This window comes from Acipenser ruthenus, chromosome 7, assembly GCF_902713425.1.
Source record: "Acipenser ruthenus chromosome 7, fAciRut3.2 maternal haplotype, whole genome shotgun sequence".
Classification (NCBI taxonomy): domain Eukaryota; kingdom Metazoa; phylum Chordata; class Actinopteri; order Acipenseriformes; family Acipenseridae; genus Acipenser; species Acipenser ruthenus.
In genome coordinates, this window is record NC_081195.1 from 62,829,331 (window position 1) to 62,939,646 (window position 110,316).

The following is a 110,316-nucleotide window of genomic DNA, read 5'->3' on the forward strand; positions in this document are numbered from 1 at the left end:
CCATTTATAAATACAGCCACTGTTTTGGGGACGTGCTCAAGGTAGATTTTCTAATGTCCTTTTCCCTTGTGTTACTCATGCACACACACAAGCACAATCACAGCAAAGCTTCTTTGGCATCACCGTTGAATTTACTTAGCTGTACAGTTTATTCGATTGTATTTATTTTTCGCTGGTACTTGGGTTTCATCTATAGACTATTTTTTTTTATTTTTTTAATTGGATTAAGCTGTTTGAGCCTATTCTTTTTGCTGCCACTAGAGGGAATTGAAACATCAAATAATGACAGGGCTTAAGGGCCTTCTACAAAAGTCAAAATTCAAGAAAAGTCATTCACCTTTTTGAACTTGAATTGCTTCCCAACTTTACTTTTTTTTTTTTTTTTTTTGAGGAGTGCATATTGAAGTCAATATATATATTTACATTTCTCTTAATGTTGGGCGGTGTTTACAATACTTCCTGGGACCCGTTGCTTCAATATTGAGGTAGTAGTATTTTCTCTATCTGCCTGTACCTGGCTGTGACAGGGTAGCCGATGTGGTGACGTCAAGCAAGAATGCAGGAAAGAAAACAAACAGGCAGGTACTGCAGGGCAAAAGACGCGCCGTGGGCAGTTTATTTAAATAACAAACACAAATAAAATAAAAGGTTTTAACAAAACAAATACTGCTCACAGAGCAAAATAACAAAACACAAAATATTGTGATCAGGCTGGGCAGAAGCCTTCACTGGTCGGAATATTGTTTATTTATTTATTTATTTTTAAATTTTATTTTACACGCCGCTCTCGCTCCTCCGAACATCCACACAGAGTGCAGAGAGCTGCAGGCTTATATGCAGATGACCATCTCCCGATTAGCAACAATTAATTAACTCCGGAGATGGTCTCCTACTGCACGAGGTTTTTTAATGTGGATGGGACTTCCCATCCACGCTGCAAAACACTACAAAATATATGGCTTTGCCGTCATATTTATAAATAAATAAATCATAACAATGATAACAATAGTAATAGTAATAATAATAATAATACAACAACAACAACAACAAAACAAATACAAAATAATAAATTGCACAGGGGCGGAGGGGTACCCCGTTCTAAAATAAACTAATACAAAAAATCCCACATTTTATAGCAGGGCTTTGCCCCGCCCCCTTTTCATGTACAGGGCTCCTGGCCCTGTTACACTGGCTTTGAACTGCTTTGAGCCTGAGCGATTGAATCAAGTGCCAGCATTAAATAGCCTTCGTCAGTCCATTCAAATCATACGGCAATTTCACCTTTCAACCCAGCCCACCTACTCTATATCGACAGGAAGGCCACCCTGCTTACACTATACATTGATCAAGCTTTACTATGTGTTTACTATACTATAGCGTGCAGTACTGTATGATTTACCATACTTCACTCTATTTTTGCTGTATATTTACCATGTTTTACCACAGCAAACATAGCATATTTAATAATGATCTTTTTTTCAGCTTTCTAGTAATCTGTTTCCACTACTAATTTACATCTATATACAGTACACACACACACACATATATACAGTAGCGTGCACATTTATTAGAACACCTCCATTGCTTCTGTTGTTTTGATTTGTTGTGCATAGTGTTGTGTTTTCTGTCACCTGTTAATATTCTTCCATTGTGTCTCTTGCTGCAGTGCCACACCGCAGTGCCTGCTTCTGTGTAAGTCATTTTGACAGTGATTTGTGTAACTATGCAACCGTGTCCTAATCTTTCCTATCACTCCCCAAATCCATTGATTTTGAGAACACCACACTGACAGCCCACTTGAAAAAGCTCATTACATTCTCATTCACGTGTTATCGTGATTCAGACGATGCAACTTGAAGCCAACTTACTGAGCTAGTGGGCTTTTTTTTCTTCTTCTGGGCTTTCTAAAAAAAGAAGCAGCAAATTACATATCTGAGTAAAAAGGCTTTAAAAAAACAAAAGGTACATGATATTTGTCAATGTGCCAGTAAATATTATAATATACTTGAACTCTGAATCTTAAGTTTTCCTTGCCTAACAGATAGGCCTAGTGTAGTACTGTATACGAAAAGTTAAATAAAACAGCTCTCAATTTGTTAATTTATTGAAGGAAAACATGTAATTGTGAGTACAAAAAAAAAATCTAATACATCTGTAAAATATAAATAACAGCTGTTTTGGAGTTTATTACTTTTTATGACGACATACTGTGCACAGCTGCCTTTGAATAAAATTCGTGTCAGTTTTGGCAGTAAGTTCAATGAGCTTGTCATATACATGGTTTCCACTAGAGGGTGCACACACTACTATCTTGTGAGAATTGACAGTGTTATAAAAAATGGTGTTTCAGTCATTGGTTTACACTTTACACTATCAATTTTATTAAAACAAAATAAAAAAGAAAAAAAGAAAAAAAATATATATATATAGGGAAAAGATATTATTATATCTACTCCTTCTATGAAGCTTGTAGTTTTCAAGTCAACCTTGTCCCAGCACCTGAAACTGATATCCAGTCCTTCCCTGGCTCAGTTATCGCTGCACTACCACCTAGTGGCTCTGTAATATTGATAATAGATTGCATAACTATACAACCCAATCTTGTTCTTTCCTCTTTCGCCCCCAAATATGAATGGGTCCCTGGATCACCCAACCCTGGACCCTCATGTAAAGCACGATGCAAAACATCAGCTTGTTAATCCAGAGATGGATCAGTGGTGTAAATTGGTATAGTGCATGGACATATGATTACATTTTTGTATTGGTACTATATTGTACTATTTTATGATAGAAGAAAAAATAATAATGGCTCGGACTGTCTAAAGAAAACTGCACAAAACTAGCCATTTGCTTACGATTAATTGTACGTCTCATTCATTTTTATTTGAGAGATAAAGGTGAGGTATGTCCCTTAAACAAAATGTTCTGACCCATGCATTGGAGCAAACATTCCTCATGGTCATGTGACCACTAACAATCCATCAGGGTGCTTAGTTTGCTCATAACATGGTGTTTTCTTGACCAAGCAATGCTCACGTTGATTTGCCAGTATAAGACGTCTTCCAGATGTCTTCCAGACCAGTGCAGAACTGGGGTGACATCATGCTTTTAACTGTAGATTGCTATGGTTCTCAGTTCAAGTCTTCTGATCCCATCTGGAAACTGCAATACAGGGGGCTGGCTTGTTTTATGCGTTGCCTTTTTAAGCTGCTACAGCAACAAGCTGATTATATTTCTTTGCCATCATTTTGAAAACAAATAGGCTGTGCTGTTGCCTTGCACGTTCTGGCAAGCATTTCAAAACATTCCACTGGTGTGCAAATGAAACATTAATAGTGTTTAATAATCCATCTGCAATGCTCTTTGGTATTAATCTGAAACAGCTCACTGAGGGATGTTGCCAGCCTTAGAAATGCGTTGATTTTATTTTTTGTAATGAAGCCATTCCAACCTCTCAGGTACTGTCGGGTGATTATAGTGGAAATAGTAGTTTATTATTCCCTATTCTGGATTTATATCTCTATCAAAGTAAATATTATGGAAAGAGAAACTGTTATCCAATTGTGATGAAACTTGGTAAAGGCAATGTATACTGTCATAATCTGGTGCATGGAGGATATCTGTGTAGTGGGTGGTGTTGTGTGATACACTGCCGTTATGGGTTCTGTCCCCTGTCTGTGAGATGAGATGAGGTTAAAAGCTCTATAACCAGGGGTGCAGAGAAACCTGACTCTTATGTATAGTGCTTAAGACTCCCCTTAAGAATGCTTAAAAATGCATTTCTCAAGAGGCGGAGGTGGGATACGAACCCGGGACCTCCCGCTCTGAAGCATAGCGCCGATACTGCTGTACGAAATAGCCGGCTCCCTTGCAGGCCCTGGTATCGGGCTAATGTCTTCATATTTGATTGTGTCACCTACCAGCCTTGACCACTACCCCTGTGCACGCTACACTCTGGACCTTCTGGTCCAATACATTAAAAGTACCGCTGATATGGGGGGGAGGGGGGAGGGGGAGGGGGATTTTTCATGGCTGGCTGCAGCCGTGAAGACAAGTTGAAAAAAAACCGTCGTGGTCCTGTCTTAGTGTAATGATTAGACTGCTGTGGTAGTATTATCAATAATTTAATCAGTAATGGCTATTAGATCTGAATCGCTGGGAGCTCATCTGTAAGGGTTATCCTTCTTGGATTAATTACAGTGACCTCACACAAAGACTTTGGGATGACACAATAACACTTGCTTGAACTGGGGTACAGTACAACTTCAAATATGAATGAGTGCTACAAAATAACTGCACCCAAAAATACTGCAGTAGTGCTTTCTTTCTTTCTTTCTTTCTTTCTTTCTTTCTTAAGCATTCAATAAAACGACTTGTTTGGTTGCTTAGGTTTTCAATTGTGATGTTAAACTGCAGTATTTCAAGTGTTAATGTAGCCAAAATGTAAGACTGTAAAAACATGTGGTTGCCATGGGTTACAATAGCTTCGATCTCGTTGTTTTTGGAGAAGCACAAAATTGTGCAAAAAAAAAAAAAAAAGAACATGGGAACCCTGTGCGCATGACGTGTCTGTATGTACTGTTATGAATGAGGATAATAAAAAAAAACACATATACATTTAAAAAAAAAAAAAACACAACACATGACATTTTGCTCCTTTAAGACCAGGCTGACGTTGCACAGTGTAACCACGACAGACTCCTGCTGCAGTAACGCTGTCACAGGCTGTCACAGCAGGGGCAGGGGAAGACAACCTAACCCAGTGGAAATGCTGAAGGGCACTGGCTTTAACCAATGAACACTATCAACTAAGCCACTGATGTCATAAATGTCTAATCAGAGAAGAGTGTAGGAGGTTTCATTTGAAACAATCCAAAACGTTCTACACTACAGCTTGCAAAGTCTGAATTGACTAGCGGCGGCCACCGCACAAGCGAAGGATGCTCTATAAGTAGATTCTGGAAGAGGAAGAAAAAAAAACATTAATTTCACAAAGGTCGTCACCCCCTTCAGGAAAGCAAGCTGCAGCTGCATCTGTTTGCCTATGCAAACGAGGTAGCTTGGAAGGAATATGCAAGGAAACTAGTCGGCAGGCTAAAAAGAATAAACCGTTATGAAAGTCTTGGTAGGAAACGTGTCTGGGGCATGCTTAGGTGGTATCCAGGATATATTGCATTGTCAGTTCCACCTTCTCCGCTGTTTTGCATTGAACATTTATTACGTTTACTTTGCATTAAGGTTTGTTGCACTGATCTATACAGAAGTGGAATGTGCTGTTATGAGAACATGAAGAGAATTCTACAGTCTGGACATTCATTCAGCATGGGAAAGTTTGAGTTTCTTGAAAAGACAACCGCTTCTTAAAAAGACGCGAAAGAATTTGGACATCCCTGTACTGTAATAGGGAAAACTGAAGGCGCTATATTAAAATTACCATTGGTGAATGGTGGCTATTGCCTTGGTATACGAAGAAACGTGCAAACTGTTCATTAATGATTTGCATTTGTAATTGTTATTCGCCACCGTTTGCGAGGACTGATAAAAATGTGTAAAGGTATTGGAACAAATTCTTCAAAGGAAGGATAAAACCGTGTTTGGACAGTTTCCGTGGATGCAAATCTAAAATATATAGGGCTGCCAGAAAGCTATATGAAGCGTATTCAGTTCTATAATAAATACAACAGCGTAAAACGATATGAATATGCATTTTTCCTTTTTATTACCCATAGAGGACAAAGGAGTATGGTCTTTTTGGCTTATTTAATATAACGTTTATATTGATCAGTGCCAATACATTGTGCTCGTGTAATGTATGTAAGAATGGGATTTTCCGGTTGAAGAAGCGTTTTGCCTGTATTAAAATTTCATCAATGAAAACTGGATTTGGTGGTCATTTTACTCATTGTGGATGCAAAAAGAAACATTACTGACAACCATAATTAATATGATGTAAGAAAACAAAGGCAACATATTTACAGAAAGGAGGAATAATAATAAAACAGAAAGACGGTATTAAAACCACGTACATTTTTATGTTGAACATAGTTGTTAGGTGTGTGGTTTATTTAATTCGCATTGTACACATCCTTTAGGCGTTTAAGTGAAAAGCGGAAAGATAAACGACTAAAAGCCATCATCCTGGGTGGAATTTTATTGCGGTTGGATGAAAATGTCATGAATTGTATGAAATGGAAGGGATGATTCATTTGGTCATTGGCTCTGAGGTCGTCTGCTCCAGAACCTCTGGGTTTACCCGAGCCTACTGCGCCTTCTTACTGGGGTCGGTGGTGCTGGTTTCCGTGGCAACAAGCTCACCTGTATCCGGTAAGTGATCCTTCAATTACACGTCTTTTTTTATTTTCAGTGGAAAGAGTGTCACATGAGATATCCAATTTGCTGAAACTGCCTTTGTGTCTGCCCAGCAGTTAAATACGTTCGTCTTGTAGGTCGACATTTTGTGTTCGTTTAACGAATAAACGATAAAGGAATGTTAATTGAGTTAAGTTATTATAAACACACCGTTGTTTACCAGGGAAGCCAGTCTAAAAGTAAAAGTTACAAGTACACTTACACGTGTTCATACTATATACAGTACATTATATATAGTAAGGTCATATTCATATACATATGACTGGAGTTCGACCACATCTGCAGTGTAAACGATTCTGGATAAAGGAATCAAACAAATGTTGTTACAATGTTTGCAGCGGGTTGCAGTATCTATTTGGTTTACATTATGTATGATACAGCATGCAAACACTCATCAAGCATCTGCGAGTTAAAAGTGCTTGTGCAATAGTTGGTATTTGTACATAGCCATGCTCTGTTGTAACCCAGGAAAAAATAAAATAAATAAATAAATAATAACAATAATAACAGCTAATAATAATAATAATATTAATAATAATAATAATAATAATAATAATAATATGTAACACAATTTTTGTTCCTGGGTAGTAAGTGTTATTTCCTAATTGCTTATGCCTCAAAAGTATAGAAAATGGCTATTATTCCCCACAAACTTTGCTTTTGTGACCAGGACAGTGATATTTTGAAATTTACCTATTTCCAATGAGAAAACGGGTGAATTTGTGTCTTTTCGTTCACATAAAGTCAGAAAAAAACAACATATGAAACCAAATTAACATGTATTTATACTAAAGTAATACAAAAATGACTACAAAAGATTTAGAAGTGAGTAGTTTTTTGAGATTTACGATTATACTGTAAATCACTTTCACGAATCAGCCCCCAAATGTAGTCTCCCATCATGTTCTCGTTATACTGCCCTTGGTAGCGGCGTTCAAAGTCCAGTATATCCTGGTGGAAGCGCTCACCTTGCTCCTCCGAGTACGCTCCCATGTTCTCCTTGAATTTATCAAGATGAGCATCAAGGATATGGACTTTGAGGGACATCCTACAGCCCATTGTGCCGTAGTTCTTCACCAGAGTCTCAACCAGCTCCACATAGTTTTCGGCCTTGTGATTGCTCAGGAAGCCCCGAACCACTGCGACAAAGCTGTTCCAAGCCACTTTCTCATTACTAGTGAGCTTCTTGGGGAATTCATTGCACTCCAGGATCTTCTTTATCTGTGGTCCGACGAAGACACCGGCTTTGACCTTTGCCTCAGACAGCTTAGGTCTCAGAAGTCTTGAAGGTACTTGAAGGCTGCCGACTCCTTATCTAGAGCTCTGACAAATTGTTTCATAAGGCCCAATTTGATGTGCAGTGGTGGCATCAGCACCTTCCGGGGGTCCACCAGTGGCTCCCACTTGACGTTGTTCCTCCCCACAGAGAACTCGGTCCGCTGTGGCCAGTCCCGCCTGTGGTAGTGCGCCTTGGTGTCCCTGCTGTCCCAAAGGCAAAGATAGCAGGGAAACTTGGTAAAACCGCCTTGGAGACCCATCAGGAATGCCACCATTTTGAAGTCTCCTATGACCTTGATGCCATCTCAGAAAAATGCAGATATGTATCCACTTAGGCAGCTGGAACTAAACTGAACTGGTGGGCTTAAGGCCCCTGTATTTATACTACTATTTATATTACTGGAAAGTTCTAGAAAGTTCTAGAAGTTACTCCAAGTTTACTCAGCACTGAATCTATCTGGAATGTTCTGGAAAATAGGTAAATTTCAAAATATCACTGTCCTGGTCACAAAAGCAAAGTTTGTGGGGAATAATAGCAATTTTCTATACTTTTGAGGCATAAGCAATTAGGAAATAACACTTACTACCCAGGAACCAAAAAAAAATAAAAAATTGTTACACGGTGTAATAATAAATGGTGTAACTAACAGTGATAACATCTTACAGGGAGTTGTTTCTAACCATAAGGTAACCGAATTTTGAAATACATACAATATGTAAAAAGTGTTTGGTACACTATACTTTTAATAGACCTACAATACATACCTGCATGTACTGGGGTTTTCTTTTTTGTGTTTTAGAGATTATTTACACATCATATTAAATGTACACTGTAGTTGATTTGGTTGCAATTAAGTTATACCTACAGTATAATAAATGCAGTATAGGATGGATAGTTGAAGGCACACAGTATTAAGATTTGTACATTGTTGTTTAACTGTAGTTGTATTGTCTGTTTATTTATATTTTACTATACTGACAAGCAATTATTCCGTTTGTAACCATAGATACCATGCACCACAACATGCCCCTCTGACCTTAAAAATATTTGGACACTGGTAACTTGAAAGTGCCTTTTGAGGTTTTAGCTGGCTCTTTGAGCTAATATATATATATATATATATATATATATATATATATATATATATATATATATATATAACATTTCCACAACAAATGATATAAAAAGATTATGGAACATTATTATTTGTAAAAACTTTTTTTTTAAACAACTAACAACAAACAAACAAAAAATCTAACTATGATACAGTAGGAATGAAAATACATTTAAATAAAATGAAATAAACAAACGTTAAAAAAACGACACAGAGTAAATCTCAACTAACATAAATCAGATTGTGTTACATTAGTTCACCCACTGCAGATGCAGCAGGACTAGATCCATACAGTGGTCCCCTCAAGAAAAACAATAACTCTTAAAAGACCAAGCTAGATAGGAGCTGCTGGGGGATGTGGAGAGTGCCGGAGGACAGAACAGTCACTTTTGCTGTAGTAATGCCTGGCATTAATATTCTCCAAATGGAGTAAGCTAATTAAATTATTAATGGCTTAAACTGTGATACATTTTACTAATATTGGTGTTACACTAGCACTCATCCATAATTTTAAATACTGAATTATCTACTACAACTTAAAGAAACGAAAATAACTAAGTGGTTGGTGCACCATGTGAGGATTCCCTAGCTGTTGTAAATTGCTCTAAACAAATATGACTGTGGTTTATCACACCTTTGTATAGGTTGATCAAATCAGCCCCTTTGTCCAGTATAGACAAACACTCGACATTCAGTCTTACAGTTAAGTAAGCAGATGATCAGACGTTTTAGTTATGTTTAGAGTATAGATTGCCACATATACGTATACATTTATTGATAGTGATTTGATTTTATTTACATTGAAAGATGTTATAGTTTGTTTTCACTGTTTAGATTTGGATAGATTTGCAATCTCCAGTGTTGTTGTTAAAAAAAGAAATGGTCTTACCCAGCATTAGCAAAAATCCATCGTTACATATGTGGTCATTTAGTCCCAGGGTGATTTCAATTAGAAAGCTGGCATGCCCAGTGCTTCCTGTCCTGTTTCGGTGAAATGGAACAACGTTTGGCTGGCGGCCTGCAAGTTCCAAGGCTACATATGAATGCACCGGTTAGTCATGATATCAACATGTCTACGAAGCAATCTATATGACTAGGCCGTGATTGTATACTAGGCAATTTATACTTGGGATATACTGCTTATTTTGAACTTCTGCTGTAAATATTTCACAATCAAAGATACAACTGTGAAAATCAGAACAGTGATTATAGGGAACGAATGGAAACACCACCAGTACCTCAATTGCTTGTGAAGCTGGTGTCTTGTACTGGTGGATGCATTTTGAACCCCATTACTCTCCTGCCACTGTTAAATGCATCACCAAGGACAGCGAGAAATGCATTGGTATGCTGCACCACTGTCCATGATCCTGCATTGTCAGTCCTGATGCATAATGTGACACCAGTGTCTGCCTGTGCCAGTGCGTTGTCAGTCATTGCTAACAGTATCAAGTATTCCTGCCAGGGTTCATGTACATCAGCTTGGTAAACATTAAGTGTGTTCATGGCTTGTTACTGCAATTCAACACATTTGGGAGGAATTATTTAGGAAGTAAGTCAACTAATTAGATCAAAAATCAAGTTTTAAAATACTGTTGCATAAAATGTAGTGCAGAATGGATTTCGGATCATGTCCTAATTACCGTTGCTAGGAGTATTTTATGTGAAGTGGTTCTAGGTGACATGATTAACCAACCGGCTGTTTCCTTGACTGATTGGCATGCTTTGTAGCCAGTATATGCTTTGACCCTGAAGACACTTCTGAGTAGAATTGACCTAGGATGTAAACTTGAACAAAGTAAGGCAAGCAAACTGAGGCCTTTCTTTAACCGCAAGATATTGAAAAAATGAAAATACATTTTTTTTGCAGTAACATTTTTCAAAACTGCACATTTGAGACCTATGTAGTGAATGGAATAGAGTTATGGAATTATTTAATCAGCTATAATGAGTGGTGTAGTCAAGCCGGAAAGCCGTTCCGGTACTTTTTTCTATAGGCAGAACCTTGACTTAAGAATTAACTTTAGAACATTTACCGATTTGTTATGAAAATGCTTATCTAGTGCCTGAGCGCTCTAATTTCAGTGCCTGGGCATCAATGAAGCGATCTATTCTCTGTTGGGAAATCAAATTAGTCTTTCCGTTGAATGCACACTAGGATAAAAAAAATCAGTGTCCGATTCCCTACCAGTTTTGATGGTACACTCCAAATTGGAGTCTGATAACCGGCTCATATTTTAAATGTTTGCAGAGTCAAACCTCCCGCACAATCGTCTGATTCAGTCAGTCATCTTTCCGATGCAATGAAGAGAACATTAGGGACTTATATTACAAACTACAGTACTACTTTAAGAAGGTTAACAATTTTTTTTGTAATAATGCTGACGAAAACAGCTGACAGCAAAAGTGCATCTTAGGACTGTGGGCATAAATACTGGTTTAAAGCTGCTTTGCACATCAGTCACTGAGACCCGGTGATTGGAGTGAGCGACTGCCCTTGCTGTTGTTCATTCTGCCCTTGCTTTTAAGATTTAATATATATTACAAAAGCATAAATAAGTGCTACATATTTATTTAAAAAAAAAAAAAACACTGGTAAGTAATGTTATAAACAATTTATTTATCTTGTTTTTTTTCTCACAACTTACAGTACCAGAACCGCTGTTTTTTTGGTTTTTTTTTATCTGATCCAGGAAAAAAAAATATTCAGAATGTCGCTAGATGCTTACAGAACAAGCCAAATTTGGCTGGAAAATCTGCACTGGGAGAGTAGTCTAAAAGTTGCATGCGAGATGCATGCATTACCCATTACTTAATTTTATTTGTACCTTAAGTTCAATGTACAAATAAAACAAGAATTTGTATCATTTGTTTTAGAAAAATCTATATTTTAATTGACGTTCCGGTACTTTAAGATTCAGGACTACACCACTGACTATAACCTCTTGAATACAGGTGATGGTCTGATTCTATTCATATGTTTATGAATTGTATGCCTCAAATTGTTACTCCTTGGCAACAGGTTAGCCCCCCCTCCCCCCAAGAAGCCACAATTGAGTCCATAAGTGTTGTAACGTAACACACAGACCATTAAACATGAATGAGTCAGTTCAACCCTCCATAATTTGAATTACGACACTTACTCTGTAGCATTTGCACTTTGGTGTTATGAATAGGGTTCTGCAATCCCATACAATAAATCAAGCATTGTTCACACACAGCATGGTAGAAAATACTGTAATTGCTTTGTTCATTGTTTCATATAAAGAGGGACAGTAGCACTGGCTGTCATGCACGGTGCTGGCAGGCAGCATTAGAGGTTCACCTCAGTTCTGACCTTAACACCCCCTGCTATTCAATCCTGGGACTCACTCAGGTAGAGACTGCCAATTGTGCTGAACTGTGCCAAACAGTGTGGAGATTTTGTGATGTAGACTAAATAGAGGACAGGGCTGAGCAATGTTTCACATTTTCCACAGCAAGTATTTTTTAAGTAATCTAACATTTGTATGTTTCATTATAGGCCGTCTGACCTCACAAGCTCATACTGTTTGAATAAAGCAAACTTTCAAAGTAGGGTCTCGCTTCAGGACCATTTTTAGTTTATTAACTGCTAACAACTAGTATACTAACAGATTAACAAATGTTGCTCCTTTTGTGTTAATAGTGCACAATAACTGTATTGATTTTTCACCAATATACAACACACTTTTATTTTATTTTAAACTCCTAGCCCCTCAGAAGTTTCACAATACATTCCACTCTAACCTTGCGCTTATTTATGGGATTATGAGGACTGTATGTGGCTGCACTGGTTCTTTCACACAATGAACTGTGAGAAGTCTAAGTGAACAGAGACAGAATGCACAATTTCAAGTTGCCTCTAGTTAGAAATGACTGTGTGACATCTCCAGCTGCTATTGATGCCAGCCTTCAAATTTGAACTCAAGAAATGCATTTTCCATATAAATGTAGACAGCAGCACAGTAGTATTCGTCTCCCATGAGTCTTTCAAAGCCAAACTCGTACTTCACCATTGAGAAGATTTTAAGCGATTGTTTTCTTAGAATAAAACAAAATAAACCTGTAATTGGTTGATGCTACCTGTTAGGAATAATTGTTGAGCACCCTGTGCTAACCTGAGGGTTATTTTTGCAGCCCTCAACCTACAAGACCCCCTTACGACACAGATCGGTTATACAAAGTTGCATTCTTAGATTTTTTATCATACATTTTGTATTTTAGTTTATCAGACTTTTTTTTATTGTATAGATATTTATATTTGATCATCCGAATGCTGAACATGAACTGTTTTTCTGACCTTTTTTGCCAACTTGTTCTTTTAAACAAAAACAGAAATTAAACAGCCATAACAGTACAACAGGTTTGGCAAAATGAAGCCAACATTACATTTACAGTTTAATTACATATTACTGTTTGTTAAAACTCATTTGCCCATGCGTCTGTATAGCACAGCACAGTTTTACATGGTCTTCTGGAATGATGAAAGTAAATGAAACCATTATGCATTGAGAAGGTAAACAAGTACTTCTCTGCAATTCTGTGTACTTGGCAATAATAATAATAATATTTCACATGGGCGTAACATCGTGTTGGAAATGTTGGAATAGTGTTGCACTTAAACCAGTGTTTGTTGTGTATTTAATTTTCACTGTATTTAATTTCTGTCACTGTAGCTTTAAGACCCAACTGTGAGTTATTTTAAGTACCCTTTTTTTCTTTTGTGAATGTTTTTTAGGGATTGTTTGATGTTTTGTGGTCATCTTGTCTGCCTTATTTAGCTTCTTTAATAAAGAGCTGAACACAGGTGTAGCACTAATTATTGATATTTCATGAGGAACAGTCTCAAAGTGATGACTAGTTGTAGGCTTCCATGAAGGAATTAGGGGCAGTGCTCTTTGAGGAATAGTCACATAACCCTCCATAACAGACTTGACAGTGAATCAGAGACACCCTTTAAAATGTAATTATTTTTAATTTATTAAGTAGTCATTTGGCTTGGACTTAGTTGTAGAAGTTAAGTAGTAAAAATGGGCACACGCTACGGCTAGTTTGTTTTCGTCTGATTTCTACAACTTCAGAACAGTCAGTCTTTATGATCAAAATAACAAGACCTACAAAACGGTGGGACATTCAATTCTTTGTAGTTTCAAATGGTCTTATAAAATGGAATCATATGACTGTTCCAAGAACACAACACCAGTGACCACAGCTGAGCGTGCAGCATACCATTCACTGATTCTGTCTCTTAGTGTTTTTATCATTAGATTCTTTACTTGTTAGATCTCATGTAATGTGATTAACAGCAATGACATCAGACGTAATGATTTAATGGGTTGTTTTTGGTTTCTTAAAGCACAAACACAGACGTTTGAACAAAGGAAATGTTCTAGATTGTGCTAATAGGAATCCTGTAACTGGCGTGCTAGTATTTTACCCTGAATAAAACAATGTTAAAGAAGAAATCCTTTTCAAATGACTTATTTTCCAAGAGGTCTTAGTTTTGAAAGATGTAGTTTAGGTACGTTATGGGAAAAACAAGGACAATGGTAAAAAAGATCCCCCTTCCAAATAAACTCTGTCCTCAGTAAAAGTTATTTATACATAATATCATTATAATATATAAGAGAAAGGTGAGAAACACTCTGCTGTACAGTAGAATGTGTGTTATCTATTTCAGACGTAATTTATGCATTGGTTTTCTTTGTATAATATCTTTTTTCTAACGTGAAGCCACCGAATACATTGCAAGCTGTGTTAATTCGAATATTTGTCCTATCACCAGTAATTCAAAATCCCCCTGGTGAGAATGTATATGAAAAATGTTCATTTTCATGAACTTTGACTTACTGTTTTCTCCGTGTGAAAATGAATATTGTTTGATACAGTTTGGCATGTTCCTTTATGGTAACAATTTGATTTGAAGCCACATTAGCTTAAAAAGTTGGCCTGATTTCCATTTCTTTTAGCTTTAACTATACAGCATGATTGTTTGTGCCATGAGTGTTTATTGTTTTCCTTCAAGACCGTTGCTAATAGAACATGGGCAGTGACCCTTCTAAGTTCCTACCACAGGAATCAAACGGTGGGTGAATAACAGAGATTAGAATTGGCTTGGGTCTTAACAGTTGTACACTGCATCCTTAACTAACAATGTAGGCATGTATTCAGCTTGATATTATTAGCCTGCAGTGTGTGAGTAAAGAAACCGGGGGATTTGTTTAATTTTGGAAACTCTCATAAAGAAGTCATTCAGAACAGTGTTGGCTGTCTCTTGCAGTGGAATGCATTGGCTAAATCAATTTCCTGTCGTGTGGACAGAAACAGTCTAAGGACTAGATATATAAAATGATTAAGATTATGCAAAACCAAGAAGACACCCCTTCCAACCCCTTTTTTAATATTTCATCCATTAAATAAGAATGTGACTCTTCAGTTTGCAGTTTGCATTTTCTTTGGCACGAATGCGCCTTGTAATGTAATCACTACAGTACTTCACCCATACTGCCCATGCTTGACCTGTCTCTGCTACCGTAAGCCACCAAAATGAATCTGTTTTTTCAGGATTTTATTAATCTGTACTAGAGGCAGTCCGTTTTTTTCTACTGGGATGATTTTCAGTGTAATAACTGTGTAATATGTCCAGTTGGTAGGTTGGTTGGTTGAGAATATTATGAACAAACATGGAAAACTACTTATCTGGCCAGTAGGGGGACTAACAATATGGAGAAGATATTTTTGTTTCTGTTAGACAGTGTATACAACATCTACTTTACCAATAATTATTACCACATGTACCAATATCTATACTGCACCATGTCAAATCTACCAACAGGTATTTTTTTACACTTTATCCCAGCAATTCCCCCAGAACAGACAAATCCTGACATTGTCAGAGACATGAAAACCGGGTGTTGACACTGTGGGCACAGCACTGACTAGGTTTCTTGTGAATAGATACAGAAATAAAATTGTGAATACATTCATAACCCACTCGGCACTTCAGTTCAGAGAGATCAGGAACAAATGGTGGGGAGTGCAGAAGAAGGAGAGATCAAAGCCTTTCTGTTTCCTCTTGCACTGCACTGCATGTAGCTAACATTTTATCAGCAAGGTCTGTAGCCAGGAACTGAATTTGATGACGTCAGACACTCCTGTAGCTTGTGATGACTGCACACCTTCCACTGTCTTTACAAAAATGGTTTAATCGTTACTTTATGGGCTTGACTTGGCTGCAGATGTTGTAGGAAAGGGTCATGTCAAAATCTGCACAACCTTCAGTCACGTTTTGGATGTGCTGAATGAGAAAGGTTGCCCTTGGTCTTTTAACTGGTGTTTTTTCCCTGGGTAAGCACATTGGAAATCATTCTGAAACAAATGTTCATTGACAGGGAAGCTTTATGGCAGATGCAATGGGTGAGCCACAGCGCCTATCAGCACCTTTACATGTAAAAACTACAAGATTGAACTGTAGTCCTTCATTATTATGAAGATGAACCGTAGTCCTTCATTATTATGAAGATGAACGCTAGTCCTTCATTTTTATGAAGTTACTATACAAATTATTAGGGCCTTGTACCATTAAAATAATGTTCTTTGAAAGGTAACATTGCACATTACCTGTGGAAGCTTTTCTTTTTATACAAGCCCCTCACAGATCTAGACCCAATATTTAAAACTTCAGTAAAAATGAAAAGTATAAATATCCTTTGCTGGGGATAAATATTCCTGGCAACAGTAAGATAGTATAGGAGGAGGTATACATACTTGTATATTTGTATACCACATTTTATAGTACAACATTTCTACAGAACCATTTATATCATTCTAACTGTGCTGGCATGGATTCTTGTTGAGAACAGTTTATTCACTAACAGCACTATAAAATAAAATGAAGTTTAATGAGTACCGAAAGATTGCTTTCTACATGTATTTTATATCTGCCTATGGGCATCAGGGTCTCAGATTGTATGCCCCAAGCTGCTTACAGTAATCATGCAGAGAAGTGATTCAGCAGTAACTGAAGAATAAAGCAAATATGTTTGTGTCTGTTCTTTTATTAACATAAACCAATACCCCAAAATGTTGGCAAATGCTTGTTTGTATAGTTGCTGTATACTTACTTTTTACTCTACATAAACACTCAATATCACTAACAAAAATGAAACAATACAGTTCTCTGTTTACTTGTAAGGTGTGCCTGATCATGCCTCTTGCAAAAGACAACTGCATAGACTGTATTCTTTATGGAGAACACAACCTTCCCTTCAGTATGTAAAAAGGTTGTGTAAGGAATGGTGCATTTAAACTTAATTGCAGGTACAGTCAAGGAGGACTGAGGGCTAACAACATATTTCAATGAAGGGAATAGGCAAGATGTAGGCATCTCTAAATAACATCTTTAAATAAATAGGCCATGTGGACACATGAAACCAAAATAAGCTGTAATGTACTGTAAGTTCAGCTTAAAGACATTCATTAGTTATATAGGTATTTAATAATGTATACACATAAGCTGTCATACCTGTTTTGGAATATATACTCTACATCAAATATGTATGATGCAATGTGGTAGTAAAACTTCATTTAGTAATAATGATAACAATAATAATGAATAACACTTTGCGATATTGACTTCATATTAGCTACACACCTTTACTCTACATTTCTCCGGGTCAAGTTGGGTGTGGGTATTGTACAATAAAAATGAACCCTCTGGTGGCTGCCACCGCTTCAAGCTCACATGACTTTTTCTGTTTCTGCATGATAGAAGCAGCACACTTTAAGACATGCTGGGCAGTGTGGTCGAATGCTTAACAACGGATTCTCAGATTGAGATATTTTCTCAGCCAGTGTAAAATAACTGGTGTGCAGCAAACGTGTGCTAAAAAAAAGAATGAGAAAATCAAAGCTTACCTTACAACATAGGATGCATATTATTATTATTTATTTCTTAGCAGACACCCTTATACAGAGCGACTTACAATTGTTACAAGATATCACATTATTTTTACATACAATTACCCATTTAAACAGTTGGGTTTTTACTGGAGCAATCTAGGTAAAGTGCTTTGCCCAAGGGTACAGCAGCAGTGTCTCCCACCTGGGATTGAACCCACGACCCTCCAGTCAAGAGTACAGAGCCCTAACCACTACTCCACACTGAGCCCTGTTTTCCACATGCTATAATGATAAAGTCAAAAATGACACTTTCTGAATTATAAATGTTTTCCTTTTACTCGGAATTAACTTTTTTTTCATACTCCTTTAATTAAAGGGCACTTTCAACACAACTTAATGGGAAGTAGAAAGGCTGAAATAGGACTGTCCTATTTTCCATTAACATTGGTTGTCCCAGTATCTGAAATTATGCATAAAAGCTTCTACAGCTAAAAGAGAATAAATATTTACACAGTTTGAGGAAGGATTCTTCTGGTTTACATTTTCAAATCTCAAAAAGCATAATTCAGAAACTGTAGGGGGTTATACTAGTATTTAGCTTTGCACTCACATTCGTTTTTGTGTTAATTTTAATTCATATCTAAATTATTAATAATTATTTATTTATATATAACAAAATACGTATACTGTGTTATACTTGCAAATCTTGGCTGCTAGCTGTTTAAGTGTGTAATGCTATGATACTATGGAAAAGGAAATATAGTGGTAGATTATCTATATATTGTGAATAACACTTAAATACAATTTTGAAAAAATGCTACAAGTATATTTCTGTGAGAACGAATAATGCATAATGAGGTTCACCTTTGTAGAGGCTAGTAGCACCATTTAGTAGATACTAATAACTTAAACTTTTCATCAGAGCTGTCCTTCAAGTTAGGAACAAGAACCTGTATGCCCCCAATCTGTAACAACAAGGCTTTCTGTGGACAGCAATGAAGACAGATTTGGAAAATCCAAAGTTTATTTTTAAATAAAAAATTTGAAAAGTTTTTTTTTTTTTTTTTTTTTTTTTAATATAATTTCATGTTGGGGGAAAAAAAGAGCGGGCGTCCAAAATGAAATAATTTTTGAACTCTGTATGAAAGCAAAATTGTGATCCTACTTCTCCGCTGGTTCTGTACATGTGTATGTAATTGAATTTGTTTGTTAAAATGCTTCCACACAAACACAGACATTTCTCCAACCTGAGTTTTAAAGGGTAAATTATGTAATTAGAAGGATACTGAAGGAGGTACTCATGTTACAATGTATCTATTATGCACTGATCAGAATAATTTCGGCTATAATGTGGGATTTTTATAGTTCTGTTGTCTGAGTCAGTTATTTGTGATTGAATGCTGTGTCTTCACAGGTTTTAATGGAAAACACTTCAACTGCACAGCTTATTTTGTCTCCAAGCTTCTCGAAAGACTCTCCTCCACATATGAACAACCTGTTGTAAAAAACTGCGTCTGCTCTGTATGAAATTGTATCTGTTGTAGGTATCAGTGAAGCCATTTATAATTCATGCCTTGAGGGGATGAAGAGACAGATCGATGTGCATAATATATGGAAAACCACAGAGTGCTGTTTTACTGTCACTGGACCAATTGAATTGTGAAAGTAAATATTTCAATAAATTAGGTAAATAGAGTGAGCGGAAATATATGGTTTTGGGGTCCATTTTTGGTATTTTAATATATATTTTACTGTCATTGTATACATATATATACGTAGGCAAGTTTATAGTAATAATTTAAAAGCACAATTGTTTGATGCCAATAATTATTCTTCGAGGATATGCAGTCAATAAACCCAAAATAGATCCCACTTCTGGTGTCTACTGACAGGTGGAAAAAATCACACCAATTTCAAATCTTTGATCTTGAGAAACACCATTATTCCATCATTATTTGTAGGCTCTACACCAATAAGGAACCGATGAAGCACTTTATTGAGAGGGGCGGGGGTTTTAAAGAAACTTAGGGCCTGTCCTTCTTAAGTTGGAGTGAGTGGTCGCAGAATGTATATTAAATTAATAGGCCCTTCCTCAGACAAAAGATACACAATCCAAGTGTTTCACTACTTTAATTGGTATATTGCAAGGCAAAAATTTCAACAGAGGTTACTAACCCTTCCTCTGAGTAAGTTACCAAGTTTCTAAAAACAGGCCCTTAATGGTGTTTCCTATTGAATAATTGTGTTTAAGATTATTGATTTTTTAATTTTCAATTTTCACAATTGAGTTAGTTAAGTGGTAACTTGATGGTCATTTTACAAATTTTAAGCCCCACTTACTCAATGTAAAAGCCTTTGAGTACTTGGAGCCAAGTGGTGCCAATTTAATTGAGGTGAAGTAATGGTTGAGCTCAGCTGGTGCACTTTTGAGAGAATGATGTCTTATCCTGATTTGAAAAACAGGTGGAGGGTGGTTGGAGGGAAATAGAATGGCCTCATGTTGTCCTGTGATAGCCAGGCTTGTAAAATAAAAAAAAATAAAATGAATGGAGGTCCACATCTTTCTCAAGGGCATTTCTGTTTTTTAAGATAAACAGTTTCTCACAGGACTCCCCTTATTGATTGAATTTAATCTTTTGCTTTTCTGTATTTTAATTCAGTCAGCCACATGGAGCAGTAGGTTTCCAGTTAGCTTGCACGCCATATGGAGGTGCACAGTCACACTGCTCAAGAAATCTGTTTGCAATTCAGGGCTATACTCCTGTTTGTTTCTTTCATTTGGCGTTGTACAGTTTCTGATTCTGATTCTGATTATACACTTGTTTGAAATGCAGTATATTGAATATACACAGCACACTATCTCGCTAATCCAAACCCCCGGTAGTCACACCCTAAAATGCTAGACCTCACCATTATAATAAAATGCTGATAAAATATATGAAAAACATAAAGCTATCATGCGACAAAGCATTTTTTTGTGGTCCAGATTATGACCAGTAATCAAATCACTGATTTGGTCATCAGTTTAGCACATTCTATATTTGTGCTTCCCAACCCACTCAAGTGGTCTTCAGGTCAATGATTTTGCACTAAGGGGCAATGATAAAGGCAACTATAATGGCAGAATGGTACCGCATTGGTATTTTCAAAAATATTTTCACATCCTATGGAATCTGAATGGAAAAACCAATACAATCCAATCAGGGCCATATTTCAAACCCTACCATACCTTTTGTATTGCCTTAGCTAGGTAATGAGGTGTGCTGATAAATCTGCTGGGGTTTCATGACGGTAATGTATAAATCCTAGGTGTTCCGGTATTACACTGATTTTATCCATTAGGTTCTTTCGGTCCAGTTGCTCATATTTTGTAAAACAAGAGCATCTTTTCAAATTGCTCTGCATTCCTCCTTGGATAGGTAGCAGGGAAACAAAGTATCCACTATGTGTTGGGCTTCATTGCAAGTGTATCAGTTCTATGCGTCAAGGCTTCCTTTGTCAAATATAAAAGCAACATGATACATGCTGGATATTTCGCCCAAATATAACCCTGTGTGCTTGTGACAAGGTGTGATTATGAATAGCTCCAGAATAATTAATCAGCTACATTTCCTTTCACCATAGGAATTCCAGCATGGTATTTTCAGTTCACCAACAACTAATTTTATTAAATGTTGAAAAACAAATAACAAAACCAACTGCTTTTAAATCATAGTCTAGACGTTTGTTTTGTGCATCCTAGACTCTTGAGCACGACCATAAAGTCAAGTATTGCATTAAAACAGGTGTGGCAGCGTACAGTTTGTGATTACATTGTACAATATGACAACGTGTTATGCAAAGCTCAAAGCTTTTGATGTTACCAGAAATATAATTTCCCTGATCATCTGTAGTTAGAGCTATAGCAGACAATCATTTTTGCAGACAGCTTAAATTCTTCCAAGATTCTAAACTCCAGCAGTCAAAAGTTCACGAGACAAAGTGAGTGTTTGGGTCTCAGTTTTTTTTTTTTGGGTGCACTTTGCTGTACACTAAATGGTTTGTCAAGAGGCCTCCAATGTACTCCTAATTTCCAGTAACTGCCTGTAAGAGGCATGTATAATGGAATATGAGTTTATTATGTTGTTTCCGGTTTTCACCAGGTATTGACACGAATGTACTTCATTATTTGTGGTTGTTGCGGTTGCTGTTTCCATTAGCCTTACAAATTGATGGATGAAATTGATTTTGAATTTGAGAAAGAATATATTGTCAGACTGGGAAATGCCTCTCGCCCTGTCTAGTTCATTTGTAGCTCCATAGTTGCACAGCATTGATTCAAGTGGGTTAACATAAAGAAATATGTCAATTTGGTGAGTTTTTCTAGTGTTCTAAAGTTACCGTACTGAATGCTACATGCTTAGTTTTGCTGATCCTTTTGAAACTGTTCTTTTATAAAACCATCTTTGTATTTTGGTCTAAGCTTTATATGTTGCAAATGTTGGCAAAAAAATCACCTAATTTAATTTCTCAAGAGACAGTCTAGTTTGATACTGTGTTACACAATATTGGCACAGCCCAAAATAACGTCAGACTGTACAACAAAAAACTCTCAGTAATGTTAGTAAATCTGTACATAATCTTTCTCAAAACAGGTTTTTTTCACAAGATATTCCACAAAAGGCACAAACCACAGGTGATCTTTATGGCATTTGTTTTTCTTGTTTCTTGTGGTTAACTAAACCAATTGTGATAAAATGGTTACCACAAGTTTTACAGTTGTATCAAAATCCGGTGAGGAATGATGTTACTAAAAATACTTGTTTAAACTGCATTAATTACTTGGCTCAACAAGGCTGGACAGCCCTATGCTTTTATAACCGGGTCAATGTAATGGAAATGCAAGTACAGTACAGATTTTATTTAATGGATTACAAAGCAGATGGTACAACACCATAACATTTTTGTAGTTTACTGCATTAATTGTACTGCAATTCCCTTCTTGCTGTAATTCAAGATATCTCTGGTGGTTGTTTGCAAGGTAACAACAAAGGAACCTGCACAAATTGAAGATATTCTGTACCGTGTGTTTCTGAAGGTACTGTAACTTATGCAACAGAAAGTGTTTAATCTGCATCTTTCTCAAAACATTTGTCAACTTAAAGTCTCGTCCTTTAGCAACATGCATCCGGTGTATTGTATTACATTTCTTAAACAGTGATTTGTTCCATTCTAGTTTAGTTTAAAGTCCCTAAAGCACAAATGTGGAGTAAGGTCATTCTAAAGCAATAGTGTTCCCAAGTAAACACAAGTAAACTGAACAGATACATTTGTATTTTTTTCAAGTATCATTTGTATGTAGAAGTTATCCAGTGCTGGTCCTGCTTGTGCTGTGAATTAATTGTAGTATGACACTTTGATTGTAATTTGTCTTAACAAAAATGCAGGACTAAGATTTTTTAAAAACATGTTTGTGTTCCTCAATAGTTACCTTAGTAACGGGTACTGGAAAAAGTAAATGTTCTTTCTTTTTAATGTGCTGACGATGTTAAACTTTTCGTTTGGCACCCACAATCCCTAAAAACGCAAAACAAATGGTTTTGTTTGGGGCCTGTTCAGCTGCCTCTCACGCTATAAGGAAAAAGATCAAAGATACATTTTAGGTAGTAAAAAGACACATTGAAATTGTCTTCAGCGTTTCTTGTTGTTGTCAATTGTTATGTTATTTTTCTGTTTTTTCTAAGAAATCTCTCCTGTGCAAAAACAAAGATATCAGCAGTCTCCAATGGATTAAAAGTACTCTGATTAAATATACTGGAGCCTTCACTGAATCAAGAGGACTGTCTGCCTGTCTCTGGTGTCATTCTATTTTTAAACATGCTCTTTGAGATAATAGCATATTTCAGTGTTGATCAGTATTGACCTCAGCATTAAGAATCCCATGTTGCAGAAACACATTTGGCTCCAAGTTGTTGAAACTCTGTAACTGGTTTGCTATGTAGTCTTAATCAGACCTTTGCTCTCGTTTGATTAAGGTTTTTTCTTGCAGTTTCCTGTCTGTATCTATTTTGTGTCTGACTAACATTTCCATTTACTCATTTTTATGCAAGAGCTGATAAACTCCTGAAAAAGAAATGCATCTCTGAGAGAGATGGGCAAAGTCAGTATTTCTGTTCAGCAGAGGATTTCTAACATACACACAAAAGACTGGCCCTTAGACCTTAGTTATAATACAAGTACTCATTGATTTTCTTGGTGTAAAGGATTATTTCCTCATGCTTGTGTGGGCCAAATTTTAGGTGAAAATCTGTAAATACTTAGAATGAAGGCTTGTGCTTATATTGTATCTATTATACTGTAGCTATTGTGTCTTATTTAAATGACTGCATGTTTACTTCAATATATGAGTTGTTGAGATATAACATTTTATTTCCAAGAATGCTCTCAAGAGGCAACAATCCTTCCCAATTAGCCACTGAGAGAATGGTACTGCTGTGGCAACATAGACATATTTTAACATAACAAAGTTATCGTATGAACCAACATACCAATGACAGTACCACAGTGCCATATCAGTATGCTACGACAATGGTACTGCTAAGGATTCTTTAGGGCAGTACACTGGTATTAGAATTATATTCATAGTGGTATTTTACAGAACTGGCAGTAAATAGAATAGAACGCTTGTTGTAGTTGAGTATGCTTAAACTAAAGACAACTATGATCTATTTTTCATTTCCATAAATGATAAATCTCAATTACCATTTTTTCATTTAAGAGAAACATATGGTCGTGTGATGCTCTCTGTTTCCACAGCTTGCTGGATTACAAGTATATAATCTAGTCACCCACCGATTATTACATGTACTTAGTATTTGTACAGGGTGCCAGCTTGCGAGATTCAGTCACGCAATTGCAGCAACCTAAATAAGACCATCTGTGGAAGCAGACTGGGTTATTAATGTCCAAGTGCTTTTTTATTGTAGAATTTAGATATTAGAAGACAGAAAGTTATTTGGTGGACTCGCCAGGAAATGATATCATTATGAGGGCTGTAATTGGTGTCTCCCAGCAGACGCTATTGCATGTTTTACATCTGTTACTCAGAAACATTAGTAATCTGACCTTGATAAACAAAGATGCAGCATTTTATAATAAAAAGAAAAACTTGTTAACGTTATACTCCTAGAGGAATTTATTGGAATCATTTCCAGTAGAATCCACAGGGACAGTGGCATATCTTACTGGATGTAAAATCATTGGGGTAATAATAGCAAAATATTTGTTACCATTTACATAACAATTAAGCAATATAGCACAACGGGGTGTGTGTCGTTGTGGAAGATCACCAATCCTCTGGTGCATTGTGAGGCAAGAGGCGAAGCAATGTGTCTTTCAACCAAGCTGAGAAGGGGCGATATTCCACAGCAACACACACCCTGGAGTAACATATTGCGATTATACTGTGATTTGAAGCCAAATACAACTAGCAGAAAAAGCCTTAACGAGAACCACGCCGATTGCCTGAGATATTGCCATAGCTGTGATATCACATAATCCACTGAAAATGAATAGGAGGAAGATCCTTGTCATTGCATTTCATTATTTTCAAGGGGTTGTAACTTGAAAGTTCTTTTGATGGCCCTGTGTTTCAAATGAGGAGCTAATATACTGTATTGTATGCTGTATAGTACCAAGGTTTTACAGAATATTGGACAGTAAAGGGCTATGCATAAGATTTGTTTGGTGTTTCAGATTGATTCCCAAAGTGTTATAGTTTTATTATTTGAGGTGTGAAAATGAATGTGCTGTCATGATATGAAATACAATTTCACTATGCATTTAATGGTCAAGGACATTGACTATGCTTATAGTGTAGCTTCTGAAACCTTAAGAAACCCTACACAATGAAAATAACGCAGCTTGTGTGCTCATAAAAAAGAGACCGATTTGGAAATTATAGAAATTATTTTTTTGTACATATTCAGCGGATCTTATTTAAAGGTGTCACTAAAAAAAAAACATTACTGAAATTAAAAACAGAATCCTTCTTTACTCTTTATCTTATTGTATAAAATAACATACCTGTAATTTTTCTTTTCATTGTTAACATCCTGACAAATTTTTACACTTTTTAAAGTCTGTTTCAAAGCTGTTTTCAAAATGGCCACTCTAGTGCACTGGGGTTTGAGATCTGCAGGAAAAAAAACAAAAACAAAACATAACAACAAGTGTTCTGCTCTGTTAGCTGTTTGGCAATGTGGACAATAATCCTTGCACTATCAGTGCACTAGAGTTGACATTTTGAAAAGAGTTTTGAAACAGACTTTAAAGTGTAAAAAGTTGTCAGGATGTTACCAATGAAAAGGAAAATTGCAGATGTTATTTAAACAGTTGTAGCAACACACTGGGATGTGTAACTCCAATATATAAATATATAAATCCAGTACACTGTTGCCAGTCTATTTGTTAGTTTAATCCCTCCTGACTTTGGGCACCTCCACGTCTACTCTGCCCTGTTCAACTAACATAGATCCATTTTTATCAGAGCTGGATGCCAGTGGGAAAATAGAGCCAGTCCCCTGAGGGGGTGGGCTGTGTGCTGTAGAAATCTCAGGCATGACAGAACTGCACCTTTTTTTCAAGATCAGAAAGTTTTCACATTTGAGTAGGAAAAGCCAAATCTCTTTTATTCTCTGGGAAATTCAGCATGCAAAAGAAATACTATAAACAAATGTGTAAGCAACTACTCCTAACCATAATGTAACTGCTCCTTCCTGCAGTTATGAGCTTCCCTGCTGATTTGTATACAAAGATGATATATTCTTCTCAGAACATTTACTTTATTTTTTTTATTTATGGAATTTTTGAGGAGGCTTGTAGCGGATGTATCACAGACAGATACAAATCAGAACACCCCAGTACCTCTATCCCAGTCATCCACAGGATAATACTGCAGTGGTTCTTGCTCTGTACTTTTCCTGCAGTGAATATTGAAAGACACCATAGATCATCATTGTGCATGTTGTTAGAGCACCTGATCAGTACAGTGCCAAAAGCTCCCAACTTCAAAAGCTACAATTTTACCAAATAGTGCAGAAAGCTACAGCTGCTAAGCAGTGTGGCTCTCTGTTATGTAAATTATAGAACATCTTTAAAGAGAGGAGAGCCACAGCGCAACACTAAAGTTTTATTTAATTCCTACTGTTTTAAATGTAAATATAGAACATCAGCTCATTAGTGTATACTGCACTGTTACATGTTTGTTTTTTTTTACATGGAGTTACTAACAGTCCTCAACAGGGTAGTTCAAATTAAATTCTAGAATGTTTTAATTTGGCTCTTCTGTACAGTAACAGTCATTCATTTTGAGTTGGCAACCTTGGTTGTATACCTCAAGTTTTCCACGGTGCAGTAATACATCAGTCTTGTGTTTATGATGTGTGCCTCTGTTTAACATGCACCTACTGTACTTTATGCATTGATGTTCAATTAATTACATTAGTCTCCCACTGTTTACTCACACCAGAAAGTGACTAAAGAAATGGAAGATCTGAGTTCATCGGTTAAAACTTAAAATCTGAAACCTTAACAATAATGCAGTCAAGCCAAAGGCGAGTTAGGAAATACATTAGATGGGAAGGACTTAGCTATGCTGAACATGAAAAGGAACTGCAAACAATAGCTGAGCTGGGTATCAGAGGCCAACATTTTACCAGAAATGCTTTAGGGGGATCAAACATTAATTAAAGTAACACAATTAATACTGTACTGGATGCAATATGTAAACCACATTTACATCAATGTTCTTAGGTTTGGTGCAATCAGTGATATCCCTAGATCCCACAGACAAGCAGATGATTCATTGCAATGTAGACCCAGGCTATCTTCGCTCAGCAACTGATGTTAACTAAGAGATTAAGCCTCTCGCACTCCCAGGGCATGTAGCCAGGCAGCATGTCATTAAAAGCTGTGGCCTCTATTGTTTATTTTTGAGTTTCTCCACGAATCAGCCATCATTAATACAAAGTCTATTTTACAGTTATCAAACAGCATCCCCATGTAATCCCTCAGCTGTAATTCGTATTCACTTTTGTCAGTAAGCGATCACTCCATGCTGCCTGCACAATAAGAGACTTGCAGCGCAGTAAGACAAAACCTTTGATTACACATCTACTGTATTCACTTAATTTAATCTGTGCATGAGTGCAAATACAAGAAATAAACTAGCTGTATAGAATGGATGTTAGAAGCCATGCAATGCATCTCTCAATCAGGAACTCCAATATTCAGTCCTGCGCCTTTCTCAAGCAGAGACAGGTAGTTGTGCTGATTTGAGTGTTGGGTTTGTGCCCACAAGAGGCAAATTAATTAACCCACTGCACCATCAATGAAATCAGGAAGTTTCGGGAGCGCCTACTACCAAAAACACACACTGGTAGGCATTTCAAATCAACAAGTAACATATTTTAAGCTAAAGTATGACAAGGGTGGAATTAATTAACCTTCACAATTAGCAGAATTAATCAGTGCACATGATTGATAATGAAGATGAGCTAGATGCTAGATGAGCGGGAAAGATTAGCAACGACTCTCTTGTCATCTTAGTATCAGGGACACATCAACCATAATGTATGTATTATATAATACACCAGTCTCGGTGGCTCCTTTGTTTTTACTGCAGTACCCCCATAGAAATCATACAGGTTGTTCCATTCCAGTTGAATATTTGTGATGTCTGTCTGCAAAAGTGTTATGGCTGCTTTAGTTTCTAATTTTTTTTTTTTTAAATAGTGTGCAAATGAAACTAGATGAAATTAAATCATGGCACAAACCAATTTTTTTAGAGGGATTGTTTAAAATCATTCAATTTGGGTAATCCACCCAGGTGTATTAAAGGCTATAGCAAGCCATGTCAAGGGTGGTAAGAACAGTTTCAATAGTAGCTGGTCCAGCACTGATATAAATGCTTGGTAAGTGATTGTAGCTGTGTCTTTCCAGTTTAAAATCTGAGGACCTTCAGAATTTTGTCAGTTTCTTAACAACAATAAAAGTGTGGACATCTACAATATATTTGTGTGCCTCCTGATTTGTATTAGCCAGACGATTGTCTGTTCTGTCACAAGGATTCATTAACAGCAGTACAGGTACTATGCCAATTCTTAGAGCAGATACAGTAGGCATCCTTTCAAACCGTGGCAAATTTGAGCTGCCTTTTGTATACTGTAGCCTCACTGCTGTAGCCTATCCATTCCCTTTAAATTTATATTAAATAAATAATTACTATGCAACCAGAACTGGCTCTACAAACCAAAAGAATATAAATGTGATGCAATGACACATGGACATCAACAGGACAGACAGGGTATAGAGCATAACATTGGATCCTTATAAGCCAACAATGAACTAGCAAATATCATAAGCAACCACCTGTTTCACAGAAACATGACCTCCATTGATCCCTGTCATACAAGTATGTTGCATACAAGGAAAGTAGTGAGAGATATACACAAATCTTGTGTGATAGACTCTATGCTTCACGTAATGTAACTTTGCTTTTTCAATTGAATATCCAAGCTGCATCAAATCTTATTTAAATTGTTAAACATGACTAGAATTAAGCTTTTTTAACTTGATGTCCCGGCTAGTGGTCTGGCCTCCCAAGTACAAAACTCTTCCGCCAGTTCTTATATTTTTTCTGTCAACCTAGATGCTCATATGCGTCCCGATCATTGACACAGTGTCGATTTTAATAGTTTAAACACACTAAAACCAACATAGCAAGGAGACCACTGTAAATTTGCTGTTTCCCCATGCTTTTCCCATGGTTAAGCATTTACCATAGTTTTTGATCTACAAGAAATGAGAATTGGAACTCTCATAGTTTATAACTGGATAGTCATCTGGTATATAAACCCCAGTTTAGCAATTCGATTTTAACGTGTAGGGAAAAAAAAGCACTTGAATTTTATATTAAAGGACCACAGTATCATAAACAAGCATGACCAGTTGAAAACCAGCAAAGGGAGTGTAATCCAGTTAAGGGTCATTGCTGGAGTTTCCTACAGGGAATGGTAGTGTAATGTATTGAACTGAATGGCAATCTTTTGGCCAATTTGGCTCCAGTGTAGATATGTACTGTATTATTATTATTATTATTATTTATTTCTTAGCAGACGCCCTTATCCAGGGCGACTTACAATTGTTACAAGATATCACATTATACATTATTTCACATTATACAGATATCACATTATTTTACATACAATTACCCATTTATACAGTTGGGTTTTTACTGGAGCAATCTAGGTAAAGTACCTTGCTCAAGGGTACAACAGCAGTGTCCCCCACTGGGGATTGAACCCACAACCCTCCGGTCAAGAGTCCAGAGCCCTAACCACTACTCCACACTGCTATTCCAACATAGTTCATACTGTAGAGTATGAACTATGTTGGAATATACCAGCCAGGCAACTGAAGAGGAAAGTGAATCCTGTGTGCTGTGGGACAGTGTCTGGCTCAGGGAACCTACTAAGCAGGAGGATTAGTGGCCATTGTTCTGAATGCAAATGCCCAGGGGGTAGTGATAGGAATGGGACTATAGCTGATCATTCAGGCATGTGTAATAGTTTAAGCTAACCTTTGTTGAGGTGCAGCACTTCATCGGTCATTAAGGGGTGTGAGCGATAGACTGGAAGTAGTGTTGGGGGATACCATTGTACTGTATCTGCTTGTTTCATTATTCAAGTTGAGCTTGTGAAAAAGGTCTGTGGTTAGGGTTACGAGTTCGGAGGATAGGTCAGTGAAACACAACTGCATTTAAAACACTGGTTTTGATTTTGTGTATTATTTCAGGGATTGAGTATTATAAATTCCTATCACTGTCGTAACCTTTCACATGTCCATGGCCATTTTAAAAATATTGACATCTTATTAATTTAAAAATTCTCCTGAGATCTAAGTGCATGACGCTGTGTCTGAGTTTATTGTTAGTTCATCATCCAGTGCTAGTGCCAAAAACTTTTTATTTATAACATAAGGCATTAAGAGGAATCTTGTCATTGACACAAGGGGCAATACCATGCAGAGATGAGATATCTTCTCAGGGTCACAGCTTAACAGGGCAGCGCCAACAGCTGAAAAGCCACACTCGCGATTAACCAGTAACTTCTGAATGTTGCCCTCTTGTTCATTTTTAACCCTTTCAGCTGTCTCTTTGTATAATAAGGTCTTTAAAACAAATGTAGAAGCAAGTGCCCCTCAGCCAAGCTGGTTTGAATGAACTTTAAATGTAAACTTCAATTCAGTACATTCATTTGTCATTCACTCAAGTTGTAGGGGTTGTTCTGAACTACTGTGCCTACCATTAGAGCAGCAGACTGGTGCAACAATGAAGTGGATTAAGTTGGGTTGTGTATTCTGGCCCAATTTCATGTTCTCCATGTTAGGCCACATTTTTTATATTGAAGTTGTGCCAACCAAATGTTTACTGCAGTGCTACAATAGATTCAGAACATTTTGCAGTGCGAACCAGTTAGATTTAATCCACCAGAATGTCAAGAAATTGCACTGAAATTAGATTTTAATAAGCAAAGCGCTGTATTATTAAGTAGCTCTGGAAGGATACGATATGAAATATGTATGTCTTTCATTTTGGATTTTTGTCTTAGACTGTACTTTGGTGTCTTTCATGTGATGTCAGTAATCCCTTGGAGCACCCATTGTTAGTAACCAGCATGATTAAAGGAAGCAAAACCTGTATATGCTTGGTGCGCAGCTAAAAATAAATGCATGTTTTACAATTTGTGCATTGGAAATGTTATTTATCGTCTCTGCCATGGTAATGGATTCCCCTGTTCCTTGTACCTCCCGTTAAGCCCTGGACACACTGCCCAATTCAATCAATAGTAACATGATTTTTCAGTCGTGTGCTTTGCGATGACATTTCACAGGATCGGCCTATCGATTGATGTTTAATATTTTGCGATGCGACTAACACAGTAATGTAAGTACTGCACATTTAATTTCTATTGTGACTTCAATTTTCTACTTTTCTGGTGGGGGGGATGGTTATATTGTTTCAGCAAATGGACACTACTTAAATTTTTTTTTCCTCTGTAAACCTATGCATTTTGCTACTGTGTAAACAATCTGACACTAATGTAAGTGTACACAGCACTAATATTATTATTATTATTATTTATTTCTTAGCAGACGCCCTTATCCAGGGCGACTTACAATCATAAGCAAATACATTTCAAGTATTACAGTACAAGTAATAATACAATTAAGAGCAAGATAAATACAATGACTGTGGTTCAAGCAAGTACAAGTGTGACAAAATACAATTCAATAATACAGCAGATAACAGTGTCAGTGATAGTTACATCAGGATATGATTAAATACAAAATACTACAGATTAAATACTTGGCAGATTACAGTACTCTGAAGTACAGGATTAAATGCAGTAAAATACCCTGTATCTTTTTAAACAAGGGGTTTAGGGGAGCGCCCTAATAAAATCTGAATCTCAAAACAATAATTGTGTGAATATAGTAATTGTTACAGCTGTGTATAAAGGTATTTAAAACAGGATTCATTTATCCGACTTTTTACATATCTGCTCTTACTCTGGTCCCACCGAAGTCGGATACATAACGTATTACAGTAATTCAACTGATGTCTGTTTGGTAAGGTAATTTGATGGGGTACAGCCAGGTTTTCCATCAAACAGTGATACATTGTATAAATATTTCACATTCTTTGGACTAAAAGGGTTCTGTTTGGAAACACAAACTGCTGTGTTACCTGTGGTACAGAGTAGCAGTTTGGGTGAAATTAGTAGATGCAGTAAAACACAAGTTGTCCCCGCAAACACAGACTGTAAATCTCTGCATTACAGTGCATACCAGTATTATAACTAATGCAGTCGTACAACCAATATGACATGTTTAGTGTGGCGAGTATACTTATGGAACGCCAGAGTCTAGTGGGTTGATTATGTGAACGAATACCTGGGCACACATATATCAACCCTACATACAGTAACAGGGCAATAGTGTATGACTGTGGTCAGTAATTTGGCTTGTTGCAACCCTAAACCTTGGGGTATTGTTATAACATCAGTTGCACTGCTTTTAAGACATTCAGGGTTTGTTTCATAGTCACAGTGGATACAGGTATTGCCAGCTCATAATTAGTAATTTAATCCGTCCAGAAGGTTGATGTGTCCTGCTTGGGTGAGTCAAAGGGGCTGTGTTTCAGCTGAGCCATTAAACTGAGGTTCTTTCTGATTAAGGCTTGTTGATGAAGGCTTGTGTGAGTGAAGTGCTGGGCGCTGACCCTTAAGGGTCCTTAGTGGTGGTGCTTGGTACCACCACAAATCCTCACATACAGTACTGAAGCAGGGCCCCCTCTAGTGAGCTTTCTTTCTTTCTTTCTTTCTTTCTTTCTTTCTTTCTTTCTTTCTTTCTTTGCTAAGTATCAATCCTCAGTATCTAAAATAATTAGGATAGTTAATTTTTTTTTTTAAGAGCATGCAGTGAGAAAAAGGGATTACATTTGCACTCTCATTATCTCAATTGTCCCTGTACTCCCGTTGCCAAGGGAACAGTTTCCTGTATTCCTGTTGTCAAGAGAACAGTTCATAATAAAATGATGAATCGGAGGGAGGGCGCTATACTACAGTATCAGTTCAAACACTGTCAAATACTTACTCCCATGACACATTCAACTTGTTGTTGAATGTGTCATGGGAACTATGACTGTCTGTGCAACCCCCAGTCAAACTTACTTTCTTACATGTACATACAGTGGATAGAGGACGGTCATGGTGATCATCTTTTTTTCTAGCTCTAATTTTGAATGTACAGCTGGTGGATGTCACTGACATTCTTGTTTTTGTTTAAGAAAAAAAAGAATACAGCCTACTCTGTAAAAAGAAATGCAGTTGTAAATGATATTATTAGATTGCTTTACACAATGCGGATAATAGCATTACTAATACCAGTGTCTTAAACTTGTCAGGAGTACTTATTAGGGCATCAGTATGCAACACCTTTCTGTTTGAGTGCTACACTGTTGTTTGTTTGCAAGGGCCTTGAAAGGCCCATATAAGCCATGCAAGTGAATTAAAAGCAAGCATAAAGAAAGAGGGAAGGCACAGAACATTCAAATATTCATTAAATTCAGCATGTAGGTTAAATTGAGCAATGTTTTCAAGGATAATGCAAGACAGGTATGTTGCAGCATGCTTTATCCTTGCACAGCATCCCTTGTGTTATCCTTGCACAAAGAGAAAGTAAAACGCTGTGTACCAGGTCTTCCGTTACCAATTATACACACTTCATTTCTATTGGACATTTCATCTACTTTGACAGTCTGGCCCAAATTTTCAAATCAACTTTAAGTCATATTTTGTTGGTTTGTTTGCCTATTAAAAGGTAGGTTTGCCTTACAAAAAAAAAAAAAAGAAAAAAAAAACAATACCCTAGAATTGCCCCTGAAGAAACCTTAGCAGACCACAGAAATGGCAACACAGTGGGTTAGGAATGGTCCTGGCACATTGGTCCTGGTACGGTAACATACCGTTATGGATTGGCAATGTATATTGGTTCACATCGCATCATGGTGTTACCATTGGTATACTCAAAATATGAAAATGTTACCAATGTGGTTTAAGGCTGCAACCATTGGCGCTGCTCTTTAACTAGCATTGTTTCATGGTACAGGACCGTTGCATTGCTATTGCACTTCTTGTGCATTGACAGATGAAGATAATCTATTCAGAGTTGAGTCATTCATACGTGTCGTCCCTCTACAAATCACAAACCAAACCATAATCTCCAAATTCTAACAGAACGGGAGTAGTGCCAACTGACAACCTTTGGGAGAGTTTCCTCATAATGGCAACCCTAAATTTAAGTCCTTATTAAACTTGATTTCTCTCGTTTTTGGTGTTGACTGCATTGATTTTTTAACACAAATTGAATGTAAGCTTTCGGGAGTTTCAGCCCCTTTAAGAGTTCAGTCCGAGTGAAGGTTATTCATCTTCGTCTCAGTCATTGCGGTTTAAGGTTGATGTCAGTGGAAAGGTCCCTGAGTAACTACGTTACTAGGAGACGACAAAGGCAGAATTTTAATGATGCAGTCAAAGTCTCCAGTGTTACATAATTTAAATTGTGTGATTTCATCTAAAACATGCTATAATTTCAGTTAATTTCTTTGTTTTTTTTTACTGCATGTTTACTAAGCATTTAAATAACTAAACAGTCACCAGACACAAAAGACACAGTATAACTTGGCACTTGAAAATGTCAAGACAATATCACCCCATTGTTTTTTTAAAATATAATTTAAAAATAGCTGATATGCTATCTGCTGTGTGTGTGTTATCATGGTTTTGTCTGTAGGGAGCCCCACATTTTATGATGATTTAGGCACTATTTTTCACAGTGCAAAATAATATGCTGCAATGATGTTTAATATTTTCCTTTTAATCTTAAATGACATTAATGGCCCTTAAATGGGAATGTACTGTTTTCTACACAAACCATAAGAGAAAGTGGAAAAACTGAGCCCAAGTGAGAAAATAGCCAAAGACATTAAGATGCTTATGAAGCCTTTATTTTGGAAGCTGTTGAGATGGTCAGGTTAATAAATCATCAATTCTGTTTGGATTTATAGTGGACACATTTCTTTGGAATCAGCCGTTTTTGTACAGTGTGATGTATATACTGTATTAATCTCATTATATTGAAAGCAGTGTACAGTACACAGTGAAGAATATTGGCAAATGGCTGTGAGGTTAATATCCTGTATTTTATGATATGCAAGGAAAGAGTAACTATTCTTGTATTATTAAAATAGCTTTTTCAATTTGACCTTATTCATTGAATTGTTTATCTAAAAAAAATCTTTATAAAAGCAGCTTTTCATTTACCATCAAAATATGTAGTCATAATATAGTTACCTGTACTAACAGTCACTAGTTAATACACTTTTTGGAAGTGGGAGGCTTGAATTACTTTGGTTGTGTGATGATTTTGCTTTGAAGTCAGTTACTGCTTTGAGAAGTGATTATGATGTGACCACAACACATGGTACCAGGCTACAGACATCTGATTATTTTTCCATGGAGAAATTGCTCTTTAGAAAGAAGTTTCTTTGGTAGATATCACTGTGTTGTTGTGCAAGAGCTACCAAAAGCTGTTTGTTGTTCTGTAGAAACAAACAAGCACATAAGTCAAGTGACTAATTTTTTGCATTCTTTTTTTTCAGATGAACATCTTATGAGATATAATTATTCCACATCATCACACTTGTCAATTAGGATTCAAGAGGAAACATCTGTACCAACGGATACGCCACACACTGCCTTAACGGCGCACCCAACTGGAGCGCAAACAAAAACAACATTACCACAGCTAGACGGCACTTTGGGAGTCCCATCTAAATTTGCAGAAGAAAACGGCAGTAATACACAAAGGACAGGCACCACTGCATTGAGTCTCTCACCTTCAGTGGATTCTAGGCCATTACCTTCCACAGCATCCTCTGCTTCTTCACCTTCTGTTGGTCCTACCAGTCAACAGAGCATGTCTATGTTTACCAAAGGACATACCGAATCCCCAGTTCAGTCTGTGGGATCACTTAAAAGTCCAGTGACAGCTTCAAGTGAACAACTTCATATTGCTTCTTCTAGTATTCCCAGTCATCGTTTTTTAGAAATGGTTGGAGATCCCCCTTTGTTAAGAACAAGTCTTCCATTAGAACCTTTCACAGAGTATTATTCCAGCACTGTAGAAGCTCCAAGCACAACACCAGGCTTAAGTGATACAATAGCAGGTACTAATATACCTTATGAACGACCAAGTAGCTTAAAACCCCTGATGCTGTTTGCAAGTTTTGTGCCTTTCCTCAGACCTTACACTATTTTGGTAACTGAAGAGCTGACTCTAGTTCCAACAAAAGAATTATATCCAGCTGAGTCGATAGAGACTGATTTTGGATCCGGGGATTATCTCGAGACAATGACATTAATACGATCAGAGGTGGATGAACTCTCGCCTTTTACCAGTTTACCTATCAACATGTATGATGTGGAGGAATCCAGCACAGAGGTCTATGACACATCGTTCCATTTAAGGCCTGTTCTGTCGCTGTCTTCGATGTATATAGCAACTGCCGAGTCAGCTTTGGATTTTTCAAGCAGTTATGATGCAGGCCTTAGAACCATTGATCCTACATCTGTTTATTCCTCCCACAGCCACACTTCGCTGGACTTGATAGGCCCTCCAGAATATGACGTCACTGATAACGATTCCTTATCAGACTGGAATGACGAACCCTTCCCTATAGAACCGACTGAACTTCTTCTACCTGACATGAATAGTTTGGAATATTATTCTACTTTACTAGCCATAGAAAACGCAAGTTTATCAAAACAAAAAAATCGTAATTCTACAGAGCACACAGGCCATGTATCAACAGCATCAATAAAGGTACCTGGTATCATACCCACAGGATTATTAGTAACAGACACTAGTCATCTGTTTAAGTCATTTACCATTGAATCAAGTGATCTGTCTTCTTCGCCTTCCCTTGAATCAAGCACTCCCACAACATCGTTTTCAATAGCAGTTTCATCTTTTGAACCAAGTAGCAGCACTTCATTTATAAACTCCACATTAGACCCATTCAGTCCTCTAATGTCGGAGACTTCAAGCCTTAACATATCTGAATTTGTTAATATGGAGACTTCAGGCTATGATTCATCCATGATTTCTCCACCAAAGACTTCTATCTTTGACACAACACCCACACCCTCTTTGAATACATCAGTGCATTTGGTGGAGCCTTCGGTGGTGCAGACCCATGCAGGCGACTTATCAGCTTCTCTTTGGGACAGCTGGGTGGAATCTACTGCAGCAATGGATCATTTTGCATCTTCCAACAAAACAGCTGTTCCTCCTGCAGGGCTGCCAACTTCAGAAGTAGAGACCACACCCGGTGCAAGCAGTGCTTTCAAAGAGGAGCCCATTTTGACTTCATCTTTTTTCTCTGTTCAACCCACCACACGGCTGCCAGATATCTTTTCTAGTTCCATTTCGGATGATGCCACCCCCTTTCTCACTACCCAGTGGTTTGCCCCCTCCTCAGTTGGAATCCCTGTGAGCAGCCTTTCTGAGATATCCGTGTGGGCCACGTCTGTGTACATTTCTCCTTCTCCCACTGAGCTTACTCCTGTTGTCACTGTTGTACCTGCCCCGTCTTCCCCGCCTGTGACACCCATGACAAATCACAGCACTAACATTGAAACTAATCCAACGGAAAACACTGTGACTTCAGTAACCGATTCTAGTACAGTAACCACCAAAAATACAGACTCTGCTTCAGCTACAGCTGCCATTCCCACCACAACCACAGTTACTATTTCAAAGTCTACACCCATCGCTGATACCACCCCCACAGTGGAAACAACAACAACAACAACAACAACAACAACAACAACAACAACAACAACAGCCCGGCCTTACCTTTGTGACATCACCATGTCAGACTTGTATGTAGTCAGATTAGGTAAGTACAAAATCGTAAAAAGACTGCATTAAGAGATTATTCACGAGGTACTGAATTCCACCTACATTAAGAAGTCCCATACCTTGTGTCATATCAACAGTTATTATTTGTAGCTATTGTATTTTAAAAGTTTAAAAGGTGCTCCTTCACTAGTTTGTGAGTACAAGGGGAAGCAGAAGTTTAGCTTTTTCTTTATGCCTCATTTAATATGAATATTGTTGAAATTGTTGAAGACACTCCATCAAGATGTGCAGGATATGGCAGTGTGGTACTTCAAAAATGTACAGTATTTGGTCTCACTTTCTGTTTCAAATCTGCAGAACTTGCCAAGGGAGCACAGCTGGAGAACGCAAAAGCATATTTGAAAGAGGCTCTGAGTGTTCAATTCAACTGCACAGTTGAACTGCAGGTATGGAAAGCTGGAAATTCTACAAATATTTTGATAGCAACATTTTTATTAAACAATGGAAAATCATCTTAGAATAGTTCAGTGACTCCTACAGATGCTGAACGAGTCCAGGCTGTGACATCCCAGGCTGGGCCCTCGTCTCCTGGGTTTGGTAGCTTGGTAACATCCAAGCTACCAAGCCATTGGGATGACAGTCTGGTAAGATTGTTTCTTTTTTTTTCAGTGGCTGTAAAAATTCCTATGCAAAAATAGCATGCAAAGGCTTATGATTAGCCATTTTTTTAGCTAACTAAAATGACATTTAATCCATAATAAAACACTCTCATAAAATCTTCAGTAGTACTGAAAGATAGACAAATGTGTTTTCATTGTTTTTTGAAGACGTTGAAAATTGGCTATTTTACCTTAGTTTCTTTTAGTAATTCTGAAATTGTAGCTGGATCCTTGTTACAGATGACGGTGTCATCTGTCACCGCATTGCTATTGATAGCCTTCTGGTTTCAGGGGTGAGGGGAGTTGAGAAGATTACATTGGTGTCAGCACTACATTGCCCCATGCAATAGAGAAGATTGATCGAAATGCTGTTTTACTGCTTGGGTCTCTCAACAAGACAAGATGTTTTATGAACAGGAAGAAACTACCTTTATTTAATTTGATGCAGTGGCTTTAGAAAATCAAAAAAATCAATTGTAGGGCTTTGAGTCTATAAGAATAGAACACCTTGATTAGTGTGAGCTATGTAATGTACAGGAGCATGTGATCCGCTTGCTTTAAAATTCTGAAACATCGCTAGTGCATATATTTGGGTTGGACTTGTAATTAGAAAACCTGTCCTGTGAAAATGGTATGGCAGTCTGTAGAGCACAAATCAAATGAGATTATAAATAATAATGCTGTATAGTACTCTGGTGAGACTGTGGTGTTCAACTAGAGCAACCTGGCTGATCCAATGACTTAAAGGAATGAGCTGTGAGGAAAGGTTGAGCACCACTGAAACAGCAACCAGTTGGAAATGAAGTGCAGGCAGTGTTAGGACAGGGGTTACGAGACACTGATTACAAGAGAGTAGTGTGGGTATGGAATGAGTCACCAAGCCATGTTGTGGATTCTGAATCATTGGGATCCTTTAAGACCTGACTTGATATGGCTTTGAGTTCAACCAGCTGATAAGAACTGGACAAGCAATGCTGGTCTAAGATGTCAGTTGTTTGAGACAAGCATTATTAATAGCTATGCATTTCATGGTAAGATTTACAAAATATTACATAAATTAATTAAGGTTTATACAGCAAGACAACAATATTGTACTTAAATCCTGTGTTCAAAACTAATAAAATACAGCACAAGCAAACGAATGCTGATAGAACCGATGACTTTGAGGATAAATCGTCCGATGTAAACAGTTTTTATATAATTTTAGATCAAATGCAAGGGTAAAGTGGTACTGCTGCCATCAATGCAGATGTGCATTGTAATGAAAGGTGTCTAAATAAAGATCTGATTGTTGCCAGACACAAATTACAATTGGCCTAGTTTTGATTGTTCATCATCACACACATTACACAAAGTATCTAATGTTTCACTTCAGATTATTTTCAGCTGTCAGTAAGGGAGCTTCCATCTGTCTCTGGATTTTCTCATTTCAAGTATGCAGCACATTGAAGGCATGTTTTGCTGATTAGGATATCTTTTTCTTTATTGAAATGGATATGTTTCTTAATGTGATGCTTTCCATTAAACAGGAAAGAATTAAAGTACATTTAACCTAGTTAAGACTAGGTCCATTTGGAAGGGGAGGGGAGGTGTTGGAAGTGGATAAGTGTGTAATTTAAGTTTAAAATGTTTACTAACAATTGAGGTGCTTTGCAAGGTACCTTCCATGAGCATGTCTAACTGTATCCAGTGCCATTGCCCCTCACCTTTCATGCAGTAGGCACTTAGTGAACAACCCCCAAACATTGCAGTGCCAACAACATAGGAACTCGTAATGCACTGTCAGTGGAAACAGAACAAGTTGAAGACAAGTGAGGTCAGTCCTGGGAGGATATAAACAGATGGGGCAAAGTTATTTCCTCTTCTCTTTTACAGGTGCTGAATTATCCCACAGATCTCACCATTCTGGTTACCTCAGGTCCTGTTGTCTACACAGCAATAGCTGTCATCAATGCCTTGCATCCGTCTATAAGGGATACCTCTCTCATTGCCTCTCTTAATGCAGTATCTGCAGCACCTGACCACCAGTTCCAGGTTCACACAGGTAAGCACAACAATGTAATCATCTCAATGAAGGGAACCGTATTATTATTGTTTTTACATAAGTTTCCACAGTACTGTTTACAGTGTGTAGCAGTGTCGAGCGCCTGAGGGCAAAGAAACACCAAGCGGTCAGATTTGAAGAAAAGGAAACAGTTCTTTATATTAAATAAAATAAATGATTGAACAAAAGTCCATGGTTTTTCTTTTTTGAAGGAAAAATAAAAATAAGCCAACGAAAATGAGATAGATGATCGGTAGATAGTATTTTACTCGCAGCTGGTGCTGGTCTATTCAGCTTGCTTAAATAGACAGGTGTAGGAAGGCACAGAAATAAACAGTCATAGAATCAGGCTTGTAATCCTGAAAGGCAGAAACAATATGAAACAGTTGTCCATAAAGTTAGAGCTCCAGCGTTAGCGTTTCCCCAAGCAGACTGCTGCCTGACTCTCAGTCCCCACTCAAGCAATCAGCGATCTCCTAATGAGAAGCAGACAGCAGGTTCCTAACAGTGAACAGAGCTGTCCGCTGTTTAACCAGCTTGATTGCTTGAGCAGGGCATGCAGAGACAGGCTGGGAGAGCCCCGCACATAAATGGAAGATCTTAAAGCAATCTCACATTTTTTATGTAAGGCTGGCAAAGCAGCTACTTAAGCACCTCCTCCTGTAGAGCTTACTGGCTTTGTCACAAGCAGTCAAACAGGCAGGCACTGTTCATGGTGAACCTCCTCATATCCTCCTGTTGTGCAGTGACACATGAATAGTGACACCATGAAATGGGCCTCGGTACTTTGAGACATTGGTGTTGACCAGTTTGCAATTGGTGACTGTTTTTCTTTTTGACATTTCCAGTTGTTTAGAGGGTGAAATACATCACACCGAGATAAATATGACAAGATACTGAGTTTCGATAGGATGTGCTCACCCCCACAGTAGGAGCAGCAGTGCTTAACAGCTAAATCTGGCCCCCACGGCTGCTCAACTGAAAAATGCAGCATTGTATGATTTTTTTCTAGAATTACATAATTTCCCAAACACTGTATGTAAGTTCTAACTTGAGTTTCTACTCGATAAACGTATTTTCCACAGAACAAAGCAGCTATTAGTGTAGCCTTCAGGGCCCTCGTACTCAATAGACAGTTCTGGGGCAAGATGTGTGTGTTACTCACAATAAAGTATTCAAAATATCATTTTGGTTTGCTTATTTATTTTAGTTTGCAGTTCCCTCCAAACAACAAGATATTTCAGCATTAATATCCAATGCAGTTGACTGTGTCCACAAGGGCACTTAATGAAACTTATTAGTCATTTGTTTCCATTTCGGTGCCAACCTAATGACTTGAGTCAGTTGTTTTGTGTTTACCAGGACAAATTAATACTGGTGTTCCCTGAAACACATGTTAACATGCTAACAAACAGCTTCAAAGCATTTAATCTTTTTTTTGTATGTTGAACTCTGTTCTTTTCAGTACTTCAGTTTGTCCCTAACCACGTTGACGTGAGGTTTTGTAACTTCAGCGAACGCATTGAGCAAGGATTGACAATGGCATTCTCAGAAGTACGAAGAAGATACCAGGAAACGACCAGGTTCACTGTGCACGTAAGAGCTGCGTTTGTCTGACGTGACCAAATAGCACATGAATACAGTCAGCAAAGCAGGGACTCCTAAAACTGCACTTGATAATGTCGTAATCACTGAAATTGTATACGATTTCATTCATATACAGTATGTAAGCACACAATCATAAGTCTATTGACTTATTGCAAGGCCCAGTAGTGCTATGAATATATATATAAAAAAGACAAAAACAAATCCTTAACATGTTGGTGAATGGCAGGTTAATCATTTAATGTATACAGGGGTTGGTGAACTGGTTTATATTCTCTTGAGGTCAGGTGGCCTTCTCTTTTTACAAACTAGAAAACATTTTCCATATCAGGCAATTTGCAGTTAATCTATACACCGTAACAATCAAACAGTATATTTTTGTGTGTACATTTTCTTACATACAGTAACCTCAAAACTGCACACACTGTACTGTATTCCCTTTGTAGATTACCTTTAAGCAAAAGCATTAGACATGGACGCTGCCCTTTATGCAGATCCTCTACAGGTCATTATTATTCAGTAATACAGGATCCCCTATACATGAACAGTATGAGATTAAAAAATAGCAATAAATAATGTCTGAGAACACTAATGCGAAAGGAAATCGTTGTTATTGATTTTCTAAGCTGACCCTTTTTGTGTTGTAGGTCTTAAACATAACCACAGATGTGTCTAATGCGGGGAGACTGCTGAGGAGTCCTGTGGATATTACCTTTGCCATTCAAGATTCATTTGGCTTCCTGAATGGCTCAGACGTGAGCAACCTCATGAGGATTTTAAACACGGTGGAGTTCAGCTTCTATCTGGGCTTTCCAGTGCTACAGATAGCTGAACGTAAGTCCTTGTGCTTGCAAATTGAAACCATTTTTTGACAGTGTTATTCAATAAAAAAAATCTTTTATGGCTATATGTTAAATATACAGTGAATAATATATTTAAAATCTAGGTTCACATATATATTGTGAACCCATGTAATTAAGTATGCATTGAATTAAAAAATACTGAATACATTATTAAGTACGTTCCTTGGGTGTAGTGGTGCCAAATTTTGTATGTAAAATATATATAGTTATTTTTCTCTTTTCAGGATTTGATGTGATCAATATATAATGTAATAATTATTATATATCCCATCAGTGTGCACAAGCACATTCTAGATTTCTGAGATGTAGAACTAAAAGCAGTAGCTCGTTTCAAATTCCAATTGGCATCTGGGAACAGACAGCTAATTGTACAAATCTAGCTTTGTGCCCACAGGCCCAGTGCTTTCAACAAGCAGGAAAAAAAAAACACTTTCAATTAATGTCTGCAGTATTCATAGTTTCCTTTCAGTTTAAAGACACACTATCCTGTCCTCATTATAGTAGAATAACAGCTCATATCCACAGGAAGATGTTTGTACTGTAGTCTTTCTGCATTAAAAAGTACTGACTGCTTATTAGGTCTACGTCAGTTTTCAAAATTGTTTCCTTTTAGTATCAGTGGAGTCAGAAAAGCAGTTAAATGGTGGTTTGATCAGCTTTACACAGCATTTCTGTCAACAGAGTTCAAGTTCTGAAAATGCAGTACAAATATATATATACAGACGTGCTCAAATTTGTTGGTACCCTTACAGCTCATTGAAATAATGCTTCATTCCTCCTGAAAAGTGATTAAATTAAAAGCTATTTTATCATGTATACTTGCATGCCTTTGGTATGTCATAGAATAAAGCAAAGAAACTGTGAAAAGAGATGAATTATTGCTTATTCTACAAAGATATTCTAAAATGGCCTGGACACATTTGTTGGTACCCCTTAGAAAAGATAATAAATAATTGGATTATAGTGATATTTCAAACTAATTAGTTTCTTTAATTAGTATCACACATGTCTCCAATCTTGTAATCAGTCATTCAGCCTATTTAAATGGAGAATAGTAGTCACTGTGCTGTTTGGTATCATTGTGTGCACCACACTGAACATGGACCAGAGAAAGCAAAGGAGAGAGTTGTCTGAGGACATCAGAAAGAAAATAATAGACAAGCATGGTAAAGGTAAAGGCTACAAGACCATCTCCAAGCAGCTTGATGTTCCTGTGACAACAGTTGCAAATATTATTAAGAAGTTTAAGGTCCATGGAACTGTAGCCAACCTCCCTGGGCGCGGCCGCAAGAGGAAAATCGACCCCAGATTGAACAGAAGGATAGTGCGAATGGTAGAAAAAGAACCAAGGATAACTGCCAAAGAGATACAAGCTGAACTCCAAGGTGAAGGTACGTCAGTTTCTGATCGCACCATCCGTCGCTTTTTGAGCGAAAGTGGGCTCCATGGAAGAAGACCCAGGAGGACTCCACTTTTGAAAGAAAAACATAAAAAAGCCAGACTGGAATTTGCTAAAATGCATATTGACAAGCCACAATCCTTCTGGGAGAATGTCCTTTGGACAGATGAGTCAAAACTGGAGCTTTTTGGCAAGTCACATCAGCTCTATGTTCACAGACGAAAAAATGAAGCTTTCAAAGAAAAGAACACCATACCTACAGTGAAACATGGAGGAGGCTCGGTTATGTTTTGGGGCTGCTTTGCTGCGCCTGGCACAGGGTGCCTTGAATCTGTGCAGGGCACAATGAAATCTCAAGACTATCAAGGCATTCTGGAGCGAAACGTACTGCCCAATGTCAGAAAGCTCTGTCTCAGTCGCAGGTCATGGGTTGTCCAACAGGATAATGACCCAAAACACACAGCTAAAAGCACCCAAGAATGGATAAGAACAAAACATTGGACTATTCTGAAATTGCCTTCTATGAGTCCTGATCTGAATCCTATCGAACATCTATGGAAAGAGCTGAAACTTGCAGTCTGGAGAAGGCACCCATCAAACCTGAGCCAGCTGGAGCAGTTTGCTCAGGAAGAGTGGGCCAAACTACCTGTTAACAGGTGCAGAAGTCTCATTGAGAGCTACAGAAAACATTTGATTGCAGTGATTGCCTCTAAAGGTTGTGCAACAAACTATTAGGTTAGCAGTCCCATCATTTTTGTCCATGCCATTGTCATTTGTTTTCTTATTTACAATATTATGTTGAATAAAAAATCAAAAGCAAAGTCTGATTTCTATTAAATATGGAATAAACAATGGTGGATGCCAATTACTTTTGTCAGTTTCAAGTTATTTCAGAGAAAATTGTGCATGCTTTGTTTTTTGTGGAGTGGTACCAACAAATTTGAGCACGTCTGTATATATATAAATATATATATACAGCATTTAGCAGACAAAGTAACCATCCTCAAACAAACACCACAGTATGCATTTACAGTACATTAAATCAGTATTAGAATAAAGAACTGTGCACTATCCTCTAACTGTTTCCTTTCTGGAACAATTCATACATGTTTTGTGTTTCTATCAGCTTTTCACTATCCAGAGCTCAATGTGACCCACCTACTGAGGTCATCGTGGGTCAAAACAGGTTAGTTTTTTCTTGTGTGTTTTTTTTTTTTTTTAAATGAATGTCCTTATCAAAGAAATGCAGTACATCTCATATTGGGTGTAAATGGTCTCAGCTTTAGAGATAATCTATGTACACCACCACAGCAACAGCATACTTATAGACCCCCAACATTTTTTAAACTAAAACAGTTTAATCAGAAGAAAAGCTATGCTAAAAGTGTACATTATTAAACAACTAAGACAGATTCAGAGTCTCTGATTGACTTTAGCTGAATATTCCAGAATGTGGGAGTATAATAGCAGAAAGCCATATCATCTTCCATGCACAGTCTGAATATGATCCCTGTTGTATCATTATGCAATTATTATTATTATTATTATTATTATTAATTTATTTTTTTAATGGAGTACCTGTCTTGATTTTACCCCTGTTTCCTCACAAATTTGGAATGTCCATTACGAGTGTCACCTCTCTGCTGTTTCCCACGTACTGTGCTAAAGACTGAAAGTAAGCAGATGACCTTTGATCCCACCATCAGCCAATTGATTATACAGGAGCTATTGTGCAGTGAGACAAATTAACTACTGGCTGATTTTCTTGAATAACCCACGGGAATGCAAAGGTCAGTGCAGCCAAGATTGGCAACTCGATATGACTGTGATTCAAACCAGTGAGCTCCAGATCATGAGTCATCCAACGCTATGACTGTGATTCAAACCAGTGAGCTCCAGATCGCATGAGTTACCCTACGCTATGACTGTGATTCAAACCAGTGAGCTCCAGATCACACGAGTCACCCTACGCTATGACTGTGATTCAAACCAGTAAGCTCCAGATCACGAGTCACCCTACGCTATGACTGTGATTCAAACCAGTGAGCTCCAGATCACAAGTCACCCTACGCTCCATGTAGTAGTGCCTTTATTGGAGGAGCCACTGAGGATCCGAAGCAATTGATCTCCAAAAACTCAAATCCATACCTTCTTTGTAGTAGAAACCAGTGCCCGGAAAGGGAAATTAAATAAAGAGGTGGAGGGTGGTGGAGTTGGTTGATTGTCGTTTGTTATTCCTTTGTCTTCTGTTCCAGTTGTTCTAGGTGTCTATGAGCAGGGAGTAAATGCCAAGAAGTTTCAGGCTGAGATGGAGCGCAAGTTAGCCCAGCTGCTGGAAGAGGTCCTGGGTCCAAGCAGGCGATGGAGGAGAGCCACCAATGTGGGAAACAACAGCGTGCAGGTAAACTAGGAGTACAAGGCTGGGATACCTGTTACATCAAGTTTAGTTGACCACCAACTGGAAATGTAGCCAGGTTTATACTTTCCTAAATGCATAATATATTTTTGAAGGCTTTTACATTTTCATGTTTTTTCTTGCATAGTTGTAAAATGCTGTCACATGTGTCCATTAATGCAATCTTAAATCATTACATCTGTTCCTTCTGTGCTAAAACTGTTATACTGCGTTTTAGATTAGAGACTGCTGAGGATCTTTTAACCAATCAGAGCGCGTGTTTCTCCTGCTGTTTGCCTCGGTCCATTCACGTCTACCCGATATCCCTGTTTCACTTACTTACTTACTGTATACTTACTGTATACATGGGTGCCGGAGATACTGTAGATGCCCACAGTCCATGGAATGATATTAGAGCAGTAAAGATTTTTAATTTCCTTCAGCACTTTATTTTAATAATTCAAGAGATTATTTAATGAATGTAACTGTACAGGGAACAAGCCTTTCAGTTTAGCTCAGGAGGATATTCCTTTAGCTAATCAATAAGGTATTGACATGTGAGGGGTCTCTAGTTTGATCCTTGCCTCCTCCAATTACAGCATTTTTTAATTTCACATACCATCGGTGACATCTTTCAGTACAGGGGATTGATCGGTAAATACCCTTCTTGATAGTGTTGACGAATGAGAAAAGAAGTGTTTCAATCCACTTAGATTTTGACCTGGTTTAATAAAATGAATATTTGCAAGTAAATTAACTAGCTTTGAGCTGTGTGGTGGTGTATTTATGTTTATGTAGTTGTCCCTGTGGCTGCTGAGTCACAGGTATGTTTTTTTTATATTTTTAGTTTTATTCAAATTCTGGTTTAGCGGTTACAACTTGCAACTGAACATCTGTGAGGTGAATATACATGTTGAGTAGGTTCTTTTAATCGCGAACAGCTGGTTAAATATTGAATAGACAGTGAAGACAACACTGTTTAACTAGCCATTTTCTGGACAGTTATAAATCAGTTACTTCAAATTTAGTAATTTGGCTTTCAAGAATTAAAACTCCCATTGGCTTGCTAATAAAGCACATTCTGTATGGCTTTCTCCAGCACCTGCTCACTATGACATAATTTAGAGACTAGTTAGTATCCATGACAACATGGCCTATTCATCCTGGGTTCTTGGTCTCTGAAAGACAGTTCCTAATTTTATACTACCCTTTACCATGTACAGTGCTAATAGCATACCAATTATTAATAGCTGTACAATTTCACAGGCAGCAGAACTCATATAAAAAAATATGAACACACCATAAAAAAATGGTCGGGTACTGCCTTGAAGCCTTGAAGTCTTGAAGCCTTGGCAAACAATAAAAAAGCAGCACATAAACTGAACTGTCACAGTGATTTGTTTCAGGTCGTCAAATATTTGAAAGTGAATAATTTGATCTGTTTTATGCCAGTCGTATCAACCCTTTTAAGATATTTTAAAAATAGGGATATTGAGGCATTTATGATTTAGTGCCAACAGGTTTTGTAACAATAACAGTTTCCTTTCACAAGAAATATTCGAGGTTAGGGAAAAGTTGTTATTTCCTTGTGCTGTATGTATTATAGTTGCATCTTTGTAAATTCTACTATATGTGTTGCAATTGCCAGGGCAAAATGTATTTAGCTAAAATATACCTGTGACTTCTTGAGACCTGTGCCAAATGTAAGTCTTCTAGAAATGAGCAATTCAGTTGTTTAAATATCGTAGTAGCATATGGTGGAAAAAAGGTACTTGTTTCCAGATTCAAAATAGTAGCTTGACTGAAATGGTATTAGCTGCTAATATTGCAGTCTCAAATACAAGTAGGGTAATAGGTTCTGTTTTGAGCAATCATCCACATGTAAGGTATTATGTTAATGAGTAAATAAAACAAATTAATATTCAACAACCTTGCAGCATGAAAGTGTGCCTGGATACAATTGCATCCGTTGCTATGGAAACGACTTTGAAGCCTGATATTTTTGCGTTTCAAAGGTTTTGCTGCTTGAATTGTCACCTACCACAGAATAGGCCTCGTCTCAGAGATGTTTCTTTCCTTTGATGTTGTTTAATTTCACATTTTGCTTTGCCAAATAATTTAAAGAAATGTATACAACCCTGCTTTTGTGTTGCAGCGCATCATACTCAAACCATGTTAAAGTTTTACACAACACAGCAGTGTTTAAAAGAAATGCATTTCTTTACCTTTGTTTTATTCTGTGTTGTCCGTATTCAGCAGTATAATTTTTAAACATAAATTGAGCACCCCCATTTGAGAACCTCTGACCTAGGGAATAGATTTTACAATGTTTACTTGGGAGTGTTCTCTGATTGAAATGAATGTTGTACTGTGGGAACAGAAAACAACAAGCAGCGTTGTAGGAGGGAGCCAGAATTGGATACACTAACAGTCTTAAATTCAGTTTCTCCCTCTTGAGTAAAAGTTCAGGAACATGTTCCCTAGGGGATCACATATTGCTGAGATAAGGACAACACTGGATACAGCAAAGGGACAGTAATGCTTTTCTTGTAAACACTGCATATATATGGATTTAAATATAAATCTTTTTGTTTTTGCCTAGATTGTAAAAATGTCAAGGATTGAAGGCAGTGACAACCCCCTGGAGTTGATCTACTTTGTGGAGAGTCAGAATGGAGAGAGGCTAAATGCTGTCAGTGCTTCCAGCCTTATAAACCGGATTGACCTCCAGAGAGCTGCCATCGTCCTGGGCTATCGAGTACAAGGCACACTGGCTCAGCGTAAGTTCTTCAGTTCTGTGCAGAATGAATTGGGATCCAGTATAGGTCAAGATTGCGTTTATCTTTGGAGTTGAATTGGATGCCACAAGGATACAAGGATATCTTTGACTAACTTGAATTACGCAACAGAACCGTGGTTAGAGGGCATTACTGCCTGGAAGTTGACCATGTTGGGAAGGTAGGCGTCCAAGCCACAAGCACTAACATATAGGCATGGTCAGCAGGGGTTTATTGAAAATAGAGGTAAACACAGCCGGTATTGCTATTTTAAATGTTTAACTTACAGATTCATTTACCTTTATCAATGCTTTGCTTTTCTTCTGCTGCATTTTTTCAAAGCTAGACATTCTATCTAAATGTTTGTTGATTATAATGGAGCTTCCTGAGTATTCTAATGAATACATTAATAATACAAACGAGATGAACAACTTTGGCTTACTGAAAAAGAGTGCAATAATGAAACTACATTTAATCAAATAAGATTTTACTGAATTAATACCATCCATTAATAATACAGTGCTCCCTCACTGTAAGGCAGCCTTTATACTGGTTATAAAGAACAGGTTATAAGGTGGTATTAAAGCTCCCATTCCACTAGCACTTGTGTTCTTGTTATAAGGTGGAACACAAATAGCACAGTCTCTTAACAATTGCACCTGGCTACAGCATTATAACGTGGCGCACAGTGTTTGAATCAGGGATTTTGCTGATATAGATTTGTGGGGTAAAAAAAAAAGTATTATCATTAGAAGTCTGTCTGTCGTATGTATGTATCACACTTTTTTTTACTCTACACTAGATACATTATGCACACAATAGATGCACTGTGATGAACCTAGTTTAGTAACAAGATAACTAATAGTAGAAGCATCGTGCAATATTTGTTCATGCTGCAGGACCTACAGAATAGGCAGAGAAGTGTCTGTGATAAGTGTGACAAATCTTTAAAACGGAAGAGGCTGTTAATAATAACAAATGGTTGACCTGGGTTACTATGACAATGCACAACTGAAGTAGCTTAACGAGACTAGTAGCTGCTGAAGATTAAAAGAACACTATGACTAAGGCTCTATGATTTGATTTAAAGGGTACATCAGCACTACATGAAAGATAAAACATAAACTATCCCAAAGGGCTGTTCCGAATGTATTTGGTCATTATATAATAATCCCTATGTGCCCAAACATCTGCATAATGCCACACTGCTATGTCCAAAATCACTGTTCTCGAGCATCTCTACTGAGCCAAAAAACATGACTTCCGCATGTAGCCTCACATGTGCTCTGAAATGTACCGGCGCATGCCCAGTGAAGCGTTATATAAGCTTGTATTACCTCTGTGTGGAAACACACTAGTCTGTGTGACAAACATGTCTGTCTAATTTTCCATAAGGAAGAAACATGTTTCCTTTGCATATACATGTTTCCTTTGCATGTTGTATTTTGATGTATTATTATGATTAATGTTGCATTCAATAAAAAAATAAAATAAAAAAAAAGTCTGTGCTGTGTAAGTGGTTGCGGGGAAAAGAAAACCCAAGACAGAGTTGTTCTCATTTCCAGCTAATAACGGAACCTACCCACAATTATAGCAGCACTGTGTTATTTCAATATACATCACCAAAGTCTTAGATATAGCTCCAGCTGATTCAGAATGTTTGCAGAATGGACACGTATCAAATAAACTAGCAAATGAGATTCGGAAACGATGTATTTCCTTTCGGAATGAGGTCTTTGAGGATGATCCGACCTAAAAAAATAAATATTGCATTTTTGTATCCTTCGTATTTGGTTTTCATTTGCATTTGCTGACACAACACATGCACAATCGTTTACACACTGTTGAGTGGGAAAGTCAAATTCGGCCTCAAATTTCATCTCCCTATCAGTATCTGAACAATCTGATGAAATATTGTCTGGCATTATTTCGGACGTTCCCTGTGTACAGTCACACTGTGTTGCTGATGTTCCCTTTAAGAGAGTGCAGCGTGAACAGAGACACTGGTCCGTATTACGCTGTTATATGTTTACTGACATTTTGTATTTGTTGTAGCATATTTCTGTATCGCACAGTAAAAAAGAAGAGATTGTAGATTTGTTGTAGGGTTGTTTCACCTCAACGGGTCTCCATTATTTAATTAATGTGGCTATTTGCTGACTACAAGGGGTGATGAAATACAAGATTTTCTATTTTTAATATTGGAGGGATTGGTGCCAAATATCCAAAACTGAGAGTTCAACTCAGTGACTCAAACAAATACTCTGTTATCTTTTTGTCTTCAAGGCATTCATTGCATTTTGAAGGTAAAACTTTTTTTGAAAGTGAAATGTTCCTGCATTATAATAATCTGTTTGCTGCACATGCCAGGAATTTGTAGTTGCAGAATTCTCTAGTAGGATGCCTCATGTAGCATTGTGTATGCAGGTCTTTAGGCTTCTAAGGTACAGCCTGTATGTGTTAAATCATCTCTCATTGAAAGACTGGGATACAGTGGTTGTATGTATTATACATATGTTGGTCACATTGGTTTTGCAAATAGCTGTCTTATCCAATCATGTTGAAACTAGATATGGATATTCCTTAGTACCAAATATTTATGCCGTCAGAATATGAGGGTATATTTAGATACCTGTCCTTCTGTCTGCATATCAAACTTACAATTTTATCCTGTTCGAGTCCAGGCTATTCTATTGCCAACCAATGACAGGAGCTCCCAGGGTGCGGCACACAATTGGCCAAGCGCCGCCAGGGGCTAGGGTGTCCTCGGCTCACCACGCACCAGTGACTCCTGCAGTCTGTCCGGGCACCTGTGGGCTTGCCTGTAAGCTGCCCAGAGCTGTGTTGTCCTGTGACGCTGTAGCTGTGAGGTGGCTGCACAGTGAGTCTGCAGTGTGAAAAAAATGGTCGGCTGACGGCACACGCTTCGGAGGACAGCGTGTGCTCGTCTTCGCCACTCCCAAGTCAGCGCGGGGGTGGTACTTGGGTATTCAGTAGATGAATGTTATGGTAATTTACATTTCCATGCTCTCAATTTGTATTTAAAGCACATCACTGGCCTTTTGTTGATTGAGGCGTGAAACGCATGGATTATGAAGCTGGGGTCTCGTACATGGGATTGTTCATTGTTTTCTTTTCTCATCCTCTCCCCTCACTCCCAGCAGCTGTGGAGAAGATCAGTGCTCCTCCGTCTGAGACCCAGAACAACAATCTGTGGATCATCGTGGGGGTGGTGGTGCCGGTGATAGTGGTCGTCATTATAATCATCATTCTCTACTGGAAGCTCTGCAGGACTGACAAGCTGGAGTTCCAGCCAGACACCATGAGCAACGTCCAGCAGAGACAGAAGGTAGGCTTGCTGGATTTGCCTTCACTTACCATGGATTATGGGGTTTTTTTTTTCAATGTGAACAAACAAAATTGCTTATTTTCAAGCATAGCTGATATGAGGAACAACCTTGGGAATTGTATTGTATTTATAAAATCAACAGGCGCAGACTGGAGTGAAAATATAACCCAGGTAATGTAAATAAGATAACTGCTTTTCATGGATTCATTTTTTATATGTATTTTTTGGTGTTGACATTTTTTACACCAGTATACAGAGGGTGGACAAAAATTAGAAAGGTCTGCTAACTGTCCGACATGCTTTTGTGTAAACGACTGAACGAATCGTATGTATTGTGTAATATATAGAAAGCTGCATCTCCCTATTGCAGAGCAGTTTTAGTCACGATGGATAAAACATCAGGCAAATCTGTCAGACTGTTACAAAGGGCTGAAATGGGAGGGTTTAAAAACTCAGTATGATGCATCAGCAAAAATTGAAATCTGCAATGGTGACTTGAAATTGCATCTCTAAATATGGTGTTCAGATTTAATATGGACTGTCTGGGCTTGCTGTATAGCCATGTAGAAATACAGCAGGATTATATTTCTCCCTTAGGCAAACCAGCTCAGCACAAACAAATTAACGTCATTTGATGCTACTTTGTATAATTGGTAACATGTGTCACCACACAAAAATAACCTTTTATTTCTAACGAACTGTATTTCAATGCCATATTAAACATGGCAATAACCAATGCTTTAAAAATATGTTCTATATCTTTTCTTACTGATCTTCCTGTTCCTGAGTAGTGATGGTCAGAATGGGGTCTGAACAAAACTTGACTGAACACCTGATAGGGAGACCAATTTTGTTACTATTCTCTTTACAGCTCCAGGCCCCAAGTGTGAAAGGGTTTGATTTCGCTAAGCTGCACCTCGGGCAGCATAATAAAGATGACATCCTGGTCATCCAGGAGCCAGCTCCGCTGCCAATGCCTGTAAAGGAAATGACTCCGTCAGAGAACGGCGACGTCCCCAGCCCCAGATCCAAGACCTCTTCAAAACCCTGCAGAGGAGACCGGCGACGAGGCAGGTGAGTTAGAGAAACTCTACACTGACACGGAATGGAAAGGTGGGAAATACTGTACAGCAGATTGCAGGTAAATGCTGTCATTCACATTATGTATTGCACTGTAAAATGTAAACATCCTCATAATTTTATGGCCAGATTTAAGAAGCCAAGCATCTTTTTTTTCTAAATGCAAACTAGTTAGGCACTACTTAAATGTCCCTGGACACCCTTGTTTCCGGGACACCTTTAAATCAATAAATAAACAGGATTCTTATGGTATTTTTCATCTTCAGTATAAAAAATAAATAATAGGAGACACTTTAAATTCAGGTTAATTCACAACACTGCAGCTACACTGTAGTTACACTTTTGTAACGTTGTTTAATGCACTTAAAAACCTGTGTGCACTAGAGCAGCCATTTTGAAAAGAGCTTTGAAACAGACTTTAAAGTCATAAGTGTAAAAAGTTGTCAGGATGTTAACAATGAAAAGAAAAATGACAAATGTTATTTAAACAGTTGTTGCAACACATATTTTGCGGAACCCCTGTACTTAATCTTTAAATAAGGATTCTGGTTTGATTATTTTCTGCTTTTGAAACAGAACTTTCAAGTGACTTTTAAGTGACTTAATAGCTTAGTTAAACTGGCCCAAAAAGGGTACAACACAACAAAATGTACTCCCTAAAAGGTGTAAATATATAACGGTTAAGCCAAGACAGTAAAGCTTCTGTCATTTGACAGAATTTCCCCATCTGATGCTGAGTCTACAGTAAGTGAGCCATCCAGTGGGAGAGAATCTGCTGAAGAGTCCATGAGGGCTTCTGTGACCCAGAGTGAGGCCAAACAACAGCGCAAAGTAGCCAAGAATGGTGAGTGACTTTAGATTGAAAACGTGGGCATGGTCTGATACAACTGTACAGCAGATCGTAGCGTATAGGCCAGGTTCATGTGATGCACTGGCAATACAGATTCTGACCCCTGCCTGTGAGATGATGTTAAAAGCTCTGCAAACAATCCTGGCTCTTTTGTGCATTGGTTTAGGTGCCGATTTGCATCCAGCTTCCACCCTATTACATTAGCTTCACTTAAATGCATATTTTGTTTGCCGTGGATAATCAGAATAGCATATACACACATATGCGTCGCATCTGGATGTCTGGTTTTGATGCCGGCTTAAAACGTAAATTAACAAAACCACCATCAACACCTCTCTGGATTTTAAAACATCTGGCTGCTTACAACACATTTCCCAATGCACAAAATAATAATAATAATGTAACTGTATTCCGGCAAGTATAAATCCCAGTATGTTTGAGTCCATTAATAAAAATGTTCCTTCGGAAGGGCTTCACGTTTTGTTGTTTGTCATTCAAGAAATAATAAGATTTAACAGATTAGACACTTGGCATAGGGAGTCAGTCTGGGCTACAATCAGCCAGAGTCAAAAAAGACCCAAAGGGATTTCTTTTTTCTTGAATTACTGGCAGTCAAAATCTGATAACAGAAAAATAATTCAACATGTTTTGAAAGCATCATAAAAACATGAAATTCCATTGTGGATACTTCATTAAAAAAAACAAAAAACATTATGTCAGCTCTTGAACGGTATGAGGCAGTTGATACTAATGTTAAAAAAACAAGAGACCACCCATTCTTGAAACATAAAAGTCTAACTGGAGGCCTGGAAACACTCCCTGGAAACACTGCCCTTAGAGGATATAGGAAATAGATCAGTAATAAATAAAACATAACATTGTATACATCTAGCATGCCATTGTACATGTTAGGCCATAACCTCTGCAATTTCACTCCTGGCTAATGTATAAACAAATCCAATATTTTCAATTGAGCCATGGCATATTCCCTATTTATAGCATACTGTTCTTAGTTGTTTCTTAAGAGTTTGCATTTCAAATTAATTAACTGAGAGGGTACTTACCTTTACAAGGCTAATTGTATACTTGTTCTGCTATGTAGTGCTCAGGGAATTGAAGATGTTTTTAGTTTTCTTGGGATTCCATTTTATGTCTTGACCTTTGTCTCTCTTTTATTTTGGCTGGCAGGGAAGAATAAAGTCGGTAAGCTCATTTCTGGGAAGTAAGACAGTGTTAAACAAAACCATTTATTAAATGGACAGTTCACAAGTGGCAAGTGTTTTTCAAAGTCTTTTTTGTATAATATACTGTATTTTTATCAATAAAATACAGTTTATATGGTTAACTTTTGTACAGCTGTGCTGGGCCACATATAAAATGCATGTTTTTTGATAATGCCTTTTTAATAGGATCAGCTAAAATAGTGTATATATTTTTATACATATTTTATCTGATCCTATTAAAAGGTACCACTTTGTTCATGCAATTTTGTGTCATGAAACAGTTCCAGTGTTGTTGGCTACTTATAAGGTTTTATGATTATTCATACAAACAGACTTTAAATAACTCATGAGTTAATCTGTGAATAAGGCTCAATAAAGTGTATCATAGCATACTGAATAGAACAAAAAAAAAATCCAATCTTGTGGTAGGATTTAGGTCACATCATTATCATTAAGTCGTGGCAGTAATGTGGAAAATGTATCTGCACCTGAAACTAATGTTAAAAATGAAAAGGATGTAATTAAAATACAGTTACCGTAAGCTGTCAGAGCTGTATAGCTCAGACTTGAAGGCTAGTTAGTTAATACTTGTCTAGCGAGTTACTAGATTTTAACAGATCTGTAATTCATTCACGTTTTTATCGTGCAATGACTGTGAGGACTTCCACAAAGCAGTTATGCCCTCTAGTGGCAAACTGGTATATGATCATAGGCATTCATTAAACAGATACACACAACAGATTCAGATAATGCAATGGCTTAACACCATCTGTTTAAGGGTGTTGTCCCTCTTTGCTGTGGCCAAAGTCTCAGAAGGTACAGACTATCTTCACCATGTTGGTTTGATTTTGTTGCTGATCAGAGAGATTGCTAACCTTTCTAGCTAGAAACCCACTTAAAGGGATGCTTTATATCAGCAGCATTTTCTAAATATTTATTGTTTTTCTCCTGGGGTCATTATTTAAGATAACTAACTAGCCATGCTAACTAACCATTACAGCAAAATATGCTTCAGAAAAGACTCCACCATGCTGATTGTGGGGATGTGAGGAGGGGAAGCATATTTGTGTTACACAGTGCATTAAAGCTGTAGGTAAAGCATTGTGCTCTGCGTAACACTGATATGCTTCCCCACCTCCCTTCCATAGAATTAACCCTGAGCAGTAATAGAATCATAATAAGATATAAAACAGGCGAGAAATGAAGTAGTATGGAAATGTAGATGATATAAAATACAGTTTTCTTTTTAACACATGCTGTGCCATCCTGGTTTACAGCTTGTGGAAAGGACAGCACAGTGGCTTTAGGAGTCTCTTAGGAGAGATTATTATTAGAAATGATTGGTTTATTTAAACAATAGTAAAACTAAGATGAATCAGGTCGGGAGAGTATTTTTTAAACTTTAGTGTACATTTTAAAATAAATTATAAAGGATCCTTTATTTTGAACACCATAAAGTTTGTAGAATCAGTGTTGTGACGTTATTAAATCTGTAATGTATTTGCTAACAGAGCTCTGTAATCCAAGTAATTGCAGTTTTCCTCCCCTTCTCTACTCCAGGTCCACCACAAAGCAATGGCACAGAAGAACAGCTGTCCTCTGCTTCTATTTTCGAGCATGTGGACAGGATTTCACGGTCTTCAGAAGCCAGCAAGCGCCTTCCGAACAAGATCCAGCTGATCGCCATGCAGCCCATGCCAGCGCCCCCGATACACAACCCAGTCGTCACGGAAACCTCCAAAATAAATAAAGAGGTGAATGCTTATGTCATCAGAGTGTACTTGTGTATGTAAATGGTTCTGCGTGATTAAAGCTGTTCTAAACAAAGGAAACTGAATTGGTATTTACATCATAAAGATTGTATTTAAAGCAATGCTGTTCCAATGTATGGGTGAATTCTGTCAAGGAACAGGGAAATGATATTATGATGGTCTGGTAACCAACACTTAAATAAACATATTCAGCCATAAACATTCAGAACTAAGCTTAATTTATCCCCCACATGAGTTGCATAGCACCAGTGAAAATAACAGTGCCTATAGTACAAAATGGTTTATTTAGATTTAAAAAATATATAGCTGCATATAAATAACTGGTGAAGATGTATCTGTGGTGCTTGTCCATTCGCCCGTCCGTCCATCCATATGTATGTTACAGATATATATATTTTTATTTCTTGTACATTCTTTTGCTGAAGGTCATAGCGATCTACTTTTTTATGATACAGATGGCTCCACTTTAATATAAACACCCTTGGCGGAGGGGAGGGGGGTGTATGCTCCAGACATACTTGTTTACTGCAGTAATTTCTTGCTTTTCTTCAAGATTCAGACGGCACTTAGACATAAGTCAGAGATTGAACACCATCGCAATAAGATCCGACTGAGAGCCAAGAGAAAAGGGCACTATGACTTTCCAGTCATGGATGACATCGGAGTCACCGACACAAAGGAGAGCAAGCGGATCTACGAAAAAGCACAGCTGCAGATTGACAAGATCCTGAACCCTGACAACCACGTCCCCTCTGTGTTTATAGAATCCAGGAAGAGGTAATATAAAACTACACCTTATCATAATACAGTGGAAGGGATTCTGTAATCGTTGTTTTTATCCTGGACATGGTAGTTGCTTTTATATGTCTGATACAACTTGGTTATAATACCAACTGTATATTTTGCTGGACATGCTGAAGAGCAATTTGAAAAATGCATGAAAAGGTGAGGTCAGAACTTCAAACTACTGCTGCTGGTTATTTTTTTTGTTTTGTTTCTGTTAGGAATCCTCTTTTTCTTCCTTCTGTCTTTTGCCAATTTGCAAACTAAACCAAACAAACTAGGGCCCTTGTTTTTTATTTCAGTCAGGAATGTTGCAATATAATATGTATACTGATATGGTGTGTTAATGTGCAGATATAGGGACCAGATTTCTTCTTATACTTAGACCCTTAGAAATCTGTATATCTTGGTAAAAGCATAACAAAGCGTAGTTAAGCAAATTAAAACCATGAAGCATAGCAAGCATGATAAGTCACAGAGAACTGACCATGGTAAAGCTTGGTAAATTCATACTACATTTCTGTGGTTGCTGGAGCAGATGACCAGCCAAGAGTTGGGGAGTGGAATATTTATTTCCTTTTTACTGGGTACCCAGCAGGTATTCAAAATCCCAGGCAAGGCTAACAAACAGTTAAAAAGTTTGTATCTTGGACCAGTTTAGCCACCAGAAAACCACCATCTCTGAATTACTGAAATCGCCCTCAAGATTTGCAAACAAACATTTAGCAGCTACAATCTGTGGTGTTCATATGAACAAGTTAAATAAGCAGACACATTCACAAAGAGGGTTGCCACTGTTACTTTACGTTTCCTTAGTTCAAGAGGAAAACGTTCTCCAAAACAGAGAAGGAAGAACCAAATAAACGGCAACCTGATTGACGCAGACAAGGACAGACTCATAACCACAGACAGTGACGGGACCTACAGGAGGCCCCCAGGAGTCAACAACGTGGCTTATGTTGTAAGTTTTTCTCTATAATTCCAAAGCAAGTATTATAACAGTGAATCACGTCTTGAGGAGGCCAGCATTTCAAACAAAACTTCAGGAAATGATTTCCTTTGAGGATCATCGGAAAGACTTAGCCCATTCACCGAAACATTCCCCAGAGGGAAGTACAGCGTCACGTGACCCAGCTCTCTATGTATTTGAAGGTGCAATCGGCACCCTAATTTCGTATTCGATTATCGTATAGACATTTACCAATGATAATTGATGCATTGATGTTTTATTTTTCTAAATAAACAAACTTTAGTTATTTTTTTAACAGAAGATCTAATAACTAAAAACACAGTTGTGCATAATAGTTAAACATTAATAAATACAAAGGACTTGCGTTTAACAACTGAAAAGAATATTACATGCATTCACATCAGATTAACATTGTAATAATAATAAAAATAAGTACTATATTTTAACAGAACACTGCTGCTGTACCCTTGAGCAAGGTACTTTACCTAGATTGCTCCAGTAAAAACCCAACTGTATAAATGGGTAATTGTATGTAAAAGTAATGTGATATCTTGTAACAATTGTAAGTGAATATTTGGCCTACTTCTGATTTGTCTTATACAACACGTAATGTAGGCTTGAAGTATCCTAGCAACGCGCTAATCTACAGTACCAGCACTAGATGCAGGGCACTCACAGTCTGCCATTATTGCTGTGCACTGTATTGGTTGTTGCTGTAGCCCTGTATCACAGGTGTTATAATTGCATGTATCCAAACAGTGGCATTTCTTAACACTACTGCTGTTCAAATCAAACAATACCTACTGCTGAAAGTTTTTCTTTTTATGTTGCTTCTGAAAAAATACATGTAAAAATCTTGCTTGCACTTGCATAGAAGTGTTAATTAAAAGATATTCCTTGTCTTTGCTTGACCCCTGCAGTCAGACCCTGACCAGCCTCTGGAGCAGCGCAGCCCCTCCCCTCAGGAGAAAGAGGTATTCTCTACCTCCCCCACACACAGCCCCATCCCCCCTCCCCCCTCGTACCTGCCCCCGCAGCCCTCCATCGAGGAGGCCCGGCAGCAGATGCATTCCCTCCTGGACGACGCCTTTGCCCTGGTGGCACCAAACAGCCTCGGAAGCAACGCTGGGATCACGCTGCCCGGGGTCACAGTCGCCCAGCCAGACTCCAGCCCGCCAGCGAGAACCAGCAGGGGCACCGGCACTGGCCAGTGGGGCTCACCTAACACGCCTTGCCAGGGGCCCAACCCTTTCTCAGCAGTAAGTGGCACAATCTGGCAATTGTCATTAGCATAACAGTACTCAGTGGTATCTACTATAGAAAAATGGACCGGGTTCTCAAAGCTATTATTCCAAATCATTAGCCAGTTGTAAAAGAAAGAAAGAAGAAATAAACAGTTTAGTATAGAGAAACAGAAACAAAAAACAGTTATGTACACGCTTCTGCGTTAAATGTCTAAGTTGTTTATTTCTGGTTTGGTAGCTTTATTGGGCGGATTGTTTCCTTTTAAAAAATACCTAATGAGGATTTGAAGTAAAGAGCTTAATATTGCATTCATTATAATCACATTACATGTACATTTCTCATTATCATCATTGCCAGAATTTCAACTGCCAGAATTTTTTGAAAAGCTTCAACTCTGCTTGTCAAGTTAAACTGATCAGACCTGCCTTAATATATAACACAGCTCCTTGCTCGAAAAACATCTACAGCATCAGCAGAGTTATGAACAGAAAGTATTTTAAGTCACCCGAGTTACAATAGAGGATAAAGGTATTAGATTGAAATGAAATTCAATGTGCACAAAACCTAAAGCTACTGCTTTTTATTATCTATTAAACACACTAAACCTTTTACCAATCCTTTGCTTTATGCAACAAGCAATGTTAAGTTACACACAGTATGTGACTCTGCACACAGTATGTGACTCAGTGCCTTTAGAGTAAATGGAATCCATGTCAATTTACAATAACAACCTTTACAAGTAAGACAGATGGGATTTCACTGACACTTGATCAGGTCAAGGAACACTGGCTTTACCTCTCAAGAACTTAGTCATGCATAAAAAGTAATTTCTGCAGTAACAATGAGACATCCCGTGCTGTTCGTTTACATAGGGCAAAACTACGGAGCCCAGGAGGGGACATGAGAGAAAAAATATATATATCTTGTGTGCATGTCTTACTGTCTTGTGGACACCAGATAATATCTTGTGCGCATGGTATATTAAGATAGTAAGACATGCGCATGAGGTATAGATTCTTTCTCTTATCTCTCCTCCCGGCTGCCATTAAAGTAAGCATTTAAATTTGCTAAAATGAACGGCACAAGAATAAAAAGAGGTTTGCTATATTTGGTTAATTTGCTTTTTGGGGATTTAGCCAGTGGATGCATTTCGTTAAGGCAAATTGTGCACAGCATTATTTTGTATAATTAAAATGCTTTTTTTCATAAGCTCATATGTTTTAAACTTGTATTTGAGAAACAGACTACACTGGTATAGAAACTCCAAGGTATTACAATTCCATTCAGTCTGGCCTGTGGCCCTATATAGCCATTTTTGGTAACTTTTTAGTTTCCTCATGATTAAGATCAAATGCTGCTGCTTTTAATCAAAGCAGAGTAGCTGCATACTTTTAAACATCCCAAACCTAACAAAATGAAGACGAGTGAGTTCATACGAGACAACAGTGATGAGAGGCTTTGTTTTTATTGTGATAAAACACCATCTTCCCCACGTTAACTATATAGAATATAACATGTGATTACAATGATTAGGCTTGGCTTAGTGTTTGTTAGTTTTATATGTTTGCACTCATTTAACACAATGTATTGTTATTATGATTATTCTATCTCAGCGTTATGCAGAGTTGGGAATGTCTCCTCCATCAGGACTATTACAAAGGTGAGATTTTCTGATTTACCTTCTCCAACATTATTAATATATAAGATGTCTAACGGCACATTCAAATAAAAGTGCCTGTTGATTTATTTTACTTTATGATAGATAGATTGCTTTCAATAAAGGGTGATTCTTTCTGTGTTTCTGTTATCTGTAACCTTGTTTCCATGGAAACCTGCCCAGGCACTACATTTTTGAGACCTCTAAAGACCTGAACACTGCTCTCTTCTCTAGCTAGTATTCTTAATGCCACTCATCATAGATTTAAGCTGTGAATAGGATCGTGCTTCTGCTGGGGAAGTGTCGTATGTTTCTTTCAATATGAATTGTTGTTGTTGTTGTTGTATTGAAATAATGTATAATATAGTTCACACTGGATGTCCTTTTTACTATAATATAATGTTCTGGAGTTCACAAGCCAGAGTACTGTACAAATCAATGTGAAACATGAATGATGTAACACCTTTTTGAGCATTTCCTGTTTACATTACCTAAATATTTTTTATTAACTGATTTATAGCATTTATATATTTATATAGTAGTTCAATTCTTATGTTAACTGCCACTAGCACTGCACTCTCATACATGTGAAAAAATACTGCAGTTTTTATATCCACTGGGCTGGTACTTCCCTTTAACAGAGTAATAAAGGAAAATGTATTGAACGAGGCCCTTCATTAGATATTCAAGGTAGATAGCAGGAGAAATGATCTGTGGCTTGTAGTTTATTTTAGTAGCCTGGAACACTTCACTTTGTCAACCTGACAGAGTTAAAGTGCATAAAAAAGGGGGATTTTCCAACTACCTTCAGCTTCCTGCAACACTTCAGTAGTTTAAAGATGCATTTGGTTTGATTGGGGTGAAAGATTGCATCACAGCAACAACACAGGAAATAATCAGCATTTTTAATGACCTTAACGGAAGTCTGTTACATTCAACTGTTACGGTACTTTGGGACAAGTCATTATTCTTCTTTCTTGCACCACGTCAGCATCTTCTTCATGGACAGATGTTACTAGAACTTACTATACAGAGACAAGTCAGAGTAAACAGACACCCAGAAAATAGACATGCGACAAATAAGTTTATTCTGCCTGAAATTGATCAACAAAAGCAGCATCACTGGTATCAGTTAATACCGCGTGGATCATCCTTTAGGCACCCTGTTATGTTGAAGGAACACTGCTGGACTGGGGACTTTTCCAAAGGTTTACATGAGTCTAATGGTAGAATGACTGCTAATTCAGAGTCAGATGAGGTTAAAATGGTTGACTGGTCACTTATTTGAGGCAGCTTGTATTTAAAAATAAATACTACTTATTAATGTTCTAAAACGGATTCAGCGTCCTTGTCAACCCAGCTTAACTGTGCCTCACACAATGACGTTGAAGACATCACGTGATGTGTGATTAGTTTACTACCATTAAAAACACTTCATTGTCTCTGATAGCAGACAAGGCCTTGGTCCAGGGTATCTGCAGTCAGGAGAGCCAGGTCGGCAGGAGCGGCCAGAGAGCTTGTATTCCAGCAGAGGGGTCTATGGTGAAGACGTTCCTTCGTCTGCACGGCCTCGACCAGTAGGGGGTACTACAGGTACTATTGTTTTTTCTTTTGCATTTCTAATGTCAGTCATCCTCTATACCAGTGGTACTCAATTCTGGCCCTCATCTATCCCTGGTCTTTATTCCAAGCAGCTCCTACATTAGTTAATGTCCTCTTTGCAGATTAAATTGACTATTTTACAAACCTGCAGGAAGTAAAAACCTGGACTGGACTGGATCTCGAGGGGCAGAATTGAGTACCACGGCTCTGTACCAAGTTGTGGTCCTAAATGTATAGATAGTAATTCTCTAGCCTTGGTTTGTCTAAAAAACAAAATCTGTTTTTCAGTCTCCCCATCTATCCTTGCTGCTACAATGTGCCAAGACTATTTTGTTTAATTCTTTTATTTTTTATTTTCATATACATATGGTAGTTCCCAAGCAAAATTATGTTACATAAATCTATAAAAAAGTTTTGAGAAGAAAACATGTCTCAAACAGTGGCTAGTTCCAATAGGAAGATCCAATCAAATCCTTAAACACTTCAGCTTATATGCTCGGCGCGATGCGATTTTTCAAGATACTTTCACAGTGGTAGGACCATACACGCCTGAAGCGACACAGACATGATGCGACAGATTTGAAAACTGCCAGATTTATAAAACTATAAAAAAATTGCTATTGACAAAACTATCAAGACTGGTACATATTCGTCATCATGATGTGGAAATTATCAGGTTCTATTAATTTTGTTGCATGGCTGCACATTTCCGCTTATCGTATTGTGTCTGGTGTGTAGCGGCAGCATATTCAATTTGTAATATGTTATATTATGTGCTGGCAGGGTGGTTACAAAGTCACTTTGCCACGCTGTGTTGCTGCTGTAGAAAAAGCATGCCTAATATTATTATTATTATTATTATTATTATTATTTATTTCTTAGCAGACGCCCTTATCCAGGGCGACTTACAATCGTAAGCAAACACCATGAAACCCCCTTATGACCCATAGTGGTTGATCCCAGTATCATCGATTTGTTTAAATCTGTCCCAGGTGCACAGCTCCACCACCTAACACAGGTGGGACTGTCCAGTCGGATCAGCTCCCACCTAGGACAGGTTCTGCCAGGGAGGGCAGCTCCAAGCCAGCCAGGGGCCTCTGGGTGGGCTCCCTATCGGACAGACGAAGAATTCACAAGATCGGGTCACCACAGGGACCCTGTAAGTAAAGAGATTTCTTAGTACAATACCTTAAATTGCTTATTTCCCATTACAAATATAATGGCATTTGGTTGCAGATTTAAATTTTAGCATTATGTTTCGTAATTAATTAGCATTAAATTATATCTTAGTCTGTTCATTAAAAAGTAGTTCCTATTCTGTTTTAACTCTTCATTGTTATACTGATTATGCTATGTCATGTCATTTAATGTTATTAATTTTAATTATGGTGTTGCTATCCATGTCACTGCTTTTAAAAAGTACCACAAAAACTTTGATAACTGTGTGCAGTTATTTAATGCTAAAACTACATGGAATGAAAAAGCTATCTTTATCAAGTTGTTTGTTTTTGTTTTGTGGTGCATTTTTAAAAGCAACAACAAAGATAATGGTGACATAATTAAAATGTAAACCTGGGGTAAACGAGAAACTTCTTGAGTGAATGCTTAGCTGGAACTGTATTTCTTTTTTAATTTCCTTGTTGTAGAGTCACCACCGTTTATAATAAATGTTGTTCTTGACTAACTGTATTAAGTATGCATCCAAGAACACTTTTACAACCAACATTATCTCTTTCAGACACAGATGCTTGGGTTCCCTGACTACTCCTCGTCCTCAATGTTCCAGATGCCCAGGACTGCGCTGAGGGAGCCCCTGGCTCCAGCTGCCCACCTCCAGCACAGTGTTCTGGAACCTGTGGGGGCTGGCTTCCCCTCAGCAACCGCCGAAGAACCCCCGCCAGGCCACTCCTCAGCCTCCCTCATCAAAGCAATCCGAGAGGAGCTCATGCGGCTTTCACAGAAACAGTCCACGGTGCAGAGCTTCCACAGCTGATCTGCCTCCTATACACAACCAATCCCTCCTCCCCAACAAGGAAATGCTTCCCATGGAAGTTCCCAGTCGCAGAACCGGACCATACATGAAGATATCTTTATAGCAGTACTGGAACCAAAGTAGAGGGCAAAACCGGGCAATACCCAGATTACAGGTACATGATGCCCACCCACCCGTTTGATAAATAGGGATTATTTTGCTGTAAATCTGCAGTAGCTGCTCTTCAGCTGCTCACCCAACAAGGTCATGAGTTCTGCTCCCAGTTTCTGTAGCTGCAACACCAGTGCTAGCTCACAGTCTTTTGAGTCTCGTTTCATAAATTTGCTGTGGTGGAATTCATCATTACCTATGAGTTTGGCAACAGCGGCCAAACTTTTCTTGAAGGCATCCCCTAGAGTGCAACGATGGGGCTAACTCTCTAAGTACAGCTCACTGCTTTTCAGGCCTAGGCAGATGGCCTCCATAGTGGACAACGTAGCAAGACCACTGTGTAATGTGTCAACATGGTGATTGGAATTGTTCATATTTTGTTTGACAAAAAAAAGGTTCAATAATGCATATATACATATATGTATGTTATGTATGATTCTTCTCCGTACTATACAGTAACTTCACTGCTTCATAATGAATTAAAAAGACAAGACAGTTGTTCAATCCCAATTTTATTGTATACAATACAGGTCCTACATAGCTACTGTTGAAATCTTCCTGATTTTCCTTGGTGCTAAAAATCAAGCTGCCCCATCACAAAGAACACATTGCCTTTATTCTTAATGTCTGGGTACCATGGTAATGAAACATCGACACTCACAATTAACCTGAATGTGATTTCAGACACGAAAAGGTTACAAGGACTCAGTGTCTTTAACTTACTGTAATTTCTTCTCGAGTAGATCAGTGTCTGTTATGCACAGGTCTTCAGCTTACATAAAATATAGCACAATATAACATGTTTATTATTCAGGTAAAAACAAGAGACTCAACAGCTCTTTGAGTTATGGTTATGACGATGCTGATCAGGTACCATATAAGAGAAAGCGTATGCCAACTTTGAAGGTAAAAGGGGTTTTAACTTTTGTATAGAAACCCTGTTTTAACGTCTTAAGCAATAGTTTCCAACAGTCTTAACATGTACAAACACTGTTTTATTTTTACACTGTAGGTCACGTGATAGTTTTTTCAGCTATATTTCACATGCATATCTCACTCATTTCAGTTGCATGTAGTCTGTTTCTGTTCTTTCTGGAAAAGGTACATTGGTGTTTTGAATGGGAAACCCAGAGATGTAACAGGCTGTAAACTGTTGCAAACTATTTTAGGATGCAAACACAAATGAATTTATTTATTTTTGTCCTTTTTTATGAAATCGTAGCATTGGTGGAAATTTCTTTAGAATCAGTTACAGTGAGAGAAATAAGATGAAGAGTAGTGTTTGGGGATTGTTTTTTTCATTGGCCATCTGCATAAAGCCTGTTAGCTAGCTAGCAATTACATAATTATATCGGCATGCTGGGCTTTGGTCTGTAGCTATACCACTTCTCAGATAAGTGGAATGAGCTCATACTGTGCAATTGAAATCTGGAATTGTTGCACTTCTGTGAAACATGACAGAACGCAAAACACTTTTTATTAATTTCACCGACACTGTATAATTGGACATTTTCAAAAAGCCTAGCATTAAAAAATGCCCATCAAGTTTAAATCAGCAGGCATACTGGGGAGGTAGTGTAACTGGATACAGACATGCCCTTGCACTCATTGCTAAACAGGGCACAAAAAGAAGGTAGGAAAGAGATGAATATATGGAGTACTTTACCAGGAGTAAGCAGCCTGGATTCCTGTTGCAGTAGACAAAGCTGCAAAGTGTTCATGCTAATGTGGACTGTGGACTGGAGGTTCTGGCTTACAGTTGCACAATGGTAGTGTCTCAGAAATCCTGTATATAGTACATGTGAAGGGATACACCTTCAACTATAAATTCAATCTCAATGCTGTGAAATTGTCTTGCATTCCATTTCTTCAGGAAACTGCAGTCAGTCAAGTGTTATAATTCCACACAGTTACTATGGTTCTGTTGTGAACTGAGTGTAATTGTGAGGCATTTAGAATAAAGGTTACCAGATACTTGCAGTGCATTTTGTTCAAATAAGTAGCTAAGGACTAGGTAAGTAAGATTTGGCATGTGTATTTAAATGTTAAGCATCTGCTTGTGAGAACATAAATATTTTGTGCGCATTGGGTAAACAAACTAATTGATAGTTGCTTACATGGGATAATCCGTACTTTAAAGACACAAATAGGATTGTTACATTCAATGTGAGCCCTTAGTCCAGCATGTGCCTTATAATGTTACCACACCTGTGTAATACTTCAGATGATTTGCAACCAAATAATACTTAAGATGCTTTGGAATCGCTTTGCAACCAAACTACCAGTTGAGATTCTATGGAAATTTCCACCTCAGCAGTTAATTAATGATGCAAAAGGTTGACCTGAGCAAGTAGAATTATATTTAACTCCAACTTGTGGTCGTGTCGTCGTAACATGTTGGCACTGTCACTCATAACCATGTACACATGTGACCAGTGGAATCACCACCGGCCTGAGAGTATGGTCCTTTGTTTCCCATGTGCGAGATGTTTGTAAATATGACTGTTTGTAAGTTTCTCGTTTTGTGACGGAAAAAGAAAATGTTGGCAGGTCCAACAGAGGTTTGTTTTATGAACTGCATGTTTTATGAATATTAGGTTTTAATTATTTACAATATGTATGATGTGCATGTCAAAAATAAATAAGTAATAAAAAGACAGTGCTCAGCAGAGATTCATGTTTAAAATTAAGAAATAAAAAAACATAGAGTAAACCCCAGTGTAAAAATGCACAAGAAGATTTTTAAGAGATGTATCTGTAGTTCTACATTGTAGCTGCCAGGAACCTGGCGTGCTCATATGTAAGTGAAATGCAGTATTATAATGCAATGAATAATCACGAACAGTCGGAACCCACGGAGGAGATATGGAAACATTTACTGAATGATTATTACTGTTTTACTAGGCTTAAACGTGCTAGCAGAAGCTCACTCCGTCTAAATTATTTACTATTCCTCGTCATACTAGGAGAGTACAGGTGACCCAATTTCTATATTAACAGAAAAGATCATAAAGTCATGAGTGTGGGAAGTACAGTACATACCCTAACTTATGTTTTATTCCAGTGTTTTACACTAGTTCCTTATTATGAAGGCAACCACAAGTGACTTCTAGTAATAAGTCGAGAATATTGAATTCCATCTTCGGGGGTAGAATGGTATTGTGTGTGAAAAAGATACATCACTCTTGAATGTTTGTAGTGGTTGTGGGTTGCAAAGTATTTTGCTGCTGGGCTTTACTGAGTGTGTTCAGCCGTATTCAGAGCCCTTACATTCCATATCTATTAAACACCCAACACAAGGAGTTCATTTTTAGGATAAGCATATAGAAGGACCAAAACTACATCTTATGCATGATAATAAAGGATACAGTAGATTCTGATTTTAGTTTTTATTTCCCAGAAACTCAAAATAAATATTGACTGCACTCCATTAATGTTTGTACTAGTGGGGCATATTAAGACAGATTAACATGACATTTGTGCACTGTAAACATGACTCATTGTCAGCTTTGATATAAAAAAAAGAGAGGAATTAACCCACAAAAGATGAACCTGTAATAATGTATTTAAATGGTTTTCCTTCTTGTCATTTGTCATTTCAAAGGTAACTCTGCTTAGCACCATTATGAAAAATAATTACTGTTTTTTTCTTTTTTTGTGTAGGGGGGAGGGGGTTGTTCAAAAACAGAATGGATTTTTATTGTATACAGTAATGAAATATGAACACTGTGTAGCACAATGACACATTGAATTACCAGTATGGTGGAGTACAATATACACCTTGACATTGCATTAATGTATTATATCATGGTCAACATTTGAATATTATAGAATACAGTTACACATATGGGTGTAACACAGCCAGGGTAATACGAAGGAAAAGTGCACACAAATCAATATAAAATGCACACAGCTTGTCAAACACAGGGAGACATACAGTATTTATAATGATCAGCTCTGAAGGTTAAGTGACTCTTTCTTAATTTCCTCTGCCTCTGCTTAACATTTAAAATATATATTTTAAATGGATACTGTACCTGCAAAGGCAAGCAGTTGTCTATACAGACTGCATTCATTAAGAGACGAAAAATCCAGGAATTACATTAGCCATGTACCAGCTTGCAATCTATTTCAGGAATCAAGTCACAAGTCCAATGCTTTAAAATACCTTATATTGTGTTTATGTACAGTATGCAGCAACACATTCATTCTAAATCCAAATTTGAATTACAGTAGTAAATCAAAAATGCACAACCTGTTTCTGACTGTTGTGTGTATGGGCTGCCTAACATTAAAAGTCTAGTAAAATAATACCTTATTTCCAAAAAAAAAAACACTCTGTATATAGCTTCCATTCATATGGTATTTGCCTGTCATCACTTTTAACATTTTGTACATCACTGTTGCATTTAGAATGACAAGGTTTGACACGGAAAATGTAGATGTACAGTACTACAGTGAACATGTGAATATGTGTTCTGCTTTTGAAAAAAAAAAAAGGTTTTCATGATGAAATTGTGTCTTCTACTTGGAATAGCTAAAGCACACAGTGCTTGGAAGGGCTGTGCTGGTCAACACGCAAAATCTCAAGCAAAAAAAAGAAAAGAGGTTACAAATATAAACTGTGGAAGTCAATGGAAAACCATGTCAGGCCTTACAATATATACAGTACTTAAAACAATAACACTAGCGAGTTCAGGCAGTTCCACCAGATAACACCTTCATTTTCATTTAGGGTTAGGTCGGGTTAACGTTAGGGTCAGGGTTTAGTTTTAGATTTGGGTTTAGGTTTAGGGGTTAGGGTTAGGGTTTGGGTTACAGTTAAGGTTAGGGTAGGTCAGTTTTTAGGGTTACGATTATGGCAGGGTTAGAGTCAGGTTGGATTAGGATTAGGGTTGACACTGGTAATCAATTCCAGTATTGTAATATTTTTGTACCATTGTGTGGCCATTTCTGATTATACTGTGGTCTGCTTTTGACTCTGGTGTAGCTTCTTCAGGGTAATATACTGGTGTTATCTCTCTGGCCTAATGATGCATTGTTTATTCATCTAGGTACTACTAGACAAACAGTTAGGTAAATAATCTGCTGGCCTCATTTTGAAGTTGGAGTGTTTTGTTTGTTGACTGACTGCTGCCTGGCTCTTAACAGGCTCTGTTCTTTGGAACTCATTTTGCTTTGATTAGCAAAGTAATTCCTGGTGCTTTAACATTTTATATAGCCTTTTTACATAGTGAAAGCTATTCTTGTATTCTGCTGTACACTGACACTTTGTCACTTCCATATTTTATCAGTATATGCTTCCATGTGTGGTCTCTACAGTGTCTATGCCTCATACAGTATCTCCATTCTTGTAAAATAAAACATTTGCTAGCTGCATTTCTCAACGTGTGTTTGTGTGCCTGTGTTGCTTGTTTGCAGGAGATTTCCCCTTGTTTTCTACATTTGAAATGCACTTTTTTTATTTAAAGGAAATCAATCCTATTTTCCCCAGGCAGAAACTCCTGCATGCCCTAAGCATTGAACTCTCAATCTTCCTGAAATAATGTGCAGACTCAACGCCATTAGGCAACCTGCAGGGAGAGAAAAAATGAAGACTAGGCACTTCAGCAATTGCAGTAAAGATATTCCCACAACAGCTTCTTTTACCACAGTTCCTCCACTAATAACCCAATAGAGTCTCATTCATTCACTGCTCTGAGCAACTAAGGCAGGATGCTACCAGAGTTATCTGTTTTACCCTTTAATGTGCAGCAGAAACAAGTACTTAAAAACATGTTCACACAAATCCCTTACCTTTCTTTTTAGACATTCTTTTAATTTTGACCCAGAGGTACCCATTTTTTATTATTCATTATTCTTTCCCAAACAAGCATTGTGTTAGGAAAAGTGGAAGTATAAACTGCAAGTACATTTTCTTACTGTGTGTGTTGTAACACTGTCCCCTTGCCTTTTTATCTATGTAATCCTTCTGAGTTCTTACTCAATTCATTTTTGTATTTTTTTGATAAGCCTGTGTTAAGGTGCTTTAATTTCAGATAAGGGACTACAGTGCTCTTCAGTTCTTGTGGCATGCCATAGATATTGGTAACACAGGCTAGATCAGGTAGTGTCTTTATAGAAGTAAGAGCAAGCGCCATCTAGTGATCTGCAACATTGGATCAGAGTTTTTCTGGCAGAGTATGCTGCTGAGCACTAGATAGTGCTGGTGCTTACTAATATAAAGACACTGGCTGATCTAGAGTGCATTACATATGTCTAGAACTGAAGAGCCGTTCCAGACGGTTCGGAAGAAGTAAGTTTACCCCACTCTGCACTGAACAAAGTGTCCCTATGATAGGTTGGCTGATGGTCAGGCGGGAATAACACATACCAATATAAGAAATTAAACAATTTTTAGGCAATTTTATTTTTTAGTAAAACCACTAAATAAAACAAACACAGGCTTTACAATTTACAAACAAACAAGTACCCTGCCCAGCTTAGGGCTTCTATAAAAGCACATTACAACACACACACACCTCACCACACAACACATACACACACACACACACACACACACAACCACACAACACTCACACACACACACAGAGGTTTACTCACATGTACTGTACTATGCAGATGGACCGCAATCAACTAAAGAGCATAACTCATTGACCAACTGGCAAACCAATGCAGTCCCGAGTTTCCTCCACTCTGGCCACATTCTCACATGGCTGGAATGGAGGGAATCGGTGAGATCATTTTCATGCAGGGATTGGGATTTTAACCGTACCAAACATAAAACTATTTAAATAGTTGAAGCTGGCATTTGTTTTGTACATATGAGGATATCCCCCCAGTAATGCCACATAGCATGTGTCAGGAGACTACCCACCTCGCTACAGTCCTATTCCGAGGAGTGTCTATCACCCACCAAGGTTCTAACTGGAAAGAAATACATGGGGGGCGTTAAGAAGTACAAACCACCATGGAGGTGAAGGGGTCCCTACAGTGTTGTAGCTTCAAAAACTGTATTACAAAATAAAAGTACAAATAAATGAATGAAATGGTCACAGAAGTTGGATTGTAATACCTTTGGGAACATGATACAGTTACCAGGTGACTTTTTTTATGCTGGTGGATACTTGAAGTTTAATGGTGAAAGCTACAGTTAAAGCTTCAAAGAATTCAGACATATAGGTTGAGCTTATAGGAAAGTAAAACTGTTTCATTTCTGGTTTTCGGCCCAGTCCTCAGGCTCGCATGTACTTTTTCTGTTCGTCGACTCCCATTTTACTGAGCTTGTTTGCACAGAGCAGGATGAGAGTGATGAACCAGAGGCCCCAGCCCACTGCCGCAGCTATCCAGCCGTAGTCACCCACTCCCATCTGGCAGCACTTTGCAGCCATACTGCAGGTTGCTGTGACGTCTGATTGTGGGGGTACAAGAGAAGCACATTACTGCTATATTGTATTCACTGTTTAACACTGATGCAAAGATTGTATCAAGGTCTTCACACTGATTGAAGTATTCAGAAGAAGAACCATACAGTATGTGTGTCAGAAAGCAAAAATTAATTCTCTGTGTAAGTGTTTGAACATGTTTTAGAAGCACAACAATAATGAAGCCATGCATTGGTGTAATGTTCAGTATATTGGTACTGCCCCTTTAAGAGTTAAACAAAAAATCACTTCCCAGTTGGGAAAAGAGGTTTCTCTGAAAAGTGAAACTAGGGGAGTTCATTGCTTGTGTCCTTTATTTAAAAGTTATACCTAATTAAATGATACTTTATAAAGGACGTCATAATTGGTATGGCTCGTTTAACCAAAGAGATTGGACAAATGCATCATATGAATCTTGTTTATACTTCTGTAGGTGTAGTGGAGGCAGATATCTACCAGACATACAGTATAGACAAACAGGGGCTCTCTTAGAATCAGATACATGGTTAAAATGAACGCAGCTAAAATTGCACTCATACAGTTTTTCATCTCAGTGATTCAAATAATGTTTTTAAATTAGTAACAAGCAATGCCCTTTGACATGTTTTTGGGGTTCTAAGGAAGAAAAAAAAACACCCTCATCCTTTAATTTTATCACTTACCTGAACACTCATCTGAGGAAATGCTACTGCCATGGTTTGTGGAGTTGGAGATTGTGCTTTCAGATCCTGCAACAAGGCAAGTACTGCGTATTATAATCGAACACGATTAGAGCAAATGCAAAAGGACACCCAGTAGTTACTGAGCAAGTCTGTAGTACTAAACGGTAATGCTAATAATGTGATATCTGTATAATGTGAAATAATGTATATTATGATATCTTGTAACAATTGTAAGTCGCCCTGGATAAGGGCGTCTGCTAAGAAATAAATAATAATAATAATATTCAAATAGGAACAAATGTGCCATTTTTCTTGCTTTACAATAGAAGCCCACACTAGAGACACACACACATTAGGGCATTGCTTTCCACTTTCTTTCAGGAAATGGCAGGGTCCATCAAGAGTTACCAACACTGTATTTGTCAGACCACAATGAGGAGGTGATTTTTTCCGTCGACAAAACCCATATATACTGTGAGTTAACTCATAGTTAGCAGCAAATGTGCCGAGATAATCACCTTTCAATTGAACCTCAGTAGATCACACCAACCTATAAGTTGACCCTTTAAAATTAAATAAATGCCCATAGAAACTGCAGACAATTACCTTGTATAGTAGAATAAATATTGTATCTGGTTATGCTGGTTATAGATCCATCACTGCTAGTCAAATTAGTGTCACCAGAAAAACCTTTAACACAAAACATCTTATTTGCACGTGTCCTGAGGTGGAACTGTGTGGTCCAATTGGCACAGTCAAACAGGCAAGGTGGGAAATGTGAGACATTGAAAAATACTACATTCAGTATTCAAAAAACCTTTCACCAGCATTTTTGCTAAAACATTTAATTATCCACTTTTTTCTGATATACTACTCACAAATACAGAATTTAGTACTTGTTTTCATCAAACTTTCATGACCAGTAACTATGTTGCCAGCTATGAATAAGCAGTATGTATAAAAAAGAAGTGTTCACTGGAATAAAAGTAAAATAAATATATAAACCTATAAATTATTATTAGCCAGTACCTAAGGAAAGAACAATAACTACAGCAATGAGACACTAGATACACAATAAGGTCTTGTACCCTCTTTTTAAAGTATATATTTTTTATTACCATGTTTTTTTTAAACTATAGAGGTTCAATTTTACAATGCTACTGTATAACTGGAGTTATTTAAAAAAAGAAAAAAATCTAAAACTGTTTTATGAATATCAAGATTAATTTGACTTATAATAAACATCTTCAAAACACAAATAATAACCATTTACTTGAGTACTGGCTTTTTACTAAAATGTGTAAGCCATTAGAATGGACCTACCTGTAACATGGCAGATCACAGTGAAAGACACCAATGTGAATGTCGCAATGTTCCTCATCATGTTCTATTGATGGTACTGAAGTTTGGAAACCCTGACTTAAAGAAAGAGCAGCAGCAGCAGATCTTCAGTCCCTCTTAGAACAGTACCAGTGACCAGGTAACTCCACCCACTGCTCGTAACCTTACAACTCTATTACACAGTAACAAACAGACACAAGGGCATACATAAGCTAGTGTCATATTGCATACTTTGCCTTAGCTGGACTTATATAAATGTGGCTGTTCATAAATTCATGTTTGAGTCATTTCGAAACTTGGCTAAAAAAAAAATAGAAAAACACGCCATAACACTATCAATTGGGCTTAGGCCACCACAGACTGCCAAGACAGCAGCGATCCAACATGATGTCGTGATGGTGTTTAAATTGTCTGGAAGTAATTCATGGCCATTCTTCAATGATTACTACCCCCTTTAGGGAAGCTGGATGTGGAAATGGGAAGCTGCCTGCTCTCCGGAATGGCATGGGAGCCATTGATATGCCATCAGTGTCATAAATGTCCCTATTTCCAAATCTTCAGCGTGTACTCTTTATTTTGAGATTTGTGACATAGTGGAAAATGGTTGCCACCAGGGTTATAATTTATCCCACGTTTTCTTTTTTCTTTCTTTTAATATGCTATGGGAGAACATTATTAACTGTTTAATTGCATCAGCCAATATTTACAATTTGAATGTGTTCATTAATTTTGAATTTAGCCAATTCAATTGCTGTCTGAAACAAAACAGGTTGAAAAAACATGAAGCTTTGTTATATTTATTCCAAAATGATTTCACTTGGCTAAACCCCTTGGGAGGCAATATCTTTTTTTTAAAGGCTCCGAAACTTCGATACAAGAATAATCCCTTTAAAAAGTACTTATATTACAGCTAATATTACTATTAATTGTTTCCATGTATTTATATTAGGCAGTCATGTTTGGTAAAAGCTGGCTCCCAAAATGACCTTAGGGCAAACTGCACTAGCCTAAACCTGCTACAAAATAATATCTTGAATGTCAAATGTATCTAAACACCAGAGTTTACTAAACAAGGGTTTGAGGGGTATGTGAAGGTGACATGACATAAAAAGTGTTTGTATGTTGTTTGTATAGATATGGGAAGTGATAAGGTGGCAAAGAAAAAAAAACAAAAAAACAACACACCTAACAAGCGTGTTTGTACTATTATTGTATGTTAACAAGAAAACGCCAATGTTTCTGTAAGACAACCAAATCCATCTAAATAAGGTTTTAAAAAGTCATTACTATTCAATTAGGCCAACCAAGGCCGCAGTTTCCTCAATACCAACCACATAGCTGAAATGGAGAGAGCTAGGAACCATGTTTCATGCAGGAGTAAGGAATAAAACAACAAATCAATAATAATGCAAAAACACGTACTTAAAGTTTTGTGAATAGAGCCATAGTTTTAGGCCTCTCAAGGACTTTCAATTTCTCATTTTGTAACATTAACTGGGAATTTTCTCATTTATAATAAATAACGAAATAATAATAAGAGTTAAAGACCGTGGTAAATGCTTTGCAAATATGGCCCTGCAGTTCTAATCTAGTTTTTCATTACTTAGTTGAAATAATGATATGTTGACTGTAATAGCATGCTTTTGAAGTGGGCATGCATGGCTTGTTTGCCATTTTCCCTTGTTTAGAATACAAACATTTCCAGTCAGCCAGCAACAGCAGGTTGCTCGAACATGAGTGAGTGTGTTAGATCCAGGTATCTCTAGATAGAAGTAAAAAAGTCTTGTTTATCATTCAGCCACAAACCAACCAGGCAATATACCTTAAAGACATCACCATCTTGGTGGATGTCAGTCTATACTGTAACTTCACTGAGAGGATCCACCAGTTTCCTGCACCAAGTCCCTCATTTAAAATCACAGGACCAGGGAGAGCAAGGTAAGACTGTACTGTACAATATTAAAACATCCTTTTTAAAAGAGGTAGTACAAATGATGATTTAGGTACAACTACAAGAAACTAAGTCAAGTAGACAAACGTTTTGGCTACTGCATTCTTCAGTGTCACACGTCTGTCTTTTTGACATCGACACCATATTCTGATTACACATTTAGAAGTTAGGGATAAACTAGGCAAAAAGACAGAGCTGGTAGCATAGGCTAATTCGTTTACAAGACATTGAAAATAAAGAAAGATTTAAAACTGTTTAAAAAAAGTCTTATTTAAAAAAAATTAAACCAATTGAACATTTCTCAGAATGTGTTAATATGTGTTATGTAAAAAGTAAAGCATATTTCTTTTTATAACATTTGTATTTTCTTTTTTGTAATCTTTGTGCTGTGAATAAAGTTGAATAGATGCCTTATGTTGAAAAATAGAGGAAAAGCACATTGTCCAAAAGGAGGGAGATTTTTAAATACTCTGATGAAATGCATTGCAATTTCTGTCTTTTATGTGTGAGATGGTTTAAAATTGAGACACAAAAGTTTACAAAATGACGTCTGTGATCATTCTAAATAATGAACAGTATTAAAGACCGGAATGCAGTGCTCCATGGCTTCCATGCAGGTTTGTTTTGTGTATGATCTTTCTTAATGGGATAGGGACACCTAGAGGATAAACACGGAATGTTCCTTTAAACTTCCCCAGCAACAATTCAACTGAAGTTACCACAGTATTATTATATCCTTATATAACAGTTTATCTGTGACATTTTCATTTTCATGTGCATTCTATACACAATACCCACTTAGATGAAATGACAGCAATTATGTATTTAAGTTCCTTCAATAACAATGTAATTACAACTAAACTACTGCATGTTTTTTCAACTAGATTATTTAATTCATAATGAATTAATATGTAACCAATACATTAAAGATAAACTCAACCTTTCATGAAAACGCTTTCCCTTTTTATGAATAATTGAAGTTTAATAAGCAGTAACTTTTAAATAATTTACATTAATTAATTTGTAATTACAATACTTAAAGTAATTGTAGCTAACAAAATAATTCCATAAACCGTACCCATTTTACACATCCATTAGCTTCATAAGTCTCAAATGTGCAGTTTTTAAAGAAGCGTATCTGATACTACACTGGGAAAAAGAGTTTGCTTTTCTTGTGTTCTAGGAAGCCTGCTACTGCTTTACTTCCTTGGTCATTTCAATGGTTATTGATAAGAAAAAAAAAGTCAATGAAGGCATGGGATCTATTTCCCTCTCCAGGTGAAATGACCCAGTCTAAAAGCATGGCTTGCAAACAGAGATTTATTTAACCTAGTGTAGTATCAGATATCAGGCTTTAAAATTAAAATACATGTTTGCTGTAATGTGTTTCTTTCAAAACTGCACATATAACAAATACATGCACATAGCAAAGAACTTTTTTTTTAATTATATTTTTTTTACCTACAAGAAAAAGAAGAAAAAAAACTTCAATAAGGGAGCAACATAACCTAGAACCCAGATTGCAAACACAATTAAATAGCAAAGTACATGTAAAAAAAGAAGATAAACATTACATCCCAAGCTACTTACCCTTTTAAAGTTCACAATGTGCATTTTATGAAGCTAAATACACAGGTGCATGTTGGTGAGAAAGCATTACCAGCAGGCACAGGCACATTACTTATTATACTGTAGCTGTTCCTTTATGCCCATAATTAATAAAGTCTTTCCTCATGTATGAATTGAATCTTCACAGTTTTTGGATCAGCACAGTACAGATTCCCCTAATTCTCCACAGGGTACACCATGGCAGGAGGGTCGTTGTTTCGGAGTGAGGAGATGTGTCTGACACAGATCTTTCTCCAGGTGGAAGCTGCATACTGCTGCATTGCTGAGTTAGGAGAGCTGGGCCTGGTCCAGTTCAGGGATGTAAGTAGTCAAAGGTTGTGGAAACTATTTAATTGATCTAAATACTGTACTTGGACATTTAGATAGATTATTAAAAATGGCTCTTTTGTATACCAAGGATCAGAACCAACATCCTTGCAGTAGTGTATCTATAGTCCATTGTTGTCTATTATAGTATAAATCCACAAATAACTTCCATTTGCTACATGTGCAGTTTCGAAAGAAAAACATGCTACAGCAAATGTATTTTCTGGTACTATACAAGGTAAAACAATTCTCTGTTTGCAAACCTTACTTTCAAGTGGTCTTGCACTTCCTTTATCATTTCAGCTGCAGAATGAAATTGTCCCCACCCCTTCAACACCATCTTTCCTTCCATTAACCAGCCAGTTATGTGTTTAAAATTATGTGTTTAAAATTATAGTTTTGTTTTCCAGCTGAACATGAATGTGAATGCCTTCCAGCGAAAATATGTCAATGAAGTGAGAAGATGTGAATCTATGGAACGAATTCTCAGTAAGTAGTATATCTATTTGTGTTAGCTGTTTTAGTATAAATATGAAAGAAGAACAGTATATGAGACCTGCCAGCTCAAGTGACCCAGATCCCAGGGGCATTTTTCCTCCATTTATGATTCATGATGCATTAACCACAAGTGATGGAGAAAATGGTTCAAAGCTAGGTTCTGTGTTCAAAAGAAGAGCTTAGAAATTGTATGTAGATGGAAAAAAGATCATTTTGCTTATTTGACCTAATTTGTCTCTGTGACCTAGAAAAACTATTTTGATGTTAAACTGAAGCTTGTTTCAAGGGCTTCCCAATTGAAAAAAAGAAGTTGAGCATCACTTCTTGGTCCACTTGAGTTTGACCATGCAGTGATTTCCATGCAGTGGTTTTAGCTCTGGCTATGATTTGCAGTGGAAAACGTCTGGCTATTTCAAAGTAATGCATTCCTCTGATATGCAATACACACAATGTGTGCTGTGGTTCTGTATTTGACTTGTAGACCACGACATACTGTGCTCTTTGGTAAGTAACTGTTGTAATGTTTGTCAACAGGGTTCTTGGAAAAGGAGATTGAGGGGGAACAGATTGTGACCCAGGACTCTGAAGAGGATCCCCCCAAGGCTCCCCTCCCACGGGAGTCAATCGAATTGGAGGTAAAACACTCCATTACAGTACAGTCCTTTCTTTAGGGATGAATGACTAATGGATAACAGAACTTTTCTGTTTTATAGTTTGCCAAACTTCAACAAATGTGCTGAGCTGAATTCCCTTGTGTTAGTTTGCCATTAAGATACATTTTCTACTTCCTTTTGATTGCTAACTTAAATGATTGCTAATTGTGCTGCCCTGTGTTCTACACACTAGCTAAAATGAATGTTGTCTAAATTCTTTGTTGGAAATAGTTAATAAAAAATGACCATGGATACATGGTGGTTTACAGTATTTTTTATTATTAGCATCAGATAGAGTGTACACTCTTAATTATGAAATCAATAAGCATCACTCAACTGTACAGTGGGAGGGATTATGGGACAGAATTCTGCAATCTACAGTAAAAGCATCAGCAAGCATTGTTAACTGAAGTCAAAGCTATACTCAGATCGTTCAACCGCATATACACGTTAGTCATTTAGGTACAGTACAAAATACCCTATTAGCCAAAGTGCAGGATTTCTCTTCAGTATGTAACTGTCTTAGAGGGCTTGTAATTTATTCAGGTGCTTCTGTAAGGAAGAGTAATTTAGTGGAGTTTCTTGGGGTGGAACGGTTGCCCCTTTACTCCAAACTGTAACCTTAGTTACCGGCTAAAGAAATAAGCCATAACAGTATGCGCCATGCATGAGCAGACTTACTGTTACCAATCTACTTCATAACTTACAGGCCGTTTTAGAGAAGCTGGAATGTGAACTGCAAGAGACGAATCGAAATCATCAGACCCTAAAAAACGACTTCCTGGAGCTGAACGAACTCAAGCACTTGCTCAAGAAAACTCAAGAGTTCTTTGAGGTACATAGAAGATCTAGCTGGAGATAACAAGGGCCACAATGAGTACACATCTGAAAGACCCCAAAAAGCTGGTTTATCTTGGCCCAATGGTAACAATGGTTCAAAAACAATTAAACAGTGCAAATGTTCCTAATATAAACATTACAATGTTTACATAATTTGTTTCTGAAATAACATATGGTTATTTTAGGGTTATTTCAGGGATGGAAATAAGACTCCCATTGCATAGCAGTTTGATCCATTCCTGGTTTTTAGTAAGACACACCTGAGCTTGTTGCATATACACAGTGGCTAATTAAGCACATACTAAAACCTGGAAAGGGGAAACTGCTATGCAATAGGAGTCTTATTTCCATGCCTGTATTTATTTTAATTTTGAAATATGAATCTCTTTTTGCTGGATTTGTAATTCTTATCTGAATTTTTAGTTCTATTCCTGTACAAATACAAATTAATATAATTTTTTTTTATTGACCTGTTCATTTAGAAAGAGGTAAATATACCTGATGAACTTAATGAAGACAGCAACGCTTTACTGGAATTGCATGGTGCACCTGCAGCTACTGGAAAACTTGGGTATGGCAAACATAAGACAATGTTTTCTAATATTATTGTTATTATTATAAGTTAGGAATCTGAAAGCCTGCGGTAATGTTGAACGTGATTTTCTGTACTGCCGCCCAGACAGGTAAGATTTTTGACACATTTTTCTTCAAGAGTTTGGTAGTGTAGCAAATTCTAACTAGTAAAGCTGCCAAACCTAGAAAGATGAAAGATTAGGGTTGAGTCAGAACCCAAATTGATATCTGATTCATTACTAGGCATAACTTTGTTCCCATTGAGTAAAATGAATGACAGGTTGACTAGGCAGTTTAATGAAGTGAATAACACAGTGAATAACTAGCAGCAGCAGTACTATTAACTTTAGCTGATACAATACACTTAGTCAGTGCTTTCTGTAACGATTAGTGGCATCTCAGCTATGACACAAAACAACTAGGGCTTCCCTGCCATGCAATTGGAGGTTTCAATACAGTGGCAGAGCAGTAGTACAAGGGAGTGCCTGGATAAAATCAAAGGACAAAAATGCACTTGGGATATAATTATATGTACATGAGAAAAGTGCAAAATTACAGAGCAAATATACTGTGGTAAACTTTTAAAAGGGGGATAATATTGTGCAACCTGGAGGTTTTTTTTTTTTAAACTTATGTATAGTTACACTTTTTAGATGTCCATGAGTAAGTAGATGTTGTTGTTATGCAGGTTTATAACTGGAGTGATACGAAGGGAGAAGATGGCGTCCTTCGAGCGGCTGCTATGGAGGGCCTGCAGAGGGAACATCTATGTGAAGCAGAGTGATATGGACACTGAGGTTAAAGAGCATGTTAGAGTGAGGAATACATTTTTGAAAAATCATTTTTGAGGGTATTACTTTTTTTCGTCTAACCATTAGCACCTTTAGACAAAATAACAAACATGCCTGTACAGTTTTTAAATTATATTTTCAGTAGTCCTTATTGCTGGTACTGTGTTGTTTTGACTATGTGTTCAGGAGCTCCCTGCCAACACATATTAGTAATATGTTAGTAAGCCTATTTCATCTATGCAGACCTATTAGCCGATCTATCCTAGTTTACATATACCAATGACAGCCAACTATTATTATTATTATTATTATTTATTTCTTAGCAGACGCCCTTATCCAGGGCGACTTACAATTGTTACAAGATATCACATTATACATTATACAGATATCACATTATTTTTTACATACAATTACCCATTTATACAGTTGGGTTTTTACTGGAGCAATCTAGGTAAAGTACCTTGCTCAAGGGTATCAGCAGCAGTGTCCCCCACTGGGGATTGAACCCACAACCCTCTGGCCAAGCGTCCAGAGCCCTAACCACTAGAACAAAAGGGCAGCTCCTGAATTCAGGTGAAAGCACCTGAACTGAAAAATAGCGCTTCTACCATCCCAGTGTCGTAACTATATGAAATTTCTCCATTCATATTCCTTTCTGAGCATACATGAGCATATGGTGCAATTTTGTAAGCCGTCTGCTTAACCATTATATACAGTATAGTGTAAATATGTGCACGTATTATTATTATTATATTATTTAATTGATATTATTGTCTTTATTTTTAGAAAGAGGAAGTAAAGAAAAATGCCTTCATCATATACTTTCAAGGGGAGCAACTGAATCTTAAAATTAAGAAAATTTGCGATGGGTAAGCTGGATTAAAACAAAATATATATCCCCAGCAACATGAAAAGATACTGATAAATACAGTAATTGAACCAAACACCAGTATGACATTTTTATCCAATACCAGTTAAGTGAGAATCAAGCAATATATCAGGAGCACAATCAGATTAGTGCAAGGTAAAGCATAATAATGATATTAAATTGCTCCAAATGGTGTTCATTATATTGCACCTCTATGTGTAATGCTCATTTACAGTATATTCCTCTCACAGGTTCCGAGCCTCAGTCTACCCATGCCCAGAGAATGCAAATGAGCGACGTGAGACGGTTACAGGAGTGAACACCCGCCTGGAGGATATAAACATAGTAGGTTTGGTGTTAATCACTGTGGTTATTATCACAGTATTCCAAATGCAAGTCTGTGTACTAAAATATGCAAGTATAAATGCAGTATCTTACAAGTATACATCTGTGAATTTGCATCAGTCAGAAGAAAGCAGCATCTGTTCTAGCTATTGTTGAAAATGTAAAGATCCACCAGTTTGCAATGAAACCACTAGGCAAAGCACTGTGTACTGAAGTTTAGGATTACAATCCATTATGTGGCATTGCTGCTTATATTTAATGAGCACTGATGCATTTAGGAGTAAGTAATGTCTAGGTTCTGGGTTCAGTTGCTCCACAATTGAGTTGTTATCATTTTTCACTATCTGCCTTCACTTTGCTTTGAGCTTGTCTGTAGAATTCTATGTGCCAGTGCAACGCAGCCTTTCTCACTCCATTTAAATCATGTGAAAATACCTAATATATATATATATATATTAGTCATGCCAAACATCATGAAATAGTGAGGCAAATGTTAAAAAAAAAAAAAAAAGCAGTATTTAAAAGAACGGACATATACATAAATAATTTGTACTGTATTGATTTAAGGTCCTTAACCAAGCTGAGGAACATCGAAAGCGTGTGCTCCAGGAAGCAGCCAGAAACCTTCAGAACTGGAAAATGAAAGTGCAAAAAATGAAGGCCATCTATCATACCTTGAACATGTGCAACATTGACGTGACCCAGCAGTGCTTGATTGCTGAAACATGGTGCCCTGTCACAGACATGGACAAGATCAAACAGGCACTCCATCAGGGAATGGTGAGCACAGAGGACTGGCCTCTTTACATGCTGTGAATATTAATGTTACTCTAAAAAAAACACTTTTCTTATTTAAAGTAATTGTAGCCGAGAAAATAGGACCATACAATATCTTTTCCATGAATATTCATTCATTATTCACGTGTCAAATATGCTGTTTTGAAAGAAAGACATGTTTATAGCAAACAGTATTTTCATTTCAGAACATAATATCTGGTACTACATCAGGTTAAAGAAAACGTATACTTTTTGGATAATTTCACCTGAAGAGTGAAATTGTCTCCACCCTTTCACTGGCTTCTTTCCAGTCAATAACCAATCAGCTGCTTCCCCTATTGACTGACATGATTTCAGCCAGCAACATGCTTTGACCCAGAAGACACTGCTGAGATAAAATGACCCAGGAAGTGAAAGGCATATGAACTGAGTGCTTCCTTTAACCTAAAGTAGTTCCAGATATTACAGGTTTTTAAAATTAAAATACATGTGCTGTAGCATGTGTTTCTACTGAAACTGCTCATCTGAGACCCATGTAGCTAATGGAAGTGCAGATGGCTGAGATGTATGGAATTATTGTTCTAGTTGCAGTTACCAAGTTGCTTTAACATGAGCTAAACAGAATGAAGATTTTACTGTACACCCAACTATACAATTAGGACTCTAATGATGTCTTCAGTGGTGACTCTACCAAAATGTACATTTATATTTCTTTATTTATCTTGCCTGGTAATAAGAATAGCTACAAAATGTCATTTTTTATGTTTGTTTTGGTTTTTCATGTTGTGTTTCTCAGGAACAGACAGGTTCAACAGTCGCCCCTATTGTGACAGTAATAAACTCCAAGATGGAGCCACCTACCTTTAATAGAACCAATCAGTTTACAGCCGGATTTCAGAACATTGTGGATGCCTACGGTGTGGGGACCTACAGAGAAATGAATCCAGGTCAGCACTGCTTACTGGTCAGAGAGGGACTGGTTTACTGATGTGCGTACTTGGAATTCTACAGAACTCTTAAATAATGTGCATAATGATTTCAATCAGGGCAACTATGATTTTAAACTTTTTTTCTAAAAAATATAAACAGTTGGGGTAGGCACACGCTTAGTTTAGGCACCTGGACTGCAAAGGTTTTTGTTTTGTTTAGTTTTTTTAATTTAACACAAAAAGGACCTGATGAGGAATTCAAAGAAAAAAAATGAAAATACAAGAAAAAACTAAACTTACTGAAAAAAGGGTACAGGGTAAAACAGATCTTTCCCTATTTTAAAACCACAAAATATATTAAAATATGAGTGAAAATATTATCATCAAACAATACATGTTTCTTGTTGGTTTTGTACTGGAAATGCGTAATTCTGTCCAAAACCAGCTTGGCACATACATTATTGTGTGATAACAAATTCTGACAAATATGTTATTCCAATTGTAAATTTAATTTTAAGCAAACATTAACTGGAGCTATAGATTAAGCATATATACATAAATAATGCTGTGGGATATGATTAAATGCAAGCATTGTCTACATCTTGCAAAGAGATATAGTTGCAGGTGGGTGCCCTTGGTTAGATAGAATTTCTAGAGGTATTGAACTGCATAGGTTTTCCATTCCTGTCGCTTATTATTATTATTATTATTAGTATTATTATTATTATTATTTCTACATTCTTTACAGCTCCATATACCATAATAACATTCCCCTTTCTGTTTGCGGTGATGTTTGGGGACTGTGGGCATGGGGCTGTCATGTTAAGCTTTGCTGTATGGATGGTCTTCAATGAGACGACTCTGATGAAAACTAAGGGCAGCAATGAGGTGAGACAGATTCACATTTCCACAAAGTACAAGGGATTATAGTATGGTAGCTTGAGAAGTAAAATACATTCTGTGATGCTTCTGAAGTGTTCAAACCACATATTATTATTTGTACTCTAAAGAACAGTTCTTAAAAAGATTTAGAACTTGAAACATCTAATATTTATATTTAAAGTAGCACGAAAAAAGAGTAGCTTGGGTCAAAGATAATTCTATATTATTGACTATACCATAAATGTAGGTCTCATAAGACAAGTTACAATAACCGTTTTTGTTGTTCACAGGACTTATGAAGCTGTAAGTAGCAATATCCATTCCAGTAATTATTTTTACTTCTTTATTATGTGTTCTTGTTTAGATTTGGGACACCTTCTTTGGCGGCCGTTATCTCATTCTGTTAATGGGCATGTTCTCCATTTATACTGGCTTCATCTACAATGACTGCTTTGCCAAGTCCTTTGACATCTTTGGGTCTTCCTGGCATGTTAAACCAATGTTTCTGAATAAAACCTGGAAGTAAGACATGTACAGTAATTATTATTATTATTATTATTATTATTATTATTATTATTATTATTATTATTATTATTATTATTATGACTTTGTGTTAAGAATCATTTAGAATAAATAGTTTATACAAAAGAAAAGTCCTATGTGGCTTTCTCTTTGAAGACTGCCATTTTATTCACGACACATCTTATATTTTTGTGTGACACAGTTGCAGCCCGTTTCAGTTTCGAGATAATGCTTAAAGTCACGTCGAAGTAGTAGCTGCTTCCTCTGCAAAGTAATAACCCCACATTGTGTTCTATAAAGATGTGTTTATGTTTTTCAGTGATCATGTCCTAGAAGACAATATTTTACTGCAGCTTGACCCAGCAGTGCCAGGAGTCTACTCAGGGAATCCTTATCCCTTTGGCATTGACCCGGTAAGACAGCACAGTGTTTGTAATACAGGATTTAAAGGAGGTCTGTTGCACCGTATCTGAGCTTGAAATCCAGCTCTCTGTTACATCATTCAGTCACCAGCTTACCTCAATTCGTTTATTCAGTAAGGTAAACTCTTGCTATTTAAAAACGTGTTGTTTTAGTTTTATTAGAGAATAAAAGCCGTTGACATAAGCATGCACCACAGCATTTTGACACTTGGTGCTGAACTGATATTTTAATTCACATCTTAGCCAGTTGCTAAGAGAGGCAGTTTGACTGCCAACCCCCCGTGAGGTTGAACATGAGGTAAACTCATAGCACAGTACTGAGTGCAAAGAGAGGTAGGTCTAAATTCACCTCTTGAATATTATAGGTAGCTGCCACTGGGGGGAGTTACTTCCTTGCATACAATACCACTTTACTAGTTGCAAGGATTTTCTCATGATCAGATCATCATATTTGCAGGTGTATTTAGAGTTCCCTGTTTGAAACTTTGCAAGGCTTTACATTAAGCATTTATCATTGTGTTGCTTCAAGCAGCAGCCCTTTAAAGTGTAAAGCAAAATCATGCCTGTGCAATACTGGTACATCCTGGTGCAATCTGACATGGGACACCAGAGGGTGAAATGGGATAGCATGCTGTTGATTTCATTATTATCTCAATTTTAATGAAACTATATTAGGTTACCATTCTCTTGTCCCAATCTCTTCATTTATTTATTTTTGCTCTTGTTTTAAGATATGGAACATCGCTACGAACAAGCTAACTTTTCTGAACTCCTATAAAATGAAGATGTCTGTTGTTCTTGGTATTGCCCAGATGATGTTTGGAGTCATTTTAAGCCTTTTGAATCACCTGTAAGTTAACATTTACACTAACAAGTCAAGAGGGGACTGCTCAGAAATAAATCCAAACCTAATACAGAGCAGAGAATGTACTGTATTTTGTGACATGTGTTATTACAGGGTTATTCAATTAACTTTACATCACTTTTGGTTGGAGTTTGATATGTTTCAGCATTCAAACACCTGCCATTAGCTGATTCAAATTGTTTTGTAAGTGCTCACGGTAATGTTGCTGATTTGAGTGAACGTTGCCTTTAATTGTTCCATGGTCAATGGGTTGTCAATTAACCCTGCTGATTTGAGGGGGCTCATTAAAATAAAAAGCAAAACGTGAGGACAGGTGATAGCAGAGACACCTCAATGGGCCAGCTTCTGACAATTCAACGATGCTGAATGTTGCTATCCAGCCTCTGAATAGTGACCGCTGGCTGTCATGGTGGCCCGATTCCCTATTGACAGTGTTAGGACAGGTGTTTCTAATATTTGAGTCCTACAGGAGGATCAATTATCATTAAGAATGATTAGCTGCCAGACCCCTGTAAGCATACAGTTGCAGTGCAGTGAAACTTTCTTCTGTTATAACTGAAACACTGAGGCTTAGGTAATGCGGCACACTGCGATGGAATCGCTGTTTTTAGGTTGTTAGAGAATCGGATACAGTTTGTGGGTCACCTTGGTTTTACTTCTTCCAACAGCTACTTTAAGAGGATGAACATTGTCCTGCAGTTCATCCCTGAGATGCTTTTCCTCACCTGCTTGTTTGGCTATCTGGTCTTCATGATCATCTTCAAGTGGTGTGCCTATGACGTTCACACCTCTCATCAAGCTCCCAGTATCCTCATTCACTTCATCAACATGTTCATGTTTAACTACAACGACCCCACTAATGGACCTTTGTACACATATCAGGTACGCCATCAGTCTGTGACTAGATTGCCATAAAATCTTCCCCTTTAAAACTATTGAAAACAATACCATAGTAATGTGTTTTCAACCTCTCTTTGGGACTAACTAACTCACTATAGTAAAATGAAGATAACAAAATACAGTACAGTATGTTTTGATCTAGAAACTTTTTTGAGAGGTGGATTTGAAGAAAGGTACACAATAAAATAAAAATACATGTACCATTTATGATTAGCTATTTTAATACTGGGCATCTAGTGTGTGTATAATGAAACATATTCTTTTGCATTTTAGCAAGCGGTTCAGAGTTTCTTGGTCATTCTCGCCCTGGTTGCTGTGCCATGGATGCTGCTGATTAAACCTTTTGTTCTACGTGCTAATCACCTAAAATCACAGCGCATGGTGAGCAAATCATATTTTATTTTGATATTGCGAATGGTGTTTGTCAAACATGCTTCTTTACTATAATAATTATATTAAGGACAAGGGCAGCAACAAAGGTATGGACCATTATCAGAATAGTACCAGTGTAGTAACATTTTCATTATTTAATATATGAATGGCATGCACCAATACACCCTGGAAGTTCATTACAGCACCATGGTGCCACATCAGGGTCAGTGTGCTGCTAATCTTTCCGATTCATTATTTTCCGTTTCTGGTAATGCTGCTTCTGCTCAGCGATTATTCATCTTAAAAGTATTCCATTAAAGTATTCTTAAAAGTATTCCAGTTGTGTTTTTAGAATATTTCTGTAAGGTTGTTGCTTTTACCTGTATACTGACTCGCTCTAACCAGAAAGCCAGTGGCCCAGAAGAGATTGAGGTAGATATCCTTCAACCAGACCCCTCCAGCCACTCTGACCGCGATGGTGGGCATGATGAGCATGCTGATGAGGTAATGTTTCTTCACAATGCACACGCACACACACACAAACACACACAAACAGAAATGCAGTCATTACTCTGTTTTGCAATGCTTTTTAGCACACACCGTTGTAAAATGTATAGACAACTGGGCTTGTTGAGCTTGTGAGCGAGACTAACCCTACGGCACATTGGACTCCGTTTCTTTTCAATTGGAGTCAGGACAGTACACCAGGCTATTTAAAAACACGACCCCCTTGTACATGAGATATGACATATTTAGCGGCATATCTTGGTGAGCAAAAAAATAAATAAATAAATAAAACAGACGCACCATATTTTCACTTGGCTTTGCTATACGTTTGCTCTACATGTTTACCTTGCAGTACACTACAGTATGCTAAGGTAGACCATTTATTTTAATAGTTTGCTATGTTATACCCGTATTTGGACTAAGTTGGGACACTATTTTGCTACATGCGCAAGGGTAAATGTTCTTAAAGGAATACAAATATTTTTAACACTCTAAAACTAGCAAAGAATTACTCAGAACAGCTTGTATCTGCTACTAGCTGCAATCTTGCTAGATTTATACCATTGGAATTGGTTAACACTTTTCAGAAATCGCTAACTGGAGCCCCCACACATTAATAAACCATATACAATGCAACACTGTGTAACTTGTTTTTCTTTCTTAATTAAAAGACAGAGTTGTAACGAGGGTGTCTATTTTTAGTTTAACTTTGGAGACATCTTTGTGCACCAAGCCATCCACACCATTGAGTACTGCTTGGGCTGCATCTCCAATACAGCCTCTTACCTGCGTCTCTGGGCTCTTAGCTTGGCACATGCACGTGAGTTATCAGCACAAGTTTTCCAGCGAATTCAAACAGCCATTTGTGGTCCTATTATACCTAGGAGAAGATATAGTTTATAGTTGTATGTTACAAGCTTTTGAGACCACAGTGTAGATGATTACATTCTAATAACACATTTCTGGGTCTATGAAACCATAGAGTATTTGCATACTATTCTGTATTCAGTTTAAACTACTCTGTATTTAGAAGAAAATACTCACCTGTATTAGTTTGGCTTGCACAGAAAGGAACATGATTTATTTTTTCTCTGATATTCTTTTTTTATTGATGAAGTAAGTCTGGATCCCATTTGGGCATCTACAGTACCTAATTTCTTATTTTGTTTTGTATATTACAGTATTGGCCATAAATCCATGTTTATTAGTGGACAACTGTGGTTTGAGTAACTGTTTCCATCTGGGGGTTGAGTAACATGTTTTCATAATGCTTGCATGTATGTAGAAAGGTTTTGAAAGAGCATTCTGTGTGCTCTCGCTCTTCTTTCTCTGGTTTATCATCTGCATATTCATTGTTTCTTCCTCCCTAGAATTATCTGAAGTGCTGTGGACTATGGTGATGCACATGGGCCTCTGCAGCTCCAGCTGGGGGGGGCTGATTGGGGTGCTGATCATCTTTGCTGCGTTTGCTGTTTTAACCATTGCTATTCTCCTGGTTATGGAAGGACTCTCTGCTTTCCTCCATGCCCTGCGTCTACACTGGTATGTAAAAAGCATATTGGTTGAACAAATCCTTAATGGTTATTGGTTGATTTATGATGTGATGTATAAAGTCAGTCAGTGTGGTGCATGAATAAGCATATTTCATTTTTAATTACACAAAACCTACATGTAAATAACCCTAAAACATACAATCGCAATCTTGTTGCAGTGTCTCACAGCAGACAATTTTACACAATTTTTATGTAAAACAATACATGTAATGGTACTTTGGAGGAGTACATAATACCGTATCAGAAAGCTGATTTTACCAGAGTACAGCATCTGTGACTGCCATTTTATCATTCATTATGAAGTCAGTCATTTATAAAGGTTTTGCAAACCCTGGTATACTGTCATGTTGTTTTCTTCTTAATGTAAATCTTTCATATGTTATAATTCTTAATGTTTGTTTTGTTTTTATTACCAAGGGTGGAGTTTCAGAACAAGTTCTACACAGGAACAGGCCACAAGTTTACTCCCTTCAGTTTTGAAGCCATCTTGTCCGGATTTACTGAAGATGCATAGCCATTTTATTTGAAAACAAAATGAATCTTTAAAAAATTGTGTTGTTTCAAATCCTAAATCAAGATTGTGTTCATGGAGTAAGGAATGATTATTACTATAGGAGGCAGTGTGGTCCAGTGGTTAAAGTCCAAGGCTTGTAACCAAAAGGCCACCTGTTCAAATCCCACCTGTGCAACTGATTGACTCACTGTGTGACACTGAGCAAATCACTTAACCTCCTTGTGCTCTATCCTGCAGATGAGATGTTAAGTCAATGTCCTATTGTAACCTCCATAAAGATCTGAACTTAAATGTATTGATGCATATGCTGCAATTTCTTTCATTCAAATGATTTGTATTGCTGTTTTTTCTTCATATTTTTAAAGTGTGGTTACATACAGTAAAATAATAAATACATTGGAAGGTATGTTAATAAAACACAAGTCAATTTGTTATGCAAAATAGAATACTGCTGGCATATAAGGAACTTCAGCTCAACACTTCCTTATACACCGTGAAAGGAAAGAGATTCAATTCCACCTTGCTTCCACGTAATACATGGAAATAACAATAAGTTAGCTGGTCTTATTGTGCAATATGTATATAAAAGAAAAAAATACATTCTAAATAAAGTCTAGGAATGATACGCATTATCCGTGGATAATACCTTCTTTTCATTTGTTTAGTACGATTCTGAATATTGTTTTACAAAGCATTTGGAAACTTGATAATGTGGTTGTGCATAAATCTCTCTCTCCCCCTCTCTCTCCTTTTTAACAAAGATTGAGAAACTAAAGCCTAACGCCTTAGCCACAGGGGAGTTAGCGCCATTTGTTTTTATTCAAAAGATCTCAATAGGATATATTGTCAACAGAGTAGACATGACGTCTGTTTAAGATCTAGAAGGACTAGGAGGGTGTTGGTTCAGAGAAGACTGAAAATAACTTTAAAAAGAAAATAAGATATAAAACAAAAGAAAACACATCTGGACTATTATTATTTTTTCATTCAGTTCTCTGTTTTTTATATATAGTTTCTATAAGAAATTACTAATATTCATTAAAAAATAAATAGAATACAATACTGTTTTGTATAGTTTGCCCAGGTTACTGGCTACTGACTGATGCATAATTTTACACACATTTCTCGCTTTTGCAGTCAGTTTAATAAAACAGTGTTGAATGGTTATAATCGATTTGCATAGCTTTAGGCACAGAGAGCACTATAGTACAAACAAACGAATTGTTTGCCAACGAAAGGCATAGCAAAACGTATAGTGTATCTAATGTAATTTCTTTCATGTAGCCCTATTCCTGTACTTAGTTTGTAAAATTAACAAGTGTTGCAAATTACATTGTTACAAAGTTGCACCGAGCAAACATACAAAATAAACAAACACTATAAGCCTAATATATGATAAGTACCTATGTAACAAAAAACAAACAAGGTAAAGGCAGCGTGCAATTACATGTACACTCCAATGAACATCACGCTATACTGCACCTAAGATGAGAACAAAAAAACAACAACTTCCTGAAATGGGCAGGTGCTGCAGGTAAAACCGGCTCGAGTACCTGAAAGAAGCTCGCAAGAGGAAGACAAGTGCACAGCGGTCATACAAGTGAGTACAAATATTTTCGACAGCTAAACATCTTTATGACCTTTTTTCCAGAATTCAGTTGATTTGCCAAATACATAGGAAGTTGTTTGCTCAAACAGGTAAATATATGTTTTATTGTAAAAGGCAACCATTCTGGATACATTAAAGCTTACAATGTAAATACAGCGAAGGCCGTTCAAGGATACTTAATGTCGTATTTTAACTTTTGCAACAAAAGAAATGTGTTGTGGATGTTACGCGGGAATTCAAGTGTCATTAATTATCATATTAAATTATCAATTGATGCTATTTAACATGTTTTTTTTTTGTATTTTTAGCAAGTAGTATTTCCTTTGATAGTACCGTAGTTGCAATAGATAAACAAAAACGTTAGCATTGTGAGTTCACATACATGGGGTTTCCATGCGAGTTTTTTTTTTTTAACTTGATACATTTACACGAGAAAAATGTCTCGTGTAAAATGTTTTTTTGCGTTTCCGTTCGGTCAATTTATTTTACTCCAGTAAACCAGGCTTTTCACCCGGCGTCATGCAAATTGATATGAAAGGTGGGGTTGATATGTAAATTAGCTATTCGTAACGTACTGGTGCTGTTTTTGAAGACTACTGGTGAAATTTTGTGAAAATGTGTTTTCCATGCGCAGATAACTGGTACACGAGTGAATCTAAGCTGCTGTAATAAAGCAAAATTACCTAGTGTCTGGTTGGTTAGTAATGTGTTTTACTGCTTATGCTCAAATTGTTTTAGCGTGGTGTCATGTCGTTTGTAGTGAATACTGTTTTAAGTAATTTATCTTAAGACTCATAAGTTAAAAATGAACTTGAGGTATAAAATTAAACTGAACAACACGTATTGCAGAGCACCATGGCGGAAAACCGGTGAAGACGTTATTGTAGCGTGCACGGGGGAAGGCAGCAGTAGGGCTGGTAGGTGACGTAATCACACACAAAGACATAAGCCCGATATACGCTCCGTGCGAGTAGCCGGCTCTTTTGTACAGCGGTATCGGCGCTATGCTTTAGTGCGAGAGGTCCCGGGTTTGCGCCCGCCCTCCGCCTGTGTGTGGATTGCCTTGCCCTGTGTGATGCGCCTGTCTGTGGGAACCAGGATCGCTACTATATATATATATATATATATATATATATATATATATATAAATATATATATATATATATAAATAATATACAGTGGCTCTCAAAAGTATTCACCCCCCTTGGACTTTTTCACATTTTATTGTGTTACAACATGGAATCAAAATGGATTTAATTAGGAGTTTTTGCCACTGATCAACACAAAAAAAAGTCCATAATGTCAAAGTGAAAAATAAAATCTACAAATTGTTCTAAATTAATTACAAATATAAAACAGAAAATAATTGATTGCATAAGTATTCACCCCCTTTGCTATGACGCACTTAAATAAGCTCTGGTGCAACCAATTGTCTTTAGAAGTCACATAATTAGTTGAATGGAGTCCACCTGTGTGCAATTAAGGTGTTTCACATGATTTCAGGTTAAATACACCTGTCTCTGGGAGGTCCCACAGTTGGTTGGTACATTTCCTAACAAAAACTACATCATGAAGATGAAGGAACATTCAAAGCAAATCCGGAATAAGGTTCTTCAAAAGCACCATAGGGGTAGGATATAAGAACATTTCCAAGGCATTGAATATCCCCCGGAGCACAGTAAAGTCCATTATTAAGAAATGGAGAGAATATGGCACAACTGTGAATCTGTCTAGAACAAAAACTGAGTATCCGGGCGAGAAGGGCACTAGTCAGGGAGCCAACCAAGAGGCCTATGGCAACTCTAAAGGAGTTACAGTCTTCCACGGCTGAGCTGGGAGACACTGTGCATACGGCAACAATAGCCCGGGTGCTTCACAAAACTGGCCTTTATGGGAGAGTGGCAAAAAGAAAGCCATTGTTGAAAAAAACTCACATCAAATCTCGACTAGAGTTTGCCAGAAGGCATGTGAGAGACTCTGAGACCAAGTGGAAGAAGATTCTATGGTCTGATGAGACCAAAATAGAGCTTTTTGGCCTCAACGGTAAGCGCTATGTTTGGCGCAAGCCTAACACCACACATCATCCTGAGAACACCATCCCTACCGTGAAGCATGGTGGTGGCAGCATCATGCTATGGGGATGCTTCTCTGCATCAGGGCCTGGAAAGCTTGTGAAGATAGAGGGCAAAATGGATGCAGCAAAGTACAGAGAAATCCTGGAGGAAAACCTGCTGAAGTCTGCAAGAGACCTGGGACTTGGGAGAAGATTCATCTTCCAGCAGGATAATGACCGCAAACATACAGCCAAAGCCACACTGGAGTGGCTTAAAAACAAAAAGGTCACTGTCCTGGAGTGGCCCAGTCAAAGCCCGGACCTCAATCCAATTGAGAATATGTGGAAAGAGTTGGAAATTGCTGTTCACCAAAGGTCCCCATCCAACTTGACAGAGCTTGAGCAATTTTGCAAAGAAGAATGGGCAAAAATTGCAGTGTCCAGATGTGCAAAGCTGGTAGAGACTTATCCAAATAGACTCATGGCTGTAATTGCTGCCAAAGGTGCTTCTACCAAATATTGGCTCAAGGGGGTGAATTCTTATGCCATCAATTATTTTCTGTTTTGTATTTGTAATTAATTTAGAACAATTTGTAGATTTTATTTTTCACTTTGACATGGATTTTTTTGTGTTGATCAGTGGCAAAAACTCCTAATTAAATCAATTTTGATTCCATGTTGTAACACAATAAAATGTGGAAAAGTCCAAGGGGGGTGAATACTTTTGAGAGCCACTATATATATACAAGTACAAGTACTCTGTGTGGATGTACTATAGGTCTGATGGTCTACTTTTTCATATTGCTTGATTACAGCTATGGCAGAGGATGTTTCTTACTCACATACTTGTTAATGCCTTTTTCAGGTTTTCAGTTTATTGGTATGACTTGTCAGTGTGGAGTTAGAGCATTGAGTCAGGAAGCATTGGGGCTTTATCAAGATGAACACCACCATGAAAAGGAAGCCAATGATAAACACCATTTACTTGGAGGAACTGAACCAGGAAACAAATGAATCTCACACTGAAGCCACAGGTACAACTTTTAATCTACCTTCAAATGAAACACATTTTTATTCTGAAATCCTGAGAACCGCATACAATAAACACCAATCAATAACAACTGAACTCCTTCCGTTTTTGAAAGTGACGTGGCACGCAAACCAAACAATGATGGTATGAAAAGCTTAAATACACAATACAAATGTATCACACTGAAGTACTTGGATTATTTAGTGTTAGTGAAAAAACAATGAATCTGCCTTATCCAATGGCCATACAAATACTCTCTCTGCATATGTTAGTGAAGGTGTTAATATAAAAAGCAAACACATACACATACAAACACCTTAAAATTATTATTATTTTGTTTATTTAGCAGACACCTTTATCCAAGGCGACTTACAGAGACTAGGGTGTGTGAACTATGCATCAGCTGCAGAGTCACTTACAAATACGTCTCACCCGAAAGACGGAGCACAAGGAGGTTAAGTGACTTGCTCGGGGGGGTCTTGAGAGAGAACACGCTGTTTATGCTTGCTGTAACTGATGATCATTTTGGACGACTCCTAGCATGCACGGTTAATTTATACAATTTATACATTTTCTTGTCCCTTATTAGCCCTGGCAAAAATATCACAACCTCCATCCCTGTATCTTATGTTGAAGATGTTTTGGGCCTTTGCTTGAATTTTATGCTTTACAGTGCTGTAATGAAAGGTTTCTACTGCTTCCTGCTCCCTAATCACTTCATGTGTTGTAGCTCAATCTCATTCCATTGATCACGCTACAATCAGATCATGTGACCTAGAGCAAAAGCAGCAGAGTGCTACATGTTATCCTGAATTAAGGTACACAAAGAACAGGATAATAATGTTAATAAAGCTAGAGGTAAGAAAAAATATATATGTTTTTAAGGATTGGTTATAACCAGGCACCAATGGTTCTGTGTACATTTCAGAGGATAAAACGTATACTGTGGAGGATGCTGTGGAAACCATTGGGTTTGGCCGATTCCATATTCTTCTGTTTTTCATAATGGGAAGCACAAGTGTAAGTATGAACAAGAGTAATAACAAATCTAATAGCAATAAAAAAAGTAGCTAAATGTTTTGCCTGATATATCCTGGCATATTGCAGACCACAAATAAATATGTAAATAAAGCTGTAAAATAATATTTTAGGCCTCTTTCACAAAATTGTACCAACTGGATAAATGTTTTTTTTTTCCTAAATTATTTTTGGTTAGTTCTAATACTGTACTTCAGTCCTTAAGGGCATTCTATATGAGCAAAGTAGTTCATAGATGTGACTTGCAATAGCTCACAACTGGGCCTTAGCGTTACACTACTAGAGTAGCATCAAATGCTATTTATATTAAATGATCATTAATGGAAAGACAATGGTAGAACAAATGATACAAAGCTTTAGCTCCAGCTCAAAGTTTGCCACTAGCAAATATTTAGTTTAACAAAACTGTTCTTAGTTATTTATTTACTTTTCTTTGCTTGTCTGGTTGTTTTAGATAGTTGAAGCCACTGAGATTATGCTGCTAGCTGTCGTGTCCCCAGCCATTCGATGTGAGTGGCGCCTGGAAGACTGGCAGGTGGCATTTGTCACGACGGTAAGCAAAATAGCATTAGACTAAACAGATGGTGAATATTTAGACATTTGTTACTGTAGACACTGACCACTACTTAGAATTACAAGTGCTTTATAGCCCTCTACCTCAAGACAATTACTGTATTGCAATTGACGAAAGGTTAAATATTTACATGTTAGCTCTGCATCCCTGGTACATTGCTGTGAAAGAGATCATCCATTTCCTAACATACTGTAAGAATAAATCCTTCCTAATGTGCTTCCTTTTGTTGTCAGATGGTGTTTCTGGGCTTCATGGTTTGCAGTCTGTTTAGTGGATACCTGGCTGACAAGTATGGACGGTGGAAGGTGAGACAAAATCGTGGTGCCTAACAATATAGGAGGTTGTGTGGTCCAGTGATTAAAGAAAAGGGCTTGCAACCAGGAGGTCCCCAGTTCAAATCCCACCTCATCCACTGACTCATTGTGTGACCCTGAGCAAGTCACTTAACCTCCTTGTGCTCCGTCTTTCGGGTGAGACGTAGTTATCAGTGACTCTGCAGCTGATGCATAGTTCACACACCCTAGTCTCTGTAAGTCTCCTTGGATAAAGACGTCTGCTAAATAAACAAATAATAATATCAGTTGAGATGCCAGGCAGTTATCGAAGATCTCTGTATGGAAAATGATAACTACATTTTTCTTGTAGGTTGTCTTTGGCTGTTTTGTCTGGGGTTTATATTTCTCATTGCTGACCTCATTCGCCCCAACATACGGCTGGTTCGTCTTCTTGCGTGCCATGGTAGGGGTTGGTGTGTCTGGTCACTCTCAGGGGTAAGTGCAAGAAGAAAGAAAGGGAGAGCAAAACATACAGAAACACACAAGACGATTGCCCTGCACATGGGGAAATTAGTGTTGGTGTAATTTTATATGTGGAAATGGGTTTACTGTGTGTGCCTTTTTTGGAGTTGTTAAGATTGATTCAATGATTGTTTACAGACGGGCACTCAGTTGAGACTTGCTGTCTGCTAGGTTTGGTTGAGAGGAAGTGCAGCGAGAGATTGGCTGTTCCGGTACTTGTGAAGGCAGTGCCCAGCCAAGGCCATATGAATAAGCAGGAGTCGCCATAAGAATACAGGTTCAAAAGTAGGTTAGTTTAGGGGATATCGATCCCAAGTAATGTATAGTGAGGGTTACGTACTGTAGCAGATTCCTGGAGTGGGATGCCTCGTTCAGTAAGGCTAGCGCTCACCCTGTGTGGCACCTTTTTATTTGTAGTTTTTGTACTGTGTTTTATATTGCCTTTTGTACAGTCACCTGTATGTGTCCTCTGTGCTTTACCATCGCTGGTAGCTGCACATGACCCGTTTGTTTACTTTGTATTTTGTGTTAATAAATCCTGCGTGCCTGAGCGGTATTTTAACTCCAACTCCCATGTCTGTGTCTTGCATATCAGCTGTTAACCACACACGTGACACAAGTACCCTGTCACACAGGCATAATTGGAACTGAGTACTGTAAGAAGCAGTGGTTTCCCAGAATATAATTTCACTTGGACGCTTTATTTCCGCCAGACATGAAAATAACAAAAAATGTGTTCAATAAATTGCATAATAAAATCAGCAGTATTTATTTATTTATTTATTTATTTATTTATTATCAGGGTGGTTGGTTTTTTTAGGCATTTGGAATTGTTGTCACATTCTGAGTTTTTATTTTTTTATTTTTTACTTTGTTTTGGCAGGTTTGTTCTAAAAACAGAATTCCTGCCAAAAAAATACAGAGGTTTTATGTTACCTTTGGCATCGGTAGGTTTGCATTTTAATTGTCTATACAAAACAAAGTATTTTAATAAGTATCAGGCCTAGAACAAATTATAGTTGGTAATTTCATCAGTTTTAAAAGTGGGGATGTGAAATCAACAGTGTTTATTAAAAAAAAAGAAGTACACATAACATGTGTAGATGATAGATTATGGTAAATTACTTTTTCATGTTACTGGTCACTCCAGTTTTGCACTTACTTGGGGTTTTACACTTGGTGTCAAATAATTAATTAATTGGAAAAATAAAAATGGGATTTTTTTTTTTTTTTTTAACCCTTTTCTCTTTCTTTTAGTTTTTTTGGCTGATAGGTTCATTGATGGTGATTGTCCTGGGATTAGCAGTTGTTCCCACTTATGGCTGGCGCTGGCTGATTCGAATCTCCACTATTCCCAGCATCGTCCTTATTGTTTTATTTAAGGTACTGTACGACTACATTATTACAATTTTTGGAGTTTTGCATTGATAATACATGAAATCTGTTTAATAGGGATGAACAACTGTGAAAAAAAACAAACAAATTCATAGATACCCGATCAGATGTATCTATGTGCAATTTTTGTCAACCTGGGGGTTAAATCTAGTGACTGATATAGCAATAATGCCACTGTTTCAGGCATTTATCTGTGCCTAAAAGGTGCCTAAAAAATCAGCTTAAATAACTCTGCAAATTGAGTAAATACCCAAACACACTCACCAATAGAATACTTTTTGTTTCATAAAAATTATATAAACATCTGATGTATTTTTAATGTTTAACGTCTTAAAATTAAAATGTTTTTCTATGCTGCACAGTACTGTTCCCTCTACAGGGTTTTTTTAAACAATTTCTTTATTTAAGGATGTTTAGTAAGTAATTTCAAGCTTAAACTTGCTGTGTTTTAAAAAAAAAAAATAAGTCAATAAATAAAAAATAACTTGTATTAGTATTCTGTATACAGAATGTATTGTGTTAAAACACCTGTATTGTGTATACACCTGTGGATGGTAATTCTGTGGCAATCAGACACTGCTGGTGGTCTGTAAGCAGGAGCACCACACCCTGTTAGAAGGGTGCGATTATCTCACTGCACACCCTGGATTGTCTAAATGCAAAAGTGTTCTCTTGAGTATTCTGCTGAATTTGTTCTACAACGATTTAAGGCAAGATGAGTTGCTAGGTTCATGTGAACGTAGAGAATCTGTTGTCATACTGTTTTTACGATATGTCCACTAATGAATGACACAATAGTGTGCTTTTTGTTTGTAATGAAAGCTGCAGTGCAGGACAATAAATGAAACTCGGTAATAGAAGACGGGGGGGGGGGGGGGTAAAACATGTTCACAGAGAGGTGTATAAGGTCTCTTTGTACAAAAAGGATAAAAGTACCATGATATACACAAATGACTATATATTATACCACAGGATATAATATTTTTAAAAAACGCCATTGTTGTAGAAGTGTATGAAGCTCTGCCAAATTTTTTAATACAGTATGTATTTTGTCTCCCCCATAGCTAATTCTACAATAAACAAACTTCATGTCTGCCTTCATAGTAATAACTATTTTAAACTGTTAAAACAAAAAAATATATATTTTTTTTAAATGGTACATTTACAAAGCTGGAGGCTCTGTTTGTGGTAATGCAGTTGAGGAAAACTATCTAGAATTTTCGGAAACATGTGATTTTGTGTTTGTAAGATGGGTGGGCAATGTATGTAGCCACAGTTCAATTCCTTCTCCCTAACCATCACCGTTACTAGCAGAGGGGTATTCCAAGTGCCTCCCTGCTTAATAAATGCACATCTAAGAGAACTGGGAAATATCTGACTAAACTCAAGGGTAAGCATTAAAATGAATACGGATTCTAATATGTATCTACAGTTTATTCCTGAGTCTGCCAGGTACAACGTCTCATCAGGAAACACCACAGTTGCCATAGAAACTCTGCAAAAAATTGCAAAAATGAATCGGGCCTGCTTGCCGGAGGGAAGATTAGTGGAGTCTATTGTGGTAAGTACTTCTATTTAAATGACATTCTGTTTACTATAGAAAAGGATTTATTTTTTCTCACCTAATTTATTTTTTTTCAAACAAATTGAAAGTTATTTCTTGGTATCAGTAGTTTTCTGCTGTGTGAAAAACAATATAATATAAAAGTATCTAATCAAACATTTGCCTGAGCACCCAGGTTTTTCACTTGTTCTTCCCTAACATCACTTGATGTGAAACAACACAATATCTAATAGGCCCTACAATATATACATGTGAATGGTATCAAATGGAACAATAGTATAGGAACAGTTTTGTTACTGATTTTTGACAACACTCCCTTTTTGAATCAGTTATCAATTATTCAAGCTCAGATCAGTTGAAATTCAGAATCATTATTTTGAGGAATGATAACTAGCACTGGACCTTTTTTTACCCACAGTGCTGATAAGGCTGTTCGTGTCCAGGTTGTGCTAAGAGGCTGAACTTTTCTGGGGACCCCGAGGGGGCGTCACATTGACTGTGACGCTCCCGGGGTGAGGGATGGGAAACCGGCAGGGATTGCTCCTCAGCAAACCCTACTGGCCAGACACCGAGCACATTCATAGTGGATAAAAAACAGGGCTGATCTCCGTAGCCCACCCACCTCTGCTCTGGATTGCTTGGTGTAAAAGCGATTCTGGCTTTAGGCTTGTGAGATCGGAGGACGCCTACACACCCTCAGAACGTCTGTGCTGTGTGGGGACTCACTGCGGACATTCCAAATTGGGAATAAATAAAAATAAATGGTCACTCTAAATTTTTAAGACAAAAAAAAGCAACTGTGTATGGGTGTGAGTTAACTAATGTATTTTTCTTGTTTTAGATCCACCCCTGTGGCTTCAGTAAAGCTCACAGAATTATGTTTAACCTGAAAGTACTTCTGTCCCCCTGCAGCACTTTGTCTCTGGTGGATGTAACAGAACATGATGTAACAGTGAAAACGCTTGAGTAAGAAATACCACATAGAACAAATGTGGTATTTCTACATCCACTAGGGGCAGAGTTTTAAAGGGGGACTCTATGCCAGATGTACTTGGAGACCAGACATGATTCTGAGGCCTATATTGAGATCAAAGGAGTGCCTAAACTATTGCGTTAAAAAAAAAAACAAAAAAAAAAAACATAATTTAGTATCATATTAGTTAAGAAAATATTAGTTAAGATAATTGATATTTCAGTGAAAAATCCAGTCTCATGTGGCAGCAGTGTGGAGTAGTGGTTAGGGCTCTGGACTCTTGACCGGAGGGTCGTGGGTTCAATCCCAGGTGGGGACACTGCTGCTGTCCCCTTGAGCAAGGTACTTTACCTAGATTGCTCCAGTAAAAACCCAACTGTATAAATGGGTAATTGTACGTAAAAATAATGTGTATAAAAAAAAAAAAAAGTAATTGTATTTAAAAATAATGTGATATCTTATAACAATTGTAAGTCGCCCTGGATAAGGGCGTCTGCTAAGAAATTAATAATAATAATGTTCTACTATATTGTGTCATTAACTTGCAGGAAAGGAGAGGATATTTTCTGGATTTGTTAACTCCTTCGTATAGGAGAACATCACTGATATTGTGGTATTCATGGTAATGTATGTTTTCTGTGCCTTTCTGTGACTGAGCATATTTAGATATCATAGCTTTCTGCACTAATGACAATTAATTTAGTTGTGATCTGAAACAAGAACTTTGGTAATTATTTAGGAAGTTGGAATGCTTAAAGAAAAATTGTTTATTTTATTTCTACATTTTTTTTCAGGTTTGTTGCCTCTTTCTCATACTATGGAATTATCCTGGCCAGCTCTGAGCTGCTTGAGCGAAATCTTGTCTGTGGCACCCAAGCAGGAATAAAGACCAATGGAGCTGATGGTGCACCGTGCTACTGCAGCTCCTTTGGACCCTCGGATTATCACACAATGCTTATTAGCACTCTTGGAGAGATTGCATGTAAGAAATACTACTGCTAATTTGCACACACATTTTGGTTTGTGTCTTAGAGTATCTTTCAAGGATCAGTTACAGGTAGGTATGGCACTGAACTTCAAACTGCAACCTCGTTCTCCCAAAATACTACCATCTATATTGAATTGCAGGTTGAATGCTATATTGTGAAAGATTCACCCATAACTTCATTGATGAAGGCAAAACACTTTTTTTGATACAGGTATCTACCTGATTTTTTTTTTTTACTGTCAGGAACCTAACTAAATACTTACTTCACTAAAGACTTTACATTTTAAATCAACCAGCCAATCCTTGTCTTTAAGGAAAGAAATCTCAGAATGTTCTATTTATTTTTTTTTGTAGATAAATGGATGCATTTGCTATAATTGGTCGCACAACATTTTTCTTTTTTCCCCAGTTGTACCTTTGAATATCGCAACATTAAATTTCTTAGGGAGACGACTTTCCTTAACTATTTCCACGCTGGTAACTGGAATTTTCTTCCTCCTTCTCAACATCTGTACAACAAGGTACTGAAGCTACAGAGGTTTGATCAGTTTAAAGTGAATGGTATTCATGTTACAACTGTGTTTAGCACTTTGTTGGTTCAGCAGGTAAAACCATGTTCAGACTTGGGCAAGTGCAAAAACTGCTTGCACCGGCTGACTTTGTCCTAATGCTATAACACAGTGGTGCAGATTTAACAAAGGTATTTATGCCAAAGTTCATTTTGAAATGTAAACACATGTATTACAAAACTGGGAACTGGAAGCTCAGAGGGTTTAAAGACTCAAAAGTGTGTTCAACGTCATTGCTTCTAGTAATGTCCTGTCCCAGTGTTTTGGTATTCATCACCTGATTACTGTATAAAGTGTTCTGGACTCGGGTTCAGTCATTCTTTTGTAAAATTGAACCAAACAATTACAGAAATGCAACAAAGAATGAACATCACCATGTGGGTACCTAAATTCCAAATATATCTACAGTAGTGCTTACTTACCTTTTTTTCTCTTTCTCTTAGTTTTGGATTGACTGTGTTGTTATTTATTCTTCGTGCCCTTGCGTCAACAAATTTTAACACTGTTTACATTTATACTGCAGAGGTGGGTAAACTAGTTTGCTACTTTCAATACAAATGCATCAGTCTATCCCTAAAATTATATATATTTTAATAATGCAATTTTAAGCTACTTACTCATAAGTTGTGTAATTGGTTTTACCTGCTTTGGCAAGATCTTTGAATGGAAGGTACATATTTTGAAATCTTCCTGCAGTTCAATTAAAAGGTACCCGCACAGTCACAGTCCCCACTTGCTGAATTGGTTTTGTTGTTGCTATTCTATGCAGGTATACCCCACTACAATGCGCTCTGTAGGAATGGGTTTTTGTAACTCGGCTAGCCGTATTGGTGGAATGACAGCACCATTTATAGCTCAGGTAAGCAGTTTTATTTTATTAAGCATCCGCTATGCATAGTATCTACCTCAGTAATCTAGTGAAAAGGTCATTTCATTATATAGAATGAAAAGTGCAGAGAGTGAGTGTGTATTTTAATATAAATGCAAAGTTTGTAAGGATCATAAATCCCATTTTAGAAATAAATACAACTAAACTTACTGATTGAAACCTCCATACTATTTCATCTTTCAGGTTCTAATGTCAAAATCCGTGGCCTTGGCTCTGTGTCCGTTTTCTGTTGCATGTTTTATATGTGCAGTCGCAGTTTGGTTTTTGCCCATCGAGACCACAGGACGTGCTCTTCAGGTACGTTTCCAATGTGCACTCACACATCATCCTTTTACACGTCTCCAGTACCCGTAATGTTGCTCTGAAAAGTCTTAGAAATGTTGCCAGTTTAGCCAGATTTCTAGCACAAAAGCAAATTAAATGTTGCTGCCAATGTTGTTGTGTGATTCACTGCTGTTACCAATCCTGACCCCTGTTGGTGAAATCGGATTATAGAATATTACTGTATCATCTGTGACAATGCTGTAGCATGGCATAATTAGGGGTCCAAACAGCAAAGTTGCTGGAACCCTATTTAAATTGTGTTTGTTTCCTTTTTTTATTTTTTAGCAAGAAAAATGATCTGGACCAGTCTAGAACAGGAGACTATGAAGGAATGAATTGCTGGGAATATCATGTGTAATAATGTTCTTTTATTTATTATAGTTGAAATACTGTATTTCAGCTGTTGATCTAAAATGAACCCTTAATTAAAGAAATGGAAGGTTCACTTTTATAATTAAAAAATTGTAGGTTTTTAACTGAAGGAAGGTTTTATGCAATATTTTATATATATATATATATATATATATATATATATATATATAGATATATATACACCGAGCATCAAAAGAAACTTATCACTATTATAACAATTTTTTGAAAATAAATGAAGGTATATAAATGATGGACATTGTTTTTGGTTTCTTTTTAATCACTCGATCATTCATCCTTGACCATGACAAGCTTGAGTGACTGTGACTGAAGCATATGCACTTAATCACCTAATTAGTGAGACAGTTAATTGGACACTGGCTATGGAGTTATTTCAGCTGTTGAATTGCAAGCTTGAATAAAAGCAATAAAGAAAATCACAGAAAAAAAACAATATGCCACATCTGTCAAGAGAGCAGTGTCTTTGCACAGTCAGCATGTTGGAGGCTGGACTAGGGCAGTGTACTGTGGCTTGCCGTCTTGGGTGCTCACAACCAGCAATTTCAAACCTGGCGAGACAGTATCAATGACAGGCCACGAACTGGGAGACCAAGAGTCACAACACCTCCAAGATCGACAGGTCATTTTGCAGCATCTTCGCAATGTCAATTGTTAATCAGCACAATAAAAAGTCACTGCACCTGCTCTAAAACAGAGTTTGTCAGTTTTCGATCACATCTAATGAATTTTATCCAAATAAAATAAATTTCTTTTGATGCTCAAATATGTGATATGTTGCTTTTGATGCTCAAATAAATGATATGTGTCTTTTGATGCACAGTATATATAGAAAAAAGTTTCAGTATATTTACCCAAAAGTTGAAGCTGCCAAAAATCCTTTTTTTTTTGTATATCTCTAGCAAAAAGGGTAACCAGGGCTTATTATTTTAAAATGTTTCCAGCCATTCAAGTGAAGAAACTTGGTAAGGACATTCTTTGAGAGCACAAGACATCGAGAGTACCCGCATCTGAAATTCATGTGTTATGTATGACATGATTGGTTTAGCGAATGAAGGCTACATATTCTGGGAATCAGTTTCCTTAATTTCAGGAAAGTTTGCACGGATGTTTGTTACAAGAATAATTAAATACTGTGAACGCCGGTCATGGCACCTATGTATGTATTTTTGTTGGTCAGTCTCTGAATAAAGTCAATGAAAAGTAATATAAATAAACCTTAAAACAGTTGCACCTATGTAGTGCCTTTTCAACATGGGGTATGTTTCCACTCAGTTCAAAGTTTTGTCCCGTTAAGTGCACTGTGTGCTGTATGTCTTTCAGGGCCCTGTGTAGCAACAATATGTATTGTAGCTCCTGCCCTGGGTTAGCAGGTCAGTTCAGGGAGGAACTCATGAGGAGAAGAAAGCTGCCTTTGGCCTCTCAGTTTTGAAATCAAGAGTGGTCCTCTATTAAGAAAGCCTCTACTTAAAAAATGTTTTGTTTGATAGCTTGTTTATTTTGTCTCTCTGTCTTGTCACATTTTCCCTCTTCATTTTTTTCTGTGACTCCTGATTTTAAGCATTGTGCATTTAAGCACAGTCGAAATAAACAATCCATCTAACAAAAGTCAGTGAAGTACTGGCAGCTGTCCTGTCCTCAGTTAATCTCTAATCATATACATGTAGCAAGGTTAAATTGGCATTTCGTTAACCAACTTAACCTGAACACATTTCTGACATGGCTTCATATTTCCCCTCCAATTACTACAGGCTTCCCATTGAAACAGGCATGGTTGGCCTGCACAGTGGGAGGGGAAGTTTAACATATGTATTGTGTCAATGGATTCTGATCATGGATTGAAAATAACCCCACATAAAGTTGCTATTAATGCACTGTGTACTGTTGTAATAGGATGCATTGTAAACAGTTGCAATCATTTGTACATGAAACATTGTATGTGTTTGAGAGGGGGTTAGTAGGGGTCATAAGAAGCTTGCATATATATATATATATATATATATATATATATATATATATATATATATATATATAATATAAAAAACGTACTCTGCAGTACATCACGACCAGAGTGACCCTCGATCTCAGTACAAGCTATTTCAGGCACTGTATATTTATATATTTCCTACTGTCGTCTTGCCCTTTTAATTGTGTTCTTGTGGTTCGTATTGCAATGTTTGCATCAGTGAGCACCTTTTGTATTTCTGGAAATCGGTGTTCATTAGATGGTGATGGCTCTTACTACTACACAGAGACAAGCCTGTGTTACTTGTATCTATGAATGAAAGTCAAAGCACCTTAACACAGACTAATAAATGACACTATAGAACACCACAATTCATTTTCATTCATTTATATATTTTTTGGTAGAAATGGCAGAGGTATGTGCATTACCAAGGGAAATACAGATTTAAAAAAATAAGCTTCTACTGTGAGTGGTAATGATTACAAATCTGCCCATCATACCGGTCGTACAGTATTCAGCCAGTTTAACAATCACAGGAATAAAGTGAACACAAAACAACTGATTTATAAGATTTCTTTTTAAGTCCTATTTTAGTTCTAATGATTCTCCTCTTGCAAGACTGATATTTTACATAATTACCATTTTATTTTATGAAACACACATTTTATGTAAAAAAACTGAATACAATGCATAATGTTATACAGCAACAACTTACACAGACTATTTTATAAATTAAATACATAAACTAATTTATATTTCTAAATTCACACACAATCATAATGAACAATTTACCAGCATAGTTACTTTACAATTCAAAAAGACCAACTAAGGATGTATTTTTTGCCTTAAACTAGTATATTCAGCCCCAAAAGGGTTTATTGACATGCGTATATTGTGCTTGATTGTTCTGACTGGTCTACTGACATCAGGGTTCTAAGAAAGGCAGAACTTCACTCTTAATCTCTGAAAATGATACAACAATTTGTTAGGTCATCCTTATCAAGTGATAGAAAACAATACTCATAATTGGTCAACAGCAACAAACTAAAAGCAGGGTACTAATTGGGGAGGAATGATCCTGTGGTTAGTATGGAGGACAGTCGTAATGATACTGTAGGATCCAGGACAGTTTTTTTAATTGCAATGAATCAGCTCCTTAGATAGTCTGCAGGTAGCTTCAAAGATGTTCTAATTGCAACATACAGATACATGCCCTTTACCTGTTTGTTTCATGAACCAAATAACGAAAAGAGCTGGTTCTGAAAAAAATTATAAAAGGGAGTTTTTTATTTTTTTTTATTTTTATGCGATTGAAATTATTCTATACAATATGTTTTATATATATATAATACATCATGTTAGTAACATACTGTATGTCCCTAACCACGGCTTATATACAGAATTAGAGCTAAA

General features: G+C 37.3%; 4 protein-coding genes across 16 annotated transcripts; 3 read left to right on the forward strand and 1 right to left on the reverse strand.

Moving 5' to 3' along the window:
- Positions 1–4,871: 4,871 nt before the first annotated feature.
- On the forward strand, positions 4,872–72,002 carry si:dkeyp-27e10.3 (UPF0606 protein KIAA1549). Of its 10 annotated transcripts, none has more exons than XM_059027528.1 (21): positions 4,872–6,324; positions 35,944–38,244; positions 38,565–38,653; positions 40,742–40,910; positions 42,376–42,506; positions 43,163–43,349; positions 45,904–45,963; positions 47,033–47,178; positions 49,775–49,952; positions 53,111–53,298; positions 54,170–54,372; positions 55,095–55,222; positions 56,417–56,431; positions 58,012–58,205; positions 58,777–59,000; positions 59,823–59,967; positions 60,897–61,235; positions 62,835–62,881; positions 64,329–64,471; positions 65,473–65,639; positions 66,225–72,002. In XM_059027528.1, the coding sequence occupies exons 1-21, from the start codon at positions 6,189–6,191 to the stop codon at positions 66,471–66,473; spliced, it is 5,439 nt and encodes a 1,812-aa protein (XP_058883511.1). In that variant the 5' UTR covers positions 4,872–6,188; the 3' UTR covers positions 66,474–72,002. The 10 variants fall into 10 exon arrangements, with proteins under 10 accessions (XP_058883511.1, XP_058883507.1, XP_058883513.1 ...); XM_059027524.1 differs by having other exon boundaries at positions 4,873–6,324; positions 66,219–72,002; XM_059027530.1 differs by having other exon boundaries at positions 4,873–6,324; positions 53,114–53,298; positions 64,332–64,471.
- Positions 72,003–73,013: 1,011 nt separating this feature from the next.
- LOC117415443 (transmembrane protein 213-like) lies at positions 73,014–76,223 on the reverse strand. Of its 2 annotated transcripts, XM_034025795.3 has the most exons (4): positions 76,033–76,219; positions 75,316–75,399; positions 74,710–74,775; positions 73,014–74,034 (listed from the first exon to the last, which is right to left on the reverse strand). In XM_034025795.3, the coding sequence occupies exons 1-4, from the start codon at positions 76,091–76,093 to the stop codon at positions 73,859–73,861; spliced, it is 387 nt and encodes a 128-aa protein (XP_033881686.1). In that variant the 5' UTR covers positions 76,094–76,219; the 3' UTR covers positions 73,014–73,858. The 2 variants fall into 2 exon arrangements, with proteins under 2 accessions (XP_033881686.1, XP_033881687.1); XM_034025796.3 differs by lacking the exon at positions 75,316–75,399 and having other exon boundaries at positions 76,033–76,223.
- A 1,611-nt stretch (positions 76,224–77,834) lies between these two features.
- On the forward strand, positions 77,835–93,622 carry LOC117415832 (V-type proton ATPase 116 kDa subunit a 4-like). 2 transcript variants are annotated; one of them, XM_034026680.3, is made up of 21 exons: positions 77,835–77,988; positions 79,800–79,930; positions 80,347–80,425; positions 80,969–81,069; positions 81,797–81,922; positions 82,410–82,498; positions 83,189–83,297; positions 84,078–84,160; positions 84,411–84,504; positions 85,072–85,284; positions 86,078–86,228; positions 86,959–87,098; positions 87,457–87,614; positions 87,934–88,027; positions 88,768–88,886; positions 89,570–89,783; positions 90,075–90,182; positions 90,579–90,677; positions 91,383–91,500; positions 92,051–92,222; positions 92,651–93,622. In XM_034026680.3, the coding sequence occupies exons 1-21, from the start codon at positions 77,898–77,900 to the stop codon at positions 92,745–92,747; spliced, it is 2,586 nt and encodes an 861-aa protein (XP_033882571.3). In that variant the 5' UTR covers positions 77,835–77,897; the 3' UTR covers positions 92,748–93,622. The 2 variants fall into 2 exon arrangements, with proteins under 2 accessions (XP_033882571.3, XP_033882570.3); XM_034026679.3 differs by having other exon boundaries at positions 83,189–83,315; positions 92,651–93,617.
- A 570-nt stretch (positions 93,623–94,192) lies between these two features.
- Positions 94,193–107,017, forward strand: svopl (SVOP-like). Of its 2 annotated transcripts, none has more exons than XM_059027553.1 (16): positions 94,193–94,347; positions 97,275–97,443; positions 98,368–98,459; positions 98,932–99,030; positions 99,285–99,356; positions 99,697–99,821; positions 100,732–100,795; positions 101,106–101,231; positions 102,676–102,804; positions 104,329–104,402; positions 104,575–104,762; positions 105,178–105,289; positions 105,781–105,862; positions 106,107–106,196; positions 106,410–106,523; positions 106,836–107,017. In XM_059027553.1, the coding sequence occupies exons 2-16, from the start codon at positions 97,350–97,352 to the stop codon at positions 106,845–106,847; spliced, it is 1,473 nt and encodes a 490-aa protein (XP_058883536.1). In that variant the 5' UTR covers positions 94,193–94,347; positions 97,275–97,349; the 3' UTR covers positions 106,848–107,017. The 2 variants fall into 2 exon arrangements, with proteins under 2 accessions (XP_058883536.1, XP_033882573.1); XM_034026682.3 differs by having other exon boundaries at positions 94,337–94,445.
- Positions 107,018–110,316: the final 3,299 nt, after the last annotated feature.

Coding starts and splice junctions, on each gene's coding strand:
- LOC117415832 (XM_034026679.3), top strand. CDS start 77,898: ATGTCAGTCTATACTGTAACTTCACTGAGAGGATCCACCAGTTTCCTG. Junction 88,887..89,569: donor TTAAGCCTTTTGAATCACCT/GTAAGTTAACAT, acceptor TTCTTCCAACAG/CTACTTTAAGAGGATGAACA. Junction 91,501..92,050: donor TCTTAGCTTGGCACATGCAC/GTGAGTTATCAG, acceptor CTTCCTCCCTAG/AATTATCTGAAGTGCTGTGG.
- svopl (XM_059027553.1), top strand. CDS start 97,350: ATGAACACCACCATGAAAAGGAAGCCAATGATAAACACCATTTACTTG. Junction 99,822..100,731: donor GTGTCTGGTCACTCTCAGGG/GTAAGTGCAAGA, acceptor TTGTTTTGGCAG/GTTTGTTCTAAAAACAGAAT. Junction 104,763..105,177: donor CACTCTTGGAGAGATTGCAT/GTAAGAAATACT, acceptor TTTTTTCCCCAG/TTGTACCTTTGAATATCGCA.
- si:dkeyp-27e10.3 (XM_059027524.1), top strand. CDS start 6,189: ATGGAAGGGATGATTCATTTGGTCATTGGCTCTGAGGTCGTCTGCTCC. Junction 43,350..45,903: donor AGTGCTACAGATAGCTGAAC/GTAAGTCCTTGT, acceptor TGTTTCTATCAG/CTTTTCACTATCCAGAGCTC. Junction 62,882..64,328: donor CCATCAGGACTATTACAAAG/GTGAGATTTTCT, acceptor TGTCTCTGATAG/CAGACAAGGCCTTGGTCCAG.
- LOC117415443 (XM_034025795.3), bottom strand. CDS start 76,093: ATGATGAGGAACATTGCGACATTCACATTGGTGTCTTTCACTGTGATC. Junction 75,400..76,032: donor TGTGATCTGCCATGTTACAG/GTAGGTCCATTC, acceptor TTTGTGTTAAAG/GTTTTTCTGGTGACACTAAT. Junction 74,035..74,709: donor TTCCTCAGATGAGTGTTCAG/GTAAGTGATAAA, acceptor CCCCACAATCAG/ACGTCACAGCAACCTGCAGT.